The 144,179-nt window shown below is 43.3% G+C and overlaps 1 protein-coding gene across 2 annotated transcripts; it reads left to right on the top strand.

Annotated features, from left to right (window-relative positions):
- Positions 1-49,167: 49,167 nt before the first annotated feature.
- LOC137338928 (tumor necrosis factor receptor superfamily member 11A-like) lies at positions 49,168-130,040 on the top strand. 2 transcript variants are annotated; one of them, XM_068001855.1, is made up of 10 exons: positions 49,168-49,461; positions 80,470-80,548; positions 88,148-88,273; positions 89,045-89,188; positions 91,831-91,924; positions 103,836-103,930; positions 115,348-115,455; positions 116,589-116,650; positions 120,469-121,132; positions 125,789-130,040. In XM_068001855.1, exons 1-10 carry the CDS (start codon positions 49,384-49,386, stop codon positions 126,304-126,306), a joined length of 1,968 nt encoding a protein of 655 aa, XP_067857956.1. In that variant the 5' UTR covers positions 49,168-49,383; the 3' UTR covers positions 126,307-130,040. The 2 variants fall into 2 exon arrangements, with proteins under 2 accessions (XP_067857956.1, XP_067857957.1); XM_068001856.1 differs by lacking the exons at positions 49,168-49,461; positions 80,470-80,548 and adding an exon at positions 80,729-80,820.
- The last annotated feature ends 14,139 nt before the right edge of the window (positions 130,041-144,179 follow it).

Raw genomic sequence — 144,179 nt, 5'->3', positions numbered from 1 at the left:
CCTGATTGTTTTAGGGGTCATCTCTTAGCACAACTAGCCCTATAAATGGACCTTAATCTCTGATGCTGGAGCTGTACCGTGTATTCTGCTATTGAAGAGATGCATTCCTGCGGGCTTCCACTTTGCGATCTCACTGGATTTAACAGTCTTACACCATGTTGCCAATTTCTCTGAAACAGTTGATTGCACACAGACCTTGGATTCCAGACTAAAGCAACTAATAACTTACAAATAACAAAATGAAGCACAATAATGTATAAATGCTAAAAGTACAATCTAAATATAGCAAAAAACAAGATGAGAATGTCTGTAATGGGTTAATCACGCTTAGTAAGCATAGATTCTGATTTATTTCAAGTGTTTGTCAATTGACTTGTTGCAAATTTCTGGTCAAAGCTTATTTTGAGCCAGGAACTTGACGACAAATTATCTTGAGCATAATTTTTAAAGGGCAGTTGTTCTATAACATAATCACATTTGCGAACTTCGTAGGTGTCAAAAACGCCACCCTAGGATCTCTTAGCAGTGGTCTTCCCCAGATCAAATCAAATAATACCTTGTCCGTCTTTCTGACTATTGTAGATTGCTGCACTTGTACATCCTACATAACAAAGGCCAGAAGCTCAGAAAAATGGCAATGGAGTGACTCACTTTAAAATGTTTTTGTGTGTTTTTCTAAAATAACAACTTGCATTTCTACAGTGCCTTTATCGTAGTAAAACATCCCAATGCGCTTCACAGGAACATCAAACAAAATATAGCTAAAAACAATGTGGCATCATACAAGATCCATCCACTGACTACAAATGGGTAAAAATTTAGCCCATAATTACTTAATGTATGCTGCATTTTTTAAAAAATTGCATCACTTAATAATGATCAGGGTTTTGCAATTTATGGGAGGTGTACATTTTACAAAGCATATTACAAGTCTGCAGTTGTATCAATTCAATAATCAGAAAGATGGATAAGGTATTATTTGATTTGATCTGGGAAGACCACTGCTAAGAGATCCTAGGGTGGCGTTTTTGATACCTGCAAAGTTCGCAAATGTGATTATGTTATAGCACAACTGCCCTTTCAAAAATTATGCTCAAGATAATTTGTCGTCAAGCTCCTGGCTCAAAATAAGCTTTGACCAGAAATTTGCAACAAGTCAATTGACAAACACTTGAAATAAATCAGAATCTATGCTTACTAAGCGTGATTAACCCATTACAGACATTCTCATCTTGTTTTTTGCTATATTTACATCAGGCACGATGAGAATCGGGAATGCGCAAAAAGCCAGAATGGGAGGAATGCAGAAATCTCAGAGGGTTGTAGGGCTGGAGGAGGTTACACAGATAGAGAGGGGCAAGGCCACAAAATTTAAAAACCATATACATCAGAGTTAAAGGTTCTGGAAGGATTTGGGCAATGTTTATAATCTCTTGCTTTGTAGTTGTAGTTTGATACAACTGCAGACTTGTAATATGCTTTGTAAAATGTACACCTCCCATAAATTGCAAAACACTAATCATTATTAAGTGATGCAATTTTTTTTAAATGCAGCATACATTAAGTAATTATGGGCTAAATTTTTACCCATTTGTAGTCAATGGATGGAACTTATATGATGCCACTTTTTTCTTTAAATGACAGTTTACACTTTTAGCTGATTTCAGCAGAATACCATCCCAGAACTGGAACAGTGGTGGTTTGGGGAATTCCAAAAGGTGGAAAACTTCATGAAGGAAACTGTAAACTAAAAACAGGTTTGGTTGAATTTCAAACAGTTGCTGAGATTGTCAACAATGCACACTTGAAAGAGATGTTATATAGCCATTACTGGAAGTGCTACACAATGTAGACTTTCAAACAATACATGTGTCAATTGCAAACTATGCATGTAATATGATTGTTTTTAAACTTCTGAAGTTTGAGAATAAGAAAAGGACTCTACTGAATAATAGTGTGAACAACCATTGTGAGGCAGTTATTTTAAAATGTATTTTTTTTAATTGGACACTAACTGCAGGTTAACCTGAGGGGAAAGCAACCTGCCATTAGATGAACAATAAATATCAGTGTGTTCAGTGCTCTTAGGTAACTGAAGGATTATCACGCATTATGTAGGGGCACCTTTAATAACCACATAACATTAGGCAACACCTGCTGTACCTGGATTCGTTTTGTGTTTAAACTTCTAGTCCAGTTCTTTTTTATGAACCTATTTATACTATAGATTTCATTTTGGAGTGAATTTGACGTCATCTGAAACTTCATTTATATTCTACTCCCTTTATGTATTGAGGATGGAATTATTTTATACTACTCTATACTGCTGGTGCCATGCAGTGCATTCATTATTTAGAATACAGTAGCAGGTTTAGAAAGATTGCAACAGTAAGTATAGCGGAAGGTGGGCTTTAGGATCATCTAGATTGTCCTTCCACAAAATCCTATGGGGGTCGATTTTAGGAGGGAGGCAGGTTCGCAGCGGTGGGGGGGGTCGACGCGCCTAGTGAATTCGGGGTGCTCCGCACATGATCGCAGCCTAATTGAAGCCACTTACCTTGGCGTCCGGGTTTCGCGCTGGAAAGATGCGCAGCGGGCGCACTGCGCACCGCGCACCCGCATCACAGGCTGTCAGCAGGAGGAGCCCTATTTAAAGGGGCAGTCCTCCAAAGCTCCTCCTGCAGCAAATAACCAATTTAGGAACATGGAGCAGGCCAGAGGCAAGGCTGCTCCAAGGTTCTCTGACTCCTCACTCCAGGTGCTGCTCGATGGGGTGAGGAGTAGGAGGGAAATTTTTCCCATCAGATGGGTGGAAGTGTCCTCCCTCCACCACCAAGAAGGCCTGGCTGGAGGTGGCCGAGGAGGTCACCAGCAGCGGCAATGTGTGCAGAACCTGGGTGCAATGCAGGAAGAGATTTAATGACCTAACCAGGTCAGCCAAAGTGAGTATACTTACGCATTCTCCCACACTCCGTCTTCCACATCAACTCCACCACCACACAACTCCTTCTGCACTGCCACCACAACTCGCATCACTCCTCACATCCACTCAACTATCATCCTCACCTTGTCTGCATGTATTCACCGCCCCAGTTCCCATTCAAACACTACCATGCAACCCAATCCTCATACAATCTCATGGCTATGTCTCACACGCACCCCCCCAAGCATCTCCCTCACGTTCAACCCCACCCACACCAATGCATGCTGCAGGTCACCATGCAACCATCACTCAATCACGCCTCTGTGTTTTGTCTTGATAGGAGAAGAGATGCCAGAATGCCCGGGAGAGGGCATTGACCGGAGGGGGCCCACCACCCCAGGTGGTCTTAACAGACGTGGAGCAGCAGGCATTGGAAATAAGCCGGACGCTGGAGTGCCTGTCCATGACGGACGCCGAAACTGGGAGTGCACAAGCGGCTGGTGACAGAAATCTAACACTCAGCACTCGTGATAGCGAATGATCTTAACATCACTTGGCATCTGCAGCACCTCAACATCTGTCCACATGCTTAATATTGCTTTCTGTTCTCTTGCAAGGCCATCTGCGACCTCCGTGACTGCGGAGGGCGATTCCTCAGGGGACCTACCGGCCTCTGAGGGTCCATCGTCACATCTGAGCCATCCATCCACCAGCGCAGATACACACACCTCGGTGGGTCCCCGTCCTCAGTTAGTTGGGCTTGCACATGGTGAGTCACCACGCACATGTGAGCACGAGCAGACCCTGGTGGCAGGGGCAGCCGTGGAGAGTCCGCGTCGGTGGGAGCACTCTTCTCCAGGCTTTGCTCAGCTGGACCCAGATGCTGAACTCTGGGGGCCAGCCGTGAAAAGGAGAGTCATCGAGGGGCAGCAGCACATTGCCGAGGTACTGGAACAGTTGCCACACGCACTCTCCACAATCGCGCAGAGGATGGAGGAGTCCAACTCCTGCATGAGTGGAATGGTGGCACAGGTACAGGAGGGTATCTCCAAGATACTGTCACAGGGACGTGAAGGCATCTCTGAGATAGTGTCGCGGATAGGTGCGGGAATGTCTGCGATGGAGGAAAGGCTAGCCTCCATTGAGCAGCAAGCACGGCTCAACAATGAGTCCATTCAGGCCCTGACAGCGGCCGTTCGGATTCAGGGTGAGCAACATTCTGCCGCCTTAAACAGGCTGACAGATACCTTACAACTGGCCTTCCAAGGCTTCACACAAGTCCTTCAAACTGTCGTCCAGCAGGGTGGAAGGAGTGATGTGGGCCTGGGCCAGGAGAGGGATGATGGTGTAAGGGGACATGGAAGTGGGGATGCCACTCAAAGCGCTCCCACGTCTCACCCGTTGCCCCCCTCTCAACCTGTACCTGCAATGCTGCCCCCTCTCCAGGTGCAGATGGAGCAGCCTTTGGAGGGGCCCTCACGGGCACCGAAACCCAGAGGGCGTCCGCGCAAAGCATCTCATCGGTCAGGGCATGGACAAGAGCAATCTGCCACTACCTCTGCTGAAGCCACAGGGGTAGCACCATGTAGGGGTTCCCGTAAACGTAAGGCAAAGGATTTGTGAGCACAAAGGGGATGCACAGGGGTGAAAGACGAAATGTCATGTTTTTGATTTATTTTCCTTTGTTTTGCAAAAAATCATAAAAATTTGTTGTCACCACTACTGCCACGTCTTTGAAAATCTTGTCTGGTTTGCGCAATAATGCCCTTTCCTGAGGATCACCATGAAGACCCACACCTGATGCTACCCATTGTGTCACTGCAGAGTGGGTGTAGGTGTATTTGCAGGGCTGTTTTGTGCAGACGACTGAGAGATGCCGGCCATGTCCCCGGTGGCACAGTGAAAGGATGTGGAGGGTAGTTGAGGGCAGCGGTGACTTTGACAGCGACAGATAAGAAGATGGTGCTCAGACCAGCCGAGAGCAGCTCAGCATGAAGGAGGCTGCAGATGTCCACAACTGCTCAGAGAGGTCCAGGAAGCTGAGCCTCGGTCTGTGGATCCTGTGGCGAGGGTAGTGCCTTCTGCGACGCATCTCTCTCTGCGGTTGCCCTCCCTCCTGCTGTGCAGGTGGATGTGTCACAGCACTGTGTTGTGGAGCTCCACATATCAGAGGTAGACGGCGTGGCCGGTGAGGCTGGTGATGCTGTTCGTCCTCCAAGGAGGTCATGACTGCAGCTATGGCGGCCCCCATCCAGAAGATGTATGTTTGAGGGGGTCCACAAGGTAGGTAAATGTGTCTGGACACCGGGGTTGAGGTTGCAAGTTTGTGAATTTTATTGTTAGGAGGAGGGTGGTGGAGGCCAATCTTTGTCAAAAGTGACAGAGTGGCCTCCTGCAATGAGTGAGGGTCTCCCCCCCCCCCCCACTTGTCAAATGGACCTTTGCAGCTGCCACAGGCTCGTGGCTGCAACACGTCCATTTCAACTGGGAGTGTTTCCCCCGGTACGGTTGAAAATCCCACCCCTCCTAAAATATCCTACAAATCAGGTCTGCAAACGACCTGAACTATCGAATTAATTGGTTTAAGTGAGAACCCGTCAGCTCGGACGTCCGAAAATCGAGCCCATGATCTTTTGTGTCCCCACCCCCTCAATTTAGTATCAATTGCAACTTGCACTGTGTTTTTGAATCTGGATTTTCAACTTAATTCAACCCCTAATCTACACAGATGTAGATATAAATTACAAACAAGAGGTCTTATGCAACATCTATACATATTAAACTCCAAATGAGAATATTTCAAACCATTTATTCATTATTGTAATCCAAGCTCAGCAACTAAATCCATACAGTTGGGTTGAGTGGAGTTTCCGTATGTGCATGACTGAGCAGTTCCAAAGGTATATTTAGGGGTTTTTTTGCATTGTTTTTAGATCAACATGCACATATACACTATGCCATTTATCAAATCCTGATAATAAAAATGTGGCATTGTTGGTATCTAGGGAGAAAAGATTCAGCTACGAATCTGATCGCAATTCATATGATTCAGCACCAGTGGGAAACCAAACATCTGAAGTGGGTCTGGATTACACAGGTACTCATTCAAAATTTGACCAAATGATAATGTCAAATAAAACTCAAGATTTTGGATAAATCTCAATGCTCTGCCATTATATATGGGGTAGTTGTGCAATCCCTGCATTTGAATTGCAGTACAAAACTCAGCTTTACCACTAAATTTCACAGTCTTCCTTCTGTGCTATAGAGTATAAAGCAGAATCTATTAATTGTTACAAACCCACTATCATGGGTTAGTTTTCTCCAGACTCTTGTGTCAAATGACATCTGTGAAAGGCCAAATAGGTACAAGGACAATAATAGCTCATCTCTGAAACCCCTATGATCCAATGGCCACCAAAACACTTTTATAAGTGTACTGTTGTACCATAGAGATCAGATTTAATTTTTCCTGATTTGGAAAACGTTCATACTTTTTTGGGGGAGAGTGGATTTTCTACTCATCATTCATCTCAGAGGTAAGGTTTATAGCAGTGGAAGGGGAAACTTGCTAGTGACAGTTCTAGCCTCCAGTAGAATGCCACCTCTAATTATTATGAGCATCCACTGGAATGTTATGGTTGGGATTAGAATCTAGGATAGATTTACGAACATTATTTTTTAAAGCTTCAGCAGTCTGTCAGGAATCACACAATAGTCGGCCTAGTTTCATTTCTCTAGTCTCTGAGACCTAAGGGCTGAAGAAAAAAGCACTTTTGACAGCTGTTCGAATGTAAAGCAGCATTTTCACAAAATTAACCTTGTTTTGCATCAACCTCCTCCCCAGAAATAAACGCCAAACACTAATAGTTTGTTGCTTTCTATGTTCATGTTAGTATTGTTACAAGGATTTTGGACTATATTTCTGCACGGATGCAGCATAGTTTATCAGAAGACTGCTGAAGTTGCTGCTGACTGAAGGCTTGACTTAAATTTCAGATCACTGTAGCCCACCCCTTGTTTTCTAAGAAATTGTTTCTATTGCATATTTTTAACTGCAATGTTTTGCAAGTCCAGTGCCAACATATCAACATATTCCTGTGTGTGCTCCCATTGAGAAATAGCTGCAGTACCACAAGACAGAACTAAGACCTTTTATACAGGGCTGTATAACATTAACCTATGCACTTCCATGTCCAATAAGAAGAAAGATGCGACCAAACCTGTCCAAAGCCAGGCTTAATAAATAGTAAAATGCTGATTTTTTTTTAGAGTTTTACATTTTTTAAACATTATGGAATAAAAAGTTACCCCAAAACATTAGAAAAGTTTAAAACCTAAAATGACTTGCATCATTACAAACCTTGATCCGGATGGGTGTAAAAAAAGAAAGAACTTGCATTTATATAGCATGTTTTACAACTTCAGGATGTGTCAAAGTGCTTTACAGCCAATTGATTACTTTTGAAGTGTAGTCATTATGTTGTAGGCAAAGGTAGCTAACAATTTGCACACAGCAAGGTCCAACAAACGGCAATGAGACAAATGACCAGTTTATTCTGTTTTTGGTGATGTTGGCTGAGGGATAAATATTGGCCAGGACATACGGAGAACTCCCCTGTTCTTCTTCAAATAGTGCCATGGAATCTTTTACTTCCACCTGAGCAGGCAGAAAGGGCCTCAGTTTAATGTATCTTCCAAAAGACAGAACCTCCGACAAAGCAGCACTCCCTCAGTACAAAAACATTATTAAATGAAACAGAGGGGTCAATTTTCGGATGGCCGAGCAGGTGCGTTCGTGGCGGGGGGGCTCCTAAAATTGGGGATTTCCGGTGCGGCTCCAGAGCCCGGCTCCAACCCGCCTACTTCCGGGTTTCCCAATGACGCAAATCGGTTTGCGCGCAGCCCCCGCATGTGGGACTCCCACCGGCAATCAAAACCGGCGGAATCCCATTTAAGATCATTATCTGGGTATTTGAGGTCATTTACAGACCTCATTAGTTGGAGATTTTAGGAGGATTCGGATTTTGGACTACCCAGAGCGTGTTTCCCATGCTGGGGGAAACACTCCCTGTTTAAACAGACACGTTGCAGCCAGCAGCCAGTGGCAGCTGCAAAGGTCCATTTAACAGGTGCGGGGTAACCCCTCATTCATTGCAGCAGGGCACTCTGTCACCTCAGACAAAGTTTTGCCTGCCACACCGTTGTCTCCACACTCCAAATTATTAAATCATACCCTAAATTCTGTTGTCCAAACACATTTACCTACTTTGTGGACCCCCTCACACTCACACCGTCATTCATCACTCCATTGGAGGACGATCAACATCACCAGCCTCGCCAGGCACGCCGTCCACCTCCGCCATGTGCAGCTACACAACACAGTGCTGCACAACAGGCACCTGCAACAAAGTAGTCGTGCAACTACACATACACCCACTGTAGGGTGACCCAATGGGTGGCATCAAGGGTGTTCATGGAGAACCTCATGAAAGGGCCTTATTGCACAAGCCAGTCAAGAATGGCCAAGACGTGGCAGTAGTCGTGACAATATAATATGTAATGTGAGTTGATCAGAAATCAAGTATAAGTAAAAACAATGACAAACCCTCAAACACCCTTGTGCATCCCCTTCTTGCTCACAACACGTTTGCCTTACGCTGGCTACTACACATATGTGATGCATGCCCTGTGGCTGCAGCACAGGTAGTGGCAGTTTGGGTGAGGCTGACCATGAAAGAGATGCATCAGAGGGTGAGTATGAGACGGAGCCATGAGATTGTATGAGGATTGGGTTGAGTGGTAGTGGCGGGATGAGTACTGGGGAGGTGAAGAAGTGCAGGTAAGATGAGGATGAACTTTGAGTGGGTGTGAGGAGTGATGTGACAGAGTAGTGTTGACAGTGCAGAAGGAGATGTGGGGTGGGGGCGGTGATGTGGCAGACGGAGTGTAGGGGAATGAGTAAGTGTACTCACTTTGGCTGACCTACTTAGGTCATTGAAGCGCCTCCTGCACTGTATGCTGGTGCGTGATATGTTGGTGGTGCTGGTAATCTCCTCTGCCTTCGTGGTGGCAGAGGCAGGCCCACTTCCTCCCGTGGGTGGAAGATCTCCCTCCTCCTCCTCCTCCTCACCCCTTCCAGTAAGACCTGGAATAAGGCATCATTTAACCGGGAGCAGCCTTCCCCCTGGGCTGTTCCATACTGTAATTTTGCCTATTTTCAGCAGCATCAGTCAGTGGAGGACTGCCCCTTTAAATAGGGCACCTCCAGCTGACAGTCGTCCACCTGCTGCGCAGCTTTCCAGTGCGAAACCCGGAAGCCAAGGTTAGTGGCTTCAATTTACTTACGATCGCGTGGGGAACCCACCGATTTTACTGGGCGGGTTACCCACGCACCCAGTCCACCCCCTGCTGCCAACCCGCCTCCCTCCTAATATCTGGCCAATAGTTTTTGGAACCAAAGGATAATTGTACGGAGATATAGTCATTAAAAAAAAAGTTTAACGTTAGGCAACAGGAAAGTAAATTAATTTAATTGTATTACTTTAATTGAATTGAGTATTGACACCATTGTGTCAGCCAATGGGTTCAAGGGGGGGGGGGGGGCGGGACATAAGCAACTAGTCTATTTACTCAGCAAACAGAGTCTATTTAAACAATTTCTACAAACTACAGCAAACGGAACTCATGATCAACATTATAGCAGAGCCTCCCAATAAAAGCAAGCTTATTTCTCCAGCAAAATGCAGTGAGTGGAGAATAGTTACGTAATACAAATTATGTGCGTCTCCAGGCGTAATTGACAGGGAAATTACCCAATTACCCAATCATCTCCATTCTGGCCAGGACTTGTAGTGTCACTATATGTGGCCTATTTTAATAGGAAATTGTTGCTTTGAATGTGTGGCTTTGGTTGGGAGCTACGTTCTTGTACATATGGATGCAACCTGCCCACTATCTCAATCTTACATTCACTTAATAATGAATTCATTTTGATCCAAAACAAAGTTACTTGAAAAATATCATCATGCCTGACCCATTTTATAGTAGCTTGGCTTATTTATTTTTAAGCCAAGACTCTCCATTTCATACAACAAAAATCTTACTTAATGAAAAAAAACTATGTTAAATGCAGATAAATTCCTTGCTAATATTGAAAATAATCTGCGAGGTGGTTTTCAAAAGATTTATAAGAAGCTCTCTGAATTACTGTTGTGATTGTTTGAATTTTACAAAAATTCAGATCTGTTAATCAACAAATCTTTGTTAATCAGGTCAAAGTGAGATAGGTCAGATTTTGTTTGCAATTCTGAAACAAAACTGTAATTATATACATAAAGGAATTACAGCAACAAAAAACAGAATTAAATTGATGTAATCTATTATTGACTGTGGTTAAATTGGATTTTACTGCATACACCTCGGTAAAGTTAAGAATAGTGCGGGAAAAAATTGGATAGGGGCTGTTTTTGGGCGTAGGTAGCGTGATGTGCTATCACCCCGAGCCCAATGGCCCCTGCGCAGGCAGGACGCAAGTTTCGGCCCACCGGAGGACTCACCTGCAATCAGCGTTCCGTTCCGGACCTCGCCCGTGGAATCAATGCAATTCGCACTTTCCACCACCAGAGGGAGCTCAATCTCTTAAAGGGAGGATGTTTCTTAGAAATCTCTTAAAGGCAGCTGGTACCTGTTATTTGCTGAAAATAACAGTCTACTGTCTGCACGGAGTCTGAACAGAGATCAGACATCACACATGTAAAACACAGATGCAGGTCCCATCCCTATGTTTACACACTGATGAGTTATGTTAAAACATTGAATAAAGGTTGCACCTGAACCAGAGCGGGACAAATATCCTTGCGGGGAGGTTTGCTAGCACTGTTGGGGGGGGTTTAAACTAACTTGGCAGGGGGATGGGATACAGAGTGGAGCTACAATAGGGGGTGATGTGCAGCCAAATATAGAGAAAAAAACAAGACAGCTTGGAAGACAGGGCAAATATGTGAGGGCAAGGCTGGATGGCATCTATTTTAATGCAAGGAGTCTTGCGAATAAGGTGGATGAACTGAAGGTGTTGATAAACACATGGGAGTATGATATTGTTGCTGTCACAGAGACATGGTTGAGGGAGGGGCAAGACTGGCAGCTCAATATTCCGGGGTACAGAATCTTCAGGCGAGACAGAGGGGGAGGTATAAGAGGAGGGGGGTCGCAATATTAATTAAAGAATCAATTACTGCCATAAGGAGGGATGATATATTAGCAGGTTCCTCTAATGAGGCCATATGGGTGGAGCTTAAAAACAAAAAGGGGGCAAGCACTTTGATGGGAGTGTACTATAGGCCCCCAAACAGTCAGGGGGAGATAGAGGAACAGATATGTAGGCAAATCTCAGAAAATTGTGCAAATAATAGGGTAATAATAGTGGGAGATTTCAACTTCCCCAATATTAACTGGGATACTCAGAGTGTAAAAGGCTTAGAGGGTACAAAATTCTTAACGTGCATCCAGGAGAGCTTTTTGAGCCAGCATGTAGAAAGTCCTACAAGAGAGGGGGCGGTACTGGACCTAATTCTAGGGAATGTGGCCGGCCAAGTGGAAGAAGTGCTAGTAGGTGAGCACTTTGGTGACAGTGACCATAATTCGGTGAGATTTAAGGTGGTCATGGAAAAGGACAGGGAGGGGCCGGAAATAAAGGTTCTAAATTTGGGGAAGGCCGATTTTAATAGGATAAGGCAGGATCTGGCCAAAATGGACTGGGATCGGCTGCTTGTAGGAAAATCCGCATCGGAGCAATGGGAGTCTTTCAGAAGGGAGATTGAGACCATACAATGGCAACATGTTCCCGTAAAGGTCAAGGGTGGTTCCAAGAACTCCAGGGAACCTTGGATGTCAGGGGATATACGAGAGTGGATTAGGAAAAAAAGGAGGGCTTTTGGCAGATACAAAAGGCTAAAGACGGAGGAAGCCCTAGAGGAGTACAAAAAGTGCAGGGGGATACTTAAAAAAGAAATTAGGAGATCAAGGAGGGCCCATGAAATAACACTGGTGAGCAAAATAAAGGAAAATCCTAAGATGTTTTATAAGTATATTAAGGGTAGGAGGATGACTAGGGAAAAAATAGGGCCCATTAGGGACAAAAATGGCAATCTGTGTGTGGAGCCGGCAGATGTAGGAGGGGTTCTAAATGAATTTTTTGCATCTGTTTTCACTATGGAGAAGGACGATGTAGACATAGAAATACGGCAGGGGGACTGTGATATACTCGAACATATTAACATCGAGCGGGAGGAGGTATTGGCGGTTTTAGCAGGCCTAAAAATGGATAAATCCCCAGGCCCGGACGAAATGTATCCCAGGCTACTGTGTGAGGCAAAGGAGGAGATTGCGGGGGCTCTGACACATATATTCAGAACCTCTCTGGCCACAGGGGATGTGCCAGAGGACTGGAGAACCGCTAATGTAATACCATTATTCAAGAAGGGGAGTAGGGAAAAATCGGGGAACTACAGGCCAGTGAGCCTAACATCAGTGGTAGGAAAATTATTGGAAAAAATTCTGAAGGACAAAATTAGTCTCCACTTGGAGAAGCAAGGATTAATCAGGGATAGTCAACATGGCTTTGTCAAGGGAAGATCATGTCTGACTAATTTGATTGAATTTTTTGAGGGGGTGACTAGGCGTGTGGATGAGGGTAACGCAGTGGATGTGGTATACATGGATTTCAGTAAGGCCTTCGATAAAGTCCCCCACAGGAGACTGGTCAAGAAGGTACGAGCCCATGGAATCCAGGGTGCCTTGGCACTTTGGATACAAAACTGGCTTAGTGGCAGAAGGCAGAGGGTGATGGTCGAAGGTTGTTTTTGTGACTGGAAGCCTGTGGCCAGTGGGGTACCACAGGGATCGGTGCTGGGTCCCTTGCTGTTTGTGGTCTACATTAATGACTTGGATATGAATGTAAAAGGTATGATCAGTAAGTTCGCTGATGATACAAAGATTGGTAGGGTGGTAAATAGCGAGGAGGATAGCCTCAGTCTGCAGGACGATATAGATGGGTTGGTCAGATGGGCGGAACAGTGGCAAATGGAATTTAACCCGGAAAAGTGCGAGGTGATGCACTTTGGAGGGACTAACAAGGCAAGGGAATACACAATGAATGGGAGGACCCTAGGCAAGACAGAGGGTCAGAGGGATCTTGGTGTGCAAGTTCACAGATCCCTGAAGGCGGCGGAACAGGTAGATAAGGTGGTAAAGAAGGCATATGGGATACTTGCCTTTATTAGCCGAGGCATAGAATATAAGAGCAAGGAGGTTATGATGGAGCTGTATAAAACACTGGTTAGGCCACAGCTGGAGTACTGTGTGCAGTTCTGGTCGCCACACTACAGGAAGGATGTGATCGCTTTGGAGAGGGTGCAGAGGAGATTCACCAGGATGTTACCAGGGCTGGAGCGCTTCAGCTATGAAGAGAGACTGGGAAGATTGGGTTTGTTTTCCTTGGAGCAGAGGAGGCTGAGGGGGGACATGATTGAGGTGTACAAAATTATGAGGGGCACAGATAGGATGGATACCAAGGAGCTTTTTCCCTTCGTTGAGGGTTCTATAACAAGGGGACATAGATTCAAGGTAAAAGGCGGGAGGTTTAGAGGGGATTTTAGAAAGAACTTTTTCACCCAGAGGGTGGTTGGAGTCTGGAACTCACTGTCTGAAAGGGTTGTGGAGGCAGGAACCCTCACAACATTCAAGAAGCATTTGGATGAGCACTTGAAATGCCATAGCATACAAGGCTACGGACCAAATGCTGGAATATGGGATTAGAGTAGACAGGGCTGATGGCCGGCGCGGACACGATGGGCCGAAGGGCCTCTATCCGTGCTGTATAACTCTATGACTCTATGACTCTATGACTACTAAATCCCACATCCTCCAATCTGCATGCCAGACCTCACCAATCTGCCAATCTGAATTGGTACCAGGCCTGCGAGAGTGCATGCACCCAAGGTCTCTAGCGCATGCTGATGCGCTAGAGACCTTGGGTGCAAGACATGGGCAGAAGGAGGGACATCCTATATCCGTGGGGAGGGGTGTTGGGGGGGAGGGCAAGAGACCCTCCAGACACATATCCAAAAGGCAATGGGAAGCAGTGGGGGACGAAGTCAATGCCAGGCGCACAGCATCATGAACATGGATGCGGTGCAGGAAGAAGTTCAATGCTTTGACACGAGTGGTCAAGGTGAGTGAGGTCAACTGTCAAGTGGCGTCTCCTACCAACTGCCCCACATACCAACAAACTCATTCCATCAGTACTCAATGCTTCCAATCAGATGCTTCCTCCCGCCCTTACACATTACCACTGTTTCAAGCTGCCCACCCACATCTCACAGGCCACACACACTGGCAGCTATTCAACCATGACAGGCACATCACCCAGACACACATTGCGCTTTCTTGCAGGAGAAGCTGGCGCATATCAAGAGGCAGCAAGTAGCAGTGGCATTTAGCCCCTCGAGCCTGTTCCACCATTCAATGAGATCATGGTGGATCTGTGACCTAACTCCATATACCCACCTTAGCCCCATATCCCTTAATACGCTTGGTTCACCGAAATCTATCAATCTCAGAATTAACTTTCACAAGTGAGCTAGCATCAACTGCCACCTGCAGAAGAGGGTTCCAAACCTCTCCCATCCTTTGCGTGTAGAAACATTTTCTAACTTCACTCCTGCACTCCCTGGCTCTAAATGTTAGACTATGTCCCTGGATCCTAGTGTTCAGGTGTAGGAGATTCCCAAAAACAGTTACAAATGTCTCCGCAGCCAGAAGCAATAATCCAGCCACTAACATGTAAATCCTGCATGGTCCCTTTAAATAGCGCTGGTGGGGGGTCCTCCAGGCAGTCTAAGACACGTTCAGGTGGTCGGGGTTAAGACTGTGCATTGAGTTAAGCATTAAGTCCCAAAATGGCACACTGATTGAAGCCATTTTCTCCCTAGTTTACATGATTCCAGTAAGCGTTATCTGCGCCTGCGCAAACTCCTATACCAAGATGGCGCCTGGCGCATGTCTTGTTGGAAACGTGTGTGCGCATCCAAGATGCCATCTTGGATGTCGGAGAGGCCATGTAGTGCTGAAACAACGGGCGCTACACAGCCCAATTTAGCGACCAGTGTTTTGAAATAGAGAAATGTAAGGAATCTTACAACACCAGATTATAGTCTAACTGTTTTATTTGAAAATCACAAGCTTTCGGAGGCTTTCTCCTTCGTCAGGTGAGTGAGTGTGGGATTCCACACTCGCTCACCTGACGAAGGAGGAAGCCTCCGAAAGCTTGTGATTTTCAAATAAAACAGTTGGACTATAACCTGGTGTTGTAAGATTCCTTACATTTGTCAACCCCAGTCCATCACCGGCATCTCCACATCATAGAAATAGAGAGTATGCACAAAACAAGTCACGTTAATAAATAACTTTCCCTCTAGAACATAGTGAATTCAAAAGCTGAATTGAAAGGCCTTGTTCCCTTCCTTAATAAACATCCAACTTATCAAGCACAAACATTCTATCATCAATCAAAATGTCTTCACAAGCCTCTTTGAGACTTCAGAAAGGTTTGACAGACTTAATAGGAAAACAAATCTACCCTATCTGAAATTGCTCAGAACATGAATCATACATAGGATCAAAAATAGAATATTCTGTTTTCCTTTCCTTAACTAAAAGATTGATCTCACTTACTGCTTTAATGTACAGGGTTTCAGTCCACAAGGACTGTGTTGCCTTACAAACCAATGAAGCACCAGCACGTAGACATGCCAGGTCATTCGTTTACTCACTAGCTTCTCAGGCCTTTGCTAACAAAAAGGTTGCACACAGGTCCAGATAAGGTAGAATATGTGTATGTCACCATTTATGAGCCATCTCCAAGCCTGTGGTCTTGATGGCTTGTTTTCTATTCTTGGTAAGGAATGTTTTGTTTGTATAAGCCTTCCTGATTTAATTATCATCAGCCCTTTTCTTTCCCAGCATTCAGTCTGACTACTGACTCGTTTACGCCATTTTTCCAGGGTTTCCGCTGATCTTCCGTGGAAGTTAGGGGGACAATTAGGAGAACTCTCACAGAAATTCAACCCCTTCATTTCAGTATTGAGAGATTGCTGCACTGTTGGAGGTGCCGTGTTTTGGACAAAATGTTAAACTGAGGCCCTGTCTGCCTGCTCAGCCGGACATAAAAGATCCCACGGCACTATTCAAAGAAAAGCAGGGGCGTCCTCCCATTGTCCTGGCCAACATTTATCCCTCAACCAACACCACCAAAAACAGATTAACATCTCATTGCTGTTTGCGGGACCTTGCTGTGCACAAATTGGCTGTTATTTTTGCCCTCAAAATAACAGTGACCACACTTCTAAACTAATTACTTTTCTGTAAAATACTTAACTTTATATTTTGTGAGCCTTTATTTTTGAATCTGCGTAAGGCAGTGTCTGGATTGAGTATTAATTGGGCCGTGTGTTGTTATTGGCTTTATGATTCTAAAAACCACTCATTGACTAAAGTAGAAGAACCTGAAGAAGAATTTCTATTTATATAACACCTTTCACACCCTCAGCATGTCCCAAAGCAAAAATGTCTGTTAAAACCCAATGGTTGGCACAATAAATGTAGAGGCAGGAAACAGATTTTGGCCAAGGGATGGAGTGGTGCAACACTCAAACACATTGATTGGGCACCGTAAACATTTAAACTGTTCACTACAGCAAACAAAATATCAGAGAAAAAGAACAAATAATAAACAAAGACTAATAAACAAGACAATCTCTCTGATGGACCCTGCAAATGGGAAATGACTATTATTTATAATTAAGAGTCTCTGAAGCTATTAAGATAATTAATCCATCGCGGGAAAAAATAGATTGAAAGCTTATTCTCTTCTCAACTTTATATGTAAAAGATCAGCTTCAGCTGTCAGATGCTTTTTTGATATCTAATGAAAAATATTACAGTTCATTTTAATGTAATGAATTAAGTGAACAATTTCTCTAGACTATGCCTTCTCAACCTTACAGAAATCCTGTTTATTCAGACAAGACCAATTGGCTAACAAAGGACTCAGACAATTATGCAAACTTCATCTAAAACTGTCTTAATATTTTAAAATGAATTGAGATTCAAATTAGAACTGAGTTGCTTCCCTTTCCTTCTGATTAATAAGGATCAACACATTAATTTCTGCCATAGCGACAATGGAGGGGTCTTTTATAAACTTTTATGAAAAATATTACCTACCGAAAATACAAAATAATAAACAAAGCAGCATTTGGAATGTTGCACAAGTCCTAACATTCAGCACACTGAGAGGTCTATTCAAATTTAATTTACAGTCCCTACTCACAGAAAGCTCAATAAAATGCAAAACATTATGCTGAGTGCTATCTTTGTATATCCTTTAGAAAAATGTCTGGTGCAAAAAGCATGTAATTCATTCAAGATCTCAGTTGGATCAACAGCTTCCTGAACAGAGATAAGGGCATTGGGAATGTAGTCTGAATTCCTCTTTTCGCACTGGGAAAATACCTAACTCTATCTATCTAGCCTGAGGCCTCAAAAGGGATGACCAAACCCTTACTGCCATAACAATCAGCAACTGCTTTAACAATACTAGTTTGAGCTACCTCCAAATCGAATCATGTGAAATTACACCTATCAGGATAGAAGGGTACAGGGCTTGTCTAACATCCCGTATAAGGGGCCTCAGATAAGAATTAAGACAATGGGCCAGAATTTGCTGGGAAAATAACGGTGAGTTTAATGCGCATGCCATTACTAATGTGTAAATCCTCCAGCAATTTGTGGTGAGGAAGAGATACCCCTTGAGTTACAAATTGCCACAAATTGCTGGATGAATTGCACCGCTCCACCGTTAGCCTCGCAAAAATGACAGCTCGACGACAACCTCCCCGTGAGTTTCAAGAAATTGTCGCATTTTCGCAGTAATTACCAATTAAACTCGCCGCAGAAAGTTAGGACTGATATTTAACATCGTAAGGACCCTTTTAATGGCAATGCCACTCAAACAATTGAAACTGTGGAGTCTCATTCCTGCAGGTAGTAAATTGTTCATAGAGGTTTTTAAAATTTAAAATTTAACATTTTTTTATACTTTTCCTTTCTGTCACTTTTTTCTCTCTCTCTTAATCCAATCTTTCTTTCCTCTCTTTATTTCTCTATCTGTACCTACTTTCACTCTAATTCACCCTATTTCCTTCTCTGTCGTTCCTCTGGTTCTTTTTCTATCCTTAAATCTCATTGGTTAAGGAGATACACTGTTGGTTCCGTAGTTCTCTAAGGTCCCAGATGCCCTGTTGCCCATGTCGCACCGTTATCAGTTTGCACTTCCAGCAAGGTCAGGACAACCCCCATAGAAATTCAGGGCCTATTACTTTTGTCCTTGGACAGACAAGGCCAGATTTTCTGATCGGGCAGTAGTTGGCTGGTGTGTTATGAGCAGCTGCCTGACCATCTGACATTGTGTAGTTAGCTTCATTTACATAATATGGGTGACCTCCAGGCACTTACAAGGCCTCGCACTGGGAGCTTGCCAGAAAAGGTATCTGCTTTGAACTGCTGATGAATAAAATTAAAGGGGTGCAGCCACTTAAAGGTAAGTGGCTACGTATGGGGACAAAAATATTCATAACCTTTAACAATATTTCTAACATTTTTAATCCTTTGCGAAAATGGCTGTTAAAACCCAATGGCTGGCACAGTAAATGTGGAGGCAGGAAACAGACTTTGGCCAAGGAATGGAGTGGTGCAACACTCAAACTCTCTGTTTAATGGCTGCCAAAATGGAGGTGGTGCTGCATAAGGTAACAACTGGATGGGTGGGTCTGTTTGCCACTCCAGGGCACCCTTTTCATAGGACAGAATTGCAGTATGCCTGGAAGGAGACAGGGGCAGAGTCAGAGAACTTGAGGGCACAGCTAACCATTACTACTACTCGCAGTACCAGCCCTATAGTGCATGCTAGCTGCAGCTGTCCTTGCAACAGATGGCACGGCTTCTGTCACTGCACCCCTGGCATTTTGGAGGATCTGCAGGGGGGAAGTCCAAGTAGGTGCGTCTCAGCCTGTAAATAGGGGTCTGAGGATACCAGTGAGTGGACACATTTTTCACACATAAAACAGGGGAAAAATTGACCAACTTTGCAGAGCTATACCCCATAGTGGGTCGGGCGGCTGCCCAAAACAGGCGCCAGGACCTTTGGATACACCTATCGCCTGTTTCAGGACCCCTCTCCTAAATTGGTCAGTAATGAGCAGGGCATGCATCGCTCAGGTTTTCCTGTGTTTGCTACAGCCAAACCAGCAGCTGCCAACAAAAAGGTATGTTTTTTTTAATATACTTTCATGTGGAGCCAAGAAGGGCGGGAGTGCTTCTCCCGGTTCCACAGCACTACTGCGGGCCACCGGTGGCCAGCGTTAGCCCCCATTTTCCATCCTTCTAACCCCACCCTCCCCATGACTGCTGAAGTGGCAGCTGGCCCAAATTGAAGGCCCATACACCAGCAAAGTCCCTCTGGAGGAGCGACAGGCGCCCACAGCTTGCGAGAAATATGCTGATGAGGCTTGAGGCCCAATTTCAAGGAAGCCTCGGGACTGCAGCTTCTGGCACACACTCCAAGCACGCTGACCATTTTGGGCCTGGAAATGGGCCTAAAGGAATTTTGTTAGAAAAATAGCCTAAAAATACAAAAATATATCTTCTTGTAAGCCTCTTTAATTGCATTTCCACATACAACGTATCCCCTAGCAACCATGAACACCCATTTTATATGGGTAAATTTATGGCTCAATGCTATTTCATGCTAATCATTCAGACATTTAAATTGCATCATCTGGGTTTCATTTAAATATTGGAACTGTGGAACTAGCAGGCATTTCCCGTTGCCACTTCAATAACTGACCAGAAAATGAAGTGGGATGCTAAATGGACAGAGATCCTGCATAATCAATCTCCGCCCATATTTACTTTACACTTACTTTATGTCCATTTATCAGGAGCAATCAATTGGAAAATCCTCTCTACAGTGCCTGAGAGTTGAATATGGAGTTTGTGGTGAAGGAAGCTAGTACAGTATTGAAATTAATGGAGAGAAATAGTGATTCAATTAAAACTAGCACATAAATGGACTGCTGCATATGATTTGAGTATAAATACATATGGACCTAAAATCAATAAATCAGATAGCATTGTTTACTTTTTTGAGGGTGTGGGATGGAATTTTGCCGCTCTCGTTTTCAGGTTATTTTTCTCCCTTCCCTTTTTGAGTCTCCTGAGCAACCAATGTACTGTGTAATGATGTGGCAGGATGTGAGTTTGCACCCGTGATCTGCCAATCATTGCTTTCCCAATTTTAGCTAAGCTGGTAGAGGGAAATGTTATGTTAGATATTTACCTTTTGGGGGAGGGAAATTCGGAGGTAACGTTGATATTTCGGCCACTCTGTCACACCTCCAGGTGGGCAGCTCAGGGGGCAACAGGGAGACTAGAGGACACCAAGGTTTGTTTTTAAAGGTTGATGGTTGTAAGAGAAAGGAAAGGCAGAGAAAAATATGCAGTTTTGAGGTCCTGGGAAATTTTGAGTTAGAGTACAAGACTATGAATCTTGATTTTAACCCAGTAAGGGGGTAATTTTAACTTTTAACTTAATAAAGGTTGACTTTCCTCGGAATAAGGAGAACATAAGCACATTTTTAAGGAGAGGGACCTGTGGACTTGGTGTAAAAGAGACTGAAGAGATGAAGTCAGTTTGGAGGTACACATCACGACCAGAATGCTTATTTGAGTCCAGAGAGTTGAGGTTCTGAGAGCCCTATTGAGGATAACGCTTTGATGCCAGTCATTCTGGTCAAAGGAATGGAGCAATAGAGGGAGGATCTTTACCAAAATCTGAAGGTCGTACACTTGAGTTCATCTGCCACATAACTAACTTGCTTGTCCACCATCATATCTGGCTAAACCACTAAAAGAACGATCTCATGTCTCTCTCTATGGTTCCAGAATTACGCTGAAGGTTAGGGGCAATCCTAAAATCCTCTTTTCCACAACAAACCACCTCCTCCAACCCACTCCTCCATTCCCTCTATCCTCGTTTCCAACCTCAAGTGCAAAAAGCTAATAGATTTATTTTCATCGCACAGGTGGACACTATCTGATCATTGCCTCGGCCTCTTTTTCCACTGACCTGACCTGCCCCAGCCCTCCATTTACTCCAGCCACAACCTCCTATCACTATGTAACTTCTTCCCTTCCCAGCCTTCATCCCCTCTATTGAGACACAACTCTGTTCCCTTGTTCCACTCCCCATCCAAAGGGGAGTGCTGCAAATCGCCATTCTGTCCTCCACATCCAATTCCTTGATCCATGGCCCTGTTCAGGGAGACTCTGCGCCAGGAGCGGAATTTACTCAATAGTGTTCCCCAAAGTAGGGAATCAACAAGTGGGAAGGGGGAGGGAAGCAAATTTCTGATCGAATAATAATTAATTCTGGATGGAGCAGGATTGATGGGCTGAATGTCTTTTCCTCACTTTGGACTTCCCTATGTTCTTATAATAGTGGATTTACAGACGTTAGGATATTTAAGACAGGTCAAGACACCAGTGGCCTAGATTTTGCTTATTGGCACGATTGCTGGGTTTTCTACCCACCTGAGGTAGCTAGCACTGACGCTGGAGACTTTTCCAAGGGCAGAGCCATTAACATATTTTTTGTATTGGCACCTGCGCTTGGGGGCTCTCTCCTGAGGGGCGCATGGGAAATAATTGCTCCTGCACATTCCAGTGCCTGCAGCAGCTTAAAAGACCAGGCAGCATCCCAGAATAAAAACATGATGCAGCCTTTGCTGAAGAATCATCAATGAAGTGATGTGGAAGTTTTCAGCGATTGTCCCTTCAACCAATTAGCTGCGGCCTTTTAATTTTTTTCCTACATTATGCACATCTAGTAAGGCTGGATACACACAGGCACAAGTAGTGTTCAGTGTTACTAAGGGATAATGATGGTAAACGTGACATATGACGCCACACTATCATTACTGCCTCATTTAAATATGACCGCCCATATTTGACCGTCACTTTTTAAAAATTCACTCCTGGGATGTGCGCATCAGTGGTAAGGACGGCATTTATTGCCCATCCCTAGTTACCCTTCAGAGGGCAGATAGGGGTCAACCACATTGGTGTGGGACTGGAGTCACACATAAGCCAGACTGGGTAAAGATGGCAGGTTTCCTTCTCTAAAAGGACATCAATGAACCAGTTGAGTGTTTACCACAATCCGACAGCTTGATGGTCACTTTTACTGATACCAGCTTTTTATTTCCAGATTTTTAATACTGAATTTAAATTCTCTAACTGCCATGGTGGGATTTGAACTCACGTTCTCCGGATTATTAATCCAGGCCTCTGGATTACAAGTCCAGTAACATCTGGTGGCAGTGACACCAGATGATTGGGTTAGCACACAAACAGCTGGAGATCCAGAGTGCAGGTAACGACTCAATTTTCCACTCCAGTATCGTGAGAAGATAGGCACAAAAAGAGAGAGAAATCCAACCTCTAAGCAGAATGTTTACAAGAGACAGCAGTACGTCAGGCCTGAGTGAACAAAGCCTGTCAATCTCCTTAAACCAAACTCCTGTCTGACAAAAAAATATAGCCAGTGAGTTCTTCTGAAGCTTCAATACCTTGGACAGTGGTCTGAGAGTTTTATTAGAATTATAAGAGTATGAACAGGAAAAGACCAGGCAGTCCATCGAGTCTGCCCCTCGCATTCGTGATGTGTGAAGCATCATTATTCACAACACCCCCAACCACCACCAGCCATGTAATCTCCTGGGAGAGGCAAAAAAAAAACAGATGAAAAAACTCAAGGCCAATTTAGGGGGGAAAAATTTGGAAAATTCCTCTCTGACCACCCCACCACCTTAGGCAATCAAAACTAGTCCAGGAGACGGCATTGACAATGATTTATTTTATTTAGTATTCCCTCTACCTTTTGTATAGCGTGATCTCCGTCCCAGCCAGGAACTGGTCCAGCTCTCTTTTGAAGGTATGCAGTGAATCAGCACTCACTGTTTGAGCTGGCAACTTATTCCATAGGTCTACTATCCTCTAGGGGGGATAAAAGGACCATCTGATATCTAACCTATCCTTGTGGAACTTATATGCACAACCCCTGGTCCTCCCTAACCTATCTAATTGAAGTCATTTGTCAATATGAACACAGTCTAATCCTTTCATTATTTTAAACACTTTTATCAGATCTATGCTTTTCTGGAGTAAATACTCCCAATTTTTTAAGCATATCTGGGTAATGAAGGTGTTTTAACCTGGGTATCATTCCCATGGACCTCCTCTGACACTTTTCCAAAGACTTTTTATCACCCACTGGGGATAATTTTGACTTTGGGCAATAGCGCAAATTGGGCAATATTGGATCAACCGTCCGTTATATATCTCTCCCGATTTTCATTTCAATTGACTTCAGAATCGGGAGAGATGTATAATGAGCGGCTGATCCAATATTGCCCGCCTTTACACTATCGCGCAAAGTCAAAATTACCCCCACTATGAGAGAACCAATACTGGACACAGTATTCTAAGTAAAATACTGATAATAAGCAGGATTCACTGGTTTGGGTTTTTGCATTGCAGAAGGGTTTACTTTAGTAATGGCTGCATACAATAAACCTGGAAATTATCTGTTCTAGTTTTCTTCCTGGCAATTCTGATTTTTTTTTCTGATATGATTTAAGTGGCAATTATATTTGTTATTACATTATTTTGTGTCAGTCTTCACAGTAGAGGAAGTGAATAATACACCTGACATTCCAGGGAAAATAATAATGAACCAAGGACTGGAACTCACTAAAGTTAACGTAAGCAAGAAAAAAGAATTAAAAAAATTAATGGCATTAAAGACCAACAAATCCCCAGAGCCTGATGATTTCCACCGCAGGGTTTTAAAGGTAATAGGTAAGGAAATTGCAGATGCTTTAACCATAATCTTCCAAAACTCTCTCGATTCAGGAATTGTCCCTTCAGATTGGAAAATTGCAAATGTAACTCCATTATTTAAGAAAGGTGAGAGAGAGAAACCAGGAAATTATAGACCTGTTAGTCTAACATCTGTTGTGGGGAAATTATTGGAATCTACAATTAAGGACAATGTGACTGAGCATTTAGAGAAATTTGAGCTCATTAGAGAGAGCCAACATGGATTTGTAAAGGGTAGGTCATGTCTAACGAACCTAATTGAATTTTTTGAGGAAGTAACTAAAGTAGTAGACAGGGGAATGTCTATGGATTTAGTTTACATGGACTTCCAGAAGGCATTCGATAAGATTCCACATAAGATATTGATAGCTAAAATTAAATCTCATGGAATTGAAGGCAAATTATTGGCCTGGCTAGGAGATTGGCTAGGCGGTAGAAATAGGAATAATGGGTCTGTACTCGAATTGGAAGGAAGTGACTAGTGGTGTCCCACATGGGTCTGTGCTGGGACCTCAACTATTCAATATATTTATTAATGACTTAGATAACACAATAGAGAGCCATATATCCAAGTTTGCCGATGACACAAAGATTGGCTGCATAGTAAGTAGTGTAGACAGGAGCATAAAATTACAAGAGACTTTGATAGATTAAGTGAGTGGGCAAAATTGTGGCAGGTGGATTTCAACGCAGGTAACTGTGAGGTCATCCATCTTGGACCAAAAGAGGATAGATCTGAGCATTTTTTAAATGGTGAAAATCTAGGAACAGTGGAGGTCCATAGAGATTTAGGGGTCCAATGTAGCAGTCAGGTACAAAAAATAATCAAACAGGCTAATGGAATGTTAGCCTTTATAACTAGAGGGCTAGAATATAAAGGGGAGGAAGTTTTGCTACCGCTATACAAAGCCCTGGTTAGAACATATCTTGAGTACTGCATACAGTTCAGGGCACCGAACCTCAGAAAGAATATATTGGCCTGGGAAGGAGTGCAGCGCAGATTCACCAGAATGTTACTACTGCTCCAAGGGTTAAATTATGAGGAGAGATTACATAAACTAGGCTTGTATTCCCTGGAAAATAGAAGGTGATTTGATTGAGGTTTTTAGGATTTTGAAAGGAATTGTTAAGGTAGAGAGAGAAACTTCTTCCGCTGGTGGGGGAGTCTAGGTCAAGGGAACATTACCTTAAAATCAGAGCCAGGCCATTCAGGAGAGATGTAAGGAGTCTTACAACACCAGGTTATAGTCCAACAGCTTTATTTGGAATCACAAGCTTTCGGAGCTTTCCTCCTTCGTTAGGTGGCTCACCTGACGAAGGAGGAAAGCTCCGAAAGCTTGTGATTCCAAATAAAGCTGTTGGACTATAACCTGGTATTGTAAGACTCCTTACATTTGTCCACCCCAGTCCATCACCGGCATCTCCACATCATTCAGGAGAGAAGTTAGGGAACACCTCTTCACGGTAGTAGAGTGTGGAACTCTCTCCCACAAAAAACAGTAGATGCTAGCTCAATTAGTAATTTTAAATCTGAGATTGATAGATTTTTGCAAGCCAAAGGTATTAAGGGATATGGAGCCAAGGTGGGTAGATAGAGTTAGGATACAAATCAGCCATGATCTCATTGAATGGCAGAACAGGCTCAATGGACTAAATGGCCTACTCCTGTTTACTTTCCTATTACCAGAGTTAATGTATTTTCTCGTGAGGTATATATCCACTTTAATTTTGCTGTTAAATAATGTCACAAATATTATCTAGAGCATAATGATGAGGCTGAGAATTACAAATTACAAATTACAAAGAATTACAAAGAATTTACAGCACAGAAACAGGCCATTCGGCCCAACAGGTCCATGCCGGTGTTTATGCTCCACGTGAGCCTCCTCCCACCCTTCTTCATCTAGCCCTATCAACATATCCTTCTATCCCCTTCTCCCTCATGTGTCTATCTAGCTTCCCCTTATTTGAAGCATTTTATTATGCATTGTACTTATTTGAAGAATTTGAAGCGTCTGCAACCGTTTGCAAATCGTGAGAACATTTGAAGTTCGACAAGCAGCTAGGAGTTAGTGTAGCCATGCAATTCTCTTTGTTCTCAAAATCTTCGAGTCTTGTGTGTCAGCAAGTTGCATGTCAGCATTTTAAAAAATAAACTGTGTTGTCAAACGCAGAAAAGAAAGTCTCACAGCAAAGCGAGCATTGAGAAGTCAAGTGGCAGTTAAGCAGTATTATGCAAATCTTTCCCTGAAGACTTTAAATAAGATTCTAATCGAAGCTTTCAACTGATCAGTGTTACATTTGCCGAAGTCAACCTGCGGGTGTGGCACTGTGCCTGATGAGAAGCATCACCAGCATTTTCAAAACGAGGAGCTTCAGAACAAACAATGCTTGTTTTTCTTAAAATGAACTGCCTCTCTGGGAAGCTGTCAAGCAGGTTCAGCTCTCGCTCATCCCAAAAGCTCTGTCACAATAATGCCATGTGGTGCAGCAGTCGCTGTATTAAGTACCTGCTTTCTCTCCATTTTAGCTTTTCCCATTTCAAAAAACATTTATAGCGCTGAATTTTTCCTCCGCAAATTGGGTGGGTTAGCAGTGGAGAATGAAAGAGATTCGGGCCGTGAGCCCTAAAGATGTGTTCCCCCGTCCAGCCCTCTATTTCCCTCCCCAACTCCCACCAAAAAGGCTGAAGGCTACCCCTTCTTGGCCCACCGCATATAAATGATGGCAAAGCGGGACCCAGCAAGCTGCCCCATCTCCCTGCCATCCGCCAACACTAATGCCGACCCCAGGGACCACCAGGAGAGGGATGGCAGTGGTCCCTGAGGTGTCAGTGGAAGACCGACTGGCGCCCCTTTTGGAGGGCGAGGACCCAGAAGCAGCACAGCCGTCATTTTCCTTCATGGCAGCGAGCAAGCTCCCTCCCGCCGGGGGCCTGCACTGCATGCCTAAAGAGTTCCGACCCAGCAAAATGGCTTAAAGTTATGGTTAGGTCAAAGCAGTGGGCAGAAGTCCCATTGCTACCCTGCCAACAAGAGAAAAATCCATCCCGTATTTTTGAGTGCTACGGTCAAGTAAAATTCACTGAGTAAAACAGAATGTTTGCAAAAATATAAACCCTCATGATTCTGAATGACAGAATAAATGAATGCCATCTGATATTATCCAATGGTTATTTTTATAACCCATCATGCCCTGCTGTAAATTCTCATAATCAGGTGCCGAAGATAAGAAAAGGACATTAATTCCTCTTTTAGATTCCATGGTTATACCATCCTGTTCATCTTCTTTTCTTTTTCATCTATTTACTGATTGTTAGAAATAAGTGCTGAACAGGACAACAAATCTAGGCTGGCCTGAATCCTGCTGGTTCGACCGGCTCAACCTTCCTTCATCTGGTCAATGCCATATAAGTTCAGAAACACTCACAGTGAAATTCTACAGGGATTGTACTGGTCTCCCACCATAACTCCACTGGGAGACTGGCAGCTGTTTACGTCATTTACCTGCAGATTCCGCCGATATCCCACTGAAGTAACGGTAGGTGACCAGGAGAACGCCCGCAGAATTTCACGGCCGGTATTTTCCCTTGGTTTAAGCCTGCATGACAGAGAAAAACAAAAATGTTCTAATGAAGTCTCCATTTCTATGTACCTTACACTGGTATGTTTTCTGCTGCCAGCACCCATACAGGTTGATATTGAAAGGGGTGGAAAACCAGGAAACAGTGTGAGCAACATTATTATAGAGTTCTGAAATTTCTGCACTGTAACAAAAGTACTTATTAGCACTGATGTTCTGTTAATATTTTAGCATCTTGTGCTTAATAGTGATTTGCTAATGGCTCTTGTTGTGTCACAAAAATACGTAGAAGATACTACACTGAAACAGACCATTCAGTCCAAGCAGTCTGTGTTGGTGTTTATCCTCCATGCAAACAAATAGCCCTAATCACATTTGCCTGCTCTTTTCCCATATCCTTTTATCCCTTTTCCTTCAGTCACCTATGCAATCTAACCTTGGATATTGACATGGCTTTTGCTTCAATCACTAATCCTGGAAGTGAATTCCACAGCTTCACAACTCTCTGTGTACAGAACTTTCTCCTGTTCTCTATTCTAAATCTCTTACATTTAATCTTGTATCTATGGCCCCCTCGTTCTTGACCCCTCAACTACTGGAAACAGTTTGCTTCTATCTACCCTGTCCCATCCTTTCATAATTTTAAACACTTCTATCATATCGCCCTGTAATAGGCATTGTTCTCATGAAAAAAAGCTCAATTTTTCAAGCCTTTCTTCATATTTATATTTCCTCATATCAGGCAGCATCCTAGTGAATCTGTGTTGTACCCTTTTTAAAGCCTCAACATCCTTCCTGTAGTGTGGAGTCCAATACTGTACACAATAGGTTTTATAAAGGCTCATCATTACATCTTGACTTTTATATTCTGTAATTCTTGTGCTCAAACCTAGAATTCTATTGGCTTCTTTAAAGCTTTTTCAACCTGAGGTGCTTCCTTTAATGTCCTGTGAACCTGTACCCCAAATCCCTCTGTTCTTCCACAGCACCAAGCCTACTTCCATTCAGAGTATAATTACTGCGCTCATTTACTGTACTAAGTAAGGTTACTCTGCCAGTTTGGCTCATTTGGTAGCACTCTCTGTCTGAGTCAACAGCTTGTGGGTTCACGCCCCACTCTGGTACTTGAGCCAATATCCTAGGCTGATACTTCAATGTAATACTGAGGGAGTGCTGCATTATTGGAGGTGCCACCTTTTGAATGAAATATTAAATCAATGCCCATTTAGCCTGTTCAAGTGGACATAAAATATTCCATGGCACTATACGAAGAACAGCAAGGAGTTCGCCCAGTGTCCTGGCCAACATTTATCTCTCAACCAACACCGCCAAACACAGGTTAACACAGGTCATTCATCTCACTGCTATTTGTGGGACTGCTGTGTGCAAACTGGCTGCCACCTTTCCATATATAACCATGACTGCATTTCAAAAATAATTTGTTGACTGTAAAGTGCTTTGGGACGTCCCGAGGATGCGAAAGATGCTATAGATATTCAAGTTCTTTCTCCTTCTTAAAACTGGTGCCATTTTATATTTGGTGCAATAAATTCTCCACTAACGCCCATCCCTGCTGATCACAGAGTTATTGGTGACTAATGTGATGTTTGGCTAATCAAGACATTGGGGTGAATTTTCATCTTCACTGCCTGGACTGTAATCTGGTGAAACGGATCACCTACCCATTGTACAACCTGCCCGATTTTTATTCCAAATCAACGGATATGGAGCCTCTGGAGCAGCTGGAGAAAAGTTCAAACATTTCTTAAATTTTCAATTTTGGCAAACTTATTGACTGCAGTTAATCACCCTGCAATGAATTAGCACTCGACCTGCAGGACATTCAAAGCTCAAATCTCCCTCCGCCTTCTTAGCAACACTAGATTCCTGGAATGCCATGGTGTTCCTGATGCCTAGCGTTGCTAAGGTGATAATGTCGGAAAATACATCGCTGACATTAACATTTAAATTGAAAACACCCTCCCAAACATGGCCAGGCTTATTCATTGTCCACTGTCACTTCTGGCAGGAAATTTTGAGAGTGCTGACCAAGACTGGGGATCCTTCGAGACAACTCTTCCCACACCTCCTTTTACCATATCAGAACACTAAGATTAGAGACATAAAAATATCAGAAAACCCAGACCATGTTTTCATGTAAGGACAAGTCACAGTTAACAAAGGAAGACTTTTATGAGAAGCCTTCTCATAAGAGACGTTTTTATGAGAAGTATTTTTTTTATTATTATAGTTTGCTTCCATATTTTCAGTAATACTTCCTCAAATGTCAACTAATATTTCATTTACATTAGATTGGATTTCAGGATTGAGAAGATGACCTGTTAATACTTTTGTTTCTTAGGCTTAAGTTGTGTCCAACATCTGATTGTAACCACACCTACCCAGCAAGTTTAGCCTCAACTGAACTCTTCCCTTAGACAGATTCTGGCACTGCCAGGTGTTACAGTATCTGAACTGCAGATATTATAGATTATTTACTTTCTTCTCCCATTAAAAAAAATCAATTTGTTTGAATTCCCTACAGGTTCTCTCATTTAAGAGGGTAGATTTTCCAATTGGTTATGCAAGTGGGTGTAACAAATCAGAAAACTTGGTGGAGACCTAGTCCACCCTTTTTTTGCCCAGTCTGATTTTGCTCTATAAATTCTAATGGGTGTAGGAAGCATCCACCAGTTTGTAAGCAGACGCATATATACAAGGGGCAAATGACATTATGATACCTTGAACACAATTTTCTGCCATCTACTGCAAGAAGAAGTGAGAAACTCTAATTATTACGACAATATACTGTAATAGTTAAGTGTCATGCAACCCATCATGACTGATGATATTTACATGTGACATTGAACTATTAGATGGGCTGAATATTTATAAGGAAGGTTTCCAGATAAATGGTGTTGTGCCATTTATAGTAAGATTGGAAAGTACTTTAGGACAGTAAGAGGGGGAGGGAATTGTAAATGCCGTATATGCATATAGACTGCATTAATGGAAGGTCATAGTGGGTCCTCCTACTTTGGCTGGCCCGGTAAGGTCATTGAACTTGGCATGTAACTTTGGCAAAAGATCAGTGGAAACCCCAGAGGAACGGTGTAAACCGAGAGAACCCCAATAGAAATTATACCCCTATACGTTCTGAATGAGCAAAGCACTGGGAGAACTTTTAATGATTTTATTCCCTCTCATTTTTAATGTCCTTTCTTTGCCCTTTTTATATTTCCCTCTAGCTTATAGTATTCACTAGCAGGTGGGTATACAGAATACCTGCTTCCAAACCTCTGTCTGTCTCACTCTTCAACTACAAACTATGGGGGTAAATTTGACTTTTGCGATAGTATAAAATGTCTCCATCATAAGGACATATAAGGGAATATAAGGGAATGCCAATAGTGAACTATATGCTCCATGACAGAAAGGTGGGAAGAAAAAAAAATCCCTGCCTGAAAGGCAGACAGCAGAATTCTTTCCTAGCTGTGGATCAGTGGTAGCACTCTCGCCATTAAGTCAGAAGGTTGTGGGTTCAAGTCCCATCCCAGAGACTTGAGCACACCGTCCAGGCTGACACTCCAGTGCAGTACTGAGGGAGTGCTGCACTGTTGGAGGTGCCGTCTTTCAGATGAGACGTTAAACCAAGGCCCTTTCTGCCCTCTCAGGTGGACGTAAAAGATCCCATGGCACTATTTCAAAGAAGAGCAGGGGAGTTCTCCCCAATGTCCCGGCCAATGCTTATCCCTCAACGAACATCATTTAAAAAACAGATTATCTGGTCATTATCACATTGCTGTTTGTGGGAGCTTGCTGTGCAAAGATTGGCTGCCACGGGTCCTACATTATAACAATGACCACACTTCAAAAGTCTTCTATTAGTTGTAAAGCGCTTTGGGATGTCCTGAGGTCGTGAAAGGCCATTCTTTTTTTCCCCCTCTATAGTGGCAGTGTGAACATCCATGAGAAAGACTCCTATATGACTCAGACCTGTGTTATAGGATTCTCCACTGCAGATGTCATCTATGTTTTCCTGTGTTCCATGGTAAACTGTAGTGCTGAGAACCATTCTTCTATGACTGTGAAAAATGTAGCAGTGGACTCTTCCAAAGCAGCCTCTAGACCATGCCAAAGTTCCCAATGGAAGTCAGAGATTTGTGAAAATGCTTGTGCAGTATATTCTTTTCATTAGAAGACCCATGGGGTTGATTCCTGAGGCAATGGTGCAAGGCTAATAACGATGCTGGAGCTTCACACAGCAATAGGTTGGTACTCAGTTGCCAACATCACTTGGCCTTCCCTCATCCGTACTCAATCCATCAACCTGTGCTCCATCCTTTACCTCAGAACCATGATCGCCCAGTGCGCATGTCTCTGAAGTGGTGCCTACTTCTGATGAAGGTGACGCAGGGTGCCTTGTTCTGGGAGTTTGCTGGGAGGGCCCAGGCTCAGGCTGCGACTCTTCTGGAATTTCTGTGAAAACAGAAGAAGTGACATTTTGAGTATGTAGCCTCAGCAATCCGTATTTTTGATATATAATAATGACTTGGGTATACAGGATATCATTTCAAAGTTTGCAGATGACACGAAACTCGGAAGTGTAGTAAACAATGTGGAGGATAGTAACAGACTTCAGGAGGACATAGACAGACTGGTGAAATGGACAGACACGTGGTGGGTGAAATTTAATGCAGAGAAGTGTGAAGTAATGCATTTTGGTAGGAAGAATGAGGAGAGGCAATATAAACTAAATGGTACAATTTTAAAGGGAGTGCAGGAACAGAAAGACCTAGGGGTGTATGTACACAAATCTTTGAAGGTGGCAGGATAAGTTGAGAAGGCTGTTAAAAAAGCATATGGGATCCTTGGCTTTATTAATAGAGGCAAAGTGTACAAAAGCAAGGAAGTTATGCTAAACCTTAATAAAACACTGCTTAGGCCTCAGCTGGAGTATTGTGTTCAATTCTGGGCACTACACTTTAGGAAGAATGTCAAAGCCTTAGAGAGGGTGCAGAGGAGATTTACTAGAATGGTACCAGGGATGAGGGACTTCAGTTCTATGGAGAGACTGAAGAAGCTGGGGTTGTTCTCCTTAAAACAGAGAAGTTAAGGAGAGATTTGATAGAGATTTTCAAAATCATGAACGGTTTTGATTGAGTAAATAAGGAGAAACTGTTTCCAGTGGCAGAAGGGTCAGTAACCAGTGGACACAAATTTAAGGTGATCGGTAAAAGAACCAGAGGTGACATGAGGAAACATTTTTTTATGCAGCGAGTTGTTATGATCAAAATGCACTGCCTGAAAGGGTGGTGGAAGCAGATTCAATAATAACTTTCAAAAGGGAATTGGATAAATACTTGAAGGGAAAAAATTTACAGGGCTATGGGGAAAGAGCAGGGGAATGAGACTGATTGGATAGCTCTACCAAAAAGCCGGCACAAGCATGATAGCGGAATGGCCTCCTCCTGTGCAGTACCTACATGACACTATTATCAGCACAAGCAGGACATGTTGTGCCCTGTGGTGCTGCTCTATTGCAGTGTGTGCCCTCATTAATCCACTTATTGGCAACATTGCTCAAACTGAGCATTATGGTACAAGTCTTGATACCTCTTTCTGACCCACTATCTCGCATTCCCTCAAGTATCTCAGTCTACGTTGTCCACTGTCAATGAACTGTAATCCACCATTTACCCACAATTAGGTCACAGAGAGGAAATTGTAGCTCTGTACAAAAGATTAGTGTACTTTTGATACTCTGCCAGTAGATGTCAGCACATTTAGACATACATGACCGCATCATATATTTACAAAGCATACTGATGAAATAGAAATGGAGAATATTGTTACTGCACTAACTTTTTATCCATTTTGGCTCCTTAAATATTGTCTTATTGGATGTAGAAGACTGATGGACTCCTATTTTAAAAACCCAACAGGGGGATGAACTTGAGTCACATGAAACAGGACTTATAATATTCAGAAGAGACAGGATGACTAAACATTGTTCATCATGAGGGATCTGACGAGAAACAAAAGAACACACACCTCCTCAGAGAGGAGGCTTTTGGTCAGTTTGGGTGGAAACATGACAACGGTTAAGAAACCATAATAAAAATGGGGAACTGCTGAACAGCAGTGACAACATTGAAATGGAACTGCACTATTTTTGGGAGGGGGAAGGGACAAGGGTGTAATTTATGAAAGGGCTTGTATTAATCATGGAAAACTTTAACCTGAATTAAACTGGATAGAAAAAGAGAGCCTCTCTAACGAAAGAGGTAAAGTCATGGAATTAGTGTGAAACAGCTTCTCCACATGCTAATGAAGGATTAGCAATGAGACCATGCTAGACGTAAGTCCCGATTTTACGATCCTGGCCAAACTGGAACTATACAAACCTGTGGTGCAGGTGCACCTGTTCCCAACAATGCGAGTCACGCTGAATTTTGTGATATGAGGCCTATCCCAAATTTTGAACAGGCGACAGGCGTAGGTACCTCACAGAGGATCTGATAACTTAGATTTCTGCCACGCTTAATGGGCCCTACAAGAACTATATGCAAAAGTGAGGAGCACACACAGCTTTGCCTTGCCACTGATACCAACACACTTCTTTCTGATTTGCAGTTAGATACAAGGGAGCTGGGTAACCGGACATGGCCAGTGACCTCCCTCCAGACAACTTGGCCTATAGCATACTTGCCTGGGGAACACAAAATTAGGCAAGGCAACAGCTCTTAAAGGAACGCTGCCTCCATAAAAGGGGATGGTGTCATGGTGGCAGAAAAGTGAACTCATTGTTCACCAGAGATACGTGGGCAAGACTCCTCCATTTTGATGCTGAAGAGTCTAGGCTGAAGGGCCTATTGCTATAGGGAGGCTCTATTTAGGGTTGAAGGCCAACGTCCAGTAAAAGCGCAGGTCCAAGCCGCGTGAAACACAGCAATTTGCCTTTAAGATTCCAGCATCAGCCTTCCTCAGCTGTCGTTCTAAATGACCTCTGACAATGCCATAAGTTAGATTGGCGGATCTTAGGACAGAAATGATGGAATTAAGGATTTATGACATCATCCTGGCCTAAACCCATCGTTTGCACGGCTGCACCTTTGCTAGGGTAGGTACTTCTCACACCCTCCCTCGCTTCCAGCGGAATTTAGAGCTGAACTTAAGTGGGACATAAACCTGGCAGATCCCATCTAAGTCCCAAATTCCATCCCCCTCCCAGACAGATCCACCAAGTTTACCATTAGAATTTTGGAACCATGATCTCTGTGGTGCTGGTCCAGTTGCATAATCACTCCATAGCCACTACACTACTGTACCCTGCGATAATGACAAGAAACAATACAATTCATGTACAAAGGATAGGGAAAGCAGTTGTAAATTGATAAATTGCCTAATAAGAAGAAACAAGTGGTGGATGAGGTAATTTTCTGGATTTAATGTTCTTATATACTGCAAAACAACATATCTTATAACCATGAGGACGTAAATGGTGAGGAAAAGAGAAGGAAAATATATCAGCTAGGAGAACTATTTTGTCAAAAATAGAAAGCTTGCAAACATAAACTGGCGATAATGAAAATTTAAAAATTGAAGACACCAATAGATAGATTTAATAAAAGCAGCTTCCAGCACAGATTTTCACCTACAGGGAGCACATATTTAATAGGATTATGGGGAAAGGACAGGGGAATGGGAATATGTGGATAGCTCTTCCAGAGTGCCGGCACGGATACAATGGGCCGAATAGCCTCATTCAGTATTGTAAAATTCTAGTATTCTATGTAAGGAATTCAGGCATGGAGCCCTGCAGGATTTTATTGGAAAATTCTGTACTGCTTGTTGACTCACGGCCTTGAATTTCTGATATACATTCCCGTGGGTGAAGGTCCATACCAGGGGTTCAAATTTCTAAAATATACCTTTGTGTGATATTAATAATGAACAGATAAATATGTTTGTGTGTAATTCCTCTTTGCACTACATTAATGAAGATGGGCTAACACCTTTGTTAAGATATGAGATAAAGGCATTTCATACAAATGTGTTTATGTGTCTGCTCTAATATCACACAGTGTGATCGCATCCCATAAGTTTCCACATCAAAAAAAGAAAGTTATTCTCCAATCTAAATTTGATTGATTTGAAAATCAAGATGAAGGAAAAACCGATAGGTTCTGAGTCATGTTACTAAAGTTTACCTAAAATCTTCTATCATCTAATTGTAAAATAAAAGCTCAGTAACATTTTAAATAACATGAATCTTTTATACCTCAAGATCCATGCTGACTAATTAGCCTGTAACTTATTTAGTGATGAAATTACTGAACAGGGACAAGCAAGAATCTTATACCCCTATACAACACACACAGCTAAAATAGCAGTAGCTATCTACTCTCAGCACCAGTGCAATGGGAAAGTAATAGCAAGAGATGTACTCCCATAGTTTTTACTTTTTCCCTTCAGTACCACCTATGGGTAATATGAATGGTAATTTAATTAGTGAATGGTAATCAATCAAACACTAAAATTAAGTACCTGGAATTTCCCTTTAAGAGATGAGGGAACGATGGAGACTGAAATATACAAAAAAGACAAGGAAATAAAATGGAAAAACAAATTGTCATGGGCACAATGGTGTAAAATAGAAGATTCATGCATGTTCACAGCAGAAAACACATTAAGGGACAAACAAGCCTGGTGAGACAACAGAAGCTAATTAACAGGTCATATTTTCCTCTTTTTTTGGAGAATGGGTTAATTTGCTTAATAACCTAATTTAGCAATCGTGGAATATGTTTCTATAGAAAAAATGACATTTTTATTTAATTTGTAGCTTGCCTTCAAGTCCACTAGCGCTCGTGGAAGTAAACCAGCCATTATACATTCAGCTGTAATAATGGAGTGTGTTCACACTTGTTAAGCTGGTAAAATGCCATTTTAATGGGTTGGATGGTGAAATTTCCATGGATGCAGCTGTGCAATTAGTGGGGAATGCGCAAAGTGCGTTTCACAAACCTGAACCTAGAGGTCAAATATTTCTATCCTCAAAGTGGCCATGCGCTTCATGCAGTAACGGAAAATTTTATCTCCATGACAACACTCGGCTGCTCTTTGGCCTCACAGTGAAGATTTCCCAAGCTGATGTCCTGTCAGTTGGGATCCCTGACTCAACTCCAGAGGCAGCTAACAACACTGGAAATGATGATGGTGCAGCTAAACATTAGCCACCGTTTAATATAGATAGGGTGCCCAAATATTTAAGATGAAGTAATGGGCTGGAATTTGCACTGAGCGGTGAACAGACGTCGCTCGCCGCTCGGAAGTAACTAACTCACCCACAAACTTTTTGCAGGCTTCTGGGCGCCAACTTGCTTTAATTGAGAGCTGCAGGAAGAGCAGCGTCCTTTCCTGGGCTTCCCTGAGCTGTGAGAGCGGGAAAGGATCTCTGTGTCGCCTCCACCAATCAGCTTGAAGCCATGTTGCGAGAACCAGGAAGTGAATCACATTCACAAACCACGCAGAGTAAGAACTAGGAAGTGTCAGATAAGAGTAAATGTACTATAAAAATCAGATAGAGAAAGCAAAATTAAGAGAGGGTAAGATTCAAAGACTGAGATAAAAGAGATAGAATGAAAAAGAAAAAAGAAAAAGAAAACATTTTAAATGTCTGAAAACTATTAAAATTAGGAGAAATGAGACTCCACATTTTTAAAAGTTAATTTTCAGTGCCAGAGAGGTTGTTTGGCAGTTATTAATACTTATCACCTGATATAACTCAGCGTACCTTTTTTATAGTGCAATTAGTTCATTTCCAGCTGGGCAGGAGAGCAAGTTGGTGCTGGTCCATTGATTGCAGCCGGTGAGGTCCCTTTAACACGAAGCTGTCAGATCACCGGTGAATCAGGAAGAGCAAGTTCCGGATTTCGGCATTTGACTGCGCATATGTGATTGCCAGAACTTGTTCTTCAATTTGCCCATTAATAACGGTGAGCATTGTTAGGTTCAACGTTATTTACGAGCAATTTCCGGCCCAATGTGTTTTTTCCCCAAGGATATATTTTTAAAACCAGCAGACACTCAAATGAAGTTGGATTACAGCAGGGGGAAGCTTGGATCCAGATTAACTGAGAGAAATTGGCTAACAAGGGGTTTCTAGTTTCCATTATTCTGAGCATGCTTTCCATTAGTGCTGTGTTCAAACTTTATCATGCTTTCTGTCCTCAGTATTTTTTTTCATGGGTTTACTGAGAGTAAATATCTGAGGAATTCTCTCCATTTCTGTGTATATCAGCCATTAATAAAACAATTATTTTGTGCCTCCTTTCCTTTAAGGGCAGGGGAGTGGGACTAGCTGGATTACTCTTGCATAGTGCAGGCACGGATTCGATGGGCCGAATGGCCTCCTTCCATGCTGTAATCTTTCTATGATTCTTCAATTCTTAACACTTTTAAGCATTAGTTAAAATTGGAAGAAAATTCTGTTAGCACCAATTCAATTCCCCTCACCACTTTACTTCTCCAAGTTAGCTCATGGGGAAAAATATGGACAACTGTACAAGAACCAGTAATATCTCTAATTCAGGAACACAGCAATCAGATTTGTCAGAGAATTTTATGGAAATAAAAGTGCTCAGGGAATGGTTATTAATTAAATTGAGTGACTGAGAACAGTGCAGTGACACAGGTTTTTGGTATGCCATAATGTAGCCCGTTGTCTCAGACTGAACCAGACTCTTCACAATCTCGGTATCCTATTCAACTCAGAAGCTAGAGCCTAGCACCACTGACCCTCATTTTAATGTATGTAAATTTGACGCATGAGAATTTGGTGGGCTGATCGCAGGAAGGGCCAAACGCGATCGTGAATTTAGGCAGAAAAGACTGAAACTGCTTCAGGCCCAATTTGCTGGCTGGAAAAAAGATGCCCTAATTTTAGGCCCCAGAAATGCTTAAAAAAAAGCATGGAATTACGGGGCCTATATGGATTTCTTCATTTCTAAGATGAAGAGTATCCACGTAGCTGCCTCTGCTGCCAACTCGCCTTCCTCTTCCCGCACTCCCAGCCACTCTCCATCCCCCATCTAGCCTGCCCCCTGATCCTCATCACTCTGTGTTTTCTCTCCCATTTTCCGCACTAATCTCTCCTCAAGCTCATCTCTTCCATGAGACGCTGGTCCTTCTGTCCACTCCCCACCCAACTCCTGGGCTCAATTCTTGCTGACAATGCCGAATTGCCTCTTTCTGTGCTGTATTATTTTATGATTCTATGAACCACAGCTCGATCACCCCCTTCCCCTTTCTCTTCCTGAATTTATGGTTTCCTCTCAGCTCTATGCCCATCTCTCCCAGCCTGACTCCTTTCCATCTGGCTTCTTCCCTGCTCATAAGACCAGAACCATCCTGAGCATAGTCACAAGTGACATCCTTCAAGACTACAATCATTAGGTATTATTCCTCTTTCTCCTACTCAACCTCTCAGTGGCATTCGACATGATTAACCATACCATCCTCCTCCTCTGTTGTCCAACTCCATTGAACTACCCTTGAGTGGCTCCACTCCTATCCGCCCAAATACAGCTGACGCATCTCTAGCACTGGCTTCTTTTTCTGCCCCTGCATAGTCTCTCCCAGAGCTTCCCAAGGGTCTATCTTTGGCCCCCACCTGTTCCTTATCTATATGCTGCCCCTCAGTGACATCATACGCAGTATGCAGGCACAGCTTCCATCTGTACATTGACATCACCCAGCTCCTACCTCTCCACCACTTCCCTCATGCTCACGAGCAGCTTTGTGGTATCAGACTGCCTGACTGACATCAAGTCATTGATGAGTGCAAATTTTCTCCAACTGAGTATCAGGAAGGCCAAAGCCATTGTTTTCAGGCTCTACCATAACTTCTTTTCCCTTGCCACTGATTTCAAACCATTGTCCTCATATTGGGCCATAGTTCTGCCCTATTTTTGCAATCTCCTTCAACCTTATATCCCTTCCTACATCTGTTGACCCTTTGACTCTGGCCTTTTATGCATCTCCTACTATCTTTACATTACTATTTACTCAAAGCCTTTATCCATCTTGACCCAACTTTGAAGGTCCTCCCTAAAGTCCCCGCCTCTTTTCATTCATCATCTTTAAAAGTCTTCTTAAAGCCCATCTTTTTGACCAAGCATTTGGTCATCTCTGCAGCTCTCCAGCATGGTTCATTTTTATTTTTCCCTTTGTAAATCACCTTGGGATACTTTTCTAAGTTAAAGGCACTATATAAATACAAATTGTTTTTCTTCTTGTTACTGTAAAAGAGGATACAATATAATTGAAAAGTGATAATAAAGGCAAAAGTAGGAAGTATGTTAAAAATATGCACAACAACCACTCTGAGCGTTACAATAAGAGCTTTACAATCTGAGTATAAATGAATATTTATAAATATTGTTTTTTACATAAACAATGTGAAATAATAGATAATATTAAATATAAATAGGCATACAGAGACAGTAGAAAACATACAGAAAAAGAAGGCATAGGAAAAAGAGATATATAACTACAGTTAAAATGGAAGCCAATTTCTGTTGCCCAAATTCAAGATGGAAGCCCAGGAAGCAAATTGATTATGAGATCAGGCCGGGTTGTTTGAACTGTAAATTAGCCAAGATACAGAGGCTTTGTCCTGGCTACTAGTCTATTTATATCATCAAAGCATTAATAGATATGAGAAGCCTGTATGAAATGGGAACATCTACTTGTTAAGTCATCCTTTGCGCATTACATTCCAGTGTATCTTTGAACTTGATTAATTGACTGCTCTTTATTCACAGGCCTTCCATCAGGAATAAATATGTCAGACTTTTCTCAATATCTTGAATTTAGTTCGTGAATTTGAACTCTGAGGTAAATATAGATATCACACTATTCATATATGCCATTGTATTAGGAAGACTGATTCAGATGGTTTCATCTAAAAGTCTTTCTAATTAGTGGACTGTGTAAGAAATACATTCTAAAGAACCACTTGTGGACTGATTCTATCTTCATTGTTTTCTAAGTATTTGTAACTTTAGTAACCCGTTATGTCTTACTGCTTCTGTTTAACAAAATGCACTGATTGTGTGCTATTTATCACCTTTCAAAAAAGATAGAAGAACAAGTTGGGAATTCCACTTAATTTCCAGTGCATTATACCATAACTAAGAAGTAATTGTTAGTTCTATGAAATGGTACCCCATTTACAGCACATATAATGGCACTGGGCGAAAAACTGGTGGCAGCAAGTCGACTTCAATGGAGAGGAAAATCGGATGTGGTGTATAATGGGCGGCTGATCCACTGAAGTTGAAAATTACCCCCGTTGTTTTTATATATCTCACTTAAATGACTTGATTTTGTACAGTAAGCCAGCATTAACACAACACACGAGAGTGCTTTACCTGCTGAGTCTGATTTATCAAATCACCTAATGATTATGTTTTTAATAAATATTTTAAATACGTTATGACCCAGTCGTATACTCACAACCCAACTTAATGGTAGAATACCTGCTGCAGGATATGCATGTGGTGTTAGATATGCATAGTATTCATAGAAATAGCATAAGCTGCTCCAAGCAGATCACTTGGGATTGAATTGAAACCAAATCTCCCAAATTCTAAAAAGAAAGGTTTAATCAGGCGATAATGGATACCAAGCAGTAATGGAAACAACGGACACCCAAAATCAATGCTTCAAGTAATGTATCAGGGACTTTTCAATATCACAACGGGGCTGTAATTTTTGCAGAGATCTCGTTGACTCACTCTACCACAAGGGCAGTACTACTGCACCCTCTGTAGATTTTAGAAATGAAAATTCAAAATTAAATCATTAATGTTCACAATCAGCCCAGCACAATACCACTTTGCGTCAGCCTCTTCAAAAGATACTGAAGTCGGCTTGGTGGAGGCATATTGCTGAGATGGCGCAAAGGTCATGCAGGTATCGGGAACATTGATATTGATAATGATCACTTTTTCTAAAGGCGATTGACTGGGGACCACAGTTACATGGTGCCCTATAATAAATAAGGAGCATTGGTACATGTGTGCATGTGCAGCAATGCTTCATTTCTTGAGTTCACAAGCTTTCGGAGGCTACCACCTTCCTCGTTCACCTGAGGAAGGAGGTAGCCTCCGAAAGCTTGTGAATTTAAAATAAAATTGTTGGACTATAACTTGGTGTTGTAAAATTGTTTACAATTGTCAACCCCAGTCCATCACCGGCATCTCCACATCATTTCTTGAGGGAATAGAAAATAGTTTGCACATACATCACTGTACCAACTGTACATTTCATTTTAAAATATTCCTTTTCATAGAATCATAGAATGGTTTCAGCACAGAAGCAGGCCATTCGGCCCGTCAAGCCAGTGCCGGATCGCTGCAAGAGCAATCCAGATTGTCCCACTCCCCCACCCTTTCCCCGTAGCCCTGCAAATTTTTTCCCTTCAAGTACTTATCCAGTTCCCTTTTGAAAGCCACGATTGAATCTGCCTCCACCATCCCCTTGGGCAGTGCATTCCAGATCATAAGCGCTCGCTGCGTAAAAAAGTTTTTCCTCATGTCACCTTTGATTCTTTTGCCAGTCACCTTAAATCTGTGTCCTCTGGTTCTCGACCCTTCCGCCAATGGGAACAGTTTCTCTCTATCTACTCTGTCTAGACCCCTCATGATTTTGAACACCTCTATCAAATCTCCTCTCAGCCTTCTCTGCTCTAAGGAGAACAACCCCAGCTTCTCCAGTCTATCCACGTAACTGAAGTCCCTTATCCCAGGAAGCATTCTAGTAAATTTTTTCTGCACCCACTCTAAGGCCTTCACATCCTTTCTAAAATGCAGTGCCCAGAACTGGACACAGTACTCCAGTTGTGACCAAACCAGTGTTTTATAAAGGTTCATCATAACCTCCTTGCTTTTGTACTCTATGCTCTATTTATAAAGCCCAGGATCCCGTATGCTTTTTTAACCACTTTCTCAACCTACCCTGCCACTTTCAACAACCTGTGCACATATACCCCCAGGTCTCTCTTGTTGCTGCACCCACTTTAGAATTGTACCCTTTAATTTATATTGCCTCTCCTCGTTCTTCCTACCAAAATGTATCACTTCGCACTTCTCTGCATTAAATTTCTTCTTCCACGTGTCCGCCCATTTCACCAGCCTAACTACATCCTCTTGAAGTCTATCATTATCCTTTTCATTGTTCGCTACACTTCCAAGTTTTGTGTCATCTGCAAATTTTGAAATTGTGCCCACTGCACCCAAGTCCAAGTCATTAATGTATATCAAGAAAAGCAGTGGTCCCAGCACCGACCCCTGGGGAACACCACTGTATATCTTCCTCCAGTCCAAAAAACAACCATTCACCACTATTCTCTGTTTCCTATCTCTTAGCCAATTTTGTATCCATGCTGCCACTGCCCCTTTTATTCCATGGGCTTCAAGTTTGCTGACAAGCCTATTATGTGGCCCTTTATCAAACGCCTTTTGGTAGTCCATATACATTACATCAACTGCAATGCCCTCATCTACCCTCTCTGTTACCTCATCAAAAAACTCAAATCAAGTTAGTTAAACATGATTTGCCTTTAACAAATCCATGCTGGCTTTCCTTAATTAATCCACACTTGTCCAAGTGACTGTTAATTTTGTCCTGAATTATCGTTTCTAAAAGTTTCCCCACCACCGAGGTTAAACTGACTGGCCTGTAGATGCTGGGTTTATCCTTACACCCTTTTTTGAACAAAGGTGTAACATTTGCAATTCTCCAGTCCTGTGGCACCACCCCTGTATCTAAGGAGGATTGAAAGATTATGGCCAGTACCTCCGCAATTTCCACCCTTACTTACCTCAGCAACCTAGGATGCATCCCACCCTGACCGGGTGACTTATCTACTTTAAGTACAGCCAGCCTTTCTAGTACCACCCCTTTATCAATTTTTAGCCCATCCAATATCTCAACTACCTCCTATTTTACTGTGACTTTGGCAGCATCTTCTTCCTTGGTGAAAACAGATGCAAAATATTCATTTAGTACCTTAGCCATGCCCTTTGCCTCCATGCGTAGGTCTCCTTTTTGGTCCCTAAATGGCCCCACCCCTCCTCTTACGACCCATTTACTATTCATATACCTATAGAAGACTTTTGTATTCCCTTTTATGTTAGTTGCCAGTCTATTCTCATACTCTCTCTTGGCCCCTCTTATTTCCTTTTTCACTTCTCCTCTGTACTTTCTATATTCAGCCTGGTTCTCAATTGTATTATCAACCTGACATCTGTCATACGCCCCCTTTTTTTTGCTTCATCTTACTCTCTATCTTTTTTGTCATCCTGGGAGCTCTGGCTTTGGTTGTCCTACCTTTTCCCCTCGTGGGAATGTACCTGGACTGTACCCAAACCATCTCCTCTTTAAAAGCCGGCCATTGTTCGATTACAGTTTTGCCTGCCAATCTTTGATTCCAATTTACCCGGGCCAGATCCGTTCTCAACCCGCTGAAATTGGCCCTCCTCCAATTAAGTATTTTTACTCTAGATTGCTCCTTGTCCTTTTCCATAGATAATCTAAACCTTATGATACTATGCTCACTGTTCCCTAAATGTTCCGCCACTGACACTTGCTCCACTTGACCCACCTCATACCCTAGAACAAGATCCAGCAATGCCTCCTTCCTCGTTGGGGCGGAAACATACTGATCAAGGAAGTTCTCCTGAACACACTTCAGAAATTCTTCCCCTTCTCTGCCCTTTACACTATTACTATCCCGGTCTAAATTAAGATAACTGAAGTCCGCCATTATCACTACTCTATGATTCTTGCACCTCTCTGTAATTTCCTTGCAAATTTGTTCCTCTGTATCCTTCCCACTAGTTGTTGGCCTATAGAATACACCCAGTAGTGTAATAGCATCTCTATTGTTTCTTAACTAACCAAATAGATTTTTTTCAAAGTTACCTTGGCTCATATCATAGAATCATACAATCATAGAAAGGTTACAGCAAGGAAGGAGGCCATTCGGCCCATCGAGTCCGCGCCGGCTCTATGTATGATCAATCCAGCTAGTCCCACTTCCCTGCCCTAACGCTGTAGCCCTGCAAATTTTTTCCTTTCAACTACTTATCCAGTTCCCTTTTGAAGGCCATGATTGAATCTGCCTCCACCACCCCCTCTGGCAGTGCACTCCAGATCCTAACCACTCACTGTATAAAAAAGTTTTTCCTCGTGTCACCTTTGGTTCTTTTGCCAATCACCTTAAATCCACGTCCTCTGGTCCTTGACCCTTCTGCCAATGGGAACAGTTTCTCTCTATCCACTCTGTCTAGACCCTTCATGATTTTGAATACCTCTATCAAATCTCCTCGCAACTGTCTCTGCTCCACAGAGAATAACCCCAACTTCTCCAGTCTATCCATGTAACTAAAGTCCCTCATCCCTGGAATCATTCTAGTAAATCTCTTCTGCACCCTCTCTAAGGCCTTCACATCTTTCCTAAAGTGCAGTGCCCAGAACTGGACACCGCTTATAGCCCTTGACATTCAATGGCATTACCATCGCCGCATCCCCCACCATCAACATCCTGGGGGTCACCATTGATCAGAAACTTAACTGGACCAGCCATATAAATACTGTGGCTACAAGAGCAGGTCAGAGGCTGGGTACTCTGCGGCAAGTGACTCACCTCCTGACTCCCCAAAGCCTTTCCACCATCTACAAGACACAAGTCAGGAATGTGATGGAATACTCTCCACTTGCCTGGATGAGTGCAGCTCCAACAACACTCAAGAAGCTCGACACCATCCAGGACAAAGCAGCCCGCTTGATTGGCCCCCTATCCACCACCTTAAACATTCACTCCCTCCACCACTGGCGCACTGTGGCTGCAGTGTGTACCATCTACAGGATGCACTGCAGCAACTCGCCAAGGCTTGTTCGACAGCATCTCCCAAACCCGCGACCTCCACCACCTAGAAGGACAAGAGCAGCAGGCACATTGGAACAACACCACCTGCACGTTCCCCTCCAAGTCACACACCATCCTGACTTGGAAATATATCGCCATTCCTTCATCGTCGCTGGGTCAAAATCCTGGAACTCCCTTCCTAACAGCACTGTAGGAGAACCCTCACCACACAGACTGCAGTAGTTCAAGAAGGCGGCTCACCACCACCTTCTCAAGGGCAATTAGGGATGGGCAATAAATGCTGGCCTTGCCAGCGACGCCCACATCCCATGAATGAATAAAAAAAAGCATTGTCTGCCTCCACCCCTACAGTAGCCCTACTGACAGAGGTGTTTTTGTCATCTCGAGATATGATTTCTCCAATGTCCTCCTAGCTGGCCTCCCGTCCTAAAGCCTCCATAAATGCCAACTTGTTAAAAATTCATCTGTCCACAACGTGTCCTGCACTAGCTAACACTCGCTGATCACTCCCATTCTCACTGACCTACTTGGGCTCCCTGTCCCCCAATGCATTGAATTTAAAATCCTCATCCTTACCTTCAAATCCATCGAAGGCCTCAGCCCATCCTATCTCTGCAAACTCCTCCAGCCTTGAGTCCTTTCCTGCAAGCTTTGGCCCTCTGACTCTGACTTTTTGTGCATCCCACCCTCCTTTTGCCTTACCATTAGAGGCAGAGGCTTCAGCTGTTCGGCCCTTCTCTCTTGAACTCTCCCTTTAAACCCTTTTCACTTCTCTCTCCACCTTTAAAAACCTTCTCAAAATCCATCTTTCTGACCATGCTTTTTTGGTCACCTTTCTGAACTCTCCTACAATGTCTCATTGTCCATTCCTTTATTTCTTTTTTTCTCTTCTCCTCTCCCATCTCTGTAAAGCACTTAGGGATGCTTTTGATGTTAAAGATACTATATAAACATAAGCTGTTAATGTCCTTTTATCTTCTTTAATAGGGCCACAAGTACTGTCTTTGGACAATTGGCAGTTATCTATATCCTGAAGAACCAAGGGTATCACACTTCCTCCTGCTGGGCCAGTCCTCCTCCAATAACAATTACAAACAATAGTCTGCTTTAAATTTCCATGAATAGACAGCTTGCAACATGAATCCACGCAGGCATTGTATCTTAGTACAACTAACTGACAATATATTGGCACTATTTGTAATTTCACTGTCTGCAGGTTTGATATTCATACCTGTGAAAATCATAAATAATAGTTTGCATGTGTCAAATAAACAATGCATTAATGTATTGAAGTAGTAAATAGTCTACACCGTAAAACATAGCCCATGACAAAGATTGTAATTCACAATAAAGACATTTATTAGCAAAACTGACAGGTTTATTACAGCCTAACTCCCCAGCTAGTCTGGGGATTAAAGTAACCCTGGTTGTTTCAAGCAATGTTAAATAGTATTAGTTGCGATTACAATGAACAAATTACAGTTAGAACTCAAACCACTAGAAGAAACAAACATGCAGCTAAATTCATACTAAGGAGTCACAAATTCAAAACCTCTGAATCTGAATCCAAAGTTAGAATTTTAAGGCTATATCAGACAAAGAAAGAAGGATGATCTTTTATATAACCCTTTATCATGTGTCTCAGTACCATAGACATTGCATTACTGTTCTTGAAGTGCAGTGACTATTATTATTTAGGCAAACACAGCAGAGCAAGATTTCACAAACAGCAGTGGGAAAGACCAATAAAACAGTTTTTGTGATGATCTTTAACATCCACCTGAATCGCAGGAACAGGCACTTCCAACAGTTCAGTGATAAGAAGAAAATTGGGTGGACCCTTTGCCAATGACCCAGGCATTGAATCAGGAAAAGCCTACGGCAATCTCAGCCCAGTCAACTGTACAAAGTCCTCCTCACTAATATTGGCTGTTGCCCAATTTAGAACTCTGTCCCGCAGACTAATCAAGCAAGAACCTGACATAGTCACCCTCACAAAATAGTATCTGTCAGCCAACCTCCCAAACTCCCCCGTCACCATCCTTGAGTATGTCCTGTCCCACCAGCAGCATAGACCCACCAGAATGGGGGAGAAGTGGTATACAGTCAGGTGGGAATGGCCCTGGGACTCCTCAGCATTGACTCCAGATCCCATGAAGTTTCATGGTTTAAGATCAAACAATGTCAAGGAAACCTCTTGATGCTCACCACCTACCATGCCTCCGATATTTCACAGTTCTGATAGATTTCAAACCTGAAACATCTACTGTCTCGTATTTTCTCAACAGATGCTGGCTGACCTGTTGAGTATCTCCAGCATTTTCTGTTTTTGTTTCACTCCTTCTAAATTATTCCTTTGTGGAAGAAATATGTGTTGCCTGGCTGCAGGCTTTCACTGACAGCCCGCTGGGATTCTGGTGGCCATAAATCTCTTTGAATTGTTCATTGTGAGGGCCCTGCACCTGTCAGCTATGTCCAAGATTGTGGTGGCTGACTCCTATGCCAAGAGCATCAGGTGTTTCTGGGTGAGGGGGTTAGAAATTGGTCCCTTAAATTGTGTTCCTCCTCATCCTGAGTCCTTGCCCAAGAGCTTGCAGCTACTGGCCTGTAAAAATGGCTATCTTCATTCAGTAATGCCGAAGTGTACCGCAATGTAGCAGACAAATAGCTTTATCTTCCCTGTACTGTTTCAGGCGCTTAAATGCCTCCTACTTCAAGTTCATAGTTGAGTTAGACGATTAGTGCTGCTCCTTTTTTGGCCCACTGTGTTGGAGCGAGAACCCACAATTTAGCACACCGGGTGAAAACTGGACAATTGTGTGCAAACCAGCAGAAGTAAGTCCTCCCAGGAACCATTTTGTAACCCACAATTAACCCTTGGGTAGCACACCATCAACAACTTCTGGGCCAACAGGCACAGAGAGGTAAAGAGGAAACATGGGAAAGAGAAAAAACATAAGAAAAAAGAAACAGGGAGAAAGAAATGAGACACAGAAAGATTAGAGGAAAAGGAGAGGGGGAAGGGGAGAAAATAGATAGGGGAACAGAAAGGCAGACCCTTTGTTAAGAACATAGGGTAGAGTTGCCAACCCTCCAGGATTGTCCTGGAGTCTCCAGGAATCAAAGATTAATCGCCTGGACACTGCTGCGAGCAATTTGGGAGAAGCAACATAGGGGAAATTATTGTGTTTATTTTTTCATTTTCTATGAACACTTGTTATTTATAAAAATATTGGAGATGGGGGAAAAGACTTTAACTGGGCAGGGCAGTTAGAAGTGGGAGGTTATGTGATGAAATCTCCAGGAATTCGTCTAACCAGAGTTGGTAACCCTAACACAGGGGGACACGGAAAATAAAACACCCAATAAAAATGAGAAATTCTTGGGAAAGAGAATCCCAAATAAATAATGTACATGTTTAATCACAAATCTATGCTGTGAACAAGTTTTAAAAAGCAGAAAACAAAAAACTCTTAAAACAAAAAGGGAACCACTTCTGCTTGGGTCTAAGGGGGCGATGCATTGGCTGTAATGTGGTCGGAGCCTTATCTTTTTGTAGCATATTGCTTGTACGCAATGTTTATTATGTCAGTGTCATGTTACTGGCTGGGAAACTTCCGCAAACTCGTGCTGTAGTCAGTTTCTCCCTGCGAGGTAATACAGCATCAGCCCCGAAGCCAAACCCGATGTGAGTCCACCCCAGAGCACATCAGCGGCGGGACAGCTAGCCGGCCTGTACAAGGCATTGCCCAGGGCCGGACCTCAGCCACTGGCCGGGGTGCAATCGCACTGCTCTGGGAGGGAAAAAAAAAGGCTGAGGCGCAAGGAAGAAGTTTTGTTTAATTTTATCACGAACATGGAGCCGAGTTTGTCAGCGACCCTCGTTCTGCAGAAGTGGACTGGGATTCTCTGTGTCCTCGCTGTCGCTGCACATGTAAGTGTCTGCTCGGCTTTTATCCAATCTCTGAACGGTTAAGCAAGAGTTGTGACCCAAATCCACCGAGTGTAGCTCGGCTGTCAGCCCTGATCCCAATAGGTTAGTAACCTGCTGTCAGTTACTTTTAACCTGAGAAGAGCAACTTGTAAATTTACTTCATTGTGTAAAACCTTCAAACTCACTTTTAGCATTTAAAAAAAATGTTTCCCAAAAACAATCAACAACAGAAAACTACACCATTTAGCAATTCCAACCCTGTAGTGTAAAGTGGAAGATGCCCGAGGGCCAATCTCCAAGTAAATGAATAAATTGCTTAGAATTGTTGTGCCCACTTCCTTTTTAAAAAAACTTCATTATTTCTATGAAAAGGAAGGGAAAGAATATGAACCAAAGCATGACTTATAGGTAAGGATCATTCAAATCAGTTCTTACTGATTTCAATAATAAATTGCTGGATTTTATTTCAGGTAGTGAATCGGTAAAAATTGATTTCCTCCCAAATATGAGGGGAAAAACAAATTTCTCATCATTTTTTTTAACCAAAAATCAGGTCCAGAGAAGCATATGCATCACATCTGTGATAGCAACATCCACAATGCATGCTCTACATGTGGTGATGACATCATGAATGTGATGATCTTTGGACCCCACCTTTGACGGGAAAAACAATGAGGGTTGTGCAATTGGATTTTTCCTAAGGAGACCTGAATCTTCTTTAAGCACTGCTGTGAGAACTATATTGTTTATACGAATGCAAATGTCAGTCTTTCAGTCCTACAGTACCCATACTGAAACACCTCTGAAGACTGAGGTCATCATTCAAAGGCTGACTCAGGTCGCACACCAATGTACTGTTTACTAAAAGCAAGATTGCAATTGGTCTCCTGCGCATAATGTCCAACCTATTGTCATAGTGGCAACCGCATTAACATAGGTAGACCAGAATCCCTGTGTTGGGAAGGGTGGAAAATGTCACTTCCACTTAGGAAGGGGTCTGGAAATTGGTGCTGAGGCCAGATCCACTGGGTTTCCACCCCATTTATGCTGAGGTCCAAATTCGGGTTGGAGGACGAGTGAGACTTCTGTCTTCCCCATCTACATCCACGGTCAGCTCTGGGGGCATTTCTGCAGGCGTTCCAGAGCTGGCCGGGGAATTTGACCAGAGGGGTTAGATTACCTCATAGTGCCAAAGTTTTGATACCCTTTGTGGTGTGAGAAAAGATTTTTTTTATTATCTCTTTGGCCCATTAAGAGCCACTAGCACCCTCCATCGGAGAGACATCCTGCCACTATTGAAATTGCGCCATCCCCGGAGTGTGGGACAAGGTCAATGGCCTCAAGTGCCGGCAGCCTGGAGTCCTCTATCGCAGCACCTGCAACAGCAGATCAAGGACTCCAGAATTTCAGCACCTGGTTCTCCAATTTTACTTTTAATTTAAAAGAAACTATCTAGGAGTCAACTTAGAGTCTGCTGGAGAGACCATAAAAGCGGTGTCCGTGCCGTACAAATAATCATGGCTCATCATTTGGCTTGACTACCTTTATTGCAAAGTCCCTTGGCTGTTTGCTTGAGTTTTGCAATGTTCTAAATAAAACGTTATTTTACTGATTCTCTTTGAATTTAACCAGGTTTTTCCCCAATGACTTTTGTTCCTTTCTTTTAATACTAAAAATTAAACCTGAAAAAAAATGGAGTTTATAAATTGGTGATAGAGACTGACTTTTATGATCCTAACTTAAAGGATATGCACTGTTAAGATTATTTACAGGAGATAATGGCAATCATGCCGTAATGCTAAATAAAATGAATAGCAGTTTCACGTAGTTTCGAATAAGTGACAGCACACACTGAGGTAAATTTTTGTCTTCAGCCCCTGTTCAGTAATCTGGTGGAGCAGATTGCCCGCCCTTTATAGTACCCGATTTTCATTCCATTGAAAGTTGGGCAGGTGATGCGCTCCATCAGATTACTGTCCAGGCAGTGAAGATAAAAATCTACCCACTGCCGCTTAAAGCCATGAGCCCAAAATTATTACAATAAAGGGCACCCTTGGCATCATGTAGATCCATCAGGATTTGTTTCAGGTAGCGGATCTGCTGTACCTCATGACTAAGCAGTCACCAGTGCTACTCCCTCAACTAGGGCAGCACTTAGTTGTAGTGCATGTAGACGGCCTGCACAAAGAAGTTCATGACGCATAAGGGGAAATGTACCAACAATACATAGTAAACGCATACACCATATGCACTGAAACAATAAATTTTATTCACTTTTAATATAGTCTTGCAGTGTGTCATTCTTTCATTGTGCAGAAAATAGAGCTAATTTCTAAATGTAAAGTTAACAGAACATCCAGTTCCCAGTCAAAACTAGATTGGTAAAGTACAAGCAGTTCTATCATTTAAATATGTCCGATAGAAAGTTATACTGCCAGTTATAGTGGGGATCAGGGAGAAAACTCTCCAGTGGATGGAGTTATGCCTGGCACAAAGCAAGATTGGTCATTGGAGGCCAATCATCTAAACCCAGGACATCACTGCAGGAGTTTATCAGGACTGTGATGTCCTGGTTTGAGACGATTGGCCCAACTGTCTTCAGCTGCTTCATCAATGACCTTCCCTCCATCATAAGTTTAGAAATGGGGCTGTTCGCTGATGATTGCACAGTGTTCATTTCCATTCCCAATTCCTCAGATAATGAAGCAGTCCATGCCTACATGCAGCAAAATCTGGAAACGTGGCAAGTAACATTTGCTCCACACAAGTGTGAGGCAGTGATGATCTCCAACATGAGAAAGTCTAATCACCACCCCTTGACATTCAGTGGCATTACCATTGCCGAGTCCCGTACTATCAACATCTTGGGAGTGACTATTGACCAGAAACTGCACTGGACCAGCCTCCTAAATGCTGTGGCTACTTGAGCAGGTCAGAGGCTGGGTATTCTACAGTGAGTTGCTCACCCCCTGACTCCCCAAAGCCTCTCCACCACGTGCAAGGCACAAGTCAGGAGCCTGATGGAATACTCTCCACTTTCCTGGATGGTGCAGCTCCGACAACACTCAAGAAGCTCAACACCATCCAGGACAAAGCAGTCTGCTTGATCAGCACCCCATCCATTGGTTTAAACATCCACTCCCTCTACCATCAGCATACCATGGCTGTAGTGTGTACTATCTACAGACGCACTGCTGTAATTCGCCAAGGCTTCATCGGCAGCACCTCCCAAACCCATGACCTCCACTAGCTAGAAGCACAAGGACAGTAGGTGCATGGGAACACCATCACCTTCCAAGTTCCCCTCCAAGTCACAAACCATTCTGATTTGGAAATATATCGCCATTCCTTCATTGTCACTGGGTCAAAATCCTGGAACTCCCTACCTAACAGCACTGTGGGAGAACCTTCACCGTACGGACTGCAGCAGTTCAAAAAGGCAGCTCACCACTTCCTTCAAGGGCAATGAGGGATAGGCAATAAATGGCGGCCTAGCTAGTGATACTCACATCCCAAGAATTATTATTTTTTAAATTCAGAGTCCATTGGAAATGTTGGGCAATGAGCTCTTCAAGCATCTGTCCCCTTGTCTGCCAAGCAACTAAAGTATTACTTTAGCGTTCCAAATGTTTGCTCAATGAGGACCTTGGTTCACTATGTACTTGGCTGTAGCTGTTCTCTGTGGGAGTATGGGGATTGTGCAGAAGTGTTATCAGCTGTGGCTGCAGCACATAACCTATAGGGTAAACTTTGTAAGTCTCCGTTCCCATTATGGAGCCTCGCTTGATGGGAGGGCACATTGGACAAACAGATGTGAAGATCACGTACCTGTTTTAAGGTGCTCCTGACTTTCTGGTAATTAATTTTAAGTTAAATAACAAGAAGATTGGGGACGCTGTGACCCGGGTGTGTTGATCTCCACACCTGATTCTCCAATACATCAAGCAAGGCTCTATCCTATAAGTAGAGACTCATAACATTGACCCTAATATCTCACAGGAATCAGCAATCCATCCTTCCTCCTCCTTCAAAGAGCTGTGTCACTTTTGATTGTCTCAGGATGAAAGCATCACATTTTAACCTCACAGGAAGCATGCATTGACATGTTATTACCTGCTGGTAGCCACATATATTTGCACGTTTATGGAATAAAAGCCCTTCTTATTTTGGTATGCCATTAGGATATTGCGTGCATGAGTGGCTACTTGCTTATAGTCAGTGATGCCCTGTACCTTGGGTAAATCAGCAGTGTGACAAATTGTAGCTGCCTCTGCTGCTGCAAGTCAGTGTACATAGTTTGGTGTCTGGTGACACAGCACTCCAGTTACCTCCTCCATGTAGTGGTGCATGACAAACTATCTGACTTTTGAGAAGTTCTCTGTGGGTGCCTGTGAAGTCCGTTTGGCATTGGCGAGCTTTATTGTCACTGCCCATCATCATGATAGTTGACTATCCCAGCAGCTCTTTTTATGGCAACAACAACAACTTGCATTTATATAGTGCCTTTAGCATAGCAAAACTTCCCAAGGCGCTTCACAGGAGCGTTATTAAACAAAATTTGACACCGAGTCACATAAGGAGATAGTAAGACAACTTGACCAAAGAGGTAGGTTTTAAGGAGCATTTTTTTGGAGGAGAGAGAGGTAGAGAGGCGGAGAGGTTTTGGGAGGAAATTCCAGCGCTTAGGGCCTCGGCAGCTGTAGGCATGGCCGCCAGTGGCGGAGCGATTAAAATCAGGGACGCGCAAGAGGCCAGAAATGGGGGAGTGCAGAGATCTCAAAAGGTTGTAGGGCTGTAGGGGGTTACAGAGATAAGGAGGGGTGAGGCCATGGAGGGATTTGAAAACAAGGATGAGAATTTTAAAATTGAGGTGTTGCCGGTCTGGGAGCCAATGGGGTGATGAGTGAACGGGACTTGGTGCGAGTTAGGATACGGGCAGCAGAGTTTTGTATGAGCTCAAGTTTATGGAGGGCGGAAGATGGGAGGCCGGCCAGGAGAGCATTGGAATAGTCAAGTCTAGAGGGAATAAAGGCATGGGTGAGGGTTTCAGCAGCAGATGAGCTGAGGCAGGGTCAGAGACTGGTGATGTTACGGCACACCTCAGTCAAGATATCCCTGCTAAGCCTGAGCCCCCAAGTGTACTCCTCCCCCAACTGCCCAGATAGCTGACCCTATTGCACCTATCATTCTTTCATTGTGTAGGAAAGGGAGCCTGAAGTAATACCTGCTATATGTGTGATGAGCCTCTATTCTCCTGGGCTGCCTTCCCTTGCACCTCCTCTTCCTGTATTGGGAGAAAGCTGTCATTGTCCACTGTCAGCTCTCAGGCAGAAGATTCCTCTGTGCTGGTCCCTTCTGTCAAATTCACCAGTGTCAGATCTGAGCTGCAGTAAAATACTCACCTTTTGACCATCCACTGCAGATACATAAAACTTGTTCAGCTCCTCAGCCAGATTCCCTCCCAATGCAAACTCAAAATTTTTTTTTAAATGCTCTGGTAAGTTATACAGAATAAATGTATACAAGCATTGTGTTTCATAATGGTACCAGGGGACTGAACATTGATGACAAGGTTTCAATCTTTTAAAAAAAATTCCACAAGCATAATCCTGGTAATTATAAATATTAGCATGATATCTATTGTGAGAAAAATACTCCTGTCGTAGCACAAGCAAATCAAGTATATCTAGTGAAAGATGGAAATAAATCCATCACAAAATGCAGGTCACTCATTGGAATTCTTTGTGGATATAACAGTATTTCTAGATGAGGATAAGATGATGGGTATTAATATATTAAGTTTTGCAGAACATTTGATCGATCGATTCATCAGCTGTTCACATAGCCCAACGGCATCCGGACAAGTAAACTCATCCATGCTACTCAAAGGCATAGTTCTAATGCCCTGTGGTCGGCCAACAGGAGAAATAGATGTTGAAGGTGGTATTGCATTAAGGCTATCTCTTCAGTGATACGATAACAACTTGCATTTGCAGAATGCCTTTAAAGTAATAAAATGTCCCAAGGCACTTCACGCATGAAAGAACAAACAGAGTGATAGCAGGATAATTGACTGAAAGCATGGTCAAAAAAAAATGTTTTCAAGAGGGTTTTGAAGGTGGAAAGGGAAGTGCCAAGAAAAAGAGATTGTGAAGTTGTACTAGGAGGGAATCTTGCTGAGGAGCTTAACAGCAAAGGGTTGGACTTAGACAGTATGGTGAGGATGTTGAATTCAGTGCACTAGGAGACAGCCAGCTAGTGGAGGTTATGGATTGATACGTGAGTGGACCTAGAGCTAGGATGCAGACGTTGGAGTTTTGGACAAGTTAGAGAGGGAATAGTGTCAGTTTGGCTCAGTTAGTAGCATTATTGCCTCTGAGGTAGATGATCAAGCCCCACAATGGTACTTGAGCACCTAATTTAGGCTGACACTTCAGTGCTGTACTGAGGCAGTGATTCATTGTCAGAGATGCTGCTTTTTGGATGAGATGTTAAACTGAGGCCCTGTTTGCTGCTAAGGCGAAAAGAAAGAACTAGCATTTAAATAGCATCGTTCACATCTTCGGGACATCCGAAAGCGCCTCACAGCCAATGAAGTACTTTTTTTGAAGTGTAATCACCGTTGTAATGTAGCTGGATTATTTCCCAGATTTTTTCTCTTCGAATTGGCCTAGGGCTTTTTTCATTTTTTTTGCCTCTCTCAAGATTATATGACTACCAGTGGCAAGGAACGCTGGGAGTCATGCTGCTTTGTTGCATCATGACTGTTTGAGACTAGGCTTGATGTACCAGCTGGTCTTTTCCTGTCTGTCTTTTTGTTTGTTTGGACGTAAAAGATCACATGGTATAATTTGAAGAAGAGCAGGGTGTGATCCCAGCTCTGGCCAATATTCCTTCCTCAATCAACACCATCAAAAGTTGGATTATCTGATCATTCATTAATTTGTTGTTTGTGGGGACCTTGTGTGTAAATTGACTGCCATGTTTTCCCATATAACGATGATTGCACTTCAAAAGTTATCTATTAGTTGTAAAGCACTCTGGGACATCCTGAGGATGTGAAAGGCACTATATAAATGCAAGTTCTTTCTTTTATTCTTCATCTGGCTGTGCCATACCTGGCCTGGGAGCGCTTGGCTCTAAAGTTGTGTATCGGAAATGAGAAGTAGATATTTAGACTAGACTCCCAACTAAAGTAGTCATGGCTGTGTTGATTAACCCTTTTTGATAAGGAACTTGATAAATGTCTGGTGAAAAATAGAGATTGAGAGTGCTAAAGGTAAGTATTGATGCAAATGATCAAAAACTTATCATTTTTAGTAAACTGGTTCCTATGCTGCTGCGATCATGTATCTATCACCTGTGGAATGCAACAGATGGAAGTTGAATAATGTTGGCTGTAAAGGTAGATTAATATCCTGGAGTTTTAAATGGCAACATTATATCATATTTGTTAGAAGGTTAACTGTGCCCTGAGCTGAGTTAGCTGATCTCAGCAAGTGTAATGCAATAAACATCATCCTGGAAGAGAAACAATCAGTTTAGGATCCTGCTCCTGTTCATGATCCAGTAACCCCTACTAAAAAGTGTACGTATGGATGTTGGCTAAGGGCAGAAGGGGTAAGGTTCCAAAAGCCTTCCACCACTGGGGTTTTCCTCGCCTCATGTCTGGGTCTGTTGTAGACTAATTGATAGTGATTGATTGCTATGATTAATCAACAACTCCAGTATTGTTGCATCATTTGACTACTAGAATGATAGATGGCGAACTAGATGGACATTGGTATTTTTTCATCTAGTGCTTCCTATGTTCCTAGAATTGTGTTTGGTTATGATGCCCCTACAGTCAAATTGCCTGGCACCACTCACTGACCAGGCCCACACATGAAGAATGGTCGTTGATTGTTTCCTCTCCCTAGATGAGATTTAGTGTATCACATTGCCAGAGGTTAGCTAATTTAGCACAGGGTTATTGCCATGTGCTGAACTGTATCCCAACATGGGTCAGTGCCTTTAGTAGAGAAGAGGAGAGGAAATTATATGGGGGGAAAGAATAATAACAGGGATAGAACAGATTAACAAGCTGTAGGAGTTTTAACTGTATACACGATTATAGTTACAATAATTCATTATATTTATATACATCTCAGGCTTCAGTGCAACTAATTCTGGTCACCCTATTATAGAAAGGATATTATTAAGCTAGAAAGAGTGCAGAAAAGATTTACTAGGATGCTACCGGGACTTGATGGTTTGACTTATAGGGAGAGGTTGGATAGACTGAGACTTTTTTCCCTGGACAGTAGGAAGTTTAGGGGTGATCTTATAGAAGTCTATAAAATAATGAGGGGCATAGATAAGGTAGATAGTCAAAATCTTCTCCCAAAGGTAGGGGAGTCTATAACGAGGGGGCATAGATTTAAGGTGAGAGGGGAGAGATACAAAAGGGTCCAGAGGGGCAATTTTTTCACTCAAAGGGTGGTGAGTGTCTGGAACGAGCTGCCAGAGGCAGTAGTAGAGGCGGGTACAATTTTGTCTTTTAAAAAGCATTTGGACAGTTACATGGGTAAGATGGGTATAGAGGGATATGGGCCAAGTGCAGGCAATTGGGACTAGTTTAGTGGTATAAACTGGGCGACATGGACATGTTGGGCCGAAGGGCCTGTAAACTTCTATGATTCTATGATTCTATGATTCTATTTTTATGAATCATCTCAAAAGGTTTTTTTTTAGTTTTAGTTATAAATAGTTTCTGATCACTTTCCTCTGGAGTTTAAGGATGGGTGAACAGTTCAGAGTTAGGTGGAGTCCTTTCTTTTAAGTGGTCGCTTCACTTTTCTGTCTGCTTTCTCAAACCAGTAGCGATGTTGCTTTCAATAATTTGCTTCATTTTTGTCCAGTTTATTTAATTGCAGGAGGATGATCTGATTTTAAAAAATATTAGAGATGTCAATATTCTAGAAATATTGCAGCATTTCACTAGAGAGACAAATATGAGATGTGACCTGTTCATCAGATTGGACTCATCCATTTTACCTGATTGTTTCTCCCTAGGAGAGTACGTGGATTGTGTAGAATCCATGCAGAGCAAATTGTACCTGGTCTGTAGAGAAGGGAGGGCTGGATGGGCTGAATGACGTTCTCTCTTTCCATATTTTCTGATGTTGCTGTGATAAAACAAAGAGAGTGGATTAAGAGAGAGAGCAAAAAGAGACAGAAAGGAAAAGTAAGAACATTTTTTTAAAAAATAAGCAGAAGAGGACATTGTAACCTAGTTGTGTTTGGGAATTGTTGTACTGGTCCTTGAGAAGTTATGAGTAAATGGCAGGGTAAATGTATGAAATGTGCAAACATTCTTGACCCATGAAGTATTGAACCAGCATGATCAGGAACAGTCAAAAAAGACCAAGATCCATCTAGTTTGTCTTCTACCATCCTGGTAGTCACATGATACGATGATACTGGAGTTGTGCCTAATAATATCAATCAATTAGTCTACAACGGACCCAGACATGAGTTGAGGAAAACCTTAGTGGTGGAGAGCTTTGGGAACCTTAGATCCAAAGTCATCTTTTTCCTCACAAGAATGCTACACTTACCACGTCATGTCTCAAATTACTCATGCGCTGTATCACAAAATGTTATTTTGTGAAAGAAATCTATTGAATTTGCATTGCTGAGCGAGTGTTGAAACCGCTTTGTGTCCTGAAATTTATTGCCTTCTGACACTAACAGGAGCAAGACTAGGACAAAAGTACTGTTAAGATAGATAAAAAGTTTTCAAAAACCTCTTAGGAACAATTTGCAGGAGTGAAACTCCACAGATTCATTGTTCCCTTTCTGGGCCGCCAAAGTTGAGTGACATGTCAGAACTATAAATCACATCATTAACAGGGCCCTTACAATGTGAATTACCAACCTTCATTGGCTGCGGCGAGATTAATTCGCATTAACGGCATAAATTCAGCAATTTCATGACATGCAAGTTATTTCAATGGGGAGGCTAACAGTGAGGTTGCAATTCTTTCGTTTTTTGTGAGGCTAACGGTGGAGTGGCACAAATCGTCCAGCAATTTGTGGAGAATCAGAACTCATGGTCTATCTCTTCTTCGCCACAAATTACTGGATTTTTTACTAACGAATAATGGGGAGCGCCGTGAACTCGCCGTTATTTTTCCAGCAATTTCTGGGCCAGTATAACTGGGTAACGAGAAAGGAATTGAACCAAATGTCCAGATTTGGCTGTCATGGAAAACAAAATAAGATGCTACCACATTTGAACTGTGAGCTGCAGAGGAAGCTTGTTGATAAGGTTAACGCACATGGTAGTGAATTTTCACTTATAATGCACTTATGTAGCATTCTTGCGAGGAAAAAGATGACTTTGGATCTAAGGTTCCCAAAGCTCTCCACCACTAAGGTTTTCCTCAACTCATGTCTGGGTCCGTTGTAGAAAATGGACAGTAATGGATCGACCACCCATTTTACACCCCGCCTGATGGATACGAAAATTGGGCGGGTTGCAAAACAGCCAGCCGATCTGTTACCGCCCATTGTCTGGCAGTTTCACCCCCATGGTATTGAAAGGATTATGGCAGCATGGATTTGAAGTTGATTAAAGAAAAGAAAACAGAGACTAATGGACAACGGGCATTTTTCAGACTGGAAGGATGTAAATAGTGGTGTCCACAGAGATCAGTACTGAGACCATTGCTCTTCTCAGGGTATATACATGATCTAGACGGGCATCGGAGACTCAATATCAACATTTTCAGAGGGCATAAAAATAGGTATCATGGTTAACTGTGAAGGCGACAGTAAGCAACTTCAGGAGGACATAGACAAGTTTGTGGACTGGATAGATAGATGTCAGGTGAAATTTAATGCAGAACAATGTAAGGTGATACACTTTGGGAGGAAGAATAAGGCGAGGAAATATACAGTAAATGGTAAAACATCAAAAGGAGCAGAAAAACTCAGGGGTTCAAATACACAAATCTTTAAAAATGTGAGGACATGTTGATAAAACGATAAAAAAAGACATGGGATCCCGGGTTTTAAAAATAGAGTAAATCAAAAAGGTAATGCTAAAACTATATCAATCATTGTAGTGCAGTTAGAATGTTGTGTCTAGTTTTGGAAATAATCTCAAAGCTATGGAGCTGGTGCAGAAGAGGTTCACTAAGATCTTATCAGAGATAAGAGGCTTTCGTCATGACGAGAGATTAAAGAAACTGAGGCTCTTTATTAAAACACAGAAGGTTAAGAGGACACCTGATAGAACTATTCAAAAGTAGGCCTCTCTCCTTTGATCTTTCTGTGCCTCCCACAAGCCATTTCTCCAGCTCTGTACTTGCTTAAAATCTGTCCATCTCTAACATCTTCCAGTTCTGATGAAAGGTCATCGACCTGAAACGTTAACTCTGCTTCTCACTCCACAGATGCTGCCTGACCTGCTGAGTGTTTCCAGCATTTTCTGATTTTATTTCAAAAGTAGGAAGGGTTTTGAAAGGATAAATAAGAAAAAACTATTTCCATTGGTTGGTGAGTTGGAACTAGAATTTAAGATCATTGCAAAAGAATGAAGGGATAGATTAGGAGAAATTTTTAAAACAGGAGGTTGTTAGGTCTTAGAATGCCCTACTAGTAGCAATGGTGGAGGCAGAATCTAAAATAGCTAATAAAAGAGAAATGGACAAACATTTGAAAAAAAATTAAAAGGATATAGGGTAAAAGCAGGGGAATAGAATTTAGTGGATAAATTAGAGAGCTGGCATAGGCAAAATGAGCTGATTGGCCTCCTGTTGCACTGTAAATGTCTATAATTCCATATCCAGTAAGCACAAGCACAGTTGCTGAAGTCTTTTTAAACTCATCAGCTCCCAGCCCCCACCCAAATATGCTTATCACTAGGCTACAGCTTCCAATAAACATGGTGAGGATTCTCTGCAGTGTTCGTAGGTCAGCTGCAGGAGTCATAGCTGATTAATTATTTTGGCCCATTGATTGGCACATTTGTGCCATGAGATTAATAAAGTTGTAAGGGGTAATTTTCCAACGTCACAGTCCTGGCAGGGAACCTTGCCCATCAGAAGTGCATTTGGAAAAAATCAGGCGTGCAGAGTGAAAAATTTTCCAACCATCAATTTCATCTGAAGTTCCAATAGCTGGTGAGGCTCCCCATTGCAAGGACAAAATCAGAAAATTACTCTTGTAGATTTAAGACTCATGGATTATTGAAATAAGAGCCAAGTATGGGTTAATGACATAACTGCGAGGTCCTTTCTGATTCCCACTACATAACCGTATTTCTCCATTCCCTTCCACTACCATCAAAGATCCTTTTCAGGCCATATCTCCAGATGTGTCTTTATGCAACAGTACAAGATGCAGGATGACCCCTTCATAAATGATTTGTCTTGTCTGTTGCCTCGAATTTAAAATTCTCATTCTTGTTTTCAAATCTCTCCATGGCCTCGCCCCTCCCTATCTCTGTAACCTCCTCCTGCCCTACAACTCTCCGAGAATTCTGCAGTCCTCCAATTGTGGCCTTTTGTGCATCCCCAATTTTCTTCGCCTCACCATTGGCGGCCGTGCCTTCAGCTGCCTAGGCCCTAAGCTCTGGAATTCCCTCCCTAAACCTCTCCGCCTCTCCACCTCTCTCTCTTCCTTTAAGATGCTCCTTAAAACCTACCTCTTTGACCAAGCTTTTGATCTCTCCTGCCCTAATATCTCCTTACGTGGCTCGGTATCAAATTTAGTTTGATAACGCTCCAGTGAAGCGCCTTGGGACGTTTTATTACATTAAAGACATTATATAAATGCAAGTTGTTGTTGCTGACTGTGCTGACGTGGGCTTTGTGGATGTGTAGTGACAATAGACTCCAATGTCTTGGATCTTATTTTCTACTCCAATCCCCATGATTTCTATTTGGTGGTTGATTATTTTTTTCCCTTTGTTTCACAACTTCGTGCAATTCAAGAATGTGGAAGAGCGTCAATTATACTAGCAGATCCTATTTGATGGCTTTTATACTTTTGTTTGATGCTTTGATTATTACTTCAAACTTCTGGCAACTTAACACTTCCCTCTTAAGGATCAGCATTTCCTTCCATGCATTACGAAGTGAATTAGCACTTTGTTAAGAGAGAATCAAACACCTGGGATTTTACCAACTCTCGTCAAAACAATCCCTGGGATTTCCACATTTGAGTCTCAAGTATCTGGCCTCAACTCCAGCCCTGTCTGGAATTATCTTTATCTGGGTCAAGTGATGCTATCCAGACTGACCCAGAACATCCCTGTGGCCCCAAGGTTTTCTGTTGGGAGGTATTTGGGGTCCCATGTGAAATGTTTGCCTCTTATGCTTTGGTGAAGCAGTAGTAATTACACTTTCCTGTGTAACCTGTTATAACTTGATATTTGTTAGGGAGCTACTGCTACCTATAAAATGGCTCCTTTGTTGATTCCTTCTGCTGTATCTCAAAACATAGCAAAACACCATTGTGGTCAAAACCTATACTGTTCTCTATAGCCCCAAAATGGTTGGAGTTTCCTTGCTGAGAGCACGGTTCAGAGAATTGGGTGTAGAGGTCAGCAGTTAGCACCAATTAACAGTGCTCCAGACTCTGTGCCTGGAACAGAGTTTCTCAATTTTGGGGCTCATCTCTTGTACCCCTAAATCACTTCTTTGGCAAAAATATTATCCATCTCCCCCTTGAATTTGTTGACGTTTTCCACCTCCACCATTTGTTCCATCTTTTTCTGTTACCGCCTTCTATATGAAGTAATTAAATCTAAAGTGGCCACTTTTTCTCTTCTGTGCTTGAGGCCATGCTTCTTGATGACAGAGTTTGTAGTTCGTCAAACAATTTATTAGGGTTCAGTCTGTGTATACCCCTTAGAATCATTAAAACTTTGTTAAGTTTCTGCTGGGCCTTTTTTCTAGGGTGACATTCCCAGTTTCCTTATTCTCTATCTAAGATGCCGGATCCCCAGCATCATAATAACATAAGAACATAACAAATAGGAGCACAGCAACTTAACACTTCCCTCTTAAGAATCAGCATTTTCTCCCATGCATTACGAAGTGAAGTTGCCAAGTTGCTCCGCCATTCAATAAGATCATGGCTGATCTTCTACCTAAACTCCACTTTCCCGCCCGATTCCCATATCCCTTGATTCCCCTAGAGTCCAAAAATCTATTGCTCTCACTCTTGAATATATTCAACGACTCAGCATCCACAGCCCTCTGGGGTAGAAAATTCCAAAGATTCACAACCCTCTGAATGAAGAAATTTTTCCTCACCTCGGTCCTAAATGGCCAAACCCTTATCTTGAGACTATGACTCCTAGTTCTAGACTCTCCAGCCAGAGGAAACAGCCTCTCAGCATCTACCCTGTCAAGCCCTCTAAGAATTTTATATGTTTCAATGAGATCACCTCTCATTCTTCTAAACTCCAGAGAATATAGGCCCATTCTACTCAATCTCTACTCATAGGACAACCCTCTTATCCCAGGAATCAATCTAGTGAACCTTTGTTGCACCCCCTCTAAGGCAAGTATATCCTTCCTTAGGTGAGGAGACCAAAACTTACACAGTACTCCAGGTGTGGTCTCACCAGAGCCCTATATAATTGCAGCAAGACCTCCTTATACTCCAATCCCCTTGCAATAAAGGCTAACATACCTTTTGCCTTCCTAATTTCTTCCTGTACCTTCATGTTATCTTTCTGTGATTCGTGTACAAGGACATCCAAATCCCTCTGACTACCAACATTTCTTAGTCTCCCACCTTTTAAAAAATATTCTGCTTTTCCTATTCTTCCTACCAAAGTAGATCATTTCACATTTCTCCACATTATACTCCATCTGCCACCTTCTCGCCCAATCACTTAACCTGCCTATATCCCTTTGCAGCCTCTTTGCATCCTCCTCGCAGCTTACTTTTCCACCTAGCTTTGTATCGTCAGCAAATTTGGATACAGTACACTTGGTCCCCTCATCCTAAGTCATTGATATATATTGTAAACAGCTGAGGCCCAGGCACTGATCCTTGCGGCACCCCTCTAGTTACAACCTGCCAACTCGAAAATGACCCGTTAATTCCTACTCTCTGTTTTTTGTCCGTTAACCAATCCTCAATCCAAGCTAATATATTAGCCCCAATCCCATGAGCCCTAATCTTGTGTAACAACTTCTTGTGTGGCACCTTATCGAATGCCTTTTGAAAATCCAAACATACTACACCCACTGGTTCCCCCTTATCTACCCTGCTAGTTACATCCTCACAAACTCTAATAGATTTGCCAAACACGATTTCCCTTTCATAAAACCGTGTTGACTCTGCCTAATCATATTATGATGTACTAAGTGCCCTGTTACCACTTCCTTAATAATAGATTCTAGCATTTTCGCTACTACTGATGTCAGGCTAACTGGTCTATAATTCCCTGTTTTCTCTCTCCCTCCTTTCTTGAATGGCAGGGTTACATTTTCTACCTTGCAATCCACGGGAATCATTTTAGAATCTAGGGAATCTGGAAGACCATAACCAATGCATCCACTATCTCTGCAGCCACCTCTTTTAAAATCCTAGGATGTAGGTCATCAGGTCCAGGGGATTTGTCGGCTTTTAGTCCCATTAATTTCTCCAGTACTTTTTCTTTACTAATCTTAATTACTTTAATTTCCTCACTCTCATTAGACCCTTTGGTTCCCCACTATTTCCGGTATGTTTCAAGTTAGTTGCTCTCTTTTGTACCTTCGCCAAAGGCAAGGGCCTGAAATTCCGATCGGGTCCAGTGGTGGAGAGAGGGCAGCTCTGCAGGTGGGGGACTGGAATTTGGGGTGAAACGCCTTTATCCCCCAGCTGTGAGCTGGCAAGAGTTCCTTGGAGGCCCCAGGAAAGGCCCCCGTCGTCCTTGCACAGGCAAAAGTAATCAATGCCAGAAGGATTCATTTCCTTAGAATCACAGTCACATGCTCGCTTGGCAGTTGAAAATGTTTTCATTGTTTTTAACTTTTGCCCCAGGAGGGCCCCTTGTGGCTGCTCCGCCTTTACAACAGCAGATTGGGGCAGGCAGCTCTGAAGCACCCCTGCAGGCGCTAGCGGCTCGTCCCGATCATGCAGATGACGCCGTCCCAAGGGATGGGTTGGAACCTGTAGCTATTGGTTCATGCAGCCATGAGGTCTGCTCTGCCACACATGCACTGGAATCATCGGAATTATGGCCCCAGGGTGTCCCCACTGTAATACAACGACCAGAATAGTGGACAGTACTCCAGATGGTAGTGCTCTATACAGCTCTTGGGACTTACCTTCTATCCCTCTGGCTACACATTCTGATGTCATATTCCTTTGCCTACATAACAACAATCATTGTGTCACTGTACTTCAAAACTAATTCATTAAGTGAAGTGCTTTGGGATCTTCGAACATGATAAAGTGCTATATAATTGCAAGTATTGTATAGTATTATGCTGAAAATAAAAAGTTAAAAATTGTAATATTTATAAATTTACCTAATTGTGTTGCTCTGGCTAAAGTCACAAATCCCAGCTGGTAACTGGCATGTCAAAGAGACAAATGGCATTGTGCAAGCAAACGTCTTAAAGGCTCTTCCAAATCCAGGATCAAATTAAAGATAAACTTTGGATTTTTTTTACAACATTTTTTTTACAAATTAATCTGTTCCAGCCAAATTTGGAGCACTTCTGATTCAGCATTCATCCCTGCCAGATGCACAATTTGGAATTTAGCTGCCTGTTGACCTTTAGTGGACAACAGCAATCAGACCAGGTCAGTCACAGAAAAGCCACTTGTGTTCTTTATGTACCTGTCATGTGCAGTCCAGAGTCCCAACACTAAAGTAATTAGGAGCCTTGCATTTTGTTTTTGATATGAATCCAGTAAACTATTTTGTAATCTGTTGATATATGTTACTTCCAGTAATGGTTTGATATGTAACTACTTTAGTAAAGAATGCAGGTTACTTGTGCAAAATAATAAAACATTGAGGAAAGACACTTCCCTCAGAAAACTCTGTGGCACAGAAAAATGACTTCCAACTTTGCATATAAGTCTAGAAATGACTACATTTGCAGGAAGTCATGTCATTTAAACCACTCTAGGAGATTGGAGTAGTGCTTGACTTTGCAATATTCGTCACACCTAGTCTGGCAGATTGAGTAAAAGGAAGTTCATACACCCCCATTTTAATGTTTAAATATTTGTGTATGGATTTATAGAAATTGGGTTTAATTTGGGGAGTATTGAAGATTAGAAAGTACAAAGCTACTTTTATGGCTCTACAGTCTCAGAAAAGGTCACAGTCTTTATTGTGAAAGGTTAATAACATCTGATGTTAACAATGGGCTGATTGACTGCAGTCTTTATGTTTATGGAATATGCTCTTTGTTGTGTTTTCAGCACAATATCTAGAGCACAGAGCATCGTAAAGGAAGAGCAAAATAATTAGTAACCCTTGTGGTAACCCACTAAACTAGCCTCAAAATTCACCCAGACAAATTTAAATCAAGGGCCAGAGATGAGTTGCATAATCTACAAGTGATAATATTGTGATTGGGTTCTAAGAGGGTGGTGAACCTGTGGAATTCTCTACCACAGAAGACTGTGGAGGTCAATGGTCACTGAATATATTTAAGAAGGAGCTAGATGGATTTCTAGACACAAAAGGCATCAAGGGGTATGGGGAGAGAGCAGGAATATGGTCTTGAGATAGAGGATCAGCCATGATCATATTGAATGACGGAACAGGCTCGGAGGGCTGAACGGCCTACTCCTGCTCCTATTTTCTATGTTTCAGCCAGCAGCCAGAGGGCGATGCAAGGGATTATTTGACATGTGGGGAGAAAACGTCATTTATTGCAACAGGGCACTCTGTCACTTCAGACAAAGTTTTGGCTGCAAGACCTTTGTGTTTCCGCTCAAAATTCTTACTTTCCACCCAAAACTCTGCTGTGCAAACATATTTACCTACTTTGCGGACCCCCTCAAACTCACACCGTCAGGCTGGGGGGGCGCCACGGCTGCATTCATCACTTCATCCGAGGGCGAGCAACATCACCAGCCTCGCCAGGCACGCCGTCCACCTCCGCCACGTGGAGCTCCACAACACAGTGCTGCGCCACAGGCACCTGCACAACAGCATGGAGGGCAACATCAGAGAGAGTGATATCGCAGGAGGCACTATCCTCGCAACAGGGTCTACAGACCAAGGCTCAGTTTCCGGGACCTCTCTGAGGAGCAGTGCATACGGAGGCTCAGAGTCAGTCGCCAGGTAGTCGCGGACATCTGCAGCCTCCTTCATGCCGAGCTGCTCCCGGCTGGACTGAGCAGCATCTCCTTACCTGTCGCTGTCAAAGTCACCACTGTCCTCAACTTCTTTGTCTCCAGATCATTCCAGGGTGCCACCGGGGACATCGCCAGGGTCTCTCAATCGTCTGCACACAAGTCCATAAGGCAGGTCACCAACGGCTTGTTTCGCAGGGCCTCGCACTACATCAACTTCCCCATGGACAACCTCAGCCAGACAGAGAGGGCAGTGGGATTCCACGCTGTGGCTGGCTTCCCACGGGTGTAGGGTGTAATCGATTGCACCCATATAGCAATACGAGCACCTCCACACGAGCCAGGACTATTCATCAACAGGAAGGTTTATCACTCCATCAACACTCAGCTCGTTTGTGACCACCACAAGAGATTACTTCAAGTGTGCACCAGATACCCGGGCAGCTGCCACGATTCCTTCATTCTCCGGGAGTCCAACATCCCGCCCCTCTTCCAGGCATTGAACATCCTCGGGGACAAGGGATACCCCTTGCACACGTGGCTCATGAAACCTCTGAGGAACCCCACCATCGAGCAACAGCGTCGATATAATGACAGCACATCGCGACCAGGTCTACAATTAAGCATGCTATAGGGCTGCTCAAGATGCGCTTCAGGTGCCTTGATCATTCTGGGGGAGCGCTTCAATATGCACCAGACAGAGTGGGACACATTATAGTCGTGTGTTGTACCCTGCACAACACGGCACAACAGAGAGGGGTGCCGCTTGAGGAGGCCCCATCCACATCTGCCACCCATATTGAGGAGGAGGAGGTGGAGAAGGAGGAGGAAGAGGTGGAGGAGGAGGAGCAACCCATGGGCAGAACAGCGGCTCACATGGCTGCTCGTGAGGCCATGGAGTCACTGATATGTGAACAGTTCTCCTAACATCAGACAGTGTGAAGAGTCCAGTCCTCACCACCTGGACAGAGGAGCGGCCACACCAGCCCCCTCCCCCGCTCCCTGCACAACACAGTCCTGCAATTACACATACATCCACTGTAGAGTCACTCAATGGGTGGCATCAAGTGTGGGCGTTCATGGTGAACCTCATGAAAGTTCCTTATTACAGAAGCCAGTCAAGAATAGCCAAGACGTGGCAGTAGTGGCAATAATAATAATATTTAATGTGCGTTTAACAAAAAGCAAATATAAATAAAAAACATGATCAACTGTCAAACACCCTACCCTTGTGCATCCCCTTCGTGCTTACACAACCTTCGCCTTTCGCTTCCAACCACTTCTATGTGGTGCATCCCCTGTGGCTGCAGCAGAGTTAGTGGCAGGTTGCTCTTGTTCATGCCGTGACCGATTAGGTGCTTTGGGCCTACGCCCTCTGGGTTTCTGTGCCCGTGAGGGCCCCTCCAAAGACTGTTCCACCTGCACCTGTGCAGGGGCAGACTCGGCCACCTGGAGAGGAGGCAGCATTGTGGGTACTGGTTGAGAGGGGGGCAACGGGTGAGACGTGGGGGCGCTTTGAGTGGCGACCCCACTTCCATATCCCCTTTCGCCATCATTCCTCCCCTGGGCCAGGCCAACATCACTCCTACAACTCTGCTGGACAACAGTTTGGAGGACATGTGTGAAGCCTTGTAAGGCCAGTGCTGGTGTATCTGCCTGCCTGTTTAAGACGGCAGAATGTTGTTCACCCTGAGTCCGAACGGCCATTGTCAGGGCCTGAATGGACTCATTTGTGAGCCGTGCTTGAAGCTCTATGGAGGCTAGCCTTCCTTCCATCGCAGACATTCCCGCACTTACCCACGACACTATCTCAGAGATGCCCTCACGTCCCTATGACAGTATCTCAGAGATGCCCTCCCTTACATGTTCCACCATTCCACTCATGCAGGAGTTGGACTCCTCCATCCTCTGCGCGATTGTGGAGAGTGCGTGGCACCTGTTCCAGCACCTCGCAAATGTGCTGCTGCCTCTCGATCATTCTCCTTTTAATGAATGGCCCCCAGGGTTCAGCATCTGCGTCCAGCTGAGCAGAGCCTGGAGAAGAATGCTCCCACCGACGCAGAATCTCCGCAGCTGCCCCTGCCACCAGTGTCTGCTCATGCTCATGTGTGTGGTGACTCACCATGTGCGACCCCGACTAACTGAGGACGGGGACCCACCGAGGTGTGTGTATCTGCGCTGGTGGATGGCTCGCTCAGATGTGACGGTGCCCCCTCAGAGGCCGGCACGTCCTCTGAGGAATCGCCCTCTGCCATCACAGTGGTCGCTAAAGGCCCTGTAAGAGAACAGAAGGCAATATTAAGCATGATGACAGATGTTGAGGTGCTGAAGATGGCAAGGCATGTTAACATCAATTGATATTGTGAGTGCTGAATATTAAAGTTCTGTCACCAGCCGTTTGTCAGGTGCCAATCTCAGCGTCCCCGATGGACAGGTACTCAAGGATGCGGCTCAGCTCCAGCGCCTCCTGCTCCGCGTCTGTGAGGACGACGATTTGTTGTGGCCCCCCCTCCGGTCCTCGCCCTCTCCTGTGCATTCTGGGCTGTCTTCTCCTACAAGGGGAGAAAGTAGAGACGCGTGAGTGAGTGATGGTGACATGGCCAACCACTGAATGCTTTGATTTGGGTGAGGCTGACCGTGAAAGAGATGCATCAGAGGGTGAGTATGAGACAGAGCCATGACTTTGAATGAGATTGGGTTGAGTGTTAGTGGTGGGGTGAGTACTGGGGAAGTGAGGAAGCGCTGAGGAAGTGTTGGTAAGTTGAGGATGAGGTTTGAGTGGGTGTGAGGAGTGATGTGATGGAGTAGTGTTGGCAGGGCAGAATGAGTTGGGGGGTGGGGGCGGTGATGTGGAAGACGGAGTGTAGGAGAATGAGTAAGTGTACTCACTTTGGCTGACCTAGTTAGGTCATTGAAGCGCTTCCTGCACTGGATCCAGGTGCTGGTGACCTCCTCTGCCACCTCGAGCCAGACCTTCTTGGTGGCAGAGGTAGGCCACTTCCTCCCATCGGCTGGGTAGAACACATCCCTCCTCCTCCTCACTCCAGTAGCACCTGGAGTGAGGCATCACTGAATCTAGGAGCAGCCTTTCCCCTGGGCTGCTCCATTGTGCTATTTGGGTGTTTCCTCCAGGAGCAGCTGTTGGAGGACTGCCCCTTTAAATAGAGCTCCTCCAGCTGACAGCCTGTGATGCGGGCGCGCAGTCCACCCGCTGCACAGGTTTCAGACGCCAAACCCGGAAGCCACGTTAAGTGGCTCCAATTTACCTGTGATCGCATGGGGAACGGACAGATTTTATTGGGCAGGCTACCCACACACCCAAACACCCCCCTCGCTGCCACCCCACCGCCCCGCTAATATCGGGGCCTCTGAATCTAAAGCTTGAGTAATAAAGCCACTGCGTGAGCAGGGAACATTTTGGATATATTTCTGTTATAAAACAGCCAAGGAATTGGATGCGTAACCATCACTGGAGCGCCAGAGTCAGATGGGTGAGAGGACGTGTGTGCTATAATCTGTATTTACTGACTACCATAAATCATCTTTGAAGATGGCAGAACATTTTTGCCCAGAAGATAAGCCATTTGTAAAAGTGGTATCGCCTAGGCTGGATTATTAGAAAATTTATTATGTAAATATCTGCTTTGTCAGTCCCACCTCTTGGATGGAAATTCCCTTTATATCAAAGAGGACAAAAAGAGACCTTGGCACACACATATAGCTACGTAATCCTGACTACTAGGTTAATCACCCTTCTGAATAAACAGGAACCCCTTCCAGGTGAAAGAACAAATTCAATGGCAAGTACTTTTAACAGTTAAAATTGACTTTTTCAATAGTTCATTTCTTTCTTCAGACCTTGTGATTTAATCTTTGGATCTCAGCAATAATTTCACAGCCCAGGGATATAGCTAATGGCAGAGGGCAAAAAATTGATTGCAGTTAAAGGAGGAGGAGAAATTCAATATCATTGTGAAGTATTTACTCCCCTTAGGTATTTCAGAGCTTTCACATTTAATCAGTGGCCAAGGGCCTTCTCCATTGATCCCAGAATGCTGACATTTTATTCCACTGGAAGTGAAGTGGAAATGTTTCCCTGATGCCAAGCAGGACTACATCTGCTTTGTTATCATTGACTGTACAGCATATTCTTTACAGACTTACCAGAGCTATTTTTTCTGTTTTTTCAACACGGGCAGCTCCCTGCTGACTTCCAGAGGAATATTGCCCTGAAAGGTGTTTGCTTTACTTTGTGTAAATTAAGCTTGGTGGAGTTACTGACCCTGGAATAGCAAGGGAACTGAGTTAACATTTGTAGATCGAGGTTATTAAGCTAGGGTGGCTCATGCATATATATGATTTCCCAGTATTATTCAATACATTTTTCCTCTCCACCCCATCAATATTACAGTAAAGAAGTTACAGAATCATAAAATACTATAGCACAGATATGGCCCCTCAAGTCTGCACAAGTGTTTTTCTTCATATGAGCCATCTTGTCTAATTTTACTCTCTTGCTTGCTCCCCATATCTTTTATTATTTCTCTTCTATCAACAATCTAATTCCCTTTTCAATGAATCTATCAACTCTGCTTCAACAACAGTTTATGGCCGAGAATTCCACTTTCTAACCACCCTTTGTGTAATCATTTTTTTGCAGCATCCCCTTTAATTCTTTTTGTGATTAACTTAAATTTTTACTCCTCGGTACTAGAGAAATTGGCTAAGTGACAGGAAAAAGAGAGTAGTGGTGAATGGTTGTTTCTCGGACTGGAGGGAGGTGTACAGTGGTGTTCCCCAGGGATCAGTACTGGGACCACTGCTCTTTTTGATATATATTAATGACTTGGACTTGGAGTACAGGGCACAATTTCAACATTTGGAGATGACACAAAACTTGGAAGTGTAGTAAACAGTGAGGAGGATAGTAATAGACTTCAAAAGGACATAGACAGGCTGGTGGAATAGGCAGACACATGGCAGATGAAATTTAATGCAGAGAAGCGCGAAGTGATACATTTTGGCAGGAAGAGTGAGGAGAGGCAATATAAATTAACTGGTTCAATTCTAAAGTGGGTGCAGGAACAGAGAGACCTTGGGGTATATGTGCACAAATCTTTGAAGGTGGCAGGGCAGGTTGAGAAAGTGGTTAAAAAAGCATATGGAATCCTAGGCTTTATAAATTGAGGCATAGAGTACAAAAGCAAGGAAGTTATGTTGAACCTTTATAAAACACTGGTTCAGCCATAACTGGAGTATTATGTCCAATTCTGGGCACCACACTTTAAGACAGATGTGAAGGCCTTAGGAGTATGGAAAGTGCAGGGGTGAAATTAAAAAGGAAATTAGGAAAGCAAAGAGAGAGCATGAAAAAATATTAGCAGGTAAAATCAAGGAAAACCCAAAGATGTTTTATAAATACATAAAGAGCAAGAGGATAACTAAAGAAAGAGTAGGGCCTATTAAAGACTAAAGAGGTAACTTGTGTGTGGAGGCGGACAATGTGGGTATGGTTCTTAATGAATACTTTGCATCTGTCTTCACTAAAGAGGGGGATGATGCAGAGATTCAAGTTAAAGAGGAGGAGTGTGAAATATTGGATGGGATAAGCATAGTGAGAGAGGAAGTATTAAGGGGTTTAGCATCTTTGAAAGTAGAAAAATCACCAGGCCCGGATCAAATGTGTCTCAGGCTGTTAAGAGAAGTAAGGGAGGAAATAGCGGAGGCTCTGACTATCATTTTCCAATCCTTTCTGGCTACAGGTGTGGTGCTGGAGGACTGCTAATGTTGTACCGTTGTTTAAAAAGGGAGAAAGGGATAGACCGATTAATTATTGGCCAGTCAGTCTAACCTCGGTGGTGGACAAATTATTGGAAAAAATTCTGAGGGACAGTACTAATAGTCATTTAGGAGGCACAGATTAATCAAGGACAGTCAGCATGGATTTGTTAAGGGAAAGTTCTGTCTGACTAACCTGATTGAATTTTTAGAGGCGGTAACAAGGAGGGTCGATGAGGGTAGCGCGTTTGATGTAGCCTACATGGATTTTAGCAAGGTTTTGACAAGGTCCCACATGGCAGACTGGTCAGAAAAGTAAATGCCCATGGGATCCAAGGGAAAGTGGCAAGTTGGATCCAGAATTGGCTCAGTGGCAGGGAGCAAAGGGTAATGGTCGATGGGTGTTTTGTGACTGGAAGGCTGTTTCCAGTGGGATTCTGCAGGGCTCAGTACTAGGTCCCTTGCTTTTTGTTATATATATTAATGATTTAGACTTAAATGTAGGGGCGTGATTAAGAAGTTTGCAGATGATACAAAACTTGGCGGTGTGGTTGATAGTGAGGAAGAAAGCTGTAAACTGTAGGAAGATATCACTGGACTGGTCAGGTGGGCAGAAAAATGGAGTTCAATCCAGAGAAGTGTGAGGTAATGCATTTGGGGAGGGCAAACAAGGCAAGGGAATACACATTAAATGGTAGGATACTGAAAGGTGTAGAGGAACTCAGGGACCTTGGAGTGCATGTCCACAGATACCTGAAGGTAGCAGGACAGATAGATAAGGTGGTTAAGAAAGCATACGGGATATTTTCCTTTGTTAGCCAAGGCATAGAATATAAGAGCAGGGAGGTTAGAACTGTATAAAACACTAGTTAGGCCACAGCTAGAGTACTGTGTACAGTTCTGGTCACCACATTACAGGAAAGATGTGATTGCACCAGAGAGGGTACAGAGGAGATTTACGAGGATGTTGCCAGGACTGGAGAATTTTAACTATGAGGGAAGATTGGATAGGCTGGGGTTGTTTTCTTTGGAATAGAGGAGGCTGAGGGGAGATTTAATTGAGATGTATAAAATTATGAGGGGCCTAGATAGAGTGGATAGGAAGGACCTATTTCCCTTGGCAGAGAGGTCAAAAACCAGGGGGCATAGATTTAAAGTAATTGGTAGAAGGATTAGAGGGGAGTTGAGGAGAATTTTTTTCACCCAGAGGGTGTTGGGGGTCTGGAACTCACGGTCTGAAAGGATGGTAGAGGCAGAAACCCTCAACTCATTTAAAAAGTACTTGAATGTGCACTTGAAATGCCGCAACCTACAAGGTTACGGACCAAGAGCTGGAAAGTGGGATAAGGCTGGATGGCTTTTTTTCGGCCGGCACAGACACGATGGGTCGAATGGCCTCCTTCTGTGCCGTAAATTTCTATGATTCTATGAGGGACTTCAGTTACATGGATTGAGTGGGGAAGCTGGGGTTGTTCTCCTTACAGCAGAGAAGGTTGAGAGGAGATTTGATAGAAGTGTTCAAAATCATGAAGGGTTTAAATAAAGTAAATAAAGAGAAACTGTTCCCATTGGCAGAAAGGTCGAGAACCAAAGGACACAGATTTAAGATAATTGGCAAAAGAATCAAAGGTGACATGAGGAAAAACCTTTTTACGTAGCGAGTGGTTATGATCTGAAATGCGTTGTCTGAAGGGGTGGCAGAAGCAGATTCAATCTGCTTTCAAAAAGGAATTGGATAAATACTTGAAGGGAAAAAATCTGCAGGGCTATGGGGAAAGAGCGGGGGAATGGGACTAACTGGATTGCTCTTATAAAGAGCCGGCATAGGCTCGATGGGCCGAATGGCCTCCTTCTGTGCTGTAACCATTCTATGATTCTAGAGCTAACAATCTATCACTATTTCCCTTATAACCTAGAAGACCACTATCAGGTCACCCCTTAACCTCTCAGCTTCAGTGGGAAAAGGCCTAACTTCTCAATTTTCTCTTTATAACTATAACTCCTTATCCCTAGTGAATCTATGCTGCACCTTTTACATTGCTTTTACGTCCTTCCTATAATGGAGTGTCCAAAACTATTCACTTCAACTGTTGCCTAACTAAGGACTTGCACAAGTTCAACATCACCTCTTTACATTTATGGCTCTAGATCAAAACTAAGGATTCTGTTTGTCTTTTAATGGTAGATTGTTAATGGACTGTAGAAGGGGCAGGCGCGATGGTCTTTTCTCATTGCATGGAAGTTGTACTCGCGCCAGGTGATATAAGTACCAAGCATATGTGTATCCGTATGTGATTCTGCTGCGGTTTTAGCAGAGCATTGAAGCATTCATTTTAAAACTTGATGCTTTAAAGAGTTAACACCTTTTAAACAGTGGACGGAGGAATTTCGTACGAATACTAGTCGATCAGCCCCAGCACGCGGAGACGAGATTTCCGGTCTCTCAATACTGAGTTGATATCCATCATTGACTTCAATGGAAATTAAAATCGGGAGAGATTATAACGGGCAACTGATCCAATATCGCTCGTTTTACACTAACGCCTAAATTCAAAATTACCCCCCAGTTTTGTGATATTAAATCACTGCTCTGTAATACTTGTTTAGACTCAATATATGTAATTTCCCTGTGGACAAATGCAAAGTACTGCATATTGGGAGAAAAATAGGAAGCATACACACTCCATGGGTCTAATAGAAAGAAAGAATTTGCATTTATAAAGCACCTTCTCCTATTCCAAAGCACTTAACAACCAGTGGTTACTTTGCAGCGAATTTGCTGCTGTTTTGAAGGCAAACTTGAACAATTTGCAACCAGCAAGGCCCCACAAGCGCAAAGGAACGTATTTCGTTTTGGGTGGTGTTGTCGGGGGGATGAATATTGGCCAAGACATCAGCAGAACTCCCTGACCTTCTTCAATATTGCTATGGGATCTTTTATGTGAATCTGAGCAGTCAGACAAGAGCCTAGAAATTTCACAGCAAAATGACACCACCAGATGTGTAGTGGGGCAGATCTGCCGTGACCCCATTCCAAATCCCATAAACAGAATCATTAACATATTGGGGGCGAGTGCCCACGTCAGTAACAGCACAACAGGGACACCCACCCAGTGGAGCAGATGGAATCCTGGAGTGGCACCCTGCCACTCCAAGGATGGGGGCACGGCACAGGCCAAAGATTTGAGGAGCACTTACATTTCCTTCTTTTGGTCCAGAATGGCACCCTCACCTGCTTTCTGCAGTAATCAGTACTGCTGGGCCTTCCAGCAGCATATCTCTCAGGAGTTTCAAGGGGACCCCAGGATCACCCCCAAACTGGAGGGTCTTGCAAAAGGGATCCATAAGAAGTGCCCATGCCCACTGTCAGAATTTGCTATGGCTGCTTCTATGGGGCAGAAACCCAGCTGAGATGGGTGCCACCCTAACCTCCGGTCCCTTCGCCACCAGTGTGCCTGACTTTTGCCTCAACAAAGAGTGGATGTTCTAGGCTTTGGTTTCGGTTTAACATCTGGTCCGAAGGACGCCACCTCTGACAGTGCAGCACTCTCTCAGTACTGTGCTGAAGTATCAGCCTAGATTGTAGTCTGTAGTGGGGCAGGAACCCACAATATTCTGACTCAAAGGCAGCAGTGCTTGCAACTGAGCCAAACTGACACAAGCTAAAACTTGTCAAAGACTAAATTGAAAGAGACCTGGGAACGTTAGTGGACTCATCACTTGCTGGGGGTGAAATTGGTCTTCAGTGATAAGGCAAAACAAGTGATGACGAATCGGCAGCCCCTTTTACACCCCCCATTTTCTTTTCTGTGATTTGGCAGCTGTTGAAGAATCCGCAGTGTGGCAGGCCCAGTGCCAGTCCCACTCATTACAGACCAATTTTGACGAAGACAAAACAGGCGTAAGGCCCCTCATTTACATATATAAGGGGCCTAAAACCTGTTTTAGGTGGCCGCCTTGGATTTCCCCTTTTCCCTCTTGCTTAATTTTCTCTTTATAATTCCCTTTCAGACATCCCTGTCTATGTAAGAAGTGCTACAGGAAATAAATTGCTGCTGTCATCTCTTCCCTAATCCATCCTTATCTAGACGCTTCAAATGATTTGGAATAGGAGGCAGCTACACTTCTGGGAGACAGACTTAACTGCTGGAGCTGTAGGTCTTCCGGGAGCGGCAGCTGAAAGAATTGTTTTTAATTCACTGTTAATTTCAAACTAATAAAGTCAGTAGTTTCATCCAAATTGATGCTTAATTTTGAATTGAATTCAGATTTGAAAAGTACCTTTTGGAGGATTAAAAAGAAGTTAACAGTGGCAGTGAAATGATTGTCCTTTTTCAGACACAACATTGTGTTTTTTACTGCATCCCATGTCCAATGTGCACAGCCGTAAGATGCTGTCTGGATTCTTCCCTGGCCTAGGAATCACAGTGGAAATGGTCCCAGCTGAGTGAGTTAACTCACAAGTGAACAGTACGAGCCTGTCACATTTTCCAGGCTGGAATTGAAGTCCTCAACATATCCAACTTGCAATCATCTTTTTGAGATTAGTACCTCTCTTATTTTTCCAATGATTTAACCATTGTTGGTGGACAGCAAACCATTAGATCCTTTATTGACTCACTGGGGATAATTTTAATACCCCAGGATGGGCAGTGGGGGATTAAAAATTTAAAAAACGGAAACCCGACCCTAACCTGCTTCGAACTTCCAGGGGGTTGGGGGGGGCGGGCAACTAACCTGATCTCCAGAGGCGGGTCCATCCTTAAAATATTTTTTAAATGTTGCCTGCCTCAAATTTAACCTGTCTTTCCCATTTAATTCCTGGGGGCCGGGTTTTCCGGGCCTTAGAAAACCTGGTAGCTGAAGGGAGGCGTGAACGGCCGGACAGAACAAGTAAGTGCCTTTCCGGCACTGCTTGTGGACCAGAAGGAGCAGGAGTGCTTCCTCCAGCCCCCCAAGCAAACCTGTTTCTCCCCACCCCGATCCAATCAACCCCCCCCCCCCCCCGCCATGCCGGATGTCCGACTCACCTCCAGACCTCCAAAATCCAACTCCCTCCCCACCCCCCGACCGATCTCCGCCTGCCGGCATCAGACCCCGCCCCCTGATCTCCTCCTCCCAGCCTGCGATCTTCTCCACAACCCCCCTCCATGTCCTCTACGGACCCCCGATGTCTTCCCCAGCCTCCGCCCTTAATGTTCTCTACAGCCCATGAGCTCTCCCTCCTTCCTCTCCGTTCCCTGGCTGCGGCCTTGTGCCACAGGCCTCCCTACGTGACAGCCAGCCAGTTTCTCAATCCGGCTAGCTGCGGGCAGGAAACCAATTTGAAAAATTTAAAACAAGTCCTGCCGTTAAATTCAGCAGGATTTCAGGGTAACCTGTATTTCCGGGTTTCCTGGTGGCTACACCAACGCCCCCCCTGCTCCCTTCCTGCCTCCCCATTATTATCAGGGCCATTCAGTTCGGACCTGTTAGAATTCATAGTTATAATTGTCATTTAATCTGTAGTTTTATACTGTGTTCTTCATACCTGCAAGATATGATTTTTCATTACATTATTTGCACAACAAATAATGGAGATTTCCCATGAACTCATTAAGCCAATCAGGCAGATTTATTAGTAGCTCCAGTGAGACATTTGCACAAACCATTTCCAACTGCTACAATGGCAACAAACATACAGTCATTGCATCAAGCACAAGGCATAACTATATTGTGAGACAGCACTACAGAGACCCCTGCTGATGAGAAGAAAAAAAGAATAGTTTTAATTATTGAAGAGCTCAGAAGTAACTCTCAAAGAAAAAAATGTGAAGCTAAACAAAAGAAACAGAAATTAACTTCCCACCCCAAAAAATAAATGTTCCAAAGCACACTGATAGCCCCAACCAAGAGAAGGACACAAGGCATCAATTATGTCAAAGTACACACTATAGGTGCAGAGCAACAAAACTGATGAGGAATTGGCTGACTGAACTCAAAACTGTATGACTGAGCATTCAAACTGGGATACATGGCAAAGCGGATATATATATATATATATATATAAGAAAGAAACTGGAGCCTTTGTGAAAAGTAGTCCATGGACAATCACTGTAACATGAATTGTGGCCCCACCTTCTGTTTCCTATGTAAACCGTAACATCAAAAAAGTGACATGTACATGCAAAAAGGAGGGAATATTTGTATCAGATTGTTTGTATTTAGTTAGTGATTTCATTGTTTCGTATGTTTTTCAGTGCTATAAGCACCAGCTGTTTATGTGGTGTATTTGCTAACACTATACGTTGTCACCTTTTGATGGCAATAAGGTGATAAACCATGTAAGAAGCAAATGTGAACTAGAAGAGATCATTTAATGGAATGCAAAAGCTTTCCACTTCTGAGCATTTGTACCATTTGTGTCATTTCATGATCTCAGGACGTCCCAAAACACTTTACATCCAATCGAGTACTTTTGAAGAGTAGTCACTGTTATAATGTAGGAAATGCAGCAGCCAATTTGTGCACAGCAAGGTCCCACAAACAGCAATGTAGATAACAACCAGATAATCTGGTTTTTTTAAGGTATTGGTTGAGGGATAAATATTGGCTAGGACACCGGGGAGAACTCCCCTGTTCTCCTTTGAAATCATGCCATGGAATCTTTTACATCCACCTGAGAGGGCAGACGAGGCCTTGGGTTTAATGTCTCAACCAAAAGACAGCACCTATGATAGTACAGCACTCCCTCGGTACTACACTGGAGTGCCAGCCTAGATTTTGTGCTTAAGTCCCTGAAGTGGGACTTAAACTCACAACCATCTGACTCAGAGGCAAGAATCTTACCACTGAGCCATGGCTGACAATGTCCTCTGATATTACTTTCATGCACAAAATAAATTAATTTTTCTAACATGTTTTTGCATTTTGCAGGCAAATCCACAGTATTTGCATTCAAGCTGTGTTCAGCATTATGACAAAGGAAAGAATTGCTGCAATGAGTGTCAAGCAGGTGAATCTCTTTATCCCATTGTGTGTAAAATGCAGAGATTTTCTACTGTAGAAAGTAGTTACAGTTTGGACATTTTCTCAACATTTCTGCCTTATGTTCACAGTGAAAAGGCAATTTCCATAAGAAGACCTAATAGAAAAATTCCTCAGCCCTTCCAGCAGATTCCCATCCCAACTCCAAGAGGAGTGCAATAGAATCGTAGAATGGTTATAGCACAGAAGGAGGCCATTCGGCCCGTCGAGCCCGTGCCAGCTCTCTGCAAGAGCAATCCAGTTAGTCCCACTCCCCCGCCCTTTCCCCATAGCCCTGCAAATTCTTTCCCTTCAAGTACTTATCCAATTCCCTTTTGAAAGCCACAATTAAATCTGCCTCCACCACCCTTTCAGGCAGTGCATTCCAGATCCTAACCACTCGCTCCGTAAAAAAGTTTTTCCTCATATTGCCTTTGGTTCTTTTGCCAATAACGTTAAATCTGTATCCTTTGGTTCTCGACTCTTCCGCCAATGGGAAGAGTTTCTCTCTATCTACTTAGTCTAGAACCCTTATGTTTTTAAATACCTGTATCAAATCTGCTCTCAACCTTCTCTGCTCTAAGGAGAACAACCCCAGCTTCTCCAGTCTATCCACGTAACTGAAGTCCCTCATCCCTGGAACCATTCAGTTAAATCTTTTCTGCACCCTCTCTAAGGCCTTCACATCCTTCCTAAAGTGCGGTGCCCAGAATTGGACACAATACTCCAGTTGTGACCAAACCAGTGTTTTGTAAATGTTCATCATAACCTCCTTGCTTTTGTGCTCCATGCCTCTATTTATAAAGCCCAGGATCCCGTATGCTTTTTTAACCGCTTTCTCACCCTGCTCTGCCGAAATGTATCACTTTGCACTTCTCTGCGTTAAATTTCATCTGCCACGTGTTCGCCCATTCCACCAGCCTGTCTATGTCCTCTTGAAGTCCATCGCTATCCTCCTCACTGTTCACAACACTTCCAAGTTTTGTGTCATCTGCAAATTTTGAAATTGTGCCCTGTACACCCAAGTCCAAGTAATTAATATATATCAAGAAAAGCAGTGGTCCTAGTACTGACCCCTGGGAAACACCACTGTATACCTTCCTCCAGTCCGAAAAACAACCGTTCACCACTACTCTGTTTCCTGTCTCTTAGTCAATTTCGTATCCATGCCACCACTGCAGCTTTTATTCCATGGGCTAGAAAATCGACTGAGATACTAAGCCATGTGCGAAAAATCCTGGCCCCAGGGACAGGTCACCCCCTCCAGGCTCCATTAGTGAGCCAGGCTGGCTGGTTAATCATTAACATTGCTCTGGAACATTACAGATCTGCCTGATTCAGGTGTTGGATTACTGAATTTGTCACTAAGGGTTGACCTGATTCCAATCTTTCATCACCAGGCATGTAATCTTAGAGCCACCTCAACTTAACCCTTCCTCCCTTGCCAAGGAGAATAGTCACTAATTGGTCTTCGGACAATTGACGAGCACGGGTTTGAGCTCCTGCTAGGTGCTCTGCGGGTACCAGGAGCTCCTCACAAGTGGCATGTCAAGGAACATAACTCATCATAAGGTATTGATGCCATCTTCCTGACCTCAGCGTGGAGACACACCATACCACATTAAATGGAGGTCCAGAGCTTCAGCGATAGCTGCTTGTCTCTCTGCAACCTAATCATGGTAGTCAGTGTGCCCTGGATATACGAGCTCATATTCTCAAACCTGGCCTCCAGGCAACACTTTCCAACGGCTATCATCCCAAGTCTCAGAGTTCCCTTATACACTATATGACAGGCATCCACTTTCTTTGTGGGGGAAGGACCTATACACAGAGCTGATATTGTGCCAGCCACCTTGATGTTCTAGATACCCAAGTCAATTGCCATGCAAGAAGCTTACTCACCATCAACTGTGTAAGCCAGATCTTCATGTGAGGGGCTTTGTCAAAGAGACATGCCCACCTTGAGAGTTACTCCCCTTCCAGGGAATGCAGTGACAGATTGGTGTAGGCTGGAGCCCTCCCTCCCTGCAGCTGCTTTTCCTTTCTGCCACAAATATATCTCACAGCTTAGACCTGGATCTCACATGTTGGCCAGAGGAAGCCCTTCCATTGAATGCTTAGGACTTCTGAACCATGAAGGAGAACTGTTTGGACACATGTTTTATACACCACGTGCTTAACCTGCATTGGGATTTTGCTGTCATTGACAAAAGATGGCGAAGACCAAAGTACTATTTGCCTTCTCAGTCTGATGTCAGAGGACTGCGTCCAGGCTGCAGTTAGCATCCGTCAGAACCTCTCGATTCCGATATGAGTCAACAATTGGGACAGATGCCCTTTGTATCTTCCAATAAATACCTTTGAGGTCTCCTCTTGAGCCCTGGAAGGCCATAATATTGAATTGAGGGAGCAGCTCTCACTACATGCAACTGGTTAGCACTTTGTTCAAGATGTTGAGTGGAGCACACTGGAGGGATAATTTTACAAGTCCACACTGCAGCAGAGAACATCTCCCACCAGCAATGCGGATCAGAAGTCTGGGCATATGCTACCAATGATTTTCTGACCATGGTTCCATGCCAGCAGCACAGAATTGTAAAGCTATCCCTTAGATCTCTAGGTGAGTCTGTTGTCAACACAAAATCATCTGTGAAAAAGAAGTGCTGCAATATTTTCAGAAATACCTGGAATGGACACCCTGGGGGTTGCCCTGTACGATGTCATCCACCACCTCATTGATAAAGATATCGAATAGGCTGGCAACCTTGCTTCACTCCTCCTTTGAGAGAGGTAGGTTCAGTGTCTATGTTAACACGGATCTTGGAGCTGGAATACACATCCCAGATAATATCCAAGATTTGTATTGCCACAGAAGCCAGCTTCTTCATGAGGGCCACATGAGGTACTAGGTAAAAAGCTTGATGAAAATTAATGAAAGCAATTTATGGGAGGAGGGGGGGTTCCCTGATCCTTACGATGTTCTGCGATCTTGTATAAAACTACAACCTGTCCTATAAATTTCTCACGAGAGTGAAATCCTGCCTATAGAGTGCCTAAAAGAGTTTGACAGTTTACGTGGTACTGTTACGCCTAGACACTTGAAGCCCATTCTGATCAAAGCGGTGAGACTGATGTATTTTTGTGAACATGTCTTGGCTGAGGGTGAAGAATATGCCCTCTCTTTTCGGGTATTTGGCTCCAAATTTCCTCGCATTTTGCGGGGCAGTCTGGGCATAATGGCGGCAGGGGATTTATGGTAGGAGCACAAATTTGGGTGGAACCCATTTCCACTGCATTTCTGCTCCATCTTCGAGCCACCAACATTTCCAATTTAGAGGGGGCGCCTCATCCACCTGCTCCTTCAGTAGCACAGATATTTAAATTGGATGGAAATGACGGGATAACATTGTACACTGACACTCAGCCAAGACATGTTCACAAAAATACATCAGTCTCACCGCTTTGATCAGAACGGGCTTCAAGTATCTAGGCATAACAGTACCATGTAAACAGTCAAACTCATTTAGGCACTCTATCAGCGGGATTACACTCTCATGAGAAATTTAGATGCCACTTCCCATCATTTCCGCCCCCATTGCCCTCTGTAACACAACCAGATAAATGGAGCATTGTGACTTGCCATGACCAGCTCATCCTGGTGGAACTACTTCATCTAAAGGATCCTTACTCCTGGAAAACTTTGGCCCATATCTCAGGTTTGCCTGATTATTTTTGATTGTACTTGTTTCCTTGTAGAGCTACTGAGGTGTATTTTAAACTGGCAGTGTGAGGGTCGGTCCGGTCACCTGCAGAATTATTACCTCCAACCACAGCAGAAGATACTATTAGGCAGCATGGCTTTCCCTATGGGGCTTCCTCCATAATGCTTTGTTGATGGAAGAGGAAGAGACCCAAAGGGAGCAGAGTGTAGCAGCGTCGTAGAAAAATGAGTCAACCCCCACCACCCCCCCCACCCTGCTCGTCCACCCGGCCCATATGGGTCTATAGGCCCAGGAGATCTTATTAGTGTATGAATGAGGAGCTGTGCCTTCGCAGACATGGATTCAAGAAGGAGGCCCTGGATGATGTACCAGCTGCTACACACAGACCTACAGTCCAGATCAAGTGTCCGAACAGCTCTGCCAGCTGGCGGTCAGATGAGGATAGCTGTCAACTTTTATGCCTCTAGCTCATTCCAAGCTGCAATGGGGGACTTCTGTAACATCAACTGTCTGGTTCTGCATTCGCCAGGTCATCAATGCCATCTTTAGGAGTGCTGCGGAATTCATCGATTGTGAGATGACTCCAAGGCAGCAGGGTGAAGGGGCCGTTCAGTTCTATCATGATGCTGGTATCCCCAAAGTTCAGGTGTAATAGATGACACCTATGTTGCACTGAGGGCCCCTACAGTGAACCCATTGAATTTCCTAGATAGAAATGGATTCCATTCTCTCACTGTTCAAATTGTTGGTGACAAGCAACAATGAGTTCTTCATGTCAATGCCAAATCTACAGGGAGTTGTCATGATACTTTTGATTTAAGTCAGCCCAGTCTCCCAGCACGATTCAAGAAAGAAAGTTAGGATGGATTCTGGATGACAAGGCATATCTCTTCTTTTCATAACTCATGACTCCAATTTGAGTGCCATTCTCATGAGCTCAACCACAGTACAACGAAGCACAATCATCAACTACAATAGTCATTGGGAGGACTACTGAGGTTCTGACAAGGTTTTGGTGCATGATAGATTAGGAGGGGCACTGCAATATGCTCCCAAATGGGTCTTCTGCATTATTGTTGCTTGTGGTGCGCTGCACAACTTCACTATTCAGAAAGAAATGGAAATGGAATCCCTGGAGTTGGAAAGCTAAGGAATCTAAACCCTGCATTATGAGAATCCTGAATTCATGGAGGCTTCAGTCCTAGCTGTCAGGGAAATTTATAAACAGATTATTAGTAGTATATTCTCCTCGGATTAAAGCACTCCTCTGAATAAAGTTCCATCACTCCGTTACCCCGGCCGTCATGCCTACTCCAATCTGCCTTTGTATCTCACTGAACAAACCTGCCACTTCACCCCAACCAGACCCCGCGAGATCTAATGAGCTAATTCAACAACAAAACCAATTTAAACAACAACATCTGTTTGATTAAACTTTCAGAGTTTCACTTCAATATAGGGCTCTTATCACCCATGCTTCCTCTGGGTGCCTAGAAGTGCTTTCCTTTTACCTATTCTGGTACTTGCTGTAATTGCAACCTCAGGCCAGTATTGCAAGAGGTGGTTGCAACAAGAGAATCTTGGGACTAAGGTTGGAACAAGAGGTCGGACTGAGGTGGCCCTCGTCTTATGACAGCTGAGCCCAGGGAAGGATCTACTGTGGTCTTCATCTCTTGTGCAAATGTGGGCAGCCAGGTGCTGCTCCCTATGTGCTCTTTAAGTAAGCCTCTGAGGGGGCTAGGCCAGATGACTGGCACCTTTTACTATTCTGAGAGACAGATACAACATATTCACTGGCTCCAGTCATGCTACTGGTACTGGGCCAAGGTTCAGGGTGTCAGTTGTTCAGTGGAAGGGTTCCACTAGATTCTGAAACTCCCGAGAGAGTACCTCCTTTAACCCGACCCCGAATGTCTGAAGGCCTGAATGCAGGGCTCCCTCAAGTCTATCCCCATGGGCTACAAGGGCCGCAGTATATACTTTTGAGAAGGAGGCACCAAACTTGTTCTGAACTACTTCTTGAGATGTGGAGGAATGGTCACACTGTGGTGAAGCTGCCACATGCTCCATTGATGTCTGCAACATTGTCCCAGATTTTCCTGCAACGGTGAGATTGGCTGCATACACCGTAAATTTAACCATCTAGGGCGCCGATTCACTGTCGATAACTTCCTCCATGTTTTCCTGAATATCTAATTAGAATACGCTGCAGTGAGCACGGTGGCGAAACAGAAGCGGTGCGGCCATTTTATTCCAGCAATTGGACAATAAACAAAGTGGCAATGTAAAGACTTAAACCAACTTTTATGCAAAGCTAAGGTATGGCATGCCTTGAAAGCGTTACTCCCACCAAGTCAATCTCTTCTTGGTGGAATCGGTCGGCCTGCTTCCATGCTGACCACGTCGTTAAAGTGTTATGAATTTGAGTACGGAGATTCCACGGGTTTTTTGAGCTTATCTTCAAGTCACGTGTGAGCTAATACAATGGTTTACTATAACTATGCAAGTACTTTTTAAGGAAAAAGATCTGTAAGCAATAAACTACGCCGCTGCCAGGCCACCAGCGCCATTATTTTTAAATCTAAGTGATTTATGGCTCATGGAAAACTGGTGATAATCCAGTAAAATCGCGGTCGCCATTGTTTTTAATGGGGAGCACAGCTAGGGAAATTACCTTGCAGCTGTTTTTGGTGGGCAGTAATGTCTCAGGAAAATATGGAGTGCCATAAGTGATGGCGTAAATCGCTCAATCCATAATTTACTCTTTCTTTCATGGTGTTCAGGGGTTCTGACGATAGATTTAATGGTGCAAGTTCCCAGGAAAATTTGGGCCATTGTTTTGGCATTCCTTATGTCACCGCGTGTAAAGGCAGTGGACTCCACACTGACCCCTGCACTTTCATCTCAGAGAATTAGGTCTTTGAACCCCTCGGTTCATCCACACCATTCAGCATTTTTCCATTGAGTATACACTTTTATTCCTTATCTTTCTTCCCAAAATACGTTACCTCATGCTTGTTCACAATGGCATTCATCCAAAGTGCTACTCTACCAGGCCAATCTTTCCTCGGTTTGCCAAACCCTTTACTTTTGTGAGCTCAATAAATTTCAAGATTGTGCTCTATGTGCCCAAGTCCAAATCATCTGTATACACTGAGAATAAAAGTGGACCCAGAACTAACCCCTGGGGTGCACCACTTCTAACCCTTCTCCAGACTGAGTCACACCACTTTACCCTTGCCCTTTGTTTCCTGTCCATGCTGCTATATTTCCTCCACTACCATATCAAATTCAAAAGATATAAAAAAAATTGATGGCAATGCGTTGCAGGTACATTAACAAAGACGTCCTGCAGCTGACTGCAATGGAAATTTTAATGATGAAACCCAAATTTTTAAATGAACAACAGGAACAAAGACGGTAACTGATGGTGAGGTTGTTTATTTTGTGTGCACACATTACATTAATGGCCGTAACAGGAGCCTATCAGCGCACAGAAGTCATTAAAGTAATGTGCGTTGCGCATAAGGTGAGAATTGAATTTTGTTTGGATGAGTGGCCACATTTACTGGGGGAAATAATCAGGTTCGATGAGTTAAAGTCTTGGTTTTTGTTTGTGATTGTATGACCTGTTTGTGGGTATTTGGTATTGAGTGAAGGTGTGTTGCTTTTTTCCTTCAACACAAACAAAACCCCAATCATTGGGCACACTATAACTATGTGTACTAATACACATAACACACATTTCTATGCATATCTTAGAAATGCCCTTATCTGTCTTTCCCTTTTCATTACTACGAGCGTCCTTTGAAGTATATCAACGTCAGAAGAATTGTGCTGATGTTAACATGTGTATTCTGTTTTAGGCTTCTATCTCTCTGCTCCCTGTACTGAGGACAAATCTGTCGACTGCAAACCTTGTGGGGAAGGCGAGTACCTGGAGCACAGTAATTCTCAGACAGAATGTTTGAAACAGATCGAGTGTGATGAAAGTTAGTATCTACTCGTAGATTGGTTCAACACTAAGATTGATACTTACAAAATAAAGTAGTTAACAATTAACAGGTTTGAAAATAATCACGGCAGCTCCACAGTTACTCTTTAAAGGTGGTTTAGCAAAGGACACAGAACTGGGGAAATATGGACCGTGTGTGTGTGTGTGTGTGTGTGTGTGGATGTGTGTGTGTGTGTGTGTGTGTGTGAATACAAGTTGGGGTCGGGTTTTACTTTCTTACGATTTTTACCTTCCCACCTGCCCCCAACCCACCCGTTCATGAGGTTAACATTTACCCCTAAAGATGAGATATATCCATTGAAGCTACCCAGCTGAGAATTTGTGACATTTATTACATATGGTTGAAAAATTTGAACATCCTTCATAGTTAGGAATTGAGCCTGTGATAAAACAGTGTGAAGTGAGAATTACCAGCAAACTAAACTGATTTACAAAGTGTGCATGTTAACTATAGTTCCCAAATAAACAAATAAAAAAAAAGTTTTAGCCAAGGTGTTTAGATTGTAGACCTTCATTTGTTTATCTTTATAATAATCTCTAACTTGTATCAAAAATTATTATATTGCTTTTCATCTAACCCAAATTTACACAATATTCTAAATGAGTCATAACCCAACAAACACATGTTAATTTGTATTTCTTTGGTCCCATGTTTGAGCTGGGATGTTATCACACGCTGGCATGCATGTGCATAAGTTGGTGGTCACTAGTTATCATTGAGACTGAGAGTATTTTCTTTCCTTTACAGTGAAAAGATTTGAAGTACTCCGTAAAGGAAACACAGTGACTGCTACACAATGTATATGTAGAGCCGATTACCACTGTTCACAGGATTGCGAATACTGTCTCAGGGACAGTCCGTGCTTCCCAGGTTTTGAAGTCAAAGAAAAAGGTGAGGAAGTGTTATGGGGACATTGTAGGCTTGAAACAAAAATAAACTCCATGGAGCCCTCTTAAAGCTGCATTTTTATATAAGTCAAAGAAGAAAGTGATTTATTGAGGGAATTGGGCAGCGCTTTTTGAGATCAGGGTTCCAGTCTTAGCATCTCAAATCACTAACCATATGACAAGTTGGTAATCCTAGCCAAATTGTCAGACGTAGTACCAAGTGGATGAGAGGTGCTGAGCTGACAGGAGGGTAGGAAAATCAACAGGAAGTCCAGTATGAATTCGCCACTCAATACTGGCTGGCCATGGAGTGGTTTAAGGAGATCCTGTGAAGATGCAGCAGGAATGCAGCACCAGAAGAACCAACAAGAGACCGTAAAAGGATAAAAGCGCTCTGAAGATTGGAGGCAATATCCCACTAAAAGCCTGAGATCGGGGCCATGAGCAGGTAAGTCCTGAGGTCAGAATGAAGGAAAAGAAGGCCGCAACAAGGCCCTCCCCTCATTGGTACCTTACGGCCATTACCACTCTTTCCTCGAACCTACCACCACCTCCCCCGTGGTGGCCCCGATGCGGAACCAATCATCCTATAAAACCAGGTAACCTTTGTTCCCACTTTCCTCTCCCCATGAATTGACTGTAACACAAGCAGCTGGTAGGGAAATCCAATGGGAACCCAGGTCCTGCCTCCCTACTGCCATTTACATGCAGTAGGCAGGAAAAGAGAGGCCAGTGGCAGTGCTGGCAGGGACAGAGGGAGAAAAACACAGGTTGGGCAGCAAGGAAGCAGCTCTGTATGCACCAAGTTCACTATCCTGGCGAATAGGAGAATCCTGGCCCCATTGTTATATTATGTGCTCAGTATGTGAATCTGCATGTGGCAGTATCTTCTTTATACTATTGGCTCTTATGCATGTGTCAGATGATACATGTATCAGATGGTGCAGGCATTTCACACACAAGTAAGAACAAGGGACTGAAGGAACACTGTGTGATATAGGGCTGATGCAGTAAATTTGACAAGTAGCGTGGTTAGAAATCTGATGTCCTATTGTATTATGCTGCCAATCGCAGGCTGGGTTTACTTGAAGCAGGGACTCATTGATGGATACCTAATTTGCAATGTTTATAATAGTAATCAGTAGTCAGTTCTAGGCAGATTTTAGATCCAGCTTGACCTCCAACTGGCAGTTTAGACATGGTATAATTAATAACTACTATACTGTGGAATGTTTTTTCAGTGCATTAAAGAGATTTTATGGCAGTCCAATCAATTATTTTCTCTAAAATGTGATGGCTAAAAGTCTTTAATCACCACGAATTGAAAATTAGAAAAGTAATAGACACAGGTTTTATTGCAGCTACTGCTGTCAGATCATTAGTATTAAAGACAATTGCCCCTTCTGCCATGACTTAATTGCACTATGTGCTTGGCATGGAGACATGTGTAGACTAAGAAGGTCATAAGTTTGCTCTCTAGCATACATCGCAATGTCTCATTTAATTGATACATCACAATTTTCCAGATCAATTTCAATCCTGTCCAGCGGCCCCAATTTCAAAATAACATTCCTGAATTTTAAATTATTCATGAGATTATTTCATCCTTAAAGAAGCTGTGAATAAAAGAAGTCGAATAGGTACTTAATTTGTTTTTTGTTATCGGAGAGATTAACAATTTACTGTGTTTTGATGCAGAAATTAAGCACATTCCAGACTGATACCACATATATGGATTTGTGGAAACCATAACAATGTATTAAACTCATTAGGAGCACATCAATTTACTCATTGCAGTATGTCAATGAGTAAAATGGTCGTGGCATGGTGAATAGTGCTTGGTATCTGCTATGGCATAAATTTCATATTAAAAATGAGTTTGATTTTAAGTAAGACTTGATTTTGCAAGATTCATTTTGACCATGAAATTTTACAGTCTAGTGAACGGAAATAGTTTTCTCTAACTTGATCTTAAGTGGATTTTATCTTCTCAGAGTTGATGAATCAGTTCCTCTGTCCTGCTGATAAACTAGAAATTGCTCTTGTCAAAAATAGAAGATGACCACTTAATACATTTCATATGACATTCCTCTACCCACTATCTTAATGGAGCCACCAACTCTTTAAAGTAAGAGAGTTAAAGTCAGCGAAAATCGTGGACAGAAAAGCTGTCACACACAATGTGCGAAGCATTCAGCAGCTATTATCGCCAAGTGTAATTACAAGCCTGATGAAACTAAAACCAGGGGTTAGATCTTGACTTTGTGCAACAGTGTAAAACGGGTGATAGCGAGTTGGCAGCCCGTTTTACATCTCTTCTGATTTTTATTTCATTTGAAGTCATTGGAAATAAAAATCGGGAGAGATGTAAAACGGGCTGCCAAATCGCTATCACACGTTCACACATTTTACACTATCACACAACTTCAAGATCTACCCACAGGTATCGTAACCTGGCAGTAGCTAGCTTTGTTCAGTTTTTTCTCCTTTGCTGTATTTTTTGAATATTTAATCAGTAATTAGGTGACATTTTGAAACTGTCAGCCTTATTCCTCAAAATATTCTCATTTAACAGTCCTCAGTCACTGATGTTTTTTTATTTTGCTATTGTTCCATTTTTTAATCAAATATTATTATGTTTTATAGCAAACAGGAAATCTGATACTAAGTGTGGACCATGCCCTCCAATGTACTTTTCAAATGAGACCTCATTTACAGTGAAGTGTAAGCAGAGAACCAAGTAAGTTTACCACTCATTATGTAAATTACAAAGTGGTATGGTGTGGTAATCTAAAGAGTTGAATAATAGTTCTTTATTTTATTATTCTTTAATATCTGTTGAGAAATACTTTTGTAAAAGCATCTCTTATTTCATAGCACCTTCATCACAACATTGTACCAAAATTAACATGTCTTCACCGTGCTTTCACATTATGAGAAGTATCTTTTCAAATAATTTGATATCAATTCATGTGCCTTCATCTTTACTTTTGGTACAAACATAATTAGTGAGGAACAGTGTGATATTTGGTTTATCCCACCTGTGAGTAATGCGCTGTCATGATTCAAATGAGTTTTGTCGGTTTTTAGTGCAGATAGACTGCAGGGAGTGGAAATTCATTTCGGGCCTGAAATAGACAGAGCTGGAGGCCAAAGGCTTACCCAAAATTGGGTCTTTGGCCTCATCTGCATATAGCCCGCAAGCTGCGGACACCAATCCAGCGTCCAGAGGCAGCTGGCCAGTTCCGCAAGGACAAAGTTGGGCCGGCTGCCTCCCTGGCAGTAGCCCTCAGGTAGGTCCTGGAAGGGGGGGGATTGGGAGAGAGGGAGGAGGGTGATCGAGAGGGAGGAGGGTGATCGGGAGGGAGGAGGGTGATCGGGAGGGAAGGAGGGGAGCGATCGGTGAGAACGGGCCAAGTGGGGGCCAGCAAAGGTCTTCATGACTGCTGTGGTGTCGGGAGGTGCAGGACTGCTCCTGCACCTCTGGCTCCAAAGTCAGCTAAGGATTTTTTTTTAAAGTACCTTTTTGGTGATGCCAGCGGTCCCTTTAAAGACCGCTGGTTAGGTTGCACGAAGACCACGTTATCCAGAACGCAGTGAGCCCGGCGCTGGCTGCATTCAAGGCAACCCAATTTCAGGAAGGGGGCCTCCAACAGGCATTAGGGGCCTGGGAGCCTATAGTGGAGCCATTACCAATACTGCAGGTGGTGCACTTCCAGCATGGAATGTGCGCATGCGCATCAGCCACCATATTGGATGCTTAGGCATATGTTTTCACAGCATCAATGAATTTCTGGACCCACATGTCATATTAGAACTAAATTTCAACGTAAAGAAGAACCTGGAATAGTCCCACTTGCCAGTTAATAATAGCACTAATGTGCTGGTCCTTCTTGCCAGTTAATAAAAGCAGTTGCGCCTATTACCCAGACTCTAATATCCTCCTTATTAAAGAGAAAGCATGGGAGCAAGGGACCTTATATGAAAATTAAGGGTGAAATTTATTAACAATTGCAAAGAGGCACTATGATTCTTGAGTCAAAAATTGAATCTCATTGCAATAATACTTTAAACAAGTTATTACATAATTCCCTAAGAGTAAAAGAAAAGCCTTTCAGACAAGTTAACAAATGGAGTGCTTGTATTTTATAGACTACAAATAATGCTCATGGCTGATCTAAGTATAATGCAATCAATAAAATCCTTGAATTGTGTGAGTCCTACATATTAGGGTTTTAAATTGGATCATTGAGCAGAGACCACAATATGTTCAAAATATGAAATATCCCATGTGGTTTTGGACATGGAGAGGTATGAAAAAGTGGAATCATTAGCATCCTACATCCTGTTATTATACAAAACGTCACAATTCAATTACAAAGGTAGAACTTCTGATCTGTATTGTCAGCCAATTGAGACTGAGATCAATTTGGGGTATATGGAGGCTTGTCCTTGTTCTTTACTCAGCACCTGCCAATGTCAGTCTGAAAGACACTATGTCAGCACCAATCATTCCTGCTACTGTTATATTACTCTAAAGCATAAGGGACTATTCTACTATCGGTATTGATCTGAGATGTGTCACATAAGAACATAAGAAATAGGAGCAGGAGTAGGCCATTTCACCCCTCGAGTCTGCTGTCCCTTTCAGTCAGATCATGACTGATCTTCAACCTCAACTCCACTTTCCAGCCCGATCCCCATATCCCTTGATTCCCCTAGAGTCCAAAAATCTATCCATCTCAGCCTTGAATATACTCAACGACTCAGCATCCACAGCCCTCTGAGGTGGAGAATTTCAAAGATTCACAACCCTCTGAGTGAAGAAATTCCTCCTCATCGCAATCTTAAATAGCCGACCCCTTATCGTGTGATTATGCCCCCTAGTTCTAGACTCTCCAGCCAGGGGAAACAAACTCTCAGCATCTACCCTGTCAAGCCCCCTCAAAATCTTATGTGTTTCAATGAAATCACCTCTCATTCTTCTAAACTCCAGAGAGTATAGGCCCATTCTACTCAACCTCTCCTCATAGGACAACACTCTCATCCCAGGAATTAATCTAGTGAACCTCCGCTGCACTGCCTCTAAGGCAAGTATATCCTTCTTTAGATAAGGAGAGCAAAACTGTATGCAGTACTTCAGGTGAGGTCTCACCAAAGCCCTGTACAACTGTAGTAAGACTTCCTTACTCTTGTACTCCAACCCCCTTGCAAGAAGACCAACATGCCATTTGCCTTCCTAATTGCCTGCTGTACCTGCATACTAACTTCTTGTGTTTCTTGTACCAGGACACCCAAGTCTCTCTAGACACCAACATTCTCACCGTTTAAAAAATATTCTGTTTTTCTATTCTTCCTACCAAAGTAAATAACCTCACATTTCCCCACATTATACTCCATCTGCCACTTCTTGCCCACTCATTTGACCTGTCTAAAAGCCTTTGCAGATCCTTTGGGCAATAAGACGGCGGGATGGCAGCAGCGGGGGGGGGGGGGGGGGGGGTCACTGGGCGCGCAGCAAACCCGAATAATAAAAGCTTACCGCTCCCCACCCGATCGCAACTTAATTGGTGGCCATTAATCTTGTTTCCGGGTTTGCCGTCTGAAAGCTGCGCAGTGGGCAGACTGCGCACCCGCATGACAGGCTGTCAGCTGCAGCATCTAGATTTAAAGGGCCATTGCTCCAATGGATTTTGCTGGAGCAAATAGCCAGAAGACCCAGTGGAGCAGCACAGGCGCAAGGCTGCTCCAAGATTCAGCAATGCCTCACTTGAGGTCTTGGTGGCCGGGGTGAGGAGGAGGAGGGAACTATTTTACTCGGTCAACAGGAGGAAGTGCCCTGCCTCTGCCACAAAGAAGGCCTGGCTCGAGGGGACAGAGGAGGTCACGAGCAGGAGCAACATCTCTCGCACCTGGATCCAGTGCAGGAAGCGCTTCAATGATCTAACTAGGTCAGCAAAAGTGAGTACACTTACTGATTCTCCTGCATTCCGTGGTGCACATCAATTCCCCCCCCAACATCTCATTCGGCACTGACAAGACTACTCCAATACATCACTCCTCACACCCACTTAAGGCTCATCCTCAACTTGCCTGCACTTCCTGAGCACTTCCTCACCTCCCCATTTGTGACCCCACCACTACCACTCACCCCAATCCTGATCTAATGTGATGGCTCTGCCTGATACTCACCCTCTGATGCACCTCTTTCATGGTCAGCCTCACCCAAACCAATGCATTCGTCGGCTGACCACTTCACCATCACTCACTCACACGTCTGTATTTTCTCCCCTTCTAAGAGGAGAGAGTGCAAAATGCACGCGAGAGGGCGAGGACTGGAGGGGGGGCCACAACAAATAGTGGTCCTCACAGAGGTGGAGGAGGAAGCCCTGGAGATCAGCCACACCCTCGAGTGCCTGTCCATTTGGGATGCTGGCACCCCACAAACGTCTGGTGACACAGCTTTAACATTCATCACACACAACATGAATTGATGTTAACAATGATTGGCATGTTGAACCCCTCAGTATGCTCATCGCAACATGACATATCTGTGATGATGCTTAATATTGCCTTCTGTTCTCTTACAGGCCGTTCAGATGGGAGAGGGCAAGTCCTCAGAGGAGCTCCTGGCCTCTGAGGGTGCACCGTCATACCTTAGTGAGCCATCCACCAGCGCAGATACTCACATCTTGGTGGGTCCTAGTAGTCAATTATTGGGTTGGCACCTGGTGAGTTACCACACACAAGTGAGCACGAGCAGACACTGGTGGCAGGGGCAGCTGTGGAGAGTCTGCATCGGTGGGAGCACTCCTCTCCAGGCTCTGCTCAGCTGGACGCAGATACTGAACCCTGGGGGCCATCCTTTAAAAAGAGAATGATTGAGGGACAGCAGCACATTTGCGAGGTGCTGGAACAGGTGCCACGCGCACTCTCCATAATAGTGCAGAGGATGGAGGAGTCCAACTCCTGCATGAGTGGAATGGTGGCACAGGCACGTGATTGGCGACACTTGATGCCACCCAGTGAGTGACTTTACAGTGGGTGTATGTGTAGTTGCAGGACTGTTCTGTGCAGAGGGCGGGGGGCTGGTGTTGGCGCTGCTCTTTCCAGGTGATGTGAGGACTGGACTATTCACACTTTGTGATCTCATGAGAAGCATTCACATATGAGTGACTCCCTGGCCTCATGAGCAGCCAGGTGAGCCACTGCTCTGGCCATGGGTTCGTCCTCCTCCTCCTCTTCCTCCTCCTGCTGCTGCTCCTGTTCTGCTCAATGTTCATTGCAGATGTGGATGCTGGATGAGGGCATGGGGCCTCATCAACCAGTACTCCTCTCTGTTGCGCCATGTGTCCCACTCTGTCTGGTGCATATTGAAGCACTCCCCCAGAATGATCAAGGCACCAAAATCTTATCTTCAGCAGTCCTATCGCATGTTCAATTATAGACCTGGTGGCGATGTGGCGGTGGCGGTCATTGTATCAACGGGGTTCCCCAGAGGTGTCATCAGCCATGTGTGCGGGGGGTATCCCTTGTCCCCAAGGAACCAGCCCTTAAGGCTGTTTGGTGCGTGGAAGAGGGGCGGGATGATGGACTCCCGGAGAATGAAGGAATCGTGGCAGATGCCAGGGAATCTGGCGCACACGTGAAGAAATCTTTTGCGGTGGTCACAAACAAGCTGAGCGTTAATGGAGTGATACCCTTTCTGTTGATGAACAGTCCTGGCTCGTGTGGAGGTGCTCTGATTGCTATATGGGTGCAATCGATTGCACCGTGAACCCGTGGGAAGCCAGCCACAGAGTGGAATCCCACTGCCCTCTCCGTCTGGCTGAGGTCGTCCATGGGGAAGTTGACGTATTGTGAGGCCCTGCGAAACAAGCTGTCGGTGACCTGCCTTATGCACTTGTGTGCAGACGACTGAGAGACCCTGGCGTTGTCCCCAGTCGCACCCTGGAATGATCCGGAGGCAAAGAAATTGAGTGCAGTGGTGACTTCAACAGCGACCGAAATATGAGATGCCGCATGTCCCAATCAGGAGCAACTCAGCATGAAGGAGGCTGCAGATGTCTGCGACCACCTGGCAACTCACTCTCAGCCTCCATGCGCACTGCTCCTCGGAGAGGTCCACGAAGCTGAGCCTCAGTCTGACGAGAGTAATGCCTCCTGTGATGTTCATCCCTCTGTTGTTCCCCTCTGTGCTCTTGTGCAGGTGCCTGTGGTGCAGCACTGTGTTGTGGAGCTCCAAGTGGTGGAAGTGCATGCCGTGCCTGGTGAGGATGGTGATGTTCCTCGTCCTCGGATATACTGGTGAATGCAACCATCACGGCCCCCCCCATCCTGATGGAGTCAGTTTGAGGGGGTCCGAAAAGTTGGTAAATATGTGTAAACAGAACAATTCTGAGTGGAAACCAAGAATTTTCGGTCTAAACACAAAGATCTCCCAGCCAAAAGTTTGTCTGAGAGAACTGAGTGCCCTGCTGCAATAACTGACCTTTTATCCCCATCTGTCAAACAGGGATTTAAATGGCCAAATGGCTGCCGGCTGAAACGAAACTACTTCCCAATGCCGTGTTTTGCAGTGCACGGGAAACATGTCGAGGCAGCATTGAAATCGTTTGCCTTCATTCCAAATTACATTTATTCATTTTTTAACGATTTTAACTAGGTGAATTGCAGGTTTACATATCATCCCGCTGGCTGTAATTGCGTTCTTCGGCGTCCTGGAGCCGGGATTTCTGTCCGCTCCTTGAAGAGCCGATTTTCTTTGCCCCCAACGCACCCAGACTTTTCTTTTAAAATCGAGCCCTTTGTGTCCTTCTCACAGCTTACTTTCCCACCCAGCTTTGTATCGTCAGCAAACTTGATTACATTGCACTCGGTTCCTGCATCCAAGTCATTAATATAGATTGTAAATAGCTGAGACCCAAACACCAATCCTTGTGGCACCTCACTAGTTACAGCCTGCCAACCTGAGAATGACCCGTTTATCCCTACTCTCTGTTTTCTGTCCATTAACCATTCCTCTATCTATGCTAATATGTTACCCAAACCCCATGAGCCCTTATCTTGTATACCAACCTTTTATGTGGCACCTTATCAAATGCCTTTTGAAAATCCAAATATACTACATCCACTGGTTCCCCTTTATCTACCCTGCTAGTTACATCCTCAAAAAACTGTAATAAATTTGTCAAACATGATTTCCCTTTCATTAAACCATGTTGACTCAGCCTAATCATATTATGATGTTCTAAGTGCCCTGTTACCACTTCCTTAATAATGGATTCCAGCATTTTCCTGACGACTGATGTCAGGCTAACTGGCCTGTAGTTCACTGTTTTCTCTTTCCCTCCTTTCTTGAATAATGTGGTTACATTTGCTACCTTCCAATTGTTCTAGAATCTAGGGAATTTTGGAAGATCATAACCAATGCATCCACTATCTCTACAGCCACCTCTTTTAGAACCCTAGGATGTAGGCCATCAGGTCCAGGGGATTTATTGGCTTTTAGTCCAATTAGTTTCTCAAGTACTTTTTCACTGCTGATAATAATTACTTTTAGGTTCCTTATTCTCATTAGCCCCTTGGTTTTTGTTTCTTCTACTGTGAAGACGGATACAAAATATTTGTTTAACGCATCTACCATTTCCTGATTCCCCATTTTAATTTATCCTGTCTCAGCCTCTTGGGGAGCAACATTTACTTTTGATACTCTCTTTTTACATACTTGTAGAAGCTCTTACAATCCGTTTTTATATTTCTTGCTCGTTTACTTTCATATTCTATTTTCTCCCTTTTTATCAAGTTTTTGGTCGTCCTTTGCTGGTTTCTAAAACTCTCCCAATCCTCAGACTTATTACTCTTCTTTGCACCATTACGGGCCTCTTCTTTTAATCTAATACTATCCTTAACTTCGTTAGTTAGCCACGGGTGGTCACGCTGAATAATGCTGCTAGCTCCATGTTGCGTCTCTGCCCAGGAACAGTGGAACTCTCCCCAAGCATGGACATGCAGAGCTCCTCTCGCCAGCGGATTATGGCTAGTTAAATTTTAATCTTTTGAGAAAATGGGTCATGTCAGCTCTCTTGCTAACATTCAAACACATTATCAATAAAGTCATATTGCACCCAATTTGAAACCCAAGTAAAGTTAAGACAATTTCTTAGGGTTGGTCTTGCACCTCTTGCCATAATGCAGTGCATTGTCAGATTACACACTCAGATTTCCTAAAGATTTGATGTCATTGTACATCTGAAAGCACTTTGCATCAAACAAAATTGGCAATATAACTGATCTGCAGGTTTCCTGTACATTGCTACTAGTGAGACTCACCCTCTATCCATCAACAGGCATTCTAGCCTGTGTTGCTGGATCAAGGGATTCTGTGATCTATCTATGACATAACCAACTTTCCCTGGGGCAACCTTTTCACAGTTTGTGCTGCTGGACGATTTCTTTCCTCTTCTTTGTGTTACCCCTGCTGCATCTATTGCATTCTGAGATTCTGTCACAATTGTACTTGCTACAATACTTCCATCTGTCTGATCACTTCCTTTGTAGAAGGCCACACTTCCTGACTGTGCAGAAGGCTTAAGGTGATGGTAATTTAGAGTTCCACATTTTGGTCGTCTTTTAAGTCTGCAGTTATGACCTCACTAAGAGCTATATTTTCCTCTCTGGTTCAAGTTTAACAGAAAGTAGGCATGAGTAAATGGCAAGTAAATCCATCGGTTAGCAGTAACTGATATTTCTTCTATTTTTACCACAGCTCACAGTTTGTTCCCATCCTGAAATGCGTCAGTTGGACGTGAGCCTCAGAAAAAAAGTTTGCTTGTTAAAGTTTGCTCAGAGCTTGCTGAAGGCCGATGTGCACAGGATCTTTCAGAGTTGCTCAGTTCAGGCTAACAAATAAAGTTTAGCAATGCGTTCACATTAAGAAAATGGGGGTAGAATTTCTGCAGGAATTCTCCTGATTGTTCACTGTAACTTCAGTGGAAACTCCAGAGAAATAACGTAAACAGCCGTTCATGCCGTTTCTCTGGAGCTTCCGCTGAAGTTACAGTGGACGATCGGGAGAATCGGGCAGGAAATTGGACATGAATTTAGATTTGAGGTTAAGATCGGATCAGCCATGATCTTATTGAATGGTGGAGCAGGCTCGAGGGGCCGATTGGCCTACTCCTGCTCCTATTTCTTATGTTCTTATCTTATGTTAATCCCTGTGGAAATTCCAGGCGATTGACTTTAGTTATGTGAAAGTATAGTATGGATTCATCAGCAGCCACCAGTAGCACAGAAATGTCTACAGACAGAGAGATTTATGCAGGAGATATTAATTGCTCTATGTGTATAGTGTGCTCTGCAATCAACACCGTAAGACACCGTAAGATATTTCAGATGAGACTTTAAACCAAGGCTCTGTCTGCCCTCTCAGGTGGACGTTAACGATCCCATGGCACTATTTCGAAGAAGAACAGGGGAGTTTTCTCTGTTGTCCTGGCCAATATTTATCCCTCAATCAACACCACTAAAACAGATTATCTGGTTATCATCTCATTGCTGTTTGTGGGACCTTGCTGTGTTGACAGCCGTATTTCCTACATTACAACAGTGTAAAGCGCTTTGGGACATCCTAAGGTCATAAAAAGCGCAATATAAATGCGAGTCTTTCTTTAAGAGTCTATTGAACATATTTAAAGTAATGGACTGCAAGTTGTTTTTCCTGTTAAGTTGTATCAAACTGACCCAACTATGTAGAGTTAGTTTGATATATATAGGAATAAGAAAAGTTTATTTTTCAGCACATTAAAAGGATAACAGGATACAACATATATTCCATGTGACATAATTTAATTTAGTGAATGAGTTGTTGTGATATTCAAGCCTCTGCCATGTTCAAATGCATGTCAATTTCCAGTTGAAGTGCATGACTGAGTGTTCATATATTTTCCTTAGGTGCTTTAAAGTATTTCTTGTGATTCATGGAATTTCTATGTACAGTTATCTTATGTAGCAGTGTCTAAGCGCTCCCCAGCTGAGTTGGGGGTTAATGTTTGAGCCAACTGGGAGCTGCCTCAGATTCCATAGAGCCATAGAAGGATGTCTTTTGGCCCATTGAGTCTGTGACAGCTATTTGCTAGAGCAATCCAAAACCAATCCCACTGCCCTGCTCTCTCCCCACAGCCATGTATCTTCCTCTGCTTCAAATATATATCCAGTTTTCCCTTAAAGGATGCAGTGGTCTCTATCTCAACCATTCCCGTGATAAAGAATTTTGTTCTTCAACAACCCTCTAAGTAAAAAAAAATTCTCCTAACCTCTCTCCTCACTCTCTTTAAATTGATGGTCCCTCATTACTGACTCTCCAACCAGAGGAAATGGTCTTTCTCTATTCATTTTATCAGACCCCTTAATTTTAAAAATCTCTAGCAATCTCCTTTTGGCCTTCTCTGCTCTATTGAAAATAGTCCGAGTCTCTCCTTATAACAATAGTATCCCGTCCTGGCCAGTCTTCCCAATCTCACCACTGAGTCAGAAGGTTGTGGGTTCAAGCCCTACTTCAAAGACTTGAGCGCATAAACTAGGCTGACACTCCAGTGCAGTACTGAGAGAATGCTGCATTGTCGGAGGTGCCGTCTTTCAGAGGGGATGTTAAACTGAGGCCCCATTTCCATCTCAGGTAAAAGACCTCATGGTACTATTTAAAGAAGAGCAGGGGAATTCTCCTGGTGTCCAGGCCACTATTTATCCCTCAACCAAAATCAATCAAAATCACTAGAACAGATTATCTGGTTATTTGCTGTGCGCAAATTGGCTCCCACGGTTCCCTATTTTACAACAGTGAGTACACTTCAGAGGTACTTCATTGGCGGTGAAGGGCTTTGGGATGTCCTGAGGTTGTGAAAGGCACTATATAAATGCAAGTTGTTTTTCTTTATCTACCTGTACTCTCACTTTCAGGAAATGATGTATTTTGAACTCTTAGGTCTCTTTGTTCATTTATACCTTTCAGTGTCTTTCCATTGAGTGTATATTCCCATTCCTTGTTTTTCTTCCCAAGATTTATTACGCCACACATCCATATTAAATTGCATCCTCCACCTATCTGCCCATTCTGTTAACCTGTATGCCTTCTTGAAGTTTTTTATAGTCCTCTCATTTTTGGCAAACCCCCTACATGTGTTATCAGATTGTGCTTTTTATGCCCAAGTCCAAGTCATCTATATACAAATATATCGATGTATAAAATATATAAATGGACCAGAACACCACTTCCAAATCTCCTCCAATCTGAGTAACACCCATTTACCCTATCACTTTGCTTCCAGTCCAGCAACCAACTTTCTATCCTGAATTTTCCTAACAAGCCTCATAGAATGCCTTATGAAAATCCATATACACTTCATCTACTGTATTCCCTTGATCTATGCAATCTGTAAACTCTTCACAAGCTCTATTTAATTTATCAAACATGACTTGCCTTTACTATATCTGTGCTGGCTGACCTTGATTAGCTCATGCATTTCTAAATGCCCACTAGTTTTATCTAGAATGATGGATTCCAGGAATTTGCCTAGAATTGATGTTAAACTAACTGGCCTATAGTTACGCAATTTATCCTTCTCTCCCATCTTGAACAAAAGTGTTACATTGCCTAGTTTCCAATCCCACCATACAACTCATACATTTGGAGAAGCTTCAAAAAGTGGCCAGAGCCTATGCTATTTCCTTTCTGACTTCTTTCAACAATCTAGAGTGCAAGCCATCAGAACCTAGTGACCTATCCACCTTGATTCTGCTTTTTTTCCGATGTCCTACTATTCTCATATACCTGACATTTTTATTGCATTTCCCTATACTTTCTTGATGTGGTACACTGGAATTCAATGTATCAGCTTTTTAGCTAAGCTCCACCAAACTACCATCTAAATTTTTCAAATTTGTTTCAGCTCTATTTGTGGTTCTGCACTTTTGTATTGTGGCTAAGTTCTAGTTCAAGGTACTTCTATATGTTTTATGTATATCCTTCTATATTAAATTGAAGATTTTGTGTATGTTATGCACTTCCTGTGCCACGATTCTTCAGCCATGCTAATATTTCTATACCGACTATCGCTGGAACTTCCAACTTTGACAGAGGCATACGCCCTGCCAGATTTTTCTTTTCATTGACTCCAATGAAACTGTGAGTTATATATACTTACCATTATACTCACCTTTCAGTGCTTCCACCATAGATGGCATTGCCACTCCTCAAACATCTGCGTAGGATCTCCAGTGGTGCTGTTCTCACCCACCTGAGGCCTAATCTTTAATCAGCTGGCTCAGTAAAGGTTCCTGATATTTAAAGTTTTGTTTGTTCGCTCGTGGAGAAGCCATTTAGGTAATCTTGTGTCCCCAGTCCCCCAGTGTGTTCCTTCTACTGCTTTGGACTTTGTGCCCTTCCCTGTTCCAATTTCCCCACTACCCTGAAAAGTTCCATCCTCTTCCCAAATTACCAGCACTGAGAAGCAGCAATTTGTTTAGTGAGATATTTTGTGTACACACATACATATATATAACCGACATATTAGTTTCAGTAATAATGATATTTGCAATACTTGATTTCATTAGGAAATGTTAATATTTGTACTGTATTTCATTTTCCATAGTTGCACAGCACTTGGACTGATGGAGAAAGTACCCGGCAACACAACATCTGACACTGTGTGCATCAATGTTAGTGCATCAACATCGCCCAGTTCAGGTACAGTGGATGCAAATTTTATGTAACCCAATTATAAGTCTGCCATTTGGAGTTCTGCATTGTAATATATAACCTTGAGCTTTTATTGTTCTCATTTATCTATACCAAAACAACCTATTCTTCTGAGATAAAAACAGAAAATGCTGGAAACACTCAGCAGATCAGGCAGCATCTGTGGAGAGAGAAACAGAGTTAATGTTTCAGGTCGATGACCTTTCATCAGAACTCTTCAGAGAGTTCAGCAATGTTGCCTTTACCATTTGAACTTTCCAAGTCATTTAATCATTTAAGAAATCTCCATTGGATTAGCATTAAATTCAACGTGTATCTTAAAAAGCAGAGTGCTTCGGCGTATTTCAAAATGGCTGCCTCCTTCTTTCAACATATTGTGGCTCTCTAATATATTGTTTATAATCACACATAAAAAGTGTATCAGTAATAAGAGTTGCCAGTAAAACCAGATCTAGTTTCTGGACTCTACTGCTTAATTTGCAACAGACCAATCACATGGCCACTGCCACCTTCATTGTTTCTCATACTTGCTCTTCTTCACAGCAGTTTTCCTGCTACTTATCTGGTCCATTGTGTTTTTTTTTATTCGTTCACGGGATGTGGGCGTCGCTGGCAAGGCCGGCATTTATTGCCCATCCCTAATTGCCCTCGAGAAGGTGGTGGTGGGCCGCCTTCTTGAACCGCTGCAGTCCGTGTGGTGACGGTTCTCCCACAGTGCTGTTAGGAAGGGAGTTCCAGGATTTTGACCCAGCGACAATGAAGGAACGGCGATATATTTCCAAGTCGGGATGGTGTGTGACTTGGAGGGGAACGTGCAGGTGGTGTTGTTCCCATGCGCCTGCTGCCCTTGTCCTTCTAGGTGGTAGAGGTCGCGGGTTTGGGAGGTGCTGTCGAAGAAGCCTTGGCGAGTTGCTGCAGTGCATCCTGTGGATGGTACATCATTAACTCTCAAAATTTAACAATTCCAACATTCCCCAACACAAGACCATGAATGAATATTTTAACATTTAAAATTAGAAACCTTAAACGGCACTATTCTATTTGTATTGCTGAAAAGACCTACATCAGTGGTAAAACTAAATTAGTTAGGATTTTGCAGATGGAAAAAGCCATAGAAAGGGCAAATAGGATTCTGGACCCTGAAATTCCACTGGACTCCTTCTGTAACTTTCGTGGAAAACCAGCAGAACCTCCAAAGAGAAGGCATAAATGGCCATTTTTAGCCTTTTGTACTGTTTCTCTGGGGTTTCTGCCAACCTCCTACTAAAGTTACAGCAGAAGATCAGGAGCATCCTCATGGAATATCGAGGCCATTGTTTTATATACGCGGGTTTTAAATACAAAAGCAAGGAAATGATAGTGGGGTCGGTTTTAATGCCTCCGTCGAATAGTAACAGTGTGTGGAAGGGGTTAAAATCAGGCAAGCAGAATTACTGGCCCAATGTGGTTCCATTTCCATCCAGCGCCATTTCATCTTCGCTAACTTTCCAGTAGGCCGAAGCTCCCTTGTAGGCAGGCAGGAGCCTCATAAATATTAGAATGCGAGAGTCCGATGACATAATTCGAACCCCAACGCGAATTTAACCTACAAACAGGCAAATCATGCCCTTCCCGGAGCCGCAAGCAAAAGCTGGCAGTGAGCAGGATCAGAGCCAGTACAATTTCAAATTTTTTTTCATGGTTCATTGTTGGCCAGGAGGAGGCTCCACAGGGAAACCACGGGTCTCCTCTGTTCCAAACCTCCTCTCCTCCCCTGTTCACGATTGTGCCGGACGCCCTTCTCTTGTTTAACTTGCCGGGGGACTGTTTCCTTCGATCCCCCTCGGCATCCTACTGCCATGGGAAATCGCGTTTCCACCCACCAGCTACCTTGTCATTCTCACCGGGTTCAGGCGGGAGCCCACGCTGCAACGTGCTAATGAGGCCCTGTGGTTAAAATCGACCTGATCCCACTTCCTTCCCGGCTTCCAGGTGCACCACCCACTTTGCGCTCCCTCACGCATTGTTCCCTCACCAAGTAAAAATTGACCCCAATGAATCTGTACAAGATATGGGTTAGGCCACAGTTGAAGAACTGTGTGCAGTTTTGGACTCCTCCAGTATCGAAAGGATACTGGAGCCATGGAAAAAGATGCAACATAGGGTCGCTAGGATCATAGTGGTTATAAGAGGATATACAACTAAAAAACTAGAGCTGTACATTTGTAAACTTGTGATGACATTTCTACTCTCCTCGTGCATGAGAGAGATGGAGGGTTTGATCTGTACGAAAAAGAGGGACAGATACAAAGAAAATGTTGCAGCCTGGAGTGAATAGGACCAGCTGTTTTCTAGTTTTTTTTTCAATTTGCTCATGGTTTTTGGAGCTGTGGTTATGTACACTACCTTGGTCTGCTGTTAGTTCTGCAATGTTTCAGACAGCGGTCGGGGAGGTGTTCTGACACACTGTCACATTCTCATTGCACAACTTCTGTCGGTGGTTTGTGGTAGTTTATATAATTTTCTATAATTAGCAGCGTATTTTACCCGTATAGAGTATGTGACTTGAATCCTATTTGATGTCATACACCCAGTGTTGTGTGTCAAACTGGCTATTTTTAAATCATTTGATGGGAATGTGTCTTTTACATTATTACACCAGATTAGGGTGATAATATAGGCAACTGACAGGGGATTTTATTAGGACCTAATACTTTTGGTACGATACACCACTTGACTTCCTGGTCAAGATTCTAGATATACTGAACCCAGCTTTAAAAACAGAATCTGTGATGGTTTTTTATTATTAGCAATTGGCATTCAAGTTCCCACCCCCCCCCCCCGCCCCCCCTGCCCCCCCACACCCCCAACCATGAACAGTGGCGCTTGATTTTTTTCATTGTACTGAAGAGGAGGTTGCAATATTGACCCAACATTTGATGTGCTGACATTATTTTAATTGAATTTAGGAGGCAGGAGATTCTGAGTTAGTTGACTGATAATTTGCAGCAGGAGCCATGGGGAATTGAGATTGTACGCCCTTGTCTTTGGTTGTGGCCCATTTCCCCTTTAAGAAGAAAGTAAAGAGTGTGAAGGCACTCTGCACTTCGTCATTTGGAATGTGACCCAGGTTTCAGAGGCATGTCTTAATGGGAGTGAAGTGCCACCGCCAATCCATTCCACAGGTCCAGATCGTGCCCTTCATGGATTTCCTTCCCCTGCGGCCTAAAAGCCGGATTCTCCGTTGCTTGATTACAGACAGTAGCACCTTAACTGAAAGGTCTTTAAAATTGTGGGCTCGATCCCCTGAAGCACCAAATTGCATTGAGCCACTCTGTTACAAACACAAAATGGCTGCTTTGACCCTTTCAGCTGCCGCAGCAGCACTGTGTGTTGCACCCAACTCCCCAAGGTGGCCTTTCTATAAATAGTGGCTGGAGCCCCCATGAACGTATAATGAAGCTTCACTGAGGTAAATTGGGTGGGTTCTCAGTAGTATAACAGCAGCGGGATTAAGAACGGTTCTGGTGCACTTCCAGAGGTAAATCTGTTGACACGAAAAATCCGGCCCGAGGTATTCATCTAAATGGGGCAAAATTGGAAAGAACTTAGTAGATCCAAAGTTTTTCAGTTTGGATCAGTTAGGATTTGTGAAGGGCCTTCACAGCTGAAATACAATGTTAGTTGCAAAAATAGATTTTCAAAATGCATTCATTAAACAATGCAAACCATAAAGTTTTATTTATTGCTACGAAAAATGAAAGGATATTTGATATCTTGACCCATGTCGTACTCCGTCATAGAGTCATAGAATTGTACAGCATAGAAGGCTGCCTTTCGGCCCATGCCGGCTCTTGTAAAGAGTATCCACTTAAAAAGTCCTGCATTGGCCAGGAATCAGACCTAAGCCTCTCAAGTGGCAGGCAAGAAGTCTACCATGGAACCACCTATACTACTGAGCCACCAGTGATACTGAACCACCAATACTACTGAACCACCAGTGACACTGAACCACCAGTGACACTGAACCACCAGTGATACTGAACCACCAATGATACTGAGCCACCAGTGATACTGAACCACCAATACTACTGAACCACCAGTGATACTGAACCACCAATACTACTGAGCCACCAGTGATACTGAACCACCAATACTACTGAGCCACCAGTGATACTGAACCACCAATACTACTGAGCCACCAGTGATACTGAACCACCAATACTACTGAACCACCAGTGATACTGAACCACCAGTTACACTGAACCACCAATACTACTGAACCACCAGTTACACTGAGCCACCAATATTACTGAACCACCAGTGATACTGAACCACCAATGATACTGAGCCACCAATATTACTGAACCACCAGTGATACTGAACCACCAATGATACTGAGCCACCAATATTACTGAACCACCAGTGATACTGAACCACCAATGATACTGAGCCACCAATATTACTGAACCACCAGTGATACTGAACCACCAGTGATACTGAGCCACCAATATTACTGAACCACCAGTGATACTGAACCACCAGTGATAGAATGTGCTAGAGTTCTAACGAACTGCACCACTGCTCCTCCCGACCTCAAGTGATTTTGTTTCTAAAGTTATTAATACAAGATTTTACGGTATTGTCACTGGAAACTATTGGCACATTGTGCTATGATGTGCATTCACACACAACTGCATAACAGTCCAACACGCTCAAATCTGTTTAGTGAATCCACAATCAGCTCTGTCTGCCTGCCGCTTCTGAACTAACTCATTGGAAAATTATGTACCCATTAAATCTTATTTGTATTCATTAGGGAATAAAAGAACAGACAGGAATACATGAGGTTGCAGCTTAGGTCAAGTAGGTTTATGAAAGAACAAGACCATAGGGATTGAAATACAATCTCCTGTACTCCCTCTTGTTCGTTATTGCGGTTCAGTTTTTCTTTTCAAAATGTAAATTTTGAAATATCTTGTGGGGCATATCGGTACAAAAATCTTTCTTTGATGTCTGTGGAATCTGGTGGTCAAAGGTCGCGATGTAAAATGGCAGCTTTATCATAACTTGTTACATTAACAGATTTTAACAGCAGCATGAAAAAAACGGCCATTTCTGAGTGCTGCATCTGCTCAGTCTTGAGCTATTTCTAACATCACTTCTTAGTGGAGAACTCACTTAGCACGGAGGGATCCTGCAGCCAAAAATTAAGAATCTATTGCCCAACGTTGAAGCCGACAGTGCAGACAGTGCAAGTGTGGTTATTCACCGTGAATGGATATTAATCAAGATAACCAGAGTTAGCATAATTTGGTATTCATAACTTGTAACACAAATCAATAACATTTCAGGTAGACTTTAATATGTTTCACACTCCGGGAGTTGCTGTATATCTTCTGCAGAACAAATATATTTCAAAACTTTTTTTATGAATCTGAGATTTTATGAAAATCAAGACAATAGCCAGTAATATAATTAATGAAACAACCTTTTTAAACATACTTCTGTTTTTGTTAGCTGTAAACAGATTGTTTTTTTTCCTGCTGCACAATTAATGCATTTTGAGAATCTGTTTTTACAATTTACAATGCAGTCTGAATTTCCTCTGCGAACCCATCCCAAATCGAGTGAGATAGCAGTGGAAAATTGGGAGGCCAGGCCTACCACCACATCCTACCCCGACTTTGAATGTCCTTGCCCTTTCCCTCCACCCCAGCCAAGAAGGCTGCCTGCTGCACCTCCCCCACCGCCGAATGTAAGCTGCCAAGGAGAGGGGTGGTGGTAGACTCTGGGTTAGTGGCACCTAGTCGCCTACTTCATTGGTTTAAGGGAGACGGCTTAGTCGTGGCTTGTTTTCCTTCTATAATCGCCTACCCGTTCAAGTCCTTAGTACAGTCCAAGGCCTTCAATAAAACAATTGAGTCTTCAACCTCTTCTGCCCCTTTAGATATGGCTCCCTCCTCTTCTGGCCCTACAATGGACTTCTGCCTGCAGCAGTGCCACATTTCCCTCCGCAGCAGTAGCCGGCTCCCTCTTGGTGGCGGGGATCCTTCCTGGAGCCCATCTTGCATATTTAAAGAGGCCCAAGAGGGACACTGGGCAGGGGTTGTGGGAAGGTTGGGGCAATAGGCAGAAGTCCCACCCTGGCCCTTTTGTGGTGGGAGGAGGAAATTCCAGACCTACGTTTGAGTTCTGAAAACCCCTCTAAAGCCTAACATCAGGAAAATGCTGGAATCCATTATTAAGGATGTAATAACAGGGCACTTGGAATATCATAATATTATTAGGCAGAATCAACACGGTTTTATGAAAGGGAAATCGTATTTGACAAATCTGTTAGAGTTTTGTGAGGGTGTAACTAGCAGGGTAGATAAGGGGGAACCAGTGGATGTAGTATATTTGAATTTTCAAAAGGCATTCAATAAGGTGCCACATAAAAGGTTGTTACACAAGGTAAGGGCTCATGAGGTTGGGGGTAATGTATTAGCATGGATAGAGGATTTGTTAAAGAACAGAAAACAGAGAGTAGGGATAAACGGGTCATTCTCAGGTTGGCAGGCTGTAACTAGTGGGGTGCCGCAAGGATCGGTGCTTGGGCCTCAACTATATACAATCTTTATTAACGACTTGGATGAAGGGACTGAGTGTAATGTATCCAAGTTTGCTGACGATACAAAGCTAGGTGGGAAAATATGCTGTGAAGAGGACACAAAGAGTCTGCAAAGGGATATAGACTGTTTAAATGAGTGGGCAAGAAAGTGGCAGATGGAGTATAATTTGGGGAAATGTGGAGTTATTCATTTTGGTAGGAAGAATAGAAAAACAGAATATTTTTTAAATGGTGAGAAACTATTAAATGTTGGTGTTCAGAGATGCTTGGGTGTCCTCGTATAAGAAACACAGAAAGTTAGTATGCAGGTACAGCAGGCAATTAGGAAAGCAAATGGCATGTTGGCCTTTATTGCAAGGGGGTTGGAAGTCTTACTACAGTTGTACAGAGCTTTAGTGAGACCTCATTTGGAGTACTGCATACAGTTTTGGTCTCCTTATCTAAGGAAGGATGTACTTGCCTTAGAGGAGGAACATAGGAGGTTCAACAAAGGTTCACTAGATTAATTCCTGGGATGAGAGGGTTGTCCTATGAAGAGAGGTTGAGTAGAATGGGCCTATACTCTCTGGAGTTTAGAAGAATGAGAGGTAATCTCATTGAAACATATAAGAATCTGAGATGGCTTGATGGGGTAAATGCTGAGAGATTGTTTCCCCTGGCTAGAGAGTCCAGAACTAGGGGGCATAGTCGCAGGATAAGGGGGTGGCCATTCAAGACTGAGATGAAGTTGAATTTCTTCACACAGAGGGTTGGGAATCTTTGGAATTCTCTACCCCAGAGGGCTGTGGATGCTGAGTCATTGAGTATATTCAAGGCTGAGATGGATAGATTTTTGGACTCTAGGGTAATTAAGAGATATGGGAATCAGTCTGGAAAGTGGAGTTGAGGTTGAAGATCAGCTATGATCTTATTGAATAGCGGAGCAGGCTCGAGGGGCCGTATGGCCTACTCCTGCTCCTATTTCTTATGTTCTTATGTTCTAACTGACCAAAATAGAAAACCTTGGATCTACTCAGTTCTTTTCAATTTTTAGATCAATTTGAACAAGACAACATTCTGTCTAAGCACAACTTCAGGTATTTTATGCCCACTTGATTTCTTTAGAAGTCTGAATCCGAGTTTCAAACTCAGATTTAGCAATTTTAAAATAAGATTATTTTATGCTTTACCTCATTTCCTCACTCAGATGCCTATCCCAGTTGCTACACCAAAACAGGGAACCAACCCACTCCCAAGGGTCTGCATTGCTGCTCCTTAACTAGCTGCCAGGAGATGTGTTTTAGCATGTTAATATTGCCAAATGACTTCATGAAGTGTCTTAAGGTAACAGTGCTGTGACAACTGCCCCGTTTATATTCCACTGCAACTGGAACAACAGAAAGAAAACAGCACACTGCTCACTGGCAACAAGAGAATATCGCAGCCATTTGACAGCAATACTTAATTTGACATCAGAGGAGTGCTGCCTCTGGGGGTACTTGCAGAAATTCCCTCTTTTGGTGGATCTCTGACCCTTTGACGCTCAGAGCAAAGTGCTGCCTGATTATTGTATGCATAATATATACTGCAGTTCTTTGGAAGCATTTAGGGGAGAGCTTAAAGGCCAGTAATGGGTGGGCTGCTTTAGTGACATCACGCCAAAGTAAGTAAACTATGAGACTGACTCAGGATAAGGTAATCACCCTGGGTTTTTTTCTCTCTTTCTTACCCCCACTCCTTCTCTAAACAAACCTTACTTCCACTCTGAGCCTCATGGCTTCTTGGATAAGGTTGGGAATGTGCTGCATGAAGACAAACCTACAACTTACTATGATCGAAGCACCACTGTTCTTAGGTACTGTGTTGTTAGCCTTTGATCCCTGTAGGCTATGAAGCTATGCAGCATGATGTGACTGAGCATAATATCAAGTTGCAATATGTAATACGTGCTCTTTGGATACATACATGAAAGAGCTGATTAGGCAGTAGTGGATGTGTCTTCCCCATAGCTTTGGATAACTGCCAGTATTCGTTATGAAATTTTCTGATATTCTTTCTCATTTCCATGAAATTGCTTCCATGCATGTGGAGTGCAGTTGTAACTGTAGAATTTTCTAGTTTAATTTAGGCCAACGGAATGTTGGCTTTTATTGCTAGGGGAATAGAATATAAAAACAGGGAGGTATTGCTGCAGTTATATAAGGTATTGGTGAGACCGCACCTGGAATACTGCATACAGTTTTGGTGTCCATACTTAAGAAAAGACATACTTGCTCTCAAGGCAGTACAAAGAAGGTTCACTCGGTTAATCCCGGGGATGAGGGGGTGGACATATGAGGAGAGGTTGAGTAGATTGGGACTCTACTCATTGGGGTTCAGAAGAATGAGAGGTGATCTTATTGAAACATATAAGATTGTGAAGGGGCTTGATCGGGTGGATGCGGTAAGGATGTTCCCAAGGATGGGTGAAACTAGAACTAGGGGGCATAATCTTAGAATAAGGGGCTGCTCCTTCAAAACTGAGATGAGGAGAAACTTCTTCACTCAGAGGGTAGTAGGTCTGTGGAATTTGCTGCCCCAGGAAGCTGTGGAAGCTACATATTAAATAAATTTAAAACAGAAATAGACAGTTTCCTAGAAGTAAAGGGAATTAGGGGTTACGGGGAGCGGGCAGGAAATTGGACATGAATTTAAATTTGAGGTTAGGATCAGATCAGCCATGATCTTATTGAATGGCGGAGCAGGCTCGAGGGGCCGATTGGCCTACTCCTGCTCCTATTTCTTATGTTCTTATGTTTTTAACTTGTGCTTCGGAACACGTCGCAGGAGAGATCTTTACAAATTAATTGAAAAAGGCATAAATTTGAAGCAACATAAGAAAAACAATCTTACAAGAGTTTGTCTTCTGACCTGAGTAATTTGGAAAATGTAACAAGCAGCTTTTGTTAACCAGACTCATTGTTTTAACCATTAGAATGCCACCGATCAGATAACTCATCGGGCAGTAGCACTTATCATTTGGTGCTTAAAAATTGAATCAGAAGTTGACCAGTTATACTTCTAGGTGGTTGAATTTCTGTGGGGCTTCTCCCAATCATCTGCCATAACTTCTGAAGAAGATCTGTGGAAACACTAAAAAAAAAGTGTAAACGCCATGTATGCTATTGCTCCAGGATTTCTGCTGATATTTCACAGAATTTATGGCAGACAATTGGGAGACTCCCCATGGAAATTTAACCCCTAGGTCTCTCAAAGCTGACAAAAAAATGGCTTATGGAGATATTTTTCAGATCCCTGACCAAACAACAATTAAATTCTGAATGTCCTCAGGCTGTGCTTACTCATAGTAATTAGACTTTCTGGTCTTAAAAGAATTAAACACAGCTTCACTTTAGCAGATGAATAACACTCTGCATCATATAGCACATCATCTGCTTTGCTAGGACTAATACTACAAGAGATCTGCTAAAACATATGTGTATATTTAGATAATTCAGATAATGAAACAGTCCGTGCCCGCATGCAGCAAGACCTGGACAACATCCAGGTCTTGCTGCATGCGGGCACGGACTGCTTCATTATCTGAATTCGCGCCAGACAAGTGCCAGGCAATGACCATCTCCAACAAGACAGAATCTAACCACCTCCCCTTGACATTCAACGGCATTGCCGAATCCCTCACCATCAACATCCTGGGGGTCACCATTGACCAGAAACTTAACTGGGCCAGCCATATAAATACTGTGGCTACAAGAGCAGGTCAGAGACTGGGTACTCTGCGGCGAGTGACTCACCTCCTGACTCCCCAAAGCCTTTCCACCATCTACAAGGCACAAGTCAGGAGTGTGATGGAATACTCTCCGCTTGCCTGGTTGAGTGCAGCTCCAACAACACTCAAGAAGCTCGACACCATCCAGGACAAAGCAGCCCGCTTGATTGGCACCCCATCCACCACCCTAAACATTCACTCCCTTCACCACCGGCACACTGTGGCTGCAGTGTGTACCATCCACAGGATGCACTGCAGCAACTCACCAAGGCTTCTTCGACAGCACCTCCCAAACCCGCGACCTCTACCACCTAGGGCAGCAGGTACATGGGAACAACACCACCTGCACGTTCCACTCCAAGTCACACAGCATCCCGACTTGGAAATATATCGCCGTTCCTTCATCGTCGCTGGGTCAAAATCCTGGAACTCCCTTCCTAACAGCACTGTGGGAGAACCTTCACCACACGGACTGCAGTGGTTCAAGAAGGCGCATCACCACCATCTTCTCAAGGGCAATTAGGGATGGGCAATAAATGCTGGCCTCGCCACATCCCATGAACGAATAAAAAATACAAATTGCAGGGTGAAGCCAGATGTAATTTTAACAAATTTGACCTTAGTGTTTGTTGGGAGCACATCTTTTTTTAACTCTCTTTTTGTCTTTCTAATTTTATAATATGCATCAGAAAATTAAACTGTGAGATGCAAAATGTATGCTATTTATGTGGTCTTGTTATCTGTTGCAAATTACAAACAGATGATTTTCATTATTCTGTATGAGGAAGCATTCTCCATCCTAATTAACACTGAATAATAGCAGTCATTTCTGAGCACTGTCATACTTAAGACCTCAGCTGATATTTTATCAGACTATTATTATTTATCTCTAAATCTGATATACACTGATGTAAAAGGAGAATATAATGCACCGTCAGTTCCAATGTTGTAGTATGTTTGAGAATTTAGATAACTTATCAGTGAAATTACTATGCAATAATAGTAACAGATGTTCAATTATAATCTCACTGTGATTGTGTTTTATCATGGTTCCTTCCATTATAGATGACTCAATATTGGCAATTGCTGTGGGCCCTGCATGTGGCTGCGGAATAATTATAGCGTTTATCTTTGTCATAATATCCTACAGAAAGTCTCTGACAACTCTAAAAGGTATTTTGAAATCATTTATATCTTTGTATGTTTCATAAAAAGTAGTAAGTAATTTAAAAAAAAATAACTTTAGGTGTGTTTTCTGCTGTAGCAATTATGAGTCATTGGCCAGGAAATTCCTCGGTGTTCTCTTCTCCGGTGTTACTTCGCCGGAAGTGCGGCGGAAACCCCGTTTGTGCGCTTAATGCAGACAAAGCGGGAGCAGCTCTGAGGTATTTCCTGGCCATTATGTTCATCGTAGTGAGTGCACGAACTTACATTCACCAGTGCGGTGGAATATTTTGTAAGTTTAATTGGCGGAAATTTCCTCAGAGCGTGTTCCGTTCCACCGCCATAACATGGTCAGAAGTTCGACAGAAGCCCCATTTACGAGCGTTAACGAGGTTTCTGCCAAAATTACGATGGCGTAGCGGGAGAAACCCCAAGGAAATTCCTGGCAAATATACAGTAGGAGAAACAAGAACCTTAGGTGGTTTCATTTTGGAAGGCTAACCCCTGCTGATAACTCGTATGGTTTATCAGTTGTCATAACAGTAAAAATGATGTGGATTTCCACAGAATGTGTGAAGGTTATTGCATCAGTAGCAGGAGCTTATTGCACCAACAGCGGTAGTTTATTGGGTTTATTGCACCAACAGCGGTAGTTTATTGGGGTTAGCCTTCCAAAATGAAACCACCTAAGGTTCTTGTTTCTCCTACTGTATATTTGCCAGGAACTTCCTTGGGGTTTCTCCCGCTACGCCATCGTAATTTTATTGCACCAACAGCGGTAGTTTATTGGGTTTATTGCACCAACAGCGGTAGTTTATTGGGTTTATTGCACCAACAGTGGTAGTTTATTGGGTTTATTGCACCAACAGCGGTAGTTTATTGGGTTTATTGCACCAACAGTGGTAGTTTATTGCACCAACTGTGGTAGTTTATTGGGTTTATTGCACCAATAGTGGTAGTTTATTGGCTCCATCAGTAATCTGTGTAAATTAAGGATGATGATTTTTATTCTTTATTTGCTTCATGGTATAAATGACATTGGCCTTACAGGCAAATAGAATTGCTACTAATTTCAGCAAAACTGCTTCAAGTTCTGTACCATAAACTAGCATTTGACAGCAACATGCTGTTCTTTGATGCAGATTGTGTTCAACAACGATTTGCTGATGCCCGGTGCAGCATTAGAGGGAAAAAGAGAAACGAGGTAAGTTTAAAAATAAAATCTGTACAATCAATTGTAGACCTGGGAAGCCAGTCAAGACATTTTGACAATGTAAATTCTTAGGGCTCTTCATAATCATTTAGCTTTAAAGGGAAATGTTTTCTGTTGCATTGTCACGTCATCCAAAAATGTTATAAAAGGAGACACCTCGGAGAAGAACCCCAAAGTTGTTTTGTTCACTGCAGTGAATTGCTCGAAACATTGCTCAAGTTTCCATGGGGTTCTCCTACTGTGACTTCAGCCTAAGATCAGTGGAAACCCTGGAGTAACGGGGTGACATTTCTCCAGGGTTTTTGCCAATCTTCCACCGAAGTTATGGCAGGAGATCGGGAGAACCCCCACAGATTTCCATCCCGATATGCTTTCAGAGGAGTAGAAACAATGTTATCTCACTGTGGAGTTTTCATGTAGAATTATTCCTGGAATGACCAAGATTAGTATACTTTGTACCTTTTTTTTAAAAGGCTGCCTGCAAATTTGTGCTGCCATAGTTGCTATATGTGCTGCAGTATGAACTTTGACAATTTGACATGAGTGACTCTTGCCCCTCCTCCCTTTTCCCTCTTGGTCCGTAACCTGAAGGGCTACGGACCAAGTGCTAGAAAGTGGGAGTAAGCTGGATAGCTCTTTTTCGGCCGGCACGGACACGATGGGCCAAATGGCCTCCTTCTGTGCCGTAACTTTCCTTGATTCTATGATGATTCCATGGTCCCTGTGCACAGTGGTACAACCGAAATGCAGAACTCAGCATGTGGAGGATTGCGGGTGCAAACCTGCATCTGCCACTCTGCAGCTTAAATTTAACATTTAAATACATTTTTTAGATGCAGCAGATAGAGTTGGTGATGGCAAAATAGTCATTATATTCCCAGACATTTCACTGTGTATGCAAACCCGGTAAAGTGTCATACAAAATACATTATCACATAATAGTGCGACTTTTAAAAAAAAGTAAATTCTCAATTATTGCACTATTTTTGTGAATTTTGTGATCGTCGGGGTGCTGGGGAGTGACGGTCGGCATTAAGCACTGTCAGGTATAACAAGAGTAAAGCTCCCTCCACTCTGCCCTCTGAATGTGCTTTAGGCTCCGCTCTCAGAAGAGCAGCACCTTAGTGCACCAGTGTGATATTTTTCCATTTTCCACACCAGCTATTCTGCAGCTAATCTGAGTGAGATTGCAATTAGTACCTAGTCAGGGACAGTCTTGTGCATTTGTGCCAGTGCCCATTAGAATCTGAGTTAAGACTTCCCAAACTAATTTCACGAAGGACCCTTACTGCCTGCAAACAGAGGACACTTTCATCCTTCAGTCTGGACTGGATATTAATCCATTGTCCACCTAGTTCCTGACAATGCAACACAGTATCTGTAATAAAATTTCCTAATGAAAACTAATTTTATTGGTAAATTAACACTTGAAACACAATAAAAAGTGCATATTCACCATAGAGCATTTGAGATGTCCTGCAGCTGAAGAAAGAAAAAGTCTTCATAACAGAAGCATCTTGCTCTCAATGACACTTTTAAGGGGGGGAATTCTCCTTTTTGGGGCAAAATTCCAGCAGAGCTGGACTTCTGCTTGACCCTCTGGATCCGTCCCAACCCATTTCCTAGGTTAGAGTTCATTCTGTATGCGCAGGGGGCTCCTGCCGTCAAGTGGGTTTGAGAGTGGAAAATTCCGGCAGTGGTTCAGCAGGGTCGCTCCTGCAGCATCAGAAGAGGCGGTGAGAGTGCCCCAGAGATGGCAGCAAGGCTCTCACTGAAGGCCCCAGCCGAGACTGAGGTCTTCAGCAGGTAAGTGCTAGGCCTGACTTGGAGAGAGAGGCGGCCGCTACAAGACCCTCTCCCTCCATGGGCCTTTACTGCTACTTCCTGTTGGCCCACTGCTAACTTCCACATGGCGGCCTGACGTAGGTAGGACGGACCGGGGGATGGGGGGGGATCATCCAGGGTCCAGGCTCACCGTCATTTGCATGTGGCAGGCGGGGAAGAAGTGGCCTACGTTGGTCCCAATGAGAGAGGTCCCAGTCGAGCTGGCAAAGTGGTGGTCCAAGGCATCACCATCCGGAAGTTCCCTCATTCTCTGCCATGACCCCACACAATTTCTGGTAGAACTGTGGAGGAGAATTGTCCTCTTAGCGTCATAGGAATGAACAGAATCTCCACATAGTTAACTTGCCTTTTACTGGAACTTGCTGTTCTCAGCCTTGCTCTTAAGTAGAGCATTTTAATTCATCACCTAAAAACAAACAGCAGAATTGCATTTTTGTGATAGCAACAAAATGATGATTTAGTTTGCAGAGTGCTAAGGTTTAGTACTTGCTATGGAGAGAGTGTGAAAAATCTAATTTGCTGATGATGCTAATCACACTATTTCATGCAAAAATCAGCATTGCACAGACTTTGCTCTGATGCTGCCAATTGCAGTCTTGCAGGATCTAATAAAGAAGAAATTGAAGGATAGATTTAGCATTGGCAATGTTATCATACGTACATTTAACAAGCTCATATCAAATTCCTCTCAATTATTTTATTTGGAGCATTTTAAGCATACAATAACATCAGTTTCCAGGCAAAAGAAATGTTTTTAAATATGTGGTCAGAAAAGGACATCCCTGATAGAATAAGAGTCCAGAAAAGTTTTTTCCCCAAAAACTTAATGGCCCCAAAATTTCAGCTCAGATCAAGGCCGGAGAGCAGGCAGATCTGCCACCTGCAGCTTAAATTGAGTGTGACACCTGATTCCGCCAAGATTGCACTCCATTATTTGGTGAAAGCTATTTTCTGGTGGGGGGGCGGGAGGCCGAAGGCGGGTCTGCCGCCGCCCATCTATGTCAAGCGGGGGCACGTATTACCTTGAGAATTCCGCCATTTATGCCCTTAAAAGACCTCATCAGAACTCATGCCAACTGAGACCTCGTGTGAATCCATTTGAGGCCTTTTAAAGGCCCCCTTGAATTTTGGGCACTGCGTTTTTTTTAACGTTATTAAGTGATCTCTTCGTTTTGTCCTTTTTTCCCTTTTTGATTCTCAGAACCACCCACCTCAGCTCATTGGTTGCAAAGACTCTCCATGAAACGAGCTTGCATATTCTCAATTGAGTTCCCGGTGGGCATGAGTCCAAAGCACAAAACTTGTCCTAATTCAGTGCTAATTCTGCTCCCCAGGTTTTACCCAGTGACACTAAAAACCAGCAGAGGGACATGAAAGGGACAGATTTTCCCTGCCTTGGCCCAGAGAAGTACCTGGTTTATACTCATATCCAAATTATCACAGTGGTATGACTGATTTCAGAAAACTCATGCTGAGGACAATAGTGGAACATTTTCCACCACCCATGCTTAGTACGCTGGTGCAATACGCCATTCCATCATGCCACCCCTTTCAACAATCTTTATAAGTACATATTACCAATGGGAGATGTGACTGCGCCTCCCTGGTGCCCATAGGTGGCAGTGGTATTTAAATATACTGGAATTTGATCTAAATGAGCATTTATGTATTCAGATGACGCTACTTATCACCGTGCACCAGTAAATTTTTGTTCTGGAGGAGAAACACTATTAGCATTTCAATTCCATCAGCACTAAGAGAATTTCTAAAACTCACCATTAAATAAGTGAATTTGCAACTTTAATTTTAGGTGTTTAAACATCAAATCTGCGAAACAAATTTAAATCCGATTCATTTCTATTTCACAAGTATATGCACACAATTCAGTCAAATTTAATACTTCCCTTTAGCTCGTTTGTACTTTTCCTATCTCCACATCTGAAGATTTTCTGTTGCTTTTCAAGGGAAATCCTCCTGCTGACCCAGCGATTAGTAAGCTGCCAAGTGATAACCCTAACTGGGATCCAGAGAGTGAATTGTTTTTAACGCACAAGAAACTCGTGGAGGCAACAGATCGAGCCAATGGCTCCATATTCTATACACTTTCAGAACGTCCAGATTGTAGCTACGTTTTGAACCCTTACTGTGGAGTTGAGTCTCTGAGCAATGTCACACATTCTCCAAGGATCCCAAGAGAGAATCCAGACAGTGATTACTACATTGCAAATGAAGGGGAAAGTTCCAGCACAACTCTTTTGGAAGATACAAGCACGGGAACTTCAATTAAGCCCCTGTTGTCTTCAGGGTATGAGATGGAGGAGGCAATTCACAGTAATTATTCCACACAAGAAAGCAGAAACACTGTTGACATAGCCCCCTTCAGAGACAGCCAAGAACAAACACCTCCTAGTACTCCAGCCTCAGGTAGTACACCTCCATTGTCTTCCAAACAGTCAGACAAAGATCGTACTCCAAAGTGTGATTGTCACACGGATCATCAAAGTAACCCTTCCAACTCTACTCAGAAGTCTGAGAATACCGATGGGCACAGTTCTTACAACCCTGGCTCTGACAACCCAAATCCAGACAATGAAAGCAGTCACAAGTCAGGAAATTCAACTCCATCTGGTAAGCTAACCTGTTTAGGTTAACCTTGAACAAATTAACATCTTTGTTAAAAAATAGCACACAGGAATATTATACCCTTATTCAAAAAAGGTTTTTTTTTTATTCGTTCATGGGATGTGGGCGTCGCTGGCGAGGCCAGCATTTATTGCCCATCCTTAATTGCCCTTGAGAAGGTGGTGGTGAGCCACCTTCTTGAGTGGCTTGCTAGGCCCTTTCAGAGGGCAAGTAAGAATCAATCACATTGCTGTGGGTCTGGAGTCACATATAGGCCAGACCAGGACGGCAGGTTTCCTTCACCTGAAGGTAGTGAACCAGATGAGTTTTTAACGACAATCCAGTAGTTTCATGGCCACCATTACTGATACTAGCTTTTTTTTATTCCAGATTTTATTTAATTAATTGAATTTAAATTCCCCAGCTATCATGGTGGGATTTAAACTCATGTCTCCAGATTATTAGTCCAGGCCTCTGGATTACTAGTCTAATAACATAACCACTATGCTACCGTACCCTTAAGGTGTAAAAGGGTATAAAGATAAACCCAGCAACTATGGGCCAATCAGTTTAACCTCAGTGGTGGGGAAACTTTTAGAAACGATAATCTGAGACAGAATTAACAGTCACTTGGACGAGGGTGGATTGATTAGAGAAAGCCAGCATAGATTTGTTAAAGGCAAATCGTGTTTAACTAACCTGATAGAGTTTTTTGATGAGGTAACAGAGAGAGTAGATGAGGGCAATGCAGTTAATGTGGTGTATGTGGATTTTCAAAAGGCATTTGATAAAGTGCCGCACCATGGGCTTGTCATCAAGATTGGAGCCCATGGAATAAAGGGGGCAGCAGCAACATAGATATGGAATTGGCTATGGGACAGGAAACAGATCGGTTGTTTTTCGGACTGGAGGGAGGTGCACAGTGGTGTTCCCCAGGGTTTAGTGCTGGGACCACTGCTTTTCTTGATATATATTAATGACTTGGACTTAGGTGCACAGGGCACAATTTTAAAATTTGCAGATGACACAAAACTTGGAAGAGTAGTAAACAGTGAGGAGGATAGTGATAGACTTCAAGAGGATAAAAACAAGCTGGTGGCATGGGCGGACACATGGCAGATGAAATTTAACGCAGAAAAATGCAAAGTGATACATTTCGATAGGAAGAACGAGGAGAGGCAATATAAACTAGAGGGCACAACTCTAAAAGGGGTTCAGGAACAGAGAGATCTGAGGGTATATGTGCACAAATCATTGAAGGTGGCAGGGCAGGATGAGAAAGTGGTTAAAAAAGCATACGGGATCCTGGGCTTTATAAATAGAGGCATTGAATACAAAAGTATGGAAATCATGATAAACCTTTATAAAACACTGGTTCGGCCACAACTGGAGTATTGTGTCCAGTTCTGGGCACCGCACTTTAGGAAAGATGTGAAGGCCTTAGAGAGGATGCAGAAGAGATTTACTAGAATGATTCCAGGGATGAGGGACTTTAGTTACGTGGATAGACTGGAGAAGCTGGGACTGTTCTCCTTGGAACAGAGAAGGAGAGGAGATTTGATAGAGGTATTCAAAATTATGAAGGGTCTAGACAAAGTAGAGAGAGAGAACCTGTTCCCATTGGCAGAAGGGTCAAGGACCAGAGGACATAGATTAAAGATAATTGGCAAAAGAACCAAAGGTGACATGAGAAAAAACTTTTTTACACAGCGAGTGGTTATGATCTGGAATGCATTGCCCGAGGGGGTGGTGGAGGCAGATTCAATCATGGCCTTCAAAAGGGAACCGGATAAAGAACTTGAAAGGAAAAAATTTGCAGGGCTACAGGGATAGGGCGGGGGAGTAGGACTAGCTGGATTGATCTTGCATAGAGCCGGCGTGGACTCGATGGGCAGAATGGCCTCCTTCCATGCTGTAACCTTTCTATGATTCTAGTGAGTGTGTTAAGCGCTTCTACATGAACTTTTCTTATTGGAAGTTCTACCCTAGAAGTTCTCGTTTATTCTGATACCTGTTATGAAGAGGTAAAATATTATTTTCTTCTCGTTCTCCTTCAGTGCCATCGCATTTTGCTTTGACCTAGAAATTGCTGTTGATATTCTATTCATGGGGAAACTGTGGATTACTAACATTTTCTGGGAGAATTTACTGCCATTGGTTTACCCACAATGGTTCAATTTTCAAAGTGAAAAATGGGTGGGTTGGGGGCAGGGGGGCATTGAAAATTGCCACCATTTCAGATCCGCCCCCAACCCACCCATTTCCAGTTTTCACTGGGACAGGACGAGGGGTGGGCGACCAACCCGTTCCCAGGAGGTGGGTCAGGCCTTAAAACCTTTCAAAGAGGCTTAGGGCCTCCATTTTTCTGCACTTCCCGATTTCAACCCCAGGGGGCCGGGATTCCCGGGCCTTCTGTTTTACGCCTCATGAAAGGAGGCAAGAAGGCCTGAGACTAACATATAGGTGCCTAGAAAGGCACATCTTGTGGGCCCAGAGGAGCAGGAGTGTTTCCCCCAGGCCCAACAAGCCTACCTGCACCGACCCCCCCAACGATCACGGACACCTGACCCCCGATCCCGGACCCCCCCCTCCGATCGCAGACCCTCGACCCCGATCCTCCCCCGATCCTCCCCCCCACTCCGATCCTCTGCCCCCCGATCCCGATCCCCCACCCCCGAGCCCCGATCCTCCACCTCAACGATCGCAGCAAATCACACTGACATCATTCATACATCACTCAGTTTCTGACCTTAATTTGAAAATTCTGCTGAGAATCTTTTTGGGATTGTACAGAATAATGCAACACCAGACTAAAACACGAGCATTGGTAATGGTGAAGGAAGTGCTATGATTAGTCTTGATAAAGATGTTTCAGGTCAGTTTCTTTGGTACATGTGGACAGAGGATTCCTTAAAAAGCCATCTCAGGTATTTATCTTACAGGTATCTTGTATTATCGACTGTCACACCAGTCTTCCAGGTTGCATTAATGTTTCTGAAGCTCCTCCTTTTGGATTCGGTTCTTCTTCCTCTATTTGCAGTGCAAAGCTATGGAACATGCGGCACATCACGCTGATTGTGGAGACTGTGGGAGAGCTTCTACTGTAATAGGCCCTCGATATGTCCAGACACCTGAAGTGTTGCTTGATGAGAACAATAATACTTCTATTGGTTACTGGTTGTATCTGGACCTTATTTTACTTCTGTCTGTGGCTGGCACAGTGTGCCACTGGCCAGCACTGAGGAGGGTTGCATTGGTATCCCAGGAGTCATCCTTAAGCTCTACTTTCCCCTTCAAATAAGGGTGACATAGATGATTGTGCAAAATAAATACATCCAGGGAGGTGCTGGGGTACTGGCATTGGCCTGCATGGTTCTGTTTTGGTGGTTGCAGCGAGAGGAATTCCTTTCTGTTGCAGCTTTATGGATCGGGGCCCATATGGCTGCAAGGGTCATCAATGCAATGGAATTATGTTGAGTTCTCACGTTGCTACTGTTGGTCAATAGCAAAGGTGATGAAATTATTGATCTTCCCGAATAAGTATGTATATATGCGAAGTTTACTGGGTCACATTGCATATGTTCCTAGCACTAATCTGCAAGGATCCTGACACATAAAACATCTTTATGACCACTCACTGCACTATGCAGCTTGCAGATGTTGGTTCAAGGTCTTTGTGTAGAAGATAGCATAGCTCAGTCACTGCCTCCATTTTAAACTGTAGCCCCCTAAAGCATTGCTGTTCAGTCAATCCCAATAGGTGGCATAGCAGTGTGTCAGGACAGCAAGCCTTTGGCTCTATCTGGCATCTTTGGTTGCCCACTCCTGCAGCTGCTATTGTTCATCTTCTGCAGCATAGTCCAATGCCAGTGGATCACTGAATGCACTCTCCATTATGCCATATGTACAGAACCTTCTGTCAAAAACAGCTGCTTCAGCAGTACTCCCACTGCTGTAGAAATCTGTTGTCTACTCGGGATTCACTACTGATACAGATGATACCTCAGCTCCAAAACCTAAGTTATATGAATGTAAAGAACACTTTGCACATCCAATGCATAAGCTCAGCAAAATGGCTCGCTCCCCCCTTAATCAGAAATGATGCAGGTATCAATAACCTTAATTGCAGCCCAGCACACAGAATCCATTTCCCACTGCCAACAATGTGGACTGAAGTAATTTGGAATCCCAATTTTGTCACTGCTTCTCCAACAATTGCCACTGGCAAAATTCTTGATGCTGACAGTCATTTCTAGCCTTTTATCTTCTATACTTCTCTTTACCTCTTTACTTAACTCATTTTGGCCTAGGTTTTGATATTATCCTTTTACTTATCAGTGGTGTGCATTGTTACCAAATGTCTATTTCGAAAAGTGTCTAATTTCTTTATAGCTATTTATCTCCCAGTGCATTCTCTCCATTCCCCAAATGCTTTGTATCATTATACTCTGAAGTCACACACATAGCTCCTATCAGTGTGTCAAAATGAAACATATTACGTGTCCAAAAATTTGCCACTTCTAAGTTATTGATAATTTCCAATTTGCTACCATATGTATGACATGCACCAGGGCACTGAATAAATGAATCAAGTATTTAAAACTAAAAAATCAGTCTATAAATTACTGCGTTAAACATTTTTTTGTTTACTTCATTCTTCAGACTTTTCTTGTGGTGGTAATACGACATATAACACCAGAGGCCAATCGGTATTGAATGTTGGTGGTTCGGTTATTTTCAACGTAATTTTCAAAGTGAATCACACTACAGAACAGGATAACAGAGGAGACATGAATGACGGAGCAAACTTTCCAACGAAAGAAGACAACGAAGACAACAGAGAAAACTCTAGAGGAAATGATAGATTCCCTATGAAAGAGGAGAAACCAGACAGCAAGTGTGACTTTGAGACAAACCCAGGATTCCCTATGCAAGAAGAAGGTTCTAAGGAAACTGTGTGTGTCCCTGTGCAAGAAGAACAAAACAGAATTAATGGACACGAGGTGAACTTTCCTATTCAAGAGAAACAATACAGCAGAGAAAGCTTGGAAGAAAGTCTGAGCTTTGCCAGAAAAACAGTAGAACAGGAAATTTGGGGACATCCCAAAGAAAATACATTCTTTCCCGTGCAAGAAGATGGAAAATCTGAACATTTACCGAATGAAGAACAGAATCAATGAGCAGAACTCTTGAGATCGAAATGCTTCATTGAAGTTCTGAACTATATATGTACTTTAAAAGTAACATTAGATATAACAGGAGATTGTACACTAACATTCTGGGAGAGGTGCTGTCAGCTTATTACTTCTAGGTACAGAAGGCTAAGGAAATTGTTTTGTTATCTTTTTATATGTTTACCTAAATTATATTTTTTTCTGTTATCTTTACTGCCAGATTGGAATTACTTTTCGGCCTCAATGAAATGTTATATAATTTGTGACAATGTCATCGGCAGAGATTTTTGTTTACAATGCAGGAGAACAGTAAAACATTAAAAGACTGCAGGCCACACTTCACTCATTAGTGTGGTAAGCTTTTCTAGGTATTTGTCTTTATACAAAATTTTGAGGATCAAAATAGGAAAGTGCTTTTGTGAAAGAAGTGGCTCATAACAAAAAAAAAGCATTAATACATGTGCACATCTAAACGATTTGAATAATTCAATTACCAACCTTTTCCTTAAGGAGAAAAGGGAACTGCTGGCTTCTTGTTTAGTGGTGTGAGACATAACAGTTTGGGAAACTCCCACCAGTATTGAAAAAGGCTGAAGTGATAAGAAGTGAGTGTACAGAGTGAATTAAGAGTCCCTCTGCTGACAAAGGGTATACTAATCATGTTTTTATTTTTGCACTCCAACAAAAACTTTTATTAAAGTAAAATGTATGTTATATACAATAGCTTGGGATGGACAAAAAGCTGAATATCACTAAATTTGTAATGCATTTTGAAGACTTATACCAATACAGGAACTTCAGCTCCCATTTGGCCCATGACACTAAAGCATAATACCTCAGCTTAATTCAAAACAAAACAGCACTGTCACTGAAGGCACTATGGTTTGCAATGAAATCTTACTTTTTAGGATCTCTTTATAATCCAGCATACCACGGAGATGTCACAAGATGGAGTCCCTTAATATATAATCAAACAGGATTCTCAGTTAATCCAGGATCATAGATAACAATTGTGGCATAATTCACTTTCAAGTCTTGGCTTCCGAGGAAAAACTACTTCAGTTGATATTATCATGTTGAATGTTATCTTGTAGCTATGGCCACATTTATGCAATTCCTACTCAAAAAAGACCTAAAATTTCAGCCACACTATTATCTTACTTCAGGTCCCTGTTAAGGCATTTCAAATTGATACCCTTGCAGCTTTCTTGAACAACATGAGGTATCAAGAGTTGACTCCTCATCAACAATAGGAAAAGTAAATTGAAAAGATAATGTAATAAATGTGTCTTGTTTAATGGTGGAGGGGTTGAGACTTTTCCCCACAAACAAAGTGAAAGGGCTAAAGGCAGTCGTTCCTCACCTTTGTGTCGGCACTTCAACTGCCCCAACCATGGTCCCATGTTCTTAAATATCCTCGATTCTGGTCCCACTTTGGTCACTGCCCTCAATTTCTGTCCCCTGTCAATTACTTCCCTGATCCAGTACTCGATTTACTGCCTCTGATTTATGTGTAATGAGTTTCTTCAGATTTTGTGCTCCCAAGCATTAACATAAAGGGCTGTAACACCAGTCAGAGAAAATTAGAACATGGTACTAAAACTGGATGAAGAAGCTGAGGAGTGTTACTTTTAGCTTTTCTTCTCCTTGTAAACATTCTGGTATTTCTGGTAATGTAATGTAATGTGTGAAACTCAAAAGTAACATTTTTTTTTCAATATGTACATATATACTTAGCAATAGAAGGATGTTTTCGTACCGTGAAGTAATGCAACAGAAAGCATCAAAATTTGATTGAAACAAAGCGTCCTATAGCCTCATGACTTGCATTAATCTTGCCTGTTTTTGAACATACTCAATGAAGCATCATGTTCAGTGGGCATTTCCTAATTCAGCATCATTTAGCAATGTTAAAAATCAATTTAAAAGTTTTACTTCAAGCATTGGCCGGGAAATTGGTTTAGACCCATTTTTGGGCCTGAAATGGGCAATGCGCTCGAACTGCATGCTAAAAGCAACAGGCCTGAGGTTCATCCAAAATTTGACCTTGGGTCTCGTCAACATATTTCCACCAATCAGGCATCCAGAGGCAGCTCACCGGTTCGGAGAAGACCAAATTGGGCCAGCTGCGAAGGTGCAGGGGGAGGCGAATGGGAGGGGGTGGACATGGGCTGGCAGCAGCCCGCAGTAGAGCTTTGGAGCCCGGAGGAGCACTCCTGCTCTGCCCGGCTCCACACAAAGGTAAATTTAAAAGAAAATACTCAACCTTTTTGGTGGTAGCCTCCAGCGGTCCCTTTAAGTGCAGATGAATTTCCGGGAGTGGTTCTTAAACAGGTGTTAGGCCCCTCATTAGCATTTGCAAGGGACCTAACAGGGTCCAATTGCCCCCCACCCCCCATTCCAGCTAAAATCCACTGTGCCAGCCTTGGCTCAGTTGACAGCACTCTCACCTTTGAGCCAGAAAAGACAAAGGGTTTAAATTCCATTCCAGGACTAGAGCACATAGTCTAGGCTGACGCTTCAGTGCAGCACTGAGGGGCTGCTGCCTTTCAGATAAATGTTGAGCCGAGGTCCCATCTGCCTTATCAGGTGAACATAAAAGATTCCATGACACTATTTGAAGAAGAGCAGGGGAGCTCTCCCCCGGTGTCTTGGACAATATGTATCCCTCAACTAACATCACTAAAACAGATTATCTGGTTACTTATGTTATTGTTGTCTGTGGGACCGTGCTGTCTGCAAATTGGCTGTGTTTTCCTACATTACATCAGTAACTACAGTTCAAAAGTACTTCATTAGCTGTGAAACACTTTGGGACGTCCTGAGGTTGCGAAAGGCATTAGATAAAAACAAGTTATTTCTTTACAAATCGGCTAATGTATTCATATTAAAATTCCTCTGCTGTTTTAACAAATACATTAACCCATTTAAAATTAAAATAAAAGAGTTAATAATGCTTTCATTAAAATTTTGGTCAAAGGAATTTCTTCTAAGTATACTAACACATTTTTAAAGGAAGCAAAAGAAAGAAAGAACTTGCCTCTATAAGGCACCTTTCATATCCTCAGATCATTCCACAGCGATTTACAGCCAATTAATTGCTCTTGAAGTATAGTCACTGCTGCTGTAGGCAAACAAAACAGCTAATTTTGGTCACAGCAAAGTTCCAAAAACAGCAATGAGGTAAATGACCAACTAGTTCTTTGGTCATTTTTCTATGGAAAGGGTCTTGATACAAGTTGTATTAAAATGTTACAGTTGTCTTTATAGGGGTTAGTTTATCAGGACATCCCCTTGCTGGGTTGTGAATCAAGCGTATGAGACAAAGCAATAAGCAGTTTGCCAATTTGTTTCTGAAAGTGATAAATATTTTGAATCCTTTGTGTTGAAGGGTTTTGATCCCTTTCTCACTGTGAGCAGTTAGCAATAAACCAGAATATTATAAACCTAAAAAGGCAGTCTGGCTTCGAGAAGCAGTACACTCCACAGGCAGTCAGACAGAAAAAGGCTGCAGAAGACAAAGACTGCATAGAAAGTGGTTCTACCCTGGACTGTGGCACAGGGTGAGAAATTATTCTGTTTTATTAAGTAAGATGACCCACGGAAGTGAGGTAGCGTTGCATGGTCTTTATTTGTATCATTACGTGAACACAAGTTGTACCGATTGAACTAAGCAACTCTGATGATATCTGTATGTTTCACCTTACAGTGGAATAAAACAGTTTACAAATCAGACCAAACTTCACCTCATCTAGTGTTCATTTGGTCTGCCATTGGAGAGCTTGAAGATATACATGTGCAAAAGTCATGGATATCTGATCCAGATCAGAAGTTCTATTGTTACTCCTCAGGGTCTTGCTACTATATAAGTAGACAGTCAACTCACAGCAAAAAGCATTTGGGAGCGACTGATGCCACATAGAAGGTATCTATGGCAGACCTAAATTCATAATGCTATTTTTGATGGTGTTGGTTCAGGGATAAATCTTGGCAATAGTGCCATGGGATCTTTCACATTCAACTCAACAGACTGCTGGGACCTTGCTTTAATGTCCCATCTAAAAGATGGTACTTCCAACAATGGCATGCTCCCTCAGTACTGAAGTAATTTAATACCACAAAACGGCTTTTATGCTTTCATAGAATTCTTTTGTCCGGTATTTTAGTCGAGGCATTAACCCTTTCTGCAATGGATGAAGGGAGATAAAGGGCTCAATTTTGAAATGGTGGCGGGTTGGCAGCCGGGGTGGGGGGCGTGAAGGTGCACGTGGCATATTAGGTAGTGCCAAATAAAAAAACCTTACCTTTTCCGACGCGATCGCGATGTAATTGATAGTGATCAAAGTCCTTTCCGGGTTTCATGCCCGGCAGCCCGATTGACAGGCTGGCTGCCAACAGGAGCTGCAACGCTGAGGTGGGGGGAAAGAAAGAGAGAGAGAGAGATATCATTTGACACTGTAACGGAAGTTGGGGGGGTGGAGGAGAATGGAAGATCGGGGGGAGAGGGGAAGATTGGGGGGGGAGAGAGGAAGATCAGGGAGGGAGAGAGGAAGATCGGGAGGGAGAGGGGAAAATCGGGCTGAGAGGGACATTGGAGAGGGACATCAGAGAGGGAGAGATCATACATCGGAGCAGGATGGAAAGGTAGGTTTATTTTGTTTATTAACTTTGTGCAATGGTTTTTTATTTCAATTATTTAGTTTATTTTTGTCTTATCCGGCACTACACGCCTGGTTTCACTTTTTAACTACCTAATATGTCAGAAGTAAAGTACCTTAAGTACCTCAATGAGGTACATTTGGTTCAGGAAGCAGGCGCGCACACAGGTGCGTCTGTGGGAAACTTGGAAGTCGGCGGGTTGGAGCCCGCTGGGGATTTTTGCCATTTTCGCAGACCCTCCACCCCCATCGCACCCGCAATTTAATTTTAAAATTGAGCCCAAAGAATCTAAAAAATTATTGCTTGATCATAGAAGACTTTATAATAGTACCTTCTCTTTTTTGTAAAGTCATCAAGAACTGTTAACAATATTGAACTAATTGCACACAGTTAAAGTTTATGGGTTGGAATCTCTGTTCTCCTGCCCTTCGGTGGAAGAATTGGGAGAAACAGTGTAAACAGTTGTTTATGCTGTTTCTCGGGGGGTTCCGTCACTCTTGTGCCTGAATTACAGCGATAGATCAGAAAACATCTGTAATGTGTCCTTATATATTATAATTTGGTCATTCTAATTGGAAAGATTTTTTGACACTACTGAAGCAAAACCCACATAGTAATGCGTAGTTTTTACATAGAATTACATAGAATGTACAGCACATAAACAGGCCATTCAGCCCAACAGGTCCATGTCAGTGTTTATGCTCCACACGAGCCTCCTCCCTCTCTACTTCATCTAACCCTATCAGGATATCCTTCTATTCCTTTCTCCCTCATGTGTTTATCTAGCTTCCCCTTAAATGCATCTGTGCTAGTCGTCTCAACTACTCCCTGTGGTAGCGAGTTCCGCATTCTAACCACTCTCTGAGTAAAGAACTTTCTCCTGAATTCTCTATTGGATTTATTAGTGACTATCTTATATTTATTGCCCCTAGTTCTGGTCCCCCTGCTAGTGGAAACATCTTCTCTATGTCTACCCTATAAAATCCTTTCATAATCTTAAAAACTTCTATCAGGTCACCCCTCAGTCTTCTCTTTTCTACAGAAAAGAGCCCCAGCCTGTTCAATCTTTCCTAATAGGTATAACCACTCAGTTCTGGTATCATTCTGGATGCTCAGTTGTTGAATATATTCAAGGCTGAGATCAATAGATTTTTGGACTCTAAGGAAATCAAGGGATATGGGGATCAGGCGGAAATGTGGAGTTGAGGTCAAGGATTAGCCATGATCTTATTGAATGGTGGAGCAAGCTCGAGCGGCCATATGGCCTACTCCTGCTCCTATTCTTATGTTCTTATGATCATCCTAATAAGTCTTTTTTACACCTTCTCAAGTGCCTCTATATCCTTTCCATAATATAGAGACCAGAACTGTTCACAGTACTCTAAGTGTGGTCTAACCAAAGTTCTATTCAAGTTTATCATAACTACTCTGCTTTTCAATACTATCCCTCTAGAAATGAACCTCAGTGTTAAGTTTGCTTTTTTTATGGCCTTATTAACCTGCGCCGCTACCTTTAGTGATTTGAGTATCTGTACCCCCAGATCTCTCTGCTCCTCTACCCCATTTAGACTTTTATTTTCCAAGGAGTATGTGGCCTCCTTATTCTCCCTACCAAAATGTACCACCTCACATTTACCTATATTGAAATTCATTTGCCTATTACATGCCCATTCTGCAAGTTTATTAATGTCTTCCTATATTTAGGACCAAAAAGGAAATCTACGCATGGAGGCAGAAGGCATGGCTGAGGTACTAAATGAGTACTTTGCATCTGTCTTTACCAAGGAAGAAGATGCTGCCAAAGTCATAGTAAAAGAGGAGGTAGTTGAGATACTGGATGGGCTAAAAATTGATTAAGAGGAGGTACTAGAAAGGCTGACTTTACTTAAAGTAGATAAGTCACCCGGTCCAGATGGGATGCATCCTAGGTTGCTGAGGGAAGTAAGGGTGGAAATTGCAGAGGTGCTGGCCATAATCTTCCAATCCTCCTTAGATATGGGGGTGGTGCCAGAGGACTGGAGAAATGTCACACCCTTGTTCAAAAAATGGTGTAAGGATAAACTCGGCAACTACAGGCCAGTCAGTTTAACCTCGGTGGCGGGGAAGCTTGTAGAAACGATAATCCAGGACAAAATTAATAATCACTTGGACAATTGTAGATTAATAAAGGAAAGCCAGCACGGATTTGTTAAGGGCAAATCATGTTTAACTAAACTGATTGAGTTTTTGATAAGGTAACAGAGAGGGTTGATGAGGGCAATGCGGTTGATGTTATGTATATGGACTTCCAAGAGGCGTTTGATAAAGTGCCACCTAATAGGCTTGTCAACAAAATTGAAGCCCGTGGAATAAAAAGGCAGTGGCAGCATGGATATGAAATTGACTAAGTGACAAGAAACGGAGAGTAGTGGTGAATGGTTGTTTTTCGGACTGGAGGGGGGTGTACAGTGGTGTTCCCCAGATTTCGGCACTAGGACCTCTGCTTTTTTGACATATATTAATGACTTGGACTTGGGTGTACAGGGCACAATTTCAAAATTTGCAGATGACACAAAACTTGGAAGTGAGGTAAACAGTGAGGATGATAGTGATAGACTTCAAGAGGCCATAGACAGGCTGGTGGAATGGGCGGACAGGTGGCAGATGAAATTTAATGCAGAGAAGTGCGAAGTGATACATTTTTCAGGAAGAATGAGAAGAGGCAATATAAACTAAACGATACAGTTCTAAACTGGGTGCAGGAACAGACCTGGGGGTATATGCGCACAAATCTTTGAAAGTGGAAGCTCATGTTGAGAAAGCAGTTAAAAAAGCATACGGGATCCTGGGCTTTAGAGGCATAGAGTACAAAAGCAAGGAAGTTATGTCGAAACTTTATAAATCGCTGGTTAGGCCACCGCTGGGGTATTGTGTCCAGCTCTGGGCACCACACTTTACGAAGGGTGTAAAGGCCTTAGAGAGGGTACAGAAAAGATTTACTAGAATGGTTCTAGGGATGAGGGACTTCAGTTACATGGATAGATTGGAGAAGCTGAGGTTGTTCTCTTTAGCGCAGAGAAGGTTGAGAGGAGATTGATAGATGTGCTCAAAATCATAAAGGGTTTCGATAAAGTAAGTAAAGAGAAACGGTTCCTATTGGCGGAAAGGTCGAGAATCAGAGTACACAGATTTAAGGTGATTGGTAAAAGAGCCAAAGGCGACCAAAGGCCTGGACTAATAATCCAGAGTCATGAGTTCAAATCCCGCCACGGCAGCTGGGGAATTTAAATTCAATTAATTAAATAAAATCTGGAATTAAAATACTAGTATCAGTAATGGTGGCCATGAAACTACCGGATTGTCGTAAAAACCCATCTGCTTCACTAATGTCTTTTAGGGAAGGAAACCTGCTGTCCTTACCCGGTCTGGCCTATATGTGACTCCAGACTCACAGCAATGTGGTTGATTCTTAATTGCCCTCTGAAATGGCCTAGCAAGCCACTCAGTTGTAAAATCTCACTACAAAAAGTCACAATAAGAAGAAAACCGGACGGACCACCCGGCATCAGACCACTAGGCACCGGACACGAGAAAGGCAAACCAAGCCCAGTTGACCCTGCAAAGTCCTCCTCACTAACATCTGGGGACTTGTGCCAAAATTGGGAGAGCTGTCCCACAGACTAGTCAAGCAACAGCCTGACATAGCCATACTCACAGAATCATACCTTTCAGCCAATGTCCCAGACTCTTCCATCACCATCCCTTGGTATGTCCTGTCCCACCGGCAGGACAGACCCACCAGAGGTGGCAGTACGGTGATATACAGTCAGGAAAGTGGCCCTGGGAGTCCTCAACATTGACTCTGGACCCCATGAAATCTCATGGCATCAGGTCAAACATGGGCAAGGAAACCTCCTGCTGATTACCACCTACCGCCCTCCCTCAGCTGATGAATCAGTCCTCCTCCATGTTGAACACCACTTGGAGGAAGCACTGAGGGTAGAAAGAGCATGGGCCATGAGGTTACAGATTGTGCTGGAATACAGTTCTGTTGCTTCTGATGGCCCAGTGCGCCTCACGGATGCCCAGTTTTGAGGAGGGAGGAGGAGGCTCTGTAAACATCTCCATCCTCAATGATGGTGGAGTCCAGCGCTTGAGTGCAAAAGACAAGGTTGAAAAGTTTGCAACCATCTTCAGCCAGAAGTGCCGAGTGGATGATCCATCTCGGCCTCCTCCCGGTATCCTCACCGTCAAAGAAGCCAGTCTTCAGCCAATTCGATTCACTCCACGTGATATCAAGAAACAGCTGAGTGCACTGGATACAGCAAAGGCTATGGGCCCCGACAACATCCCAGCTGAGGTGCTGACGACTTGTGCTCCAAAACTAGCTGCGCCTCTAGCCAAGCTGTTCCAGTACAGCTACAACACTGGCATCCACCCGACAATGTGGAAAATTGCCCAATTATGTCCTGTCCACAAAAAGCAGGATAAATCCAATCCGACCAATTACCGCCCCATCAGTCTACTCTCAATCATCAGCAAAGTGATGGAAGGTGTCGTCGACAGTGCTATCAAGAGACACATACTCACCAATAACCTGCTCACCGATGCTCAGTTTGGGTTCCGCCAGGACCACTCGGCTCCAGACCTCATTACAGCCTTGGTCCAAACATGGAATTCCAGAGGTGAGGTGAGAGTGACCGCCCTTGACATCAAGGCAGCATTTGACTGAGTGTGGCACCAAGGAGCCCTAGTAAAATTGAAGTCAATGGGAATCAGGGGGAAAACTCTCCAGCGGCTGGAGTCATACCTAGCACAAAGGAAGATGGTAGTGGTTGTTGGAGGCCAATCATCTCAGCCCCAGGGCATTGCTGCAGGAGCTCCTCAGGGCAGTGTCCTGGGCCCAACCATCTTCAGCTGCTTCATCAATGACCTTCCCTCCATCATGAGGTCAGAAATGGGTATGTTCGCTGATGATTGCACAGTGTTCAGTTCCATTCGCAACCCCTCAAATAATGAAGCAGTCCTTGCCCACATGCAGCAAGACCTGGACAACATCCAGGCTTGGGCTCATAAGTGGCAAGTAATATTTGCGCCAGACAAGTGCCAGGCAATGACCATCTCCAACAAGAGAGAGTCTAACCACCTCCCCTTGACAGTCAACGGCATTACCATCGCCGAATCCCCCACCATCAACATCCTGGGGGTCACCATTGACCAGAAACTCAACTGGACCAGCCACATACATACTGTGGCTACAAGAGCAGGTCAGAGGCTGGGTATTCTGCGGCGAGTGACTCACCTCCTGACTCCCCAAAGCCTTTCCACCATCTACAGGGCATAAGTCAGGAGTGTGATGGAATACTCTTCACCTGGATGAGTGCAGCTCCAACAACACTCAAGAAGCTCGACACCATCCAGGACAAAGCAGCCCGCTTGATTGGCACCTCATCCACCACCCTAAACATTCACTCCCTTCACCACCGGCACACTGTGGCTGCAGTGTGTACCATCCACAGGATACACTGCAGCAACTCGCCAAGGCTGCTTCGACAGCACCTCCCAAACCCACGACCTCTACCACCTAGAAGGACAAGAGCAGCAGGCACATGGGAGCAACACTACCTGCACGTTCCCCTCCAAGTCACACACCATCCTGACTTGGAAATATATCCCTGTTCCTTCATCGTCGCTGGGTCAAAATCTTGGAACTCCCTTCCTAACAGCACTGTGGGAGAACCTTCACCACACGGACTGCAGCGGTTCAAGAAGGCGGCTCACCACCACCTTCTCAAGGGCAATTAGGGATGGGCAATAAATGCTGGCCTTGCCAGCAACGCCCACATCCCATGAACAAATTAAAAAAAACATGAAGAAAAGCTTTTTTACGCAGCAAGTAGTTATGATCTGGAATGCGCTGCCTGAAAGGTTGGTGGAAGCAGATTCAATCGTGGCTTTCAAAAAGGAATTGGATAAATGCTTGAAGGGAAAAAATTTGCAGAGCTTCGGGGAAAGAGCGGGGGAATGGGATTAATTGGAATGCTCTTAAAAAGAACTGACGTGGGCTCGATGGGCTGAATGGCCTCCTCTGTGCTGTAACCATTCTATGAGTCTATGATTTTGTCACAATCCTCCTCAGTATTAAGTATACCCCCCCAGTTTTTTGTCGTCCTCAAATTTTAAAATTGTACTTCTGATTCCTGAGTCCAAATCATTTATGTAAATGGTGAACAGCAGTGGTCCCAGCACCGATCCTTGTGGAACACCACTTCCCACCTTTTGTCAGTCTTAAGTAACTACCCTTAACTCCTACTCTCTGTTTTCTGTTTTGTAGCCAGCTTGCTATCTATTCTGCTACTTGTCCCCTGACTCCACATGCCTTAGTCATGAGTCTTCTATGCAGTACTTTATTGAAGGCCTTTTGAAAATCCAAATATATTACATCTACTACATTATCCTTGTCTACCCTTTCTGTTACTTCTTCAAAGAATTCAATAAGGTTGATCAAGCATGACCTTCCCTTTTGAAATCCATGCTGACTATTCTTTATTATATTTTCAGTTTCTAGATTTTTTTCTATTACAACTTAGAGTAAGGATTCCATTATCTTTCCTACCACCGGCTTTAAGCTAATTTGTCTATAGTTCCCTGGACTTGTTCTAGCTCCCTTTTTAAATATAGGAAACACATTAGCTACAAAAAGAGAGTATGAAAAGAAACTTGCAAGGGATATCAAAACCAATACGAAGAACCTTTATTGATATATTAGGAAAAAGAGGGTGGTCAGGAGCAGTGTTGGCCCCTTAAAAACTGAAAGTGGGGATATTGTCATTGACAATGGGGAAATGGCGGACATGTTGAACAATTACTTTGCGTCAGTATTTACAGTAGAAAAGGAGGATAGCATGCCGGAAATCCCAAGAAAACTAATATTGAATCGGGGACAGGGACTCGATAAAATTAACATAAGTAAAACAACAGTAATGAAGAAAATAATAGCACTAAAGAGTGACAAATCCCCAGGACCTGATGGTTTCCATCCCAGGGTTTTAAAGGAAGTAGGTGAGCACATTGCAGATGCCCTAACTATAATCTTTCAAAGTTCTCTAGATTCAGGAACTGTCCCTCTAGATTGGAAAATTGTGCATTGTCACTCCGCTTTTTAAGAAAGGAGAGAGAGGGAAACTGGGGAATTATAGACCAGTTAGCCTAACATCTGTTGTGGGGAAAATGCTGGAGTCTATAATTAAGGATAGGGTGACTGAACACCTCGAGAATTTTCAGTTAATCAGAGAGAGCCAGCGTGGATTTGTGAAAGGGAAGTCGTGCCTGACAAACCTGATTGAATTTTTTGAAGCGGTGACTAAAGTAGTGGACAGGGGAATGTCAATGGATGTTATTTATATGGACTTCCAGGAGGCATTTGATAAAGTCCCACATAAGAGACTGTTAGCTAAGATAGAAGCCCATGGAATCTAGGGAAATGAACAGACTTGGTTAGGAAGTTGGCTGAGCGAAAGGCGACAGAGAGTAGGGATAATGGGTAGGTACTCACATTGGCAGGATGTGACTAGTGGATCTGTCTTGGGGCCTCAATTATTCACAATATTTATTAACGACTTAGATGAAGGCATAGAAAGTCTCATATCTAAGTTTGCCGATGACACAAAGATTGGTGGCATTGTAAGCAGTGTAGATGAAAACATAAAATTACAAAGCGATATTGATAGATTAGGTGAATGTGCAAAACTGTGGCAAATGGAATTCAGTGTAGACAAATGTGAGGTCATCCACTTTGGATCAAAAAAGGATAGAACAGGATACTTTCTAAATGGTAAATAGTTAAAAACAGTGGATGTCCAAAAGGGCTTTAGGGGTTCAGGTACATAGATCATTGAAGTGTCATGAACAGGTGCAGAAAATAATCAATAAGGCTAATGGAATGCTGGCCTTTATATCTAGAGGACTGGACTACAAGGGGGCAGAAGTTATGCTGCAGCTATACTAAACCCTGGTTAGACTGCGCCTGGAGTACTGTGAGCAGTTCTGGGCACCGCACCTTCGGAAGGACATATTGGCCTTGGAGGGAGTGCAGCGTAGGTTTACTTGAATGATACCCGGACTTCAGGTTTAAGTTACGAGGAGAGATTACACAAATTGGGGTTGTATTCTCTGGAGTTCAGAAGGTTAAGGGGTGATCTGATCGAAGTTTATAAGATATTAAGGGGAACAGATAGGGTGGATAGAGAGAAACTATTTCCGCTGGTTGGGGATTCTAGGAGTAGGGGGCACAGTCTAAAAATTAGAGCCAGACCTTTCAGGAGTGAGATTAGAAAACATTTCTACACACAAAGGGTGGTAGAAGTTTGGAACTCTCTTCCACAAACGGCAATTGATACTAGCTCAATTGCTAAATTTAAATCTGAGATAGGTAGCTTTTTGCTAACCAAAGGTATTAAGGGATATGGGCCAAAGGCAGGTATATGGAGTTAGATCACAGATCAGCCATGATCTTATCAAATGGCAGAGCAGGCACGAGGGGCTGAATGGCCTACTCCTGTTCCTATGTTCCTATGTTTCCTATTAGCTGTCCGCCAGTCCTCTGGTGAAGTTTTAAATGAATGTTTATACATATGTAATAGTGCCTCTGCTATCTCTTCCCTAACTTCTTTTAATATGCATGGATGAAATCCATCCAGACCAGGGGTTTTATATTCTCTAAGTCTGAATATTTTATCAATTATCTCCCCCCTTTCTATCTTAAGTGTCTTTATATCTTTTTTAATGAAGGAGTTCTCGTATTTGCTGCTTTTCTTTAATATTAATAGTGAAGTGCATAATGTACATGAATAATGGAAACCAGCTGGAGAATTTTTTTTAGTGTTTAATAGGAACATAGGAACTGGAGTAGGCCTTTTAGCCCCTGTTCCGTTATTCAATTAGGTCGTGGCTGATCTGTATCTTAACTCCATTTACCTGCCTTGACTCCATTTCCCTTAATACCCTTGTCTAATAAAAATCTAGCGATATCAGATTTGAAATTTTCAATTGACCCCCAGCCTCAATAGATTTTTGGGGGAGAGAGTTCCAGATTTCCACTACCCTTTGTGTGAAGAAGTGCTTCCTGACGTCACCCCTGAACGGCCTAGCTCTAATTTTAAGGTTATGTTCCCTTGTTCTGGGCTCCCCCTTATTTAACGTTTTTTTTCTTGCCACTTTGCACTCCCCATCCCAAGAGGTATTGACTCCTGTTGGATTATGATCCCAAGGATGCCAACTATCCTTTTGTACCTCACCCAAGTAGCGTTATTCAAGTGTGAACCTTTTACACAAGCGTGATTGTCGGCAGGCATCACAGCAGAGCCTAGTCCTGTTCTCACCTGATGGCCACACATGCAGATCTCCAGCAGGGGTCACTGGATACCAATCAGGAGTGGAAAACCTGGCCAATTTTCCCCTCGCTCGTCTGGGTGGGGGGGCGGGGGTAGGGAATGAAGCCAGTATTATTGCTCCCAGTTGAAATTAGTTATTCAAAAGCAAAATTCTGCGGATGTGGAAAATCTGAAATAAAAACAGAAAATGATGGAAACATTCAGCAGGTCAGGCAGCATCTGTGGAGAGAGAAACAGAGTTAATGTTTCAGGTCCATGACCTTTCATCGGTTTCTCTCTCCACAGAAATTAGTTATTTATTGATTTACATTGCAACTTTCTTTAAAGCCTGTTGTGCATTTAAAATGTAACGAAAATAACAAATGCATCTAAAAGCAACAGCTTCTTTAGTCAGTCCCTAAAGCAGCTGAAGAACTGCCACAAATACATACTATTTTTTCCAGTAGTCCCATCCACACTGCTGTAATTGTTTGATACATGGAATCCAGTATCACGTGAACTGAATCCATGATGAATGCAGTCTATTTATAAGCAGGGCCGGTTTTGAAAGTTTTCTGTTCCAGTGTAAAATGCAGGTCTGCGGGTCTCCATCCATTCACATGAATCTTTGTTCAAACCCCAGAATTTTTATATAAACATTAATATTGAATGCAAAATGATTCAAATATCATAAACAGACGAGTAGATGGATTGCTGTTGGCGCAACTTGGAACTGGGTCTCATGTTCAAAACCAAATGTGGAAATCTTGCTCAAAAGCATGAGTGATAGTCATAATATTTTTAAAGACCAGTCTCGTGATTTATTTGAGAAATTGTACTGTCTATAGACTAAGGATGAAATGGCTGAAGGCACATTGAAGATGGTCTGGAGGCACACTCTATCCATTCTGAGACACTTTGAGATATATTGGAACCCATCATATCTCTAAATACATAAAATTATTTTTTCAGAACATTTTTATTTAAGGGTCAACATGGTGCACGCTGCATTCCACCAAGAAGAGATCGACCTGGTGGGAGTAGCGCTTTGGAGGAGTGCCATACCTCGGCTTTGCGTAAAAGTCGGTTTTAATTCTTTACATTGCCACTCTGTTTATTGTATTCGTTGAATCGCTGGAATTGCACCGCTTCTGTTTCACCACCGTGCTCACTGCAGTGTATTCTAATTAGAAATTCAGGAAAACATGGAGGAAGTTATCGACCGTGAGATCGGCTTGCTAGATGGTTAAATTTATGGTGTACATTGCCGATCTCACCGTTGCAGGAAAACCTGGGGCATTTTGTCTTCTCCAAACAATCACTTCCATAAGTACTGGTCACCCTCCTATACCTTGCACTAGGCAAGTAGCCTTCATGTATGAGCCCTAAGAGTAAATGTCAGCGGGCCATATAACTGTGGGGGGCATCACAAGTAGGCCAGTGCCTGCCCTCTACCTGTCCATTTTACAGCTGAGGTCACTGGCTAATAATCAGGCGCAGGAGGATTGGCTGACTTTCTCCTCCTGGCTGTCTTTGCCAAGGGTAATTTTGGTGCCTGACCATAACCTCCCCCCTCCCCCAATTCGCTATCTCAATAGGGTGCTGCCCTACTCCTTTTCTCTAATGCAATCCAGTATGGCTCTGTAAGTCTGTCTTCATAACTGAAAGCTTACAGACCCAGAATCATTGTTGTCTTATCTCTGAGCCCTTTCCACTGCGTCAATGTCAGTTTGAAGGTGGAAAACCCAAAACTTCAAAAAATACTCCAAATCTGGTCTCACCAGTGAACCATAAAAGATTAAAATGATCTGTTCAAATTATAGTCAAATGTTCTTGAACTGGAACTCAGTACCAGCCTCAGCTCAGTGGTCGCACTTTTGTCTCTGAGTCAGAAGGTTGTGGATTCAAGTCCTACTCCATCTAGGCTGCCACTTCAGCATGGTACTGAGTGGGTGCTGCCCTGTCAGAGGTGCCATCTTTCAGATGAGATGTTAAACTGAGGCCCTGTCTGCCCTCTCAGGTGGATGTAAGAAGAGTAGGGGCGTTCTCCCTGGTCCTGGCCAATATTTATCCCTCAACTAACATCACTAAAACATTGTGGGCCAGTGGTCATTATCTCATTGCTGTTTGTGGGCCCTTGCTGTGTACAAATTGGCTGCTGTGTTTCCTACATTACAATAGTGACTACACTTGAAAAGCATTCCATTGGCTGTAAAGCACTTTGGGATGTTCTGAGGCGCTATATAAATACAAGTCTTGCTTTGTTTCTTTTTCTTTTTGTGTTGCTTTGTTGTTAACAGTTTCACATAGACCAAATATTTTCAGTGAGTGGTCAGTAAACAATCCTACCCCCAGCCCTGGTTTTACACTTTTACTAATGGGTATCTCTTCATCATATTTGTTTCTCTGCAAAAATGAAGGGACATAGCCAAGGTCTATAGTGCAGGAAATTGCAAAGGTTGAGAAAAGTAAGAAAGAAGGTGAAGTAAATCAGGAAATAGTTATTAGATGAAACCAAGCTTGGTTTTAAAAGCCCGAAGATCATAGAAGAAAGAAAAGACTGGAGGATGTAAAAAAAACAAGTTACTGTAGGAGACTGTACGATAGGTTTTGGAAGGAGGAAGATGATGTAGGATGGTGTACTTGGACCTTAGGAGGAAGAAAAGAGGAACATTCAGAATACACTGACCATAATAATATCAATAAAGTAGGGAGAAGAGAGATTGGCAGAAAGCGGAAGGTTGAAGGCTAGAAGTGAGAGAAGATTTAACGATCAGGTAACGGGTGAAATCCATCTTGGGCAGTTGCGCAAAACAGGCGATAGTGAATCGGTCATCTGTTCTACACTCCGCCCGATTTTTGTTTCCATTGAAATCAGACGGGGTGTAAATCAGGCTGGGTGTAAATCGGGCTGGGTTTAAATCTGGCTGGGTGTAAATCAGGCTGTGTGTAAATCAGGCTGGGTGTAAATCAGGCTGGGTGTAAATCGAGCTGGGTGTAAATCAGGCTGTGTGTAAATCGGGCTGTGTGTAAATCGGGCTGGGTGTAAATCGGGCTGTGTGTAAATCGGGCTGGGCGTAAATCAGGCTGGGTGTAAATCGGGCTGGGTGTAAATCGGGCCGGGTGTAAATCGGGCTGTGTGTAAATCAGGCTGGTTGTAAATCGGGCTGGGTGTAAATCTGGCTGGGTGTAAATCAGGCTGTGTGTAAATCAGGCTGGGTGTAAATCGGGCTGTGTGTAAATCGGGCTGGGTGTAAATCGGGCTGTGTGTAAATCGGGCTGGGTGTAAATCAGGCTGGGTGTAAATCGAGCTGGGTGTAAATCGGACGGGGTGTAAATCGGGCTGGGTGTGAATCGGGCTGGGTGTGAATCGGGCTGGGTATAAATCAGGCTGGGTGTAAATCGGGCTGGGTGTAAATCGGGCTGGGTGTAAATCGGGCTGGGTGTAAATCGGACGGGGTATAAATCAGGCTGGGTGTAAATCGGGCGGGGTGTAAATCGGGCTGGGTGTAAATCGGGCTGGGTGTAAATCAGGCTGGGTGTAAATCGGGCTGGGTGTAAATCGGGCTGGGTATAAATCGGATGGGGTGTAAATCAGGCTGGGTGTAAATCGGGCTGGGTGTGAATCGGGCTGGGTGTGAATCGGGCTGGGTATAAATCAGGCTGGGTGTAAATCGGGCTGGGTGTAAATCGGGCTGGGTGTAAATCGGGCTGGGTGTAAATCGGGCTGGGTGTAAATCGGACGGGGTATAAATCGGGCTGGGTGTAAATCGGGCGGGGTGTAAATCGGGCTGGGTGTAAATCAGGCTGGGTGTAAATCGGGCTGAGTGTAAATCGGGCTGGGTGTGAATCGGGCTGGGTGTAAATCGG

The sequence above is a fragment of the Heptranchias perlo genome, chromosome 2, assembly GCF_035084215.1.
Source record: "Heptranchias perlo isolate sHepPer1 chromosome 2, sHepPer1.hap1, whole genome shotgun sequence".
Classification (NCBI taxonomy): domain Eukaryota; kingdom Metazoa; phylum Chordata; class Chondrichthyes; order Hexanchiformes; family Hexanchidae; genus Heptranchias; species Heptranchias perlo.
Note: the sequence above shows the minus strand (reverse complement) of the source record. Positions and strands in the feature narration are given on the sequence as shown.

Coding starts and splice junctions, on each gene's coding strand:
- LOC137338928 (XM_068001855.1), top strand. CDS start 49,384: ATGGAGCCGAGTTTGTCAGCGACCCTCGTTCTGCAGAAGTGGACTGGG. Junction 49,462..80,469: donor TCCTCGCTGTCGCTGCACAT/GTAAGTGTCTGC, acceptor TGCATTTTGCAG/GCAAATCCACAGTATTTGCA. Junction 121,133..125,788: donor AGGAAATTCAACTCCATCTG/GTAAGCTAACCT, acceptor TTCATTCTTCAG/ACTTTTCTTGTGGTGGTAAT.